We start from the raw sequence: 144,179 nt of genomic DNA, 5'->3' as shown, positions 1-144,179 counted from the left end.
ATGCTATAGTATCGTTATACAAAGATGTGAAATGTTGTGTTCGTTTGAATGGTTTCGACACGCACTGGTTCAATATAAAGTGCGGCTTAAAGCAGGGCTGTCCCCTATCCCCAATGTTGTTCAACCTCTACATCAATGATTTAGTTACTTTTATCAACAATCTTGAAAAAGGAGTTACTATAGGAGATACAAGAATAAGTATTCTGCTGTATGCTGATGATGTAGTTCTTCTAGCTGATAATGATAAAGATTTACAATATATGTTGGTTCAGATGTCAACATGGTGTAACAATAGTAAAATGATTGTGAATTGTGATAAATCAAAGATTGTACATTTTAGGACAAATAGTATGCTAAGATCAAATCACATTTTAAGTTTAATGATGAACTCTTAGAATATGTACACAGCTACATATATTTAGGGGTTGTGCTAAATGAATATTTGGACTATCATGAAATTGTGAAACCTGTGGCAATGTCAGCTTCAAGAGCTCTAGGATTAGTTATATCTAAAAGTAAAGCTTTTGGAGGTTTCCACTTCTAAACATTTACAAAGCTATTTGATACAATGGTTTGGCCAATCATTAGTTACTTTGCTCCAGTTTGGGGGATAGGTCTTTTGCTTGTATCAATGCTGTACAGAAATTTTATTTTTATTTTTTATTTTTGTTGGGTTTAACGTCGCACCGACACAATTTTAGGTCATATGGCGACTTTCCAGCTTTTAATGGTGGAGGAAGACCCCAGGTGCCCCTCCGTGCACTATTTCATCACGAGCGGGCACCTGGGTAGAACCACCGACCTTCCGTAAGCCAGCTGGATGGCTTCCTCACGTGAAGAATTCTACGCCCCAAATGAGGTTTCGAACCCACATCGATGAAGGGCAAATGGTTTGAAGTCAACGACTCTAACCACTCGGCCACGGAGGCCCCGCTGTACAGAAAGGGCTATGCGTTATTTTCTAGGCGATACACTCCAAACTCGGCAGTTAGCGGGAAAATGGTTGGAGACAACTAAATGTTAGACTTTGTGGATCTGTTTTCAGACAATATTTCAAAGTTATGAATATGGAGAACACCAGAATAAATAAGAAGATATTTATGTTGTCAAGAGGTGTCAAAGTTAAGAATGGATACTATAGATTGAAAAGTTTATTGCAAAGCATTAATTGTATACATTTACTACATAGTAAGGTTACAAATGTCAAACCGTTCATCTCGTTGATTGAAATGAAATTGTTTGAAGTTGAAAAAGAAAACTGGAAAGCCATGTTAGAAAATAACCAAGCGTTACGTGGATTAGGTGGCAACAAACTACGTACTTAATGTTGTTTAAGTCAGAATATTCTATAAAAGATTATCTTTACAAGAATTTACCATTTAGTTACCGATCAGCTTTTACAAAATCTAAATGTGGCGCTGCACCCCTGAGAATTGAGACAGAGAGATATAAGAATTTAGAATTGAATAGAAGATGCTGTTTTAACTGTCAGGGTGTTATTGAAGATGAAAAACATGTTTTATTTCATTGTCCAATATACAGTTATATAAGGAAAGATTTAATATCTGCAATTGACTTAACATATTTGACTTACGATTTAATGTATGATAATGAAAAATTGATAAACACTTTTAGTAATGTAAATGTGATATTTATTGTCACCAAAACCTGCCATAATATACTTAATGAAAGAAAGAAACGTCTTTATTCTAGGTCGTAACTTTTACTGTTGGTTATTTTACTCTTTTATTAATGTAAGTAACATGAAATTTACAAGTTTTATCAGTATTTTAGCTGTAAGATCATGTTTTACTTAGAATGGCATCATTGTGATCTATATCTTTTTATGCGAACTTGAAATGTTTTATTAATGTGTTTTTATATGTATAGTCTCTTACAAATCTGTATACATTGGCTTTGTGTTACATGTACTGCACATATATCTCAAATAAATTGTTTGAATTGAATGAATTGAATTGTCTACTTTATTCGTTCTGCATGATAACAAAAAAGTACTATAAAATTTATCAAAATACATAATTATTTTAATATCTGGTATCATGAAACAACCTTATAGGAGATGTTACCACCATAGGTTTTGTAACAAAGTCCGTGTGGCACTGATCTGTTGATGCGTTAAGTGTGGTGTGCTGTGTGTTGTGTGCTTATCTCCTTCCGCTTTCAGCCTCCGCCGCTGGCTAGCCTTCTGGTGAAAAAGAAGCCGAGTGCCTACTTCTTCCCTGCCAGTACATAGCCTCTCTGCAGACAAGCCCTTTTGCAGTGCCTCCCAGTTGGGCCACACGGTAACTGAGCACCTTGCGGCCTCAGTCAGAACTGCAGTGGACTCGGAGGAGGTCTGCTCCCAGACATGTGGCATGCCAGGCCCACCGGTGTGTGGACACGCCCTGATGCCTATGAACAGACCCCAAGCTATGGGACAAATAGCCCCTGTGTTCCTAGGGTAGGGTATGAACTCGAAACTTAGGGTGAGGTAATCCCTACAGAAACCTAGAGAGTTGAAGACAGAGGTGTTGGACCATTTGCACTCTCAAATTCCTCAGGCACAAACTGGAAGCACAGAGGAAGAGCTGGAGAAACAAAACAGCCTCGTTCAACCTGAGCGAGATGGCCAAAAGCTATGGTGATTGACGAGACAGTTGAACGATGAAGACACTGGAAGATGCTCAGTAACTTTGGAAGAGAATGGTGAACTTTGACGGGTAAACAAGCGGCAAACACTTTTGCTTCCAACTACCAAGATGTTTCCAACATTCCCATCAACAGGGAACGGCAAAGGGAAGCCCGAAGAGAAAAAAGGGAAAGGCAGACAAGTCAAGTGACATCAGAATGCAGCAAACAGAGTCTTAAACTACATGAGCTACAGACAGCTCTAGGCAGTTGAAGACAAAGAAGTCTCCTGAACCAGATGGAGTCACAAATGAAATGCTGACCCATGTAGGCACTGCAGCAATTTGCAAACTCCTGGAAATTTACAACTACAGCTGGACACAAGGACTACTTCCACAGATATGGAAAGGGGCAGTCATGATCCTCATCCATAGGAAAGAGAAGGATCGAAAGAAGGTTTCAAGCTATCGTCCAATCAGTCTAACCAGCTGTGTTGGAAAGACCATTGAGAGGATTGTGAATGCACGCCTGAAGTGGTACATTGAGACTAACAACCTACTCGCAACACAACAAGCTGGCTTCAGACAATTCCGCTCTACTGAGGACCATACCATGAGGAGTGGAGTAGGAGGCCACATGCTGAGGTGGATTAGTCATACCTCTACAACAGGAGAGAAAGAGTCATCTTAGAACATGCAAGCAGTAGGAAGTTCCTGTTGCGTCATGGTGTCCCACAAGGTGGAGTCTTATCCCCTACACTCTTCCTGCTTTTCATCAATGATCTGGTGTCTGAACTACCGAAAGGAGTTAAGGCTGCACTCTACGCTGACAATAGCCACACACAAGATGCAAGAAGCCATCAACAAGCTTTCAGCTTGGGCTGAAGATTGGTGTGTCTCGATCAATACAGAGAAATTGTCCCCCACACTATTCTCCCTGTCGTCAAAGCAGAGGGCGGTAAAATCAAGATGGGAAATACTTCGCTGACTGAAGCAGACGAGGCAAAAAACCTTGGAGTGACCTTTGACAAACGGCTAACCTGGAGACCCCACATTAGTCAGGCAGAAGGGAAGGCCCGTAGGAAGCTTGCCATGATGCGTAAACTTGCTGGAACAACGTGGGGAGCACATAAACACATACTCAAGACAATATATCAGGGAACAGGGAGACCCCATTTAGAGTATAGCACAACTGCATGGTACACTACAGCCAAAACTAACCAACAGGCTCTAGACGAGGAGAGAAGCAGAGAAGTTCAGGTCTTTTCAAGAACATCCCATGAAAGCCATTTTGGATGGCTACACCAAACAATCGGCTCATACGTAGCAGCTTCGTTCATGAGGCAAAGAAACTCAATCGAGAGTTCAAAACTGAGCTGAACAAACCAACGCCTACCCTAGGTAGAGAAGACATTATAAACCCTCTAGCGAATGACCTGTCCTCAGTGACTTGAGACTTGCTGTTCCTGATCTTGACCGCGGGAAGCAAGAGGATGGAGGTATTCGGAAGAGCCTCACACTGGCTATGATCAATAAAGACTATCCTTCGGAAACATGGACTCATATCTATACAGATGGATCAGCAACATGCGCCATCAAAGATGGAGGAGCAGGAGTTTTCATTCAATACCCATCTGGCAAGAGAGAAACACTACATGCAGCCACAGGAAAACGCTGCAGCAATTACAAGGCGGAGACTGAAACACTCATGAAGGCCGTCTCAGTGATTGAAGACTCGGCAGAAGAAAGCTCCTCAGTCGTCCTTCTCATAGATGCACTGTCTGTCATGGAAGCTCTGATCAACAAAAAAGCTCCGCAGCTAGCCAGGAGAATGCAGAGCCTGAGTATAACCTGCAAAGTAGCAATTCAGTGGATTCATCCCATTGTGGACTTGCAGGCAATGAAAAGGCAGACCAACTGGCTAAGCTAGGAGCTCAGTCAGAACAATCAACAACACTTGTGAGCGACAAGGAGAAAGTCACCATCATCAAGGCATTAACGAAACCAAGGATAGAGGAAGATGCATTTCATCTCCTCGATCGGTCTGAACAAGTGATGCTGGTCAGGCTTCGCTCAAGGCACAACAAGCTCAATGCTCACATGTACAAGAAATACAGACTGGCACCATCACCAACCTTTTCATGTGGTGAGGAAGATCAGACTACGGAGCATATACTCCAGAGATGTAAAAGGCATCAAAAGGTACCAGGAGCGAGCTGCGACTTGGCCGATAGATACCTCAATCCACCAGAAACTGTATGGAGGCATTGGGGATCTGCGGCAAACCACAAGTTTCATCGAGGCTACTGGTCTGACAGTGTAGTTGCGTACAAAGAAGAAGAAGAAGAAGAAGAAGAAGTAACAAAGTCCATTGATGTTGTCTTATCGGATGGCTTGAAAATCTGTTGACATACATTATTAAGGATAAGGTGGTCGGCCGGTGTATGGTAATTATATATGTATGTTATTATTATTGTATGTTTGTTATTGTTATTCAATATCTTGTCATTCATATTCTAGAAGTCATTATTGTTATTCTATATTTCGTTATTCTTATTGTATCTTTGATATTGTTATGCTAAATTATACATATATGTTATTATTATTGTATGTTTGTTATTGTTATTCAATGTTATGGTAAAAGTCATCATTGTTGTTCAATATCTGACGATTTTATTTACAAAACGTGTCATTCTTATTCTGTGTTATGTGATTGTATTTGTATAGCGTCGCTGTGCTATTTATATCGCGGGAAATCGCACATACAATAAGAATATCAAGCTTACAAAAACAATAATGAATATACAACAACAATAACGTCTTTTACAATAAGAATAACGACATATACAATAACAATGGTAATACTTAGAACATGAATGACACGACATTGAATAATAATATCAAAGATACAATAAGAATAACAAAATATAGAATAACAATAATGCTTTTTACCATAAGAATATCAAACATACAATAAGAATAACGACATATACAGTAACAATGGTAAGACTTAGAATATGAATGACACGACATTGAATAACAATATCAAAGATACACTAACAATGACGAAACATAGAATAACAATAATAACATTTGCCATAAGAATATCGAACATACCATAAGAATAACGACATATACAATAACAATAGCAAATTTTAGAATATGAATGACACGACATTGAATAACAATTACAAACATACAATAATAATAACATATATGTATAATTTAGCAACGTTTGACATGCCATATCGGTGTGTTGTCAACATGTGAAAATTGTCCACCGAGGAGGAGCCTTTGCGGACAGTATTTCTCCAACTGTCAGACTAAAACGATTTATGATATTAATTGTTATACCAAATAATAATTAATAAAAGATTAAAAATAACCTTTAATGGATAAATTTCTTACCTGTTCCAGATCAAAAGTCAAAAAGTTATATTTAAGACATGTACATGTGAATCGCTACTGACAAAATGATATTCCGAAAGTAAAAGCATTCAACGAATTAACAGTATATTTCTAGAGTAGTTTGTTACCTTTCTGAGGCTAGAGTTAGTTTCTTGTCGAGACATTCGACTTCATCTCGGAGTCTTCCTCAGGATAGTGATGTCACGTGATGATGGTGGTCACGTGACACGACCTTCCAGGTCATAACCTGTATTCTCGTTCAGATCGGGGGACCCTCCATGATTTCAATCGGTTTTTGATTGTGCGCCTCACGGTGTTATCTTCACGACCGACAACCCGGATGTTATCTCATGATATGGAGTGCCCATTATCTTTACAATGTTCGCCCACTGATGATTTCTGAACTCATATGTTCCTTTACCCATACCCCTATATTCCTGGCAGTTTCTCCAATATACCCAGATTCACAACCGTCACATTTGGTATTGTATATAACAAATAACACAGGCCTGCTCGGATGATATAGGGCACTGTTATCCTTCGAAAAATAATAACACCCTCCGCTAGCGCCTCGGGTTTTATCACTTTTCTGTTGACAACATTCCATATCACCTTCGCAGCTGTGTTTATTTTTTTTCATATAATAATACATCTTTAAAGGTCATACTTCGCTGCACAGGTAATGAAATAAAACTGAGTTTAAGGATGGATAATTAGAAAAACTCTTTCCATTCAATGATATATCAAAGCGATAAAACCACATTTTAATATTAAAAACTTTTTGGAAGACATATATTCTTTTATAACACATCTCTGAAAGGTAAATCCCGAAATCTAAGACACGCATTAATGGGCGGACTTAATACTATTATGAACGAACTGAGAAGTACTTGAATAAAAACAATTGTTATATAATATACCTGTCTACATTGAAGTATTTCTTTTGAAAAAAATGGATGATGGCTACTAAACAGCACTCATGTAGATGTTGACTAATATTACAGGTGTTTGGTAACATTTATCTGTAATGATATATGCGGTTGTCACATATGTTACGTGGATATAATTTATGCTTTATGGCGGTCGTCACAATGTCATACAGATTTCACTTATGATATATGCGGTTATTGCTATGCTTTGATTATATCACTTATGATACATAGGTCATCGTTATATTTTGCAGATACCACTTATGCTATATGCGCCATGCTATGTAGTTAACACTATTCTTTGCATAACTTATGAATTATGCTATCCTATTGTTATTCCTATATCACTGTTGAGTAATGCGGCAATCATTGTTGATATATGTGATCATCACTTTTCGATGGGGATATCTCTTATGATATAAAGATATCACTGACGCTATGCGATTATGAGTATAATTAACGGATTAATTCCATTTCGTTGGTGCTTTAGAAAAAATATAGATCTTAGGATATTTATTGAATGGATTCATTTACGTCTTCAATAGCTTAAAGCATAGTGTATACATGTTATTGAGCAGATGTTTCATTGTAATTATACAAAGCGACACATGTAGCATTTAAGTTAAACTGATCGATGGTTTATTACCAGTCATATCTACATGTAAATCATGCATAGTAAAGCATTGATTACAATACATAAAGGAGACACAGTCACTACCTCTTTGTGGATGAGTTATTTTGGTGAAAAACAAATTGATCTTAATGATTTTGAACGTTTAGTTGAAACTATTTCTGTCGCGGATTTAACCACATTCAAGGACGTTATTTGTGCTTACAATCCATCTTTACCTTTAAAGGGTATTTTTTTTTTATATTTCACCTTGGATATTTATACGTTAATATGGATATTTCACCTCGGATATTTACACGTTAACGAAATATGAACATTTTGTTAATATTAACAGGTGTATTTATGTATTAAGACTGTCTTAAAGGATTGATATTTATGTTATGCAAGAATAAGGTAACGTTTTATAAATAGTTAATAATAGCATGTTAAACTCAATGAATTCGGAAATGATGGACCCAAACGTCACGTTACGGATGCTATATATAACTGTGGTAGTGGTAGCTTTGTTTGTCACATGTGGTCTTATAGGGGCTCTTCATGAGCACGGGTTTCAGGATATTCAATACCCTCTCTATGATTGGAATAAGAAATTAAACGTTTATGTAAGTAAATAGTTTTATTTTCTTACCCTGATTTTCAATATTTATAGATTGTTACACAATATACATATTTAATTACAGCTGTGTAGATACATGTGTCAAATCAATATTGACTTTTCCGTGACAGATTAGTTTAAATGTAAATAACTGCGTGTGTAATTTAGGTTCGAACGTGAAAAGGGGTCAATTTCAACCACTGTAGATAGTGATTCAGACGATACTTAAACTCTGTTTTTGGTTTGTTCAGTTTAAGATGTACCACTAATAATCGGGTTGCAAAAAACCAAACTTGTTGATTTGTTGATGAAAAATACAGAATGAAGTGAGGTGTAATAAACTTTCATCTTAGTAATAGCTATATTTGTGAGGTTTTAAACTATAAAATGTTTGTATTTATATGTATATTAAGTGAACGTGATGCTTCTTTGCGTATTGAGCATTCATCAAAATTTGAAAATATTTTATCATTTTATATAAAATGTTCACAGGAACTTTACAAGTTTTTTTTTATACAAAACATGCAAAATATACACAATACTATCATCTATAATATTGTACAATGTATTGCATAAAGAAAATATAAACAAAAATGTTTACTTGCTATTTATATTACAGGAATCAAACAGACGTCGCAGAGACACAAAAGGTTCCAGTTCTAAAAAAACCAACGCCTTAGCCAAGCACTACCGCCTACCTAAGGATTCAGTTCTAGAAACTCTGTCTAATATCACATTGAGCAAAGCCTATTGGTTGTAAGTGTATTTGCCTGTACTAGACACTTTGTCTTATATATTGAGCAGAGCCTATTGGTTGTAAGTGCATTTACCTGTACTAGACACTCTGTCTGATATCACATTGAGCAGAGCCTTTTGTATGTAAGTGCATTTACCTGTACTAGACACTCTGACTTATATCACATTGAGCAGAGCCTATTGGTTGTAAGTGAATTTACCTGTACTAGACACTCTGTCTCATATCACATTGAGCAGAGCCTATTGGTTGTAAGTGTATTTACCTGTACTAGACACTCTGTCTGATATCACATTGAGCAGAGCCTATTGGTTGTAAGTGTATTTACCTGTACTAGACACTCTGTCTGATATCACATTGAGCAGAGCCTATTGATTGTAAGTGTATTTACCTGTACTAGAAACTCTGTCTGATATCACATTGAGCAGAGCCTATTGGTTGTAAGTGTATTTACCTGTACTAGACACTCTGTCTTATATCACATTGAGCAGAGCCTATCGGTTGTAAGTATATTTACCTGTACTAGACACTCTGTCTAATATCACATTGAGCAGAGCCTATCGGTTGTAAGTGTATTTACCTGTACTAGACACTCAGATTAATATCATATTGAGCAGAGCCTATCGGTTGTAAGTATATTTACCTGTACTAGACACTCTGTCTAATATCACATTGAGCAGAGCCTGATGGTTGTAAGTGTATTTACCTGTACTAGACACTCTGTCTAATATCACATTGAGCAGAGCCTATCGGTTGTAAGTGTATTTATCTGTACTAGACACTCTGTCTAATATCACATTGAGCAGAGCCTATGTATTAGACACCCTGTCTAATATCACATTGAGCAGAGCTTATCGGTTGTAAGTATATTTACCTGTACTAGACACTCTGTCTAATATCACATTGAGCAGAGCCTATTGGTTGTATGTGTATTTATCTGTAGTAGACATTCTGTCTAATATCACATTGAGCAGAGCCTATTGGTTGTATGTGTATTTATCTGTAGTAGACATTCTGTCTAATATCACATTGAGCAGAGCCTATTGGTTGTATGTGTATTTATCTGTAGTAGACATTCTGTCTAATATCACATTGAGCAGAGCCTATTGGTTGTAAGTGTATTTGCCTGTACTAGACACTTTGTCTTATACATTGAGCAGAGCCTATTGGTTGTAAGTGCATTTACTAGTACTAGACACTGTGTCTGATATCACATTGTGCAGAGCCTTTTGGTTGTAAGTGCATTTACCTGTACTAGACACTCTGTCTGATATCTCATTGAGCAGAGCCTATTGGTTGTAAGTGTATTTACCTGTACTAGAAACTCTGTCTGATATCACATTGAGCAGAGCCTATTGGTTGTAAGTGTATTTACCTGTACTAGACACTCTGTCTGATATCACATTGAGCAGAGCCTATTGATTGTAAGTGTATTTACCTGTACTAGAAACTCTGTCTGATATCACATTGAGCAGAGCCTGATGGTTGTAAGTGTATTTACCTGTACTAGACACTCTGTCTGATATCACATTGAGCAGAGCCTATCGGTTGTAAGTGTATTTACCTGTACTAGACACTCTGTCGTATATCACATTGAGCAGAGCCTGATGGTTGTAAGTGTATTTACCTGTACTAGACACTCTGTCTAATATCACATTGAGCAGAGCCTATCGGTTGTAAGTGTATTTACCTGTACTAGACACTCAGATAAATATCATATTGAGCAGAGCCTATCGGTTGTAAGTATATTTACCTGTACTAGACACTCTGTCTAATATCACATTGAGCAGGGCCTATCGGTTGTAAGTGTATTTACCTGAGCTAGACACTCTGTCTAATATCACATTGAGCAGAGCCTTTCGGTTGTAAGTGTATTTATCTGTATTAGACACTCTGTCTAATATCACATTGAGCAGAGCCTATGTACTAGACACCCTGTCTAATATCACATTGAGCAGAGCTTATCGGTTGTATGTATATTTACCTGTACTAGACACTTTGTCTAATATCACATTGAGCAGAGCCTATTGGTTGTATGTGTATTTATCTGTAGTAGACTTTCTGTCTAATATCACATTGAGCAGAGCCTATGTACTAGACACCCTGTCTAATATCACATTGAACGTAGCCTATCGGTTGTAAGTATATTTACCTGTACTAGACATTCTGTCTAATATCACATTGAGCAGAGCCTATCGGTTGTAAGTATATTTACCTGTACTAGACACCCTGTCCAATATCACATTGTTTTGTTTGTTTGTTTTGGGTTTAACGCCGTTTTTCAACAGTATTTCAGTCATGTAACGGCGGGCAGTTAACCTAACCAGTGTTCCTGGATTCTGTACCAGTACAAACCTGTTCTCCGCAAGTAACTGCCAACTTCCCCACATGAATCAGAGGTGGAGGACTAATGATTTCAGGCACAATGTCGTTTATCAAATAGTCACGGAGAACATACGCCCCGCCCGAGGATCGAACTCACGACCCCGCGATCCGTAGACCGACGCTCTACCTACTGAGCTAAGCGGGCGGGCTAATATCACATTGAGCAGGGCCTATCGATTGTAAGTGTATTTACCTGTACTAGACACTCTGTCTAATATCACATTGAGCAGGGCCTATCGGTTGTAAGTGTATTTATCTGTACTAGACACTCTGTCTGATATCACATTGAGCAGAGCCTATGTACTAGACACCCTGTCTAATATCACATTGAGCAGAGCCTATCGGTTGTAAGTATATTTACCTGTACTAGACACTCTGTCTGATATCACATTGAGCAGAGCCTGATGGTTGTAGGTGTATTTACCTGTACTAGACACTCTGTCTGATATCACATGGAGCAGATCCTGATAGTTGTAAGTGTATTTACCAGTACTAGACACTCTGTCTAATATCACATTGAGCAGAGCCTATCGGTTGTAAGTGTATTTATCTGTACTAGACACTCTGTCTAATATCACATTGAGCAGAGCCTATGTACTAGACATCCTGTCTAATATCACATTGAGCAAAGCCTATCGGTTGTAAGTATATTTACCTGTACTAGATACACTGTCTAATATCACATTGAGCAGGGTCTATCGATTGTAAGTGTATTTACCTGTACTAGACACTCTGTCTGATATCACACTGAGCAGAGCCTGATGGCTGTAGGTGTATTTACCTGTACTAGACACTCTATCTAATATCACATTGAGCAGAGCCTGATGGTTGTAAGTGTATTTACCAGTACTAGACACTCTGTCTAATATCACATTGAGCAGGGCCTATTGGTTGTAAGTGTATTTACCTGTACTCTAGACACTCTGGCTATGAGCAGAGCCTATTGGTTGTAAGTGTATTTACCTGTACTAGACACACTGTCTATAATCACGTTGAGCAGAGCCTATTGGTTGTTTGTTTTGGGTTTAACGCCGTTTTACAACAGTATTTCAGTCATGTAACGGCAGGCAGTTAACCTAACCAGTGTTCCTGGATTCTGTACCAGTACAAACCTGTTCTCCGCAAGTAACTGCCAACTTCCCCACATGAATTATCAGAGGTGGAGGACCCATGATTTCAGACACAATTTCTTTTATCAAATCATCATGGAGAACATCGCTGTCTGAAAGTAACAATGATCGTAAATGATGTTATTGTTATACCAGAGTAAAGAAGTTGTTTGAATTCTTGAACAAACGTGTACACATTTGAGTACTGCAGAAAATTTGGAACGTATTAATGAATACATCTTACAATGTACAAATTATACAAAAAGTATACATGTTCTTTTTACATTATTTGCAGCTATATAAATACAGTTCAGACAGTTTGTAGCAATGTCACAAGTATAGCCCCAGATGGAGATGGAAAGAAGATATGTGTTGACGAATTTGAAAAGTCAAGAAAACATTGTTTGGTGTATTCTATTGGGTAAGACATAAGTCAGTGTTCCAAGCAATTCAAAATTAACATGATCAGTATAGGTGTATTCAACGCTTTATTAGCAACTGCAAGGTTCCATTTACTCGGCGATATGATAGATGGTGTCCATGAAATTAATTACAAAAACACTGCTAAACTGATCAAATTTTTGCAATTAAAGTTAGCTTGGTGCTTAAAGATTATATTAACGATATTGTTTTACTGAAAAACTGTTGAAAATTCCTTTTCAAGTACGTATCAACGTATCAGTTATCGGAAGGCCGATGGTTGCGAAAACAGGTGTTTGATTATTTCTGAAATATCGTCCGGATCACCACCTAGATATTTATGCATTAAAGAAGCTGTAAATTGCATATATCCTTTCTAGTTAACGTTTTGTTGTCATTTTTATACAGGCAGTGGTGAATTTAATTGAATATCTTTTTCCACTAAAACAACACTTTTATTGATGTTATATATAATATATTATCTATATTTTCAGGGATGATTTCAACTTTGATTTCGAACTGCATATAAAAAACACATATAAGTGTGAAATTCATGTTATATATGGACCTGGGTATGTGATAAAAACACGTCATAGTTTAAGTTGGCTTTAAACTTGTGAATTTTGTTCAATTTGTATTTTGGTGTACGAAATTTTCTGTGTGTTTTTCTTTTAACATGTTTAAATCAGTATTATTTTTGTTGAGGCATTTATACTGTCTGCAAAATATTGTTTGGTACATCTGGCATCCTGCCTTAAAAACCGTTCACTTCAAGTTTCTATAGTTACCACGTGATGTAGTGCATCATTAAGCTATTTTTTCAAAATTAAATTGATTACTTTATGCAGTTACCAACAATTCCAAAGCCAACAACAGAACATTAAAGCTGTGGTTTTATATTTCCAGGGCAAATCATAAAGCTTTCAGTAAAGGCAGACATTCTGATGGGAACGATGGAAAATTTCTGAAAGGCATCCATTTTCACCATATGCAAATGTCGGGAAGAAACTTACACAATGAAGAAAAAAGACATTATAAAATGTTCATACTGATCCAAAAAGCTTTAAACCATGCAGATGTACGTATTGTTTTCATTCTTTGCAACCAAGATGCGTACTAAAATTATTTACATCGGTCCGGACAAAAATAGCGTTTTATAGTCCTTTTTGAAACTGAACCCTAGGCAAATACTTTGCTGTAATAATATTAAAATGTTTTGAATTGTGTGGATTTCTACGCACCTGCCTCAATGCAGCTCTATGATGAAAAGAATGTGACTTAGTACGATGACGTAGTGTATGCACTACAGACAAACACCATTAAATTTGCTTTGTTTTCATAATGGACATATACTACTTATTAAATTAAAACCAACAAATTAGATATCGTCCAAATAACATTGGACTATCCATATGAGATAGTCCCTATTACCTACATTGAAGACGTGTTTTCTTTTTTATGTTCTTCGTGTAAATCTGGAGAATTTACAGTACATATCTGATTATTTTTAGAACTTGAACTATCATTTTGTTTCTTTCCAGAGAATGATAGACATTGTGAAGATGGATCTTGATGGGGAGGAGTGGCACGTGCTTCCAAAATTAATTGACGCGGGACTTTTAAAACATGTGAAACAGTTGTTAATAGAAACCCATTTCGGATGGGGAGGTGTACTAAAGTCAGAAGATCTTAAAGTATTGAGACAGTTATACGAAGAAGGTTTCAGAATATCTGCATACAAATATAAAGTGACACCAGAGGCTATAGAAAGACTACCAAACTTAACAATGTGTAATGTAAATGAAATATCATTCTTTAATAACAGACTGAAGCATAAACATCGTAATTTTTAACGTTAAAAGCACTTACCCTGCTAACTTTCTATAATGAACTTGTCCATCTTTCAGTTTGAACAGTACCATTAATTGTTAAAAGGGGTGCATACCAAAAAGATACTAACTGAATGGCAAATAGTGCAGATCATGATCAGACTGTACGGATGTGCAGGCTGATCGTGATCTGACCAGTTGCACTTGTTGAACTTTTGTTTTATCTATTGTTGGATTTTTTCGAGTCTTTCAAAATAGTATAAACGAATAAGAAACTATATGTTTGTTCGGTTTATAGGTATATAGGCATAAATGAGAAAACAATAAAAATCAATAAAAGGTTCCTTAGGATGCAACAAAGCAATTTATAACAGATAAATGAAACGTGCAACACCCCATGAGCCCTCTATCACGGCTTAAGCGGAACTCTTTTATATACTTTCGTTAAATTAACAGTATAATCCCGAAAACCAGAAAATATAACAGCACCTTGGGCAATAACCATTTTCCACAGTAAAGTTAGGAAGTTGTTTCATTATAGCGAATGCTGGGCAACCCTGATAGTGTAAATTGTACATCAATAGGAAAGCTTAAAATTACCTCAGGAAGGTGTGACTTTGAACAGGTAATTTACATTCCTTTTGTGATTTTTATCTAAAAGAAAGAAATTTTAAATAGCCTTTATAAAGTGGAATTTGCTCATCTAGGGGACACTTAAAGATGTTTTACTGTGACTTAAACAACAGCGTTGTTTGTGTCGTGCATTCAGTAAGTTATGCACATTCATGTGTAGTTTGTAGTGCTGTTTAGTTTTTCAGCTTGGACATTTCGGCTTGGGTAGTTAAAATACTCCTGCTTTCATAGCTTTGGATCTGATGTAGGCCTGCTTTTTGAATTTGTCTTTTGACAATTTTTGTGATATGCAGGCTTAATAACCTCGGATCTCCTCTCTAAATCCGTTCCGTTGTTTTCTTGTTTATGGCTAGCCTGTTACTTTAACTGGATGCCATACAGCTCTTAACTTATAATTGAGGATTCCATGTACACCGTCATATGAACACATCTGTAGATGTCTCATAATTTATGTTCTTTTAACACTTGCAAACGTTGGACTTTGCTCAACCAGCGGGTAGTGGGTGTCGACAGTAGCTTGCATTTTGGCTACCGTCCATGAATAGGCTCAATCAAACCGGGCCTGCGTCGAGTAGGGCGGCCTGTTGGTTTCCACTTTTTAAAGTCTGTTTTAATTTCATGAATTTTATCTAAAAAATAAAAAAACAACATATGCCTGGATATTGAAGTGTTTGCTATTTAGACTTAAATGCTGTGACATTGTCTCCGGCTTTAAAGGTAAGAGGCAGACCCGAAATGCCACATCGGTGACCTTAAACAGTTTGTGGCGAATACGCATTGGTAGACTCTACACTCTATCTAGAAAGTTCGCACACTGCTTAGAATTCACCATGAAACCACACCTGAATGACGAGTAATTACATGTTTGCAACGTTAACCACTAGGCTCCGACTGTTCAGCTGTTTCGATATCAAGTACAGGTATTAGGTTTCAGTTATACAGGTTTGGTGATGGAAATATAGGTACGAGTTGGACTCGTACAGTACATAATTCGAGTATTCTGTCGCTACCGATTTTGCGTGCAAGAACTACGACAATGATTTTGTGATGATTTGTTTAATGCTGACCAAACTAACGAAAATTGAGAACAATTAATGACGTTTATTAATATTTGGCGGCTCGCGTTTTTCTGTGGAGGAAATGCTATTTGAATTCATATCGTGCCTGGTAGGCATTTCAAACAGAGACAGCTTTAACGTTCGTTTGTTACGAAGTTCAGAAACAATGACATATAAACTTTATGCCACATTTTGATTCATGTTCATTGTTTTTCTATCCAGATTAAAGGCTTTTAAATTACGTGAATTCACCCTTGAAGTACCCTCGAGTAATTTTCTGTATGTATAAACAGACTAATAATGCTGAGGACAAATACCAAATGTTTTGAATAGGTAAAATACTTTCCTGGTAGTTGTGTTTTTCAGTTCAAGAATTGTATTGCATTCTGTCTTAAAGACCCACCACGACCTAGTGACCTACTTTTTTTGAACTTTGTGCAAATCATTCAGACAATAGACTAGTGATATAATACAGGTATTCTACAAGATGACAAGCGGACAATTTAGGCCCTCCCTGAATTAATTAATGTGTTTTCACAACGTCATCTGCAAACTTATTCAGTCATTCTCTTTTCAGTATAGTTTTGTAAACAGAATAATAACTATTTTACACTGCAGAAACAAAGTGTGGTCTAAACTCAAATTATTACATCAAGTACTGTGCATACTACAACATTAATTCAATAATATATTTAGACATTAAACACATTGTCTTGGCCTTATATATGTCACTGTCAATTTGTAACTAGATACTTGTTATTTCTCATTTTTTTCATGCAAAGCATGTATAATTACCATCATGGAAATACAAAAGAATACAGTTATTTTGTGGCGGGTCTTTAAAACTTCAGATGAGGCCTCCTGATGTCTGATAAAAGAAAAAAAGACTTTCTAAAGTTGAAATAAATACATTCGCAAAATATAGTTCTCTAACAGGGTCGTCATGTAACGTTGTATAGGCCGAAACAAAGCTATACTTTCTAGAAATACAGTTTTTCTCTTACAGTTACACTTTATCCCACTTTCAAAGACAAAGAATAACTAGAGACATGTCTGTACCACGACATACAGAGAAAACACGCCCCAACCTTAATTCAGTATACTGATTTCAATCATCCTTTAAATATTTCAAAACGTTTATAGATAGACGATTCCTTTATTCCTTAAATTGTCCCGAAAGTATTCATATATCAGCTTCGTGCTGGCAGTTTCACTGGCGATTTCCATCTCCACTAACAATTTAACTGGCTAATTGACTGTAAAAAGTCATCTCCCTTAATAGTTTAAGTGAGTAATTGGCTTGCAGTGTGCATCTCTATATACATTTGTATTGAAAAACGAATGGCATTATTCATCTCCATCGGCACTGACGAATGATATGCAATTTTCATCCTCATGTGTCATCCATCTGCCTGAAATTTGAAATGATGTCCGGTAGGGGCTCATAGGGTCTTCCCGCACCATACAAAAGCTGGAAAGTCGCTATTTAACTAGCAACTGTGTCGGTTTGAGTTTAAATCCGCCAACAATTAGACTGGTGATGTAAATTGCAATCTTCTTGTACAACTGTGTATGGACAAATGATTAGAACTGTTAATCTCCACTGACAATTTGACTGACGGAATGACTTGCAGCGTTCATGCACGTATAATGTGAGTGGTGGTGTTCATCTCCACTGACAAATTTGAACGACGAAATGGCTTGCAGCGTTCATGCACGTATAATGTGACTGGTGGTGCTCATCTCCTATGTCAATTTGACTGACGAAATGACTTGCAGCGTTCATGCACGTATAATGTGACTGGTGGTGTTCATCTCCAATGACAATTTGACTGACGAAATGACTTGCAGCGTTCATGAACGTATAATGTGACTTGTGGTGTTCATCTCCATTGACAATTTGACTGACGGAATGACTTGCAGCGTTCATGCAGGTATAATGTGACTGAAGGTGTTCATCTCCAATGACAATTTGAATGACGAAAGGACTTGCATCGTTCACGCACGTATATAGAGAATATTAAGTTACTGTCTGATAAATTTTAATTTATTAGGCGAGTGAAGAAAATATATTAGGCGAGGCTCTGCTGAGCCTTATATTTTTCCGTAGACGAGCCTAATAAATTAAAAAAAATTCAGACAGTAATCTAATATTCTATTTATCCTACCTGTTCAGAAAACTGGGAAAAAGTCGTTGGAAAGAGCAACTGCGTGCAGACTTGACGTCATATAATTTTACGTTTGCTAGTGTAATTCAGTTTGTGGAAAATTGAAAAAATGCAATAACTTTTTTGTTTCTGGATAAAAACTTTTGATTTTACCACTTATTTTCTTAGTTAGAACATTTCCAATACAGTGATAATAGTTCCAATGAAAAATTCGGAAAAAAAATGTTTTCAAAATTTCTGGCTGTAAAACTGAAAAATGGCAATAAAATTTTTGTTTCAGGATTAAAACCTTTGATTTGACCACTCATTTTCTAAGTTCAGACATTTCCAATAAAATGGTGATGATTTAAATGCAAAATTTTGATAAAATAAGTGATTTCAAAAGTTCCCGCAAAAGTGATATCTTGACACTGACTAGATAAAGCAAAGTTTATTAGGCAGGCCGATATTGTGCTATATCTTATATGAGGGTAGGATAAAATAAAAAGCTTTGCCTCTCAATAAGCGCACGCATATGTACCTTCTTTTTCCGAGCAACAAGTGTACACAAATGAAACATACACAGATGTTTTCCAAGCAAAATAGACTTTGTGACTTAACGAACTTGCATTTTGATTTGAATAAACCATCCCTTTATGTTCCAAAAGCATGTATATGCATCTGACTTTGTGTCGAAAGCGTCCAGGCTAAATCAACTTTACGCCACAATGATCACTTAAATATTTATATCATTTTAGATAAAAATACGTACTTTCTGCTTTCGGATTTTATAACAAAACATATGTGAAAAAGTACTACAGAATGATACATTGTTCTCTTCTGTTTTCGGACAAGAAATGAATAACGTTTTTAGATATAACATATCTGTATATTTTTTCCGAACAACTGAAATAAATTATTTGTCAGTTTAACGCAAGAAACCTATTTTCAGTCTAATATTTGCTCAAAAATTGTGACCCTAAACTGTAGTAGTTGTATGACCACATTCTGCATGACGCTACATAAATGCCAAGTATAGACCTGTCTTCTGATTTCAGCAGAAGACTTTTTTCAAGAAAGTTAAGAAAAAAATATTTGCAGTGCGAGATATTAGATAGTAAACTTTCTCAAAAAGTTATATTTTCTTCCTAGCTTCAAAATAAAAACAATGGCGTTCGTTTAAAAAACAATACATAAAAACAGTGGTGTCTCTAAATGAAATTGGATGCGAAGGAATTCTGTTAGGAGGTGTAATGATGCGCGTCTGACAAATATTGACCTTATTTAAGAAATAATTTATAGCAAAAGAGTGTTTTAACACTATTTATGCACGATGAGTGGTTATACGTCGGGCGTAATAATTTCTCGAGGGCGCAGCTCGAGTGAAATTATTTGCACGACGTATTACCGCCCGAGTGTATAAATAGTGTTGAAACTCGGTTTTAAATTATTTCGATTCTAATATGGCCTTAAAAATATATAGTAGCGCTCTTTCTTGGCCGCAACAAAAACATTGACGTCACCGCACGTTGACGTGACGCCATTTTAGCGTAAGCGTGCTTTAACAGGGACAAGCATATTAGAATTGTTGATAAAAATCACTGTTTGAAATATATTATTTCAATTCTAATACAACAATAAGGATTTTTATCACCATTTTTGACGAGAGCCACTAAATATTTACCAGTTCTATGTGTTTTTCTACATGCAATGCCGGTTGACGCTATGATGTAATATTTTTTGCGCATGTATGGTAACGTAACACTTTTGCGACTTTGTTATAAATTGCGTTCATGCTTGTTTGTGTTAAAATCAAATTCACTGGTCTGAAAAATAAAACACGTTTATTTTTGTGACAACAGCCTTTTAGAATGGCAAGGCGCTAGGCGGTGTGAATGGTGATGGAAATTTCATCACAGCTTATGAAAAGATACAATCAGACCGTGACACTCTCCTTCTGCTTGATTGCTTTCTATGCTTTAATTCAGCTTTAGCCTGCTAAATTTTTAAAATGGACTGGTCCGTCATTCAATTTGGACAATACCATTTATTATTTGAAGGGGTGTTCACTGAAAATTTAGTGACTGAATAGCGTACGGTGCAGACCATGATCAGGCTGCACGTGCTCTGTTTTACACTTACAAAATCAAAACACGTGACAATTAGTAAAAGCGAAATAATGTTTACATCTGGAGAAAAGAAAGAAAGAAAGAAAAAAACCCAGAAAAAAACAGAGTTTTAAGATCACTCACTGAATGTGGTAAGCATGCACTGTTTTATCTGACGATAGATACTCGATTTTGTTAACTGAAGAGTAAATGACGTTTTACTGTCTATAAATAAACAAATAATACTATAGTAGCCGCAACTTGACCGCGATGATTGACCTTAGGCTGATTATTCATATCGATTATTTCATTATAGAAATCAAGGGTGCTTAGGGTAGCCGTGTATATTTATATGGAATTAGTTTGTATACAGTGCAGTATCAAGGATATATATTTACCTTTGATATGTTAAAACTTTCCAATACACTAATTTAAATTTACACAAATTTATATTTCCCTTTTGTCGTGCAGCTCGTGTTATACATGCACTCCTTTTCAATAATACTAATCCCCAATGATAACGCGATTCCCGCCGAAACGCGAGGACGAGTCTATTTCATGATAACTGACGAAATAATAATTCATAATGGTTACCCATTTACTTGACAATTAAATATTGGTATTTCTTTCATTTTAAATAGTTATTATGTATATGGCAACACAGCTCAGTTGGGTAAACTGCAGACAACAATTGGATATAGGCAAGTCGTTTTGTGGGTTCGAATCTTCATAAGAGTTTTTTTTTCAGATTTGTTTTTTTCTATTCGTTTTCATTTTTATTTCATTACTTTTGCTTCTTTCTTTGATGGTTTGAATTTGTATATATGTCTTTATATAATAAACTATTCTGATCTGCCATATCGGCTTTAGATACCTCTCTGTCGTATTGTCACAGAGCTCATGAAGGAAACCTAATTTTTATGCAAAAGTGAAATAAAAATTAATTCTCAATACTGAGTTTCGAACCCACACGGCAAAAGATCTGTTGACCATGGACATTATGCTTTACCACTGAGCTAATTTGTAATTTGAACAAAATCCGGAAATATTTAGATTGTAACATGCTAGAAAAATGCTGAATTCCCTATGTTCCATTTTAATCTATTTGTAGTCATGTTTGTAAATATCAAGTTATTGTTGGGGCATAGTAGGTTGTGCCTTATTATGTATTATAATACAAAGGTCAACCATCGGGGTCAAGTTGCGTCCACTTATATTCCTGCAGCTCGTTTATTCGAAAACAATTGACTCTTATAAAATCGATGTAACCACTGATTAGCGAAATTAAAGGGCAAAGTAAAATATACTATCTATAAAGCGTGCTTTTATCCGTTTCCGGCTTGTGTATTGTTTCTATATGACAGGTAATAATGTATTTCCCGTTATTTCATAGCAAACGGATTTTACGATGACACAATTCGGACGAAGTCTATAAATATATTTTACTATGTTAATAAAATATTAGATAATTGTTCTCACTTTGGGGTCTTTGTATTGTTTCTTCAAAATCTATACACAAAAATGTTGAAAAATAGTCTGACACACATGTTACAAAACAGAGAATTTCTAATGATTGTAAAAACCACATATTAAACAAACAACTCCTAGATAATACATTTATGACAAATGTCGCACATACTAATATAGTTTAACCCTTTTACCATATCGCAGTGCAACAGCAACAAGTTTAAGATAACAGCAGACTTTGCAAAATTATGACAAGCATTTTTGGCTAGTATCTTTATCTCATAAACTGCATGTATCTTAAAGTTTATAATGTAAATGTGGGGTAAGATTTTCTGGGATCGAAATTCCTAGATAGTGTCCTGTAATGTTTCGGTTTAAACAATCCTAATATGAGCCGTGCCATGAGAAAATCAACATAGTGGGTTTGCGACCAGCATGGATCCAGACCAGCCTGCGCATCCGCGCAGTCTGGTCAGGCTCCATGCTGTTCGCTTTTAAAGCCTATTGGAATTGGAGAAACTGTTAGCGAACAGCATGGATCCTGACCAGACTGCGCGGATGCGCAGGCTGGTCTGGATCCATGCTGGTCGCAAAGCCACTATGTTGGTTTTCTCATGACACGGCTCATATAATAGAACAGAAGTCTGACACGATGAGCCACATTCAAATAATGCTGCGGTCCATACAGCGCTTCACATAGAAATGAGTTTACTAGCAAATGAATGCAGATTTTTTTATATTAAGCTACAAGAGCACTAAAATGGTTGAATGAGAATACATAATGCCTACTGTTTTACTTACAGTCAGTTACAAGGGTTTTAATATTGTCTTACAGATATATATATATATATCTAGTGGTTTACTGACGTGGGTGTTTGTATAGTCTTTTAACCTTTAGCCTGCTAAAAATGGACTGGTCCATCATTCAATTTGGGCAGTACTATTTATTATTTGAAGGGTTATCCAATGAAACTTTACTGAACGAAAAGCGGACGTGCAGGCTGATCTGGTCTGCACTGGTCGCAAAGGCAGAATCACTTGCCGACAGTAGGCTAAAGGATACAGTATAGTGTAATTCTTTTGACTTGATGTTCTATAATGCACATTTCATACGAGATTCGATGTTTAGAATTTATGTCCAAACGTCAATGTGAACACCTGTAATGGAATAGTTGAAACAAACATCAGGTATAATATACTGCTTTACGCACAAGTTACCGTACCGTCACAGATGCATCGTTACAACGTCTCAATTACAAAATAAGAAAAAAAAAACAAAAAAGAAAAAACTACATTTAAAAAAAATATGATATGCTGAAAAATGTTCAAGTTTTTCAGCATTAATTGTATCAATATCAAAAGTATAAGAGTATCTATGTGTTTAAATCCATGTGCCTAATCACGTTCGCAAACAAAACGCTTCTTTGAAACGCACTGACTTCCATGCAGTTTGTGCTTCAATCGTAAACGATTCCCATCTGCATCGCTTTTACCCCAGAATACTTCATCCAATGAAACATTCTCGCCATTTGAATATGTCCAGTTCCCATCGTTGTCTTCTTTACTATCTGTCCAGTACGAAATTTCTCAGTGCAAGTTGCATCTGAAATTATTGAAAACCTGTTTCTCGCTAGATTTACTTACATTATTCTATTTTACGCTGGTTGTAGTTACATTTTGAAAAATTTTACATTTGAAATGATGTTAAAGGTAAAAGACTTCACGTTTGACCTCTATACTAAAACGATGCGATCAAATTCTGCTCTTACCAATTTAAGTGTACCTTTATATAATGAAATTTAGAATTCATTCCAGAATCCCACCCCTACTAGCTCACACAGACGTATTATAAGGAAGCATGCATGGTAGTTTTTACTCCGGCATTTGACGGTATTTACTAGTATTAGAGATGATAAGTTTTCAACAAAAGTTGTTAAATCTTAAGCGTGTATCACGGAACTCACATTAGCATGAATTTGACAATGCACCATGTGGTAATTATTACGGGAAATTTGGAAGGCGGCACTGTGTACATTTGGCGAAATTGTTGAAGGAATATGCATGGTCATTTCTTTTTACCTATCAAGATTAAAGATTTATACTAGAGAACGTTAATATTGCATTACCCACATAAAAGATAAATGCGATTTCAAACGCCTTGGTCAGTATGCAAACACGATATATTTGTAAACACGAGGTGTGTATCGGCTTACTTCTTTTAGCACACATGATGGAATAATTTTGAAGTGACCACCAGAAAGGTTTTTTTCTCATACATTTTGAGCATTTGATCATTCTGGAAAACGAGTTGTATAAAATAATCCTAGAAAAAAGAGCTGTCTGAGGACAGCAACGCTCGACTCTTCAATACCCTTGTCAAGTGAATTAATACAAGTGGAAAAAGAGACAAAATTTTGTAAAAATGAGAAACAGTTATGTAACCAGTGGACAAAATTGTAAAGTTTCAATTTATTCCAATTGTGGGTACTGAGATACCAGCTAGCCTTTGATCATTCTTGAAAACGAGTTGTATAAAATGTTTCGAGATTCAATGTCGTCAAATTCATATACTACACATGTTTTCTTTCTTTCTTACGAATGTTGTTCATGATAATACCATGCCTGCGAAGCAGTAAAAATACCATTCCTACCTTTGAACTAATTTGTTTAAAAGTTAAAGATAACATATTGAATTTTAGATTAGATAGATACTTTTATTTCCTCCAAATTTAAGAGTTTACCCAATAAAGCAATATATGCACAATTATTTAAAGCATGTAAGAAGAAAGGCAAACAACTACGTGCAGCAAATAAAAAAGTTACAAACGTAGTATTTGTTATGTGACAGTTACTTTAATGATTCGCATCAACAGTACGGGGCACCTAGAAGAAAACGAAAATCTAGAAGTCTTAATATGTTTAATAATAAGTACAACAAATGTCTATGGACCGAAAAGTTAGACATATTGTACGGACCGCCGCGCAAAGTGAATTAAGTATATGTTGTCAGTTGATCTTAATGACATCTTGCAGTATAATAAGTGAGACATGAAAGTTAAACCTTTCAAAATTGCGACACTCTGCTGACATGTTTTCAATATATGTCAGGTGGAGTATTGAGTTGTAATTACCGTCTTTACATATCTAAACTGTTTGAATTAAATGTTGAATGTAATACTATTGATGGTACCAGCAAGCAGTGCCTGCTCTTGGGACAGAAAGAACAGAATATCAAATATTTATGTATATTCTATATATTTTAAATATATTTCCTATGTAAGATAGAAATGTATTTCTGGTAAGAAGGAATTTTTCGTAATCCTCCGGGTCATAAAATTTGACAGGGGTTTTATCGCATAGACAGTTCTGTTTGTCACCACACAAGAACACATGTCAGTAGTTTACAAAAACTCTGAAATCTTGCCAATGAACGCAAGTTACTTTCCACAAAAATCCATTTAAAATGTTTTCAGATTCTTACATATCTTGACCCCAAGTAAATTGTATCATTAACGAACATCTGTATAAGTGAAAATGCAGACAAAATACTAGGATTCCACTTAGATTTATAAATAAAAACTATACAAAACAAGAACATATGGATCTTAATATAAAGTCAATGATGTACTTGAAACATACCTATACATGTTCTTGATATACTCCTTATGTAAAGCTTTTGCCACCATCTTTTAATTCTAATAGGATGAGCATGCACTTTGCAAAGTTCACATGTCACTATCGTTTTGGTGTGTCATTTTTCCTGTGTAAATCTGGAATCCTTCATGAGACGTGGATAGAGGAAACTTGAACACCTCTCCCGGAACTGGACATTCTGTAAGTTAGAGCTATTTACATTTTCTGTACGTCTATGAGATTGATCTAACAAATAATGTAAAACATTTTTAAAATGTGCTGTTTTTATTTTCAAAGGGCACTTACTTTTACCCTATAATTACTCGAAAAGCCCATCGGTGATCCAATGAGAGATTAAACAACACAGTCAGATTTTATACCAACATTTTCTTTTATTGGTAAAATTGTTAAATATAAAAATAATCGTTCCCTCTCTCCTGTTTTGTGAAAGATATAAGCTCGAATTTAAATCTTTCGTTCATTACCATTACCGTAATAACCACTGTCAAGTATAAATGACACTTAACTATATGCTATGTTGAAGAATCTTTCCATGCATTCATCAATATTTTGGTCTTTTAGTCCATTCTACCTATATACAAAACCGTGCTCCGAATACAATTCCCCGAGGAGCTATACTCGGTGAAGACCTTATACACTGATGTATAATGCTGCCTCTTTCCCCTCAAACAAAAACAAAACAAAACAATTTTACCTTGACAATGTGTGATAAAGCTCCAATTCCCTGATTGAGAACATTTAAATGGCTTTAAATTAACATTATTAATCTCAAAGAAGTAACGCAGTCAACTAGTTTGGTCGCTCCAATGCGATTCATATTCCCATAAACTGTTCCATTATGAAGAGGTGGCAGGGGAAGACATTCTGTAGAGAAAAAATTTATCATACTAGATATGTGTTCATATACATACATAAGAAAATAACGGCAAGAATTGTTTGATTGTTGTACACACACTATTTTCTTGACTTATTTACATATATTCTAATAAAACTGCTCATAATATTTGCTGAAATTTATTCAAATCCTTTGAAAGTAATTGAAATGGTTTGTTTGTGTAGAGATAAAGCTTAAATACCTTAAGGACACAGAGACCCTTTTAGACAAATTTATAGAGATTTTATGTGTATTTTCAATTACAACAAAGTTGTAATACTAGTATCTAAATAATACCTTTCTATCTGGAAAAAACATATAATTATAAGTGGCAAATCTTTTATTACACATGTCCCATTTTCAGAGTTGCATACACTCCACTCAGGGCAGTTACACTGGTTGGTATAAAAATTGCTTTGATCAGGTAAAGAACGGTGCCGTTACTATATTGCACAATGTAAACATTTCAAAAGTACGTATACATACACAGTTCTAAAACGTAACTTTGAGATTAAAAACGAAGTCACTATTGACTTACTGGACAAAATTTAGCAGACGCTGCTCATGTTGTATTAGGAAAAAATACGTACATATGCAAGAGGTTTTCATCGTTTTAACTCTCAATAACTGAGAGACATGCACGAAAATTTCAAATTTGTGCATTGTACTGTTTTCATAATTACAATATTTGATATATATACTTTGGTTTGAATTATTAGTTTTCGCCCGAAAACAGGTGACAAAATCAACAGCATAATTCTTAAGAGTTTTTTAATTGATATTTCATACAAAGAATTTAAAAAAAGTGAGGAATTAAATCGGATAAAACATTTCTTTAAGCTCATTATAATATGTTGGCAAAGCAATAGAAATGGTATTTGTGGAATTCGAGGCAACGTTTTAGAGACGACCTAGTACTACAACACCTGGTATTGTGTCAATCTCAGAATTCAGATTACAGACATAAAGACAGATGCAAGCAAAAGAAAAGTAGAATGAAATGTTTATATAGTTTTGTTCTAAACTTACGGAAAAAAGCTGCGGGAAAATGCATGGTTCATCAGCTCAACGTTGCACAATTCAGCAAAGTACTGAGTAAGAAAATTATGAACCTATGGACATTCTTGATTTTGTTTTATCAGAAAAGTTCACAATGGTCATGAGAAACCCAATTTCGTAAAGCTTTACTTTTTAGGAGTTAATGATCAGGTTGGAAAAATATGTCAAGGCAATGCTGAGGTTTTTGAATTGTACATTAATGATTATTGGGCAAAATTATGTCTTTCCAAATGATTTCGCTTAATATTTCATACTAAAGCATCAGTATTTCCATACTAGTTTTATAAATGGAAACTAACTGTATCTTTTCACTGTATTTGTGGTCTAGTTATACAGTATAACTGATGAACTGTTCCTTAACAACTCAAGTAAAAAAAATGATAAACAGTGAGATGACAGACGATATCGTCTTATATGAAAATTGACAATTATTGTTCTTCTTTATATTGTTTTGTTTCATCACAATAAATTCATGTTACAAATGTGTAGTGATCTATTATTGTTCACTAAAGAAATGTACTTTACCTCAGGTCCGCTCATGTCTCCTCGACGTATCAAGATACAGTTGTTGTCGGCAACAGCCGGTGACAAGGTTCGCGCATGAAGTGTACACAACTGTAGTAAGCGGTTATATCCAATAACTTCACAACTTTTTCTTCGCGTGCATTCTTCAACACACTGTTCTACAGAACGCAACCAACATGAGAAACTTCGAGTCCTACGGTGGACATTTGTTATACTCGCTAACACACCTTAGCACACGTTAAACACACTGTTCCGAGCACCGGCTACATAGCATGTAAGCAATGCATACTCCAAGAGTCCCAAATAAAACACAAAGGACATGTTACTTAATATATGAAACTTGTATCAAAACATCGGAAAGGTACTTCGTACCGAGATTTACTCTGCGTGCTGTGGGTTTCGTTTTGTGGAGGCTGCGTTGTTGGTGCGTGACATTCTCTGTTTCATATTTGTCTTTGTTTTTTACTACGTATATATTAGACCGACTCGTCTTTACATGCGAGATGATAACATCATAGGCAGCTTTGTCATTTCTAGGACTGTATGTTAAGAAGGTGAATAAACAAAATAATAATGCACTTTCTTCGGATAAAAGGTGTAACAGCTTTATTTAATCTGTAACATGTTTGGTTACCGGATACTGGATAAACACTTTCAAAGACGTTGCTATCGAGCTAAAGCGAAAATCGAACTTAATACAAATGTTCAAGGTAGTGTGACTCTGGTTATATACGAACCATTTAACCATTATCATGCTGGACACGATTAATTCTGCCTTTGTGACGAGTGTAGATCATGATCAGCCTGCACATCTGTGCAGTCTGATCATGATCTGCACTGTTCGCCATCCAGTCAGTCCCGTTTAGGTAGGCACCCCGTTTGACAGTTAATGGTACTATCCGAATGGAAAGATGGACAAGTTCATGATAGAATTTCAGCAGGTTAAGGTAGAGGACACGCAATAGTAATCATCAAATTACATATTCTACGAATACGCTTTCGGCATTCTCCTGTGTTTAAGGAAGACCATGTACGTATGTAGATCCCTTCACGTCTGATAAATAACGAACAGCCAAACAAGAAGACTTAATCAAAAAGAAAGAATCGACTGTAATTACGGCTATACTACTTTAACGATTTATCTGTATGACTACAACTTACTTCACTATTTAAGGAATCATCTGGCTAAATCCGAATATGCCAGTGATATGACAGTCATTTCTATTTTAATGAAACTAGTATTTGAAGACTGCTAACACGGGTCAGCACTTGACTTTCTTCTTCTTCTTGTCGTTCGCATCTACACTTTCAGACCAGTAGCCTCGATGAAACTTGTGGTTTGCCTAAGATCCTCAATGCCTCCATACAGTTTCTGGTGGATTGAGGTATCTATTGGCCAAGTCGCAGCTCGCTCCTGGTCGTGCCTTTTGCATCTCTGAAGTATATGCTCCGCAGTCTGATCTTCTTCACCACATGGACAAGCTGGCGATGATGTCAGTCTGTATTTCTTGTACATGTGAGCATTGAGCTTGTTGTGCCCTGAGCGGAGCCTGACCATCATCACTTGTTCAGACCGATCAAGGAGATGAAAAGCATCTTCCTCCATCCTTGGTCTCGTTAGTGCCTTGATGATGGTGACTTTCTCCTTGTAACTCACAGGTACTGTTGGTTGTTCTGACTGAGCTCCTAGCTTAGCCAGTTTGTCTGCCTCTTCATTGCCTGCAAGTCCACAATGGAATGGAATCCACTGAAGTGCTACTTTGCAGGTCATACTCAGGCTCTGCATTCTCCTGGCTAGCTGCGGAGCTTTATTGTTGATCAGAGCTTCCATGACAGACAGTGCATCTGTGAAAAAGACGACTGAGGAGCTTTCTTCTGCCGAGTCTTCAACCATTGAGACGGCCTTCATGAGTGCTTCAGTCTCTGCTTTATAGTTGCTGCAGTGTTTTCCTGTGGCTGCATGTAGTGTTTCTCTCTTGCCAGATGGGTACTGAATGAAAACTCCTGCTACTCCATCTTTGACGGCGCATGTGGCTGATCCGTCTTTATAGACATGAGTCCATAATTCCGGAGGATATTCTTTATTGATCATAGCAAGTGTGAGGCTTTTCCGAATGCCTTCATCCTCTTGCTTCCCGCGGTCAAGACGAGGAACAGCAAGTCTCACAGTCACTGAGGACAGATCATTTGCTAGTGGGTTTATGATGTCTTCACTACCTAAGGGAGTCGTTGGAATGCTCAGCTCAGTTTTGAACTCTCGGTTGAGTTTCTTTGCCTCATGTACGAAGCTGCTACGTTTGAGCCGATTCTTTGTATAGCCATCTAGCTTGGCTTTCATGGGATGGTCTTGAAAAGACCTGAACTTCTCTGCTTGAAGCAGAACCTTTGCATGTCTTCTGTCTTGTAACGGCTGTGTGCCTGTTAGCTTCTCCATGAAGGAGATTGGTGTAGACTTTGTAGCACCTGTCATGATCCGCAATGCTTGGTTCTGAATCTTGTCTACAGCCTGTTGGTTAGTTTTGGCTGTAGTGGACCAGGCAGTTGAGCTATACTCTAAATGGGGTCTCACTGTTCCCTGATATACTGTCTTGAGTATTTGCTCGTTTGTTCTCCACGTTGTTCCAGCAAGTTTGCGCATCATTGCAAGCTTTTTACGGGCCTTCCCTTCTGCTTGACTAATGTGGGGCTTCCAGGTTAGCCGTTTGTCAAAGGTCACTCCAAGGTATTTTGCCTCGTCTGCTTCAATCAGCGAAGTATTTCCCATCTTGATTTTACCCGCCCTCTGCTTTGACGACACGGAGAATAGTGTGGTGGACGATTTCTCTGTATTGATCGATACACACCAATCTTCAGCCCAAGCTGAAAGCTTGTTAATGGCTTCTTGCATCCTGTATGTGGCTGTAATGGCATGTTCTTCCTTACACCATAACACCAGATCGTCAGCGTAGAGAGCAGCCTTAACTCCTTTCGGTAGTTCAGACACCAGATCATTGATGAAAAGCAAGAAGAGTGTAGGGGATAAGACTCCACCTTGTGGGACACCATGACGCAACAGGAACTTCCTACTACTGGCATGTTCTAAACTGACTCTTGCTCTCCTGTTGTGGAGGTATGACTTAATCCACCTCAGCATGTGACCTCCTACTCCAGTCCTCATCAGCTTGACGAGGAGTCCATCAGTCCAGACTTTGTCAAACGCCCTCTGCAGATCAATCCATGCTGTAAGCATGACTTTCTGCTCTTGGAAGGCGTCCTCTATCTCTTGCGATAGATAAGTGGTCTGGTCTTCAGTGTAGCGGAATTGTCTGAAGCCAGCTTGTTGCGTTGCAAATAGGTTGTTAGTCTCCATGTACCACTTCAGGCGTGCATTCACAATCCTCTCCATGGTCTTTCCAACACAGCTGGTTAGGCTGATTGGGCGGTAGCTTGCAGCCTTCTTTGGATCCTTCCCTTTCTTGTGGATGGGGATCATGACTGCCTCTTTCCATATCTGTGGAAGCAGTCCTTGTGTCCAGCTGTAGTTGTAAATTTCCAGGAGTTTGCAAATTGCTTCAGTGCCTAGATGGGTCAGCATTTCATTTGTGACTCCATCTGGTCCAGGAGACTTCTTTGTCTTCAACTGCCTAAGAGCTGTCTGTAGCTCATGCAGTTTAAGACCCTGCTTCATGCATTCTGGTGTCACTTGGCTTGTCTGCCTTTCCCTTTTTTCTCTTCCAACAACACGCATTTACATATAACATACGTTGTAGCTTTTTCTGAAAGATTCCAAACAATTATCTTACTACATAGCTCAAGGGTTCGGTTATTAAGGTTCATTCTATCGGAAAAAAATGTGGGTCTAAATAATTTAGATTTGCAAGTTTGTTACTGAACAAAACATATAAAAAGTATATACCAATGGATTCATCTTGGAACAAGATATACGACCAGATAGTCAAACTACGACTATTACTCTTTCAGAAGTCGTACGAAATAACGAATTTGATAACAAAATTTGTGTTGGTTTTTTTCCGAAATCAAGGGCTACTTCAAATTACATGCGGAGTCCATTTAAGATATATCAATAGACAGACAATACATATATCTAGTTCCTGCCACCCTTTAATTGCCGCACTTGTTCTTAAAAGACTGATAATTTACGCTTAAAAATATACTTTAGAATGCTTCAAACGATTGTTTTTATCGTCCTTTGTTGACATGACAGACTACTTTTTAGTTGCTATAAATATGAATATTACACGGAGAAATTGTGTCCGATTCCCAGCAAATATAATATAGGATAGTTCTTCACGCCGTTTACTTTAAGGGAGAGTTCTTTATCCCGATGATGATTCCCGAAAGATGTTATAGGTCCAATAGCACTATTCCAATGGTCTGCACTGGTCGCAAAGGCAAAATCACTTGGCGCCAGCAGGCGAAAGGTTTAGGATTTCTTACGATTTCTTTTTTCAAACAGGTACATTTTAAAACGTGTTGTTTCCTTTTCAAACACGGAAGAAATAAGAGGACTTCACCTGTTTCTTTTAAGACACGTAAAGTGTTTCTATGGGGACAAGTGCTCTGTTACACTTACAAAATTAAAACACGTGACATTAATAAATGCTAAATGATGTTTACATCTGGCGAAAAAACAAAACAAAACAGAATAAAACAGAGTTTCAAAATCATTCACTGAATGTGGTAAGCATGCACTGTTTTATCTGACGATAGATACTCTATTTTGATAGCTGTTTGACTGCCTATATATAAGCAAATCATATTATTCCTGTTACTAACAAGGAAAGCAGCCTATTTATTCGAAAACATTTGACTCGTGTAAAATCGATGTAACCAATGAATAGCGAAATTAAAGGACAAAGTAAATTTTACTATCTATAAAGCGTGCTATTAGCCGTTTCCGGCTTGTGCATTATTTATATATGACAGGTAATAATGTATTTTCCGTTATTTCAAAGCGAACGGATTTTAAAATGACACAATTCGAACGTAGACTATAAATATATTTTAGTATGTTAATAAAAAAAATCGTTTTCACTCCGGGTCCTTTTCTACAAAAAAGATACAATACAATGCTGAAAAACGGGCTAAGAAAAATATGTTACTGAACAGAGAAATTCTAATGTTTGTAGAAATCAAATATTAAACAAACAACTCCTAGATAACACATTTATGACAAATGTTGACAAATTGATGTTGCATGCACTAATAGAGGTTAACACTTTTACCATATCGCAGTGCAACAGCAACTAGTTTACGATAACAGCAAATTTTGCTAAAATATGACAAGCATTTTGAGCTGGTAAATTCTTTCTTTATTACATAAACTTCGTGTATCTTTATAATGTAAATGCGGGATAATATTTTCTGGGATCAAACTTCTTTGATAGTATCCTGTAATATTTCGGTTTAAACAATCCTAATATAAAGTCTGACAGGAAGAGCCACGCGGTCTATACAAAACTTCAACCAGAAATGAGAATATAATATGTGTGCTATATCACGTGCACTTTGACTAGCAAATGTATACATAAACAGAAATAAATGTAGTTTTCGTTTCATATTAATCTACAAGAGTACTAAAATGGTTGAATGAGAATACATAATGCCTTTAGTTACAGTCAGTTACAGGAGTTTTAATATTTTCTTGCAGATATATATCTAGTGGTAAATTGACGTAGCTGTTTGTACAGCCTTTCAACCTTTAGCCTGCTTAATTTCTAAAATGGATTGGTCACTCATTCATTTGGTACCATTTATTGTTTGAACGGTTATTCAATGAAAATTTACGGACCGGAAAGCGGACGTGCTGGCTGATCTTGGTCTGCACTGGTCACAAAGGCAGAATCACTTGCCGACAGCAAGGATAAAGAATGATTCAATGTTCCATAATGTACATTTCATACGAGATTCGATGTTTAGAATTGATGTCCAAACGTCAATGTGAACACCTGTAATTGATTAGTTGAAACAAACATCCGGTATAATATACTGTTTTACGCACGAGTAACCGTCAGAGATGCGTCGTTACAACGTCTCAATTACAAAATAAGAAAAAAAGCACATCTTCATTCTAAAAAGATTATAATATGCTTAAAAATGTTCAAATTTTTCAGCATTGCATCAAAAGTACTAAATATGTACGCGTTTATCATACGTGTATCAAAACATCGGAAAGGTACGTCTAATTATACGTCTAATCACGTTCGCAAATAAAATGCATCTTTGAATCGCACTGAATTCCATGCAGTTTGTACATCAATCGTAAGCAAGTCCCAACTGCTCCGTTTTTATTCCAGAATATTTCATCCAATGGAACATTCTCGCCATTTGAATATGTCCAGTTTCCATCGTTGTCTTCTTTACCATCTGTCCAGAACTTAATTTTCTCAGTGTCAGTTGTATCTAAAAGCATTAACAGTTTTTTAGTCTCGCTAGATTTACTTAAATTATTATGTCTCCCCCAGGAGACATATTGTTTTTGCCCTGTCCGTCCGTCCGTCTGTCCGTCCGTCCGTCCTTCCGTCCGTCCGTACGTCACACTTCATTTCCGAGCAATAACTGGAGAACCATTTGACCTAGAACCTTCAAACTTCATAGGATTGTAGGGCTGCTAGAGTAGACGACCCCTATTGTTTTTGGGGTCACTCTGTCAAAGGTCAAGGTCACAGGGGCCTGAACATTGAAAACCATTTCCGATCAATAACTAGAGGACCACTTGACCCAGAATGTTGAAACTTCATAGAATGATTGGTCATGAAGAGTAGATGACCCTTCTTGATTTTGGGGTCACTCCGTCAAAGGTCAAGGCCACAGGGGCCTGAACATTGAAAACCATTTCCGATCAATAACTAGAGACCCACTTGACCCAGAATGTTGAAACTTCATAGGATGATTGATCATGAAGAGTAGATGACTCCTATTGATTTTGGGGTCACTCCGTCAAAGGTCAAGGTCACAGGGGCTTGAACATTGAAAATCATTTCCGATCAATAACTAGAGAACCACTTGACCCCGAATGTTGAAACTTCATGAGATGATTGATCATGAAGAGTAGATGACCTCTATTGATTTTGGGATCACTCCGTCAAAGGTCAAGGTCACAGGGGCCTGAATATTGAAAACCATTTCCGATCAATAACTAGAGAACCACTTGACCCTGAATGTTGAAACTTCATACTATGATTGTACATGCAAAGTAGATGACCCCTATTGATTTTGGGGTCACTCCATTAAAGGTCAAGGTCACAGGGGCCTGAACATTGAAAACCATTTCCGGTCAATAACTTGAGAACCACTTGACTCAGAATGTTGAAACTTCATAGGATGATTGGTCATGCAGAGTAGATGACCCCTAACGATTTTAAGGTCACTCTGTTAAAGGTCAAGGCCACAGGGGCCTGAACATGGAAAACCATTTCCAATCAATAACTTGAGAACCTCTCGACCCAGAATGTTGAAACTTCATAGGATGATTGTTCATGCAAAGTAAATGACCCCTATTGTTTTTGGGGCCACTCCGTTAAAGGTCAAGGTCACAGGGGCCTGAACATTGATAACCAGTTCTGATCAATAACTTGAGAACCACTTGACCCAGAATGTTGAAACTTCATAGGATGATTGAACATGCAGAGTAGATGACCCCTATTGATTTTGGGGTCAGTCTGTTAAAGGTCAAAGTCACAGTAGCCTGTTCATGTGAAATCATTTTTTGGAAATAACTTGAGAACCATTTGACCTACAATGTTGAAACTTAATAGGATGATTGGACATGCAGAGTAGTTGACCCCTATTTATTTTGAGGTCACTTGATCAAAGGTCAAGGTCACAGGAGCCTGAACAGTGACTTGAGAACCACTAGGCCAAGAGTGTTGAAATTTAGCGGGATGACTTGACATGCCAAGTAGATGATCCCTATTGCAGCCAACCATCAGTGTCTCTTTGATGTTTGCTCCTGACCCCTATTGACTTCTTGCCTATAGGACTTTGCATTGGGGGAGACATGCGCTTTTTTACAAAAGCATTTTCTAGTTCTATTTATGGTCGTAGTTACACCTAGGAAAATCTTACATTTGATGTAAAAATGATGTTGAAGAAAACAGAACTCCCTTTCAACTTCTATATTTAAAAAACGGGTATTTGGAGCGCGATCAAAGTCCGTTCTTACCACGTAAGTGTACCTTATTCAATGAAAATTTAGAATTCTAGCCTACACAGACTTATAAATAAACATGCATGGTGATTTAAACTCCGCCTTCTGTATGGAGCGGACAGTACTTATTTTGTCCTCGTATCACTGATCTCTAATAAGCAAGATTTTGACATAGCACCAGGTTGTAAATACGAGAAATTTGGAAAGCGACACTGGGTTCATTGTTTTGGCGGATTTGCTAAGGGAAATATGCATGGCCAATTATTTTTACCTATCAAGATTTTGATTTATACTAGAGAAGGTTAGCATAAAAGATAAATGCGATTCCGAACGCCTTGGTCAGTATGCGAACGTGGTTACATTTGAAAACACGAGGTGTGTGCTTACTTCTTTTGGCACATATTTTTGAATACTTTTGGTGTGGCCACCAGATAGAATATACGTTAAATATCCTTCTGTTTTTTCTTATACAGTTTGAGCCTTTGATAATTCTTTGATAAAGTAACCGAGATATTATGCCGATATAACTTTTGTGCAAGACTGATTAAAATTGTTTGCAAAATATGGTTTCTATGGTGTTCACAAGAAATTGTGGACGGACGGACGGATGGACGATCACAAAACTTCACCTTGTCTCTACGTGACAGGTGAGCTAATAAAAACAATACAAAAGAAGAACATAAGAATCTTTATATAAAGTAAATGATGTACTTAAAAACGTACCTATACATGTTGTCGATATACTCCTTATATATTGAATTTGCCACCAGCTTTTAATTCTAATAAGATTAGCACTTTGCGCAGTACACATGTCACTAGCGCTTTGTTGTGTCTTTTTTTCTGTGTAAATCTGGAATCCTTCATGAGACGTGGATAAAGGAAACTTGAACACCTCTCCCGGAACTGGACATTCTGTAAGTTAGAGCTATTTACATTTTCTGTACGTCTATGAGATTGAAATTATCACTTCTGTAGAGGGATATTCTGTAAAAGTATTTAAGGTAATGGACCTCTTATGAAAATCGGCAATTTCCGTACGGTTACGTACTCTCAGAAGATACTTCTGCATTCTTTGGTCTTAACAGAAAATTACTTTTTTCAAAACAACCGGAGAATGCCGAAATTTGATGTGCAGAAAACGTGTTCCAACAGAAAATGCCGATACGGGTCCGCTACAATAAAATCGATTAAACTAAATGCGAAAAAAATCATTTATCGGTAGCATTTTTGGGCTGTTGTTAAAAGCTACACAAAAAACATTTAAAAAGTGTTGATATCAATATCCCTCTATCACTGTTTATTTGTTTCCTTAAACTGACATTGATTTTTCTCTTTGAGCTCAACCAAATCAGAAGTAACAAATAATGTAAAACATTTTAAAAATGTGCTGTTTTTATTATCAAAGGGCAATTACTTTTACCCTATAATTACACTCTATATCTACCATAGTCAGATTTTATACTAACAGTTTCTTTTATTAGTACAATAGTTAAATATAATAACAATCTCTCCCTCTCTCCTGTTTTTGAAAGATTTAATGTCAGCTTTATCAGCTCGAATTTAAATCTTTCGTCCATTACTATTACCGTTAGGGAATAAATGACACTTTGCTATATGCTAAGTTGAAGAATCTGTTCCATGTATTCATCAATTCTTTGGTATTTTGGTCCAGTCTACCTATATATTAAACCATGCTTTGAATACAATACCCAGAGAAGCTATACTCGGAGAAAAAATATATACACTGCTGTATAATGCGGCCTCTCTCCGCTAAAGCAAACAAAAAAAAACAACTTTACCTTGACAATGTGTGATAAAACTCCAATTCCCTGATAGAGAACATTTGATTGGCTTTAAATTGGCATTACTAATCTCAAAGAATCCTGTAGTGCAGTCGACTAGTTTAGTCGCTCCAAAGTGATTCGTATTCCCATAGACTGTTCCATTATGAAGAGGTGGCAGGGGAAGACATTCTGTTAGAGAAAACCCTTATCATATATGTGTTCGTATACCTGCGGCAAGAATCGTTTGATTGTTGTATACACAACATTATCTTTACTTGTGTACATATATTCTAATAAAACTGCTGTAACAGTAAAAATATAATTGTTGCTGAGAAATATTCAAATCCTTTGAAAGTTATCTGAAATGGTTTGTTTGTGTAGAGATAAAGCTTAAATATCTTAAGGACACAGAAACCCTTTTAGACAAATTATAGAGATTTTATGTGCATTTTTAATTAATACAAAGCGGTATTACTAGTATCTAAATAATATTTTTATCAGAAAAAGCATGTAGTTATAAGTGGCAAACCTTTTATTACACATGTCCCATTTTCAGCATTGCATACACTCCACTCAGGGCAGTTACACTGGTTGAAATACAAATTGCTTTGATCAGGTAAAGAACGGTACCGTTACTATTGCACAATGTAAACATTTCAAAAGCGTAACTTTGAGATTAAAAACGAAGTCACTCTATTGACTAATCTGGATAAAATTTAGCAGACGCTGATCATATTGTATCAGGATAAAAATACGTACACATGCAAGAGGTTTCCATCGTTTCAACTCTCACTAACTGAGAAACATGCGCGAAATTTCAAATTGGTGCATTGTACTGTTTTCATAATTACAATATTTGATATATGTACTTTGGTTTGAATTATTAGTTTTACCTCCGAAAACAGGTGACAAAATCGACGAGGAATTGGTTAGGATAAAACATTTCTTTAAGCTGATTATCATATGTTGGCAAAGCAAGAGAAATAGTATTGTGGAGTTCGAGAAAACGTTTTAGAGACGACCTAGTACTACAACACCTACTGGTATTGTGTCAATCGTTCGTATGATCTGAGAGTTCAGATTACAGACATAAAGACAAATGCAAGCAAATGAAGTAGTTCCTCGTGAAACATTTGGTGGTCGCAGGTATATTGCAACAGGTAGTGTAGCACATGGGGACTAGGTGATTTCACTTGACTTTTTACCGAAATGCGATTGGCTTATTGCTTATGGAACGCCGTTTTTGCAATATAGCTGGTACTTTATATGATATATAGATAAATGTTTGTGACCTGAATGCCTCATTCATTATTTCGTATAATTTATTCAAATTTTCAGAAATGACCAGTATTGATACCTGGATGTGCATAAGGGATTTTCTTTTATTTCTCTTTAGTTTCCTAGATTATGGTCCTCGAAGTCCAGGAGAGGCATGAATCACATTTGTGATAGCTCTAGTAAAGTATTTCAATAATCAAGGAATGTGACAAGCTGAGCTAAATGTTATGTAATACATGAAAGGGAGATATAGTTATTTTTTGCTCAAAACAATAACTTTCAGAATCAAGAAATACATACTTTATAGATCTACTTGTAAAGCATGTAGAATAGAGTAATATTTTCTACATTAAAGGGTAATAGTATAATACAAACATAAAACAAAAATCAATCACGTTATTCACCCATAAGTTACTTTTTAGGCTGAGTGGTCACATATACATCCAGACCAATTTCAGGTCTGTATAACTTCTGGCCACAGGAAATATTTCGACTGGTCTAGATTTGTTCTAAACTTAGGGAGGAAAGCTGCGGGAAAATGCAAGGTTCATCAGCTCAACACTGCGCAATTTAGCAAACAAAGTGTTGAGTAAGAAAATGTAATATGTGAAAACATTTATTATTTCTGAGCAGATTTTTTTCTGTTCAGGTGGAACCAATGGACATTCGTGGTTTTGTTTTATTAGAAAAGTTGACAATGGTCAAGAGAAACGCAATTTCGTTAAGCTTTACTCTTTCGGAGTTAATGGTTGGGTTGGACTAATATATCAAGGCAATGCTGAGGTTTAAATTGTCCATCAATGATTATTGAACAAAATTATCTTTCTTAAAGATTTCGTTTAATATTTCATACTAAACCATTAGTATTTCCATACTGTTTTTATAATGATTATGACAAAAATGGAAACTTACTGTGTCTTTTTACTGTTTGTGTGGTCTAGTTATACAGTATAACTGATGAACTGTTCCTTAACATCTCAAGTAAAAGAAGGATAAACGGTGAGATGACAGACGATATCAAAACTTACAGTCATTGTTGTTCTTTTTCATGTTTTGTTTCATCACATTGAATTCATGTTACAAATGTGCAGTGATTCATTTTAGTTCACTAAAGAAATATACTTTACCTCAGGTCCTCTAATGTCCCCTCGACGTATCAAGATATAGTTGTTTTCGACAAAAGCCGGTGACAAGGTTCGCGCATGAAGTTTACACAACTGTAGTAAGCGATTATATCCAACAACTTCACAACTTTTTCTTCGCATGCATTCTTCAACACACTGTTCTACAGAACGCGCAACCAGCGTGAGAAACTTCGAGTCCTGTGGTGGACATTTGTTATACTCGCTCACTTGAAATGTTGTCCGACATAACACAGTCGCTATGGACACAAATACAAAGAAAATTAAAGCAACGTGAAAATATGTTCTAAAATTCATCATTGTAGAAATATAAATCCAATACACAGAGACATCGTATCAATACAAACATACATTAATAGTTATAAATTTTTGTGCCGTTGCCAAATGCACACTCTTTGAATGTTTGTATTCCATTCAACACAAAAGAACAAAATTAACACATTTATTTACAAAGGAAACGCGAACTACGTGAAACAGAAAAGGCTGTTTAGTTCTGAGCAAGAACAACAGAATAGGCGTGTTACTATACAATAAACTTATGCCCGTACAAGAACAGCAGAACACACCTTAGCACACGTTAAACACACTGTTTCGAGCATCGGCTACATAGCATATAAGCGATGCATAGTCCAAAAGTCCCAAATAAAACACAAAGGACATGTAACTTAATACATTTGTATATATTTTAAACAATATCGACATCAAAACTTTATTACTCTAGTGTATTATCATTTTTATTCACTGGCTTTATTACACTCCCGCGAAGTCAAACATGTGATCAATTAACATCTCTGAATCTGAAATATTTTAGCTGCTATCAAAGGAATCCGAAAAAAATAAAAAAAGGAAACAAATTTTTTACTAGTTAAATTATCACATTTTTCGCCTGAGAACGAATTTGTTTGGGTGCAAATGAAGAGTATTCAAAAACATGTACTCTGATGACTTATATTGCTGTTGCATGAAATATAATACTGGCATTACAGGAAAAGAGTGATTGAATTCAAGTTTTTGAACCTGAAATGTTTTTGGGAAGTTCATGAAGTTGAATATTGGGGGAAATATTTGCATGAGTCCTTTGAAGTTTAATATTTATGCTGCTGTAACATGTTACGGGAGTTAGATGCACGCTGTCACTATGGTCATATTCTACAGTGTTGTCCTGTTTACTCTTACCCTGCTCAGTTTAAATAATCAATATTTCCATCTTTGAATCTGGAAATACTACCATTAATTGTAAAAATAGATGCTAACAAAAAGATCAAGGTCAAGGTCATACTTAGAGGTCAAAGGTTAAATTTAAAAATGACTTTGTCCAGAGCATTTCTTCTCCATGCATGGAGAGATTTTGATGTAACTTGGCACAAATGTTCATTGCCATGAGGCAACCTTTTTTTAAGAATTACCTCCCTTTGTTGTTACTATAAATAGATTATATTGTTACTTTTTTATTACTGGCCGTTGGGAAAAATCGAGACCACTTTTCTGTGGTACAACATGCATGTTACATTGAATTTTTAGATGTATTTTGACATATCTCTTCCTGGTAAAGAGTTTTGTGTGGACTTGTAATAATATTTTTTCTAACAGATTTTTTTTTCAAATTTTTTTTCATTAATTTCCCTTTGTTGTTACTATAGATAACATAATAAGGTGCCTTCCAGTAGGGGACTTTGTATTGTATGGCAATACTTCATTCACTTGTTTTATCTGTTTTAAATGCAACAGCAGGTTTACATAACTTTAACATATCGATTGCATACTGTTAGCTTTCATTATACGCTGGAAGTATGTCTTATACACAGTTTAAAGTTCTGTCTTTCTGTGTTTCTTTAACAGTGATCGGCTTCACCTATTTTTTGCTAGAGTGTACATTGACGGTAAGTTGAAAATGTTCAAATTCAGAATTAGATAAAAAATATATATATATATGTATGTTTTTAAGTGCCTTATCATTTTTACTTCTTTATTATTGATGTTTCGCGTAAAATTGATAACAACTTAAGTAGGAAATGTCCGTATAGTATAACACTTAAATCCGATAAATCCGCGTGGATGTTTTTTTCCCTTTAATTGATGTGATTACATGTCTTTTTAATTGGTTGAAAATCTTTAAGAAAATAGATTTTATCACCAAAAATGTATTTTCTCATTATAAACAATCGGTCTAAATCATAATTTCTTAAGAAATTTTAGTTAAGAAATTTTTACATAGTTTTTACATGGAAATGTTTCTTTTATCCGCCCAGAAATAAAGCCAAACTTTGAATTAAAAAAAGTCGTCAATAGCTGAAAATTTGACCAACCAAAATTATTTTGATAATAAACTTACAATGATATTTTTTGAAAATTAGAAAACGTCTATAGCCGTCCTCGGGATTCGTTGACATTATAGTGTAATATTAACCCTTGCCATGCTGGACACGATTGATTCTGCCTTTGCGGCAAGTGTAGATCATGATCAGCCCGTACATCCTGCAGTCTGATCAAGATCTGTACTATTCGCCATTCAGTCAGTATCTACTTTGCGATGCATGTCTTTATTGCTGGTTTGGTGTGCTCTGTGCTTCCGGGAAATCTATCCTTACCTTTTTTAATATAGTAGTAGTTTAGTAAACTGTTTCATTTTCTTGTATTGTGGAAAATGTTTTTTATCTTTTATTTAGCTTTATTTGCGTTGTTATATTATCTGAAAATCTATCATAATCAGGCTATACACCTGTGCTGCAGCTGTTTAATTATATGCCCCCGCTCCCGCCCCCCACCCCGCCCCTGAGCAACATCCTACGTTGTCTATTTATCAAAACTAAAAGAGAATGGTAAATTTCCAGGAAGCACAGAACTCCTCAAACACAACCAGGGAGCCGCGCACCGCAATGTGGACCCCCAACAGGAGCTCGTAGAACACGAAATGCCCCCTTGATGCATTCAGTAACTGCACAAGGAACAGAAATTATTTGGTCAATGTACACAAAAGTTCTACTATTCCAGGTCAATGTGACCTTGACCTACTGACCTCAAAATCAATAGGGGTCATCTGTTTGTCCTCCCTATCAAGTTTCCTGATTCTAGGCCCAAGAACTCTCAAGTTATCGTCCTGAAACGGTTTAACTGTTCCGAGTCGCTTTGACCTTGACCTTTGACCTACTGACCTCAAAATCAATAGGAGTTATTTGTTGGTCATGACCAACCTCCTTATCAATGTTCATGATCGTAGACCCAAGAGTTCTTGAGTTATCATCCGGAAATCATTTAACTGTTCCGACTGTGACCTTGACGTTTGACCTACTTACCTCAAATTCAATCGGGGTTATCTGCTGGTCATGACCAACCTCCTTATCAAGTTTCATGATCCTAGACGCAAACGTTCTTGAGTTATTATCCGGAAATCATTTAACTGTTCGGGGTCACTGTTACCTTGACCTTTTACCTACTGTCCTCAAAATCAATAGGGGTTATCTGCTGTTCATGACTAACCTCAATATCAACTTTCATGATCCTAGGCCAAAGGATTCTTGAGTTATTATCTGGAAACCGTTTAACTGTTCCGAGTCACTGTGACCTTGACCTTTGATCTACTGATCTTAAAATCAATAGGGGTCATCTGCTGGTCAAGAGTAATATTCCTATCAACTTTAATGATCCTAGACCTAAGCATTCTTGAGTTATCATCCGGAAACTTTTTATCTGTTCCGGGTCACTGTGACCTTGACCTTTGACCTACTGATCTCAAAATCAATAGGGGTCATTTGCTGGTTATGGCCAATCTCCCTATCAACTTTCATGATCCTAGGCCCAAGCGTTCTTGAGTTATAATCCGGAAACATATTGGTCTACATCCCGACCGACCGACAGACCGACCGACATCTGCAAAATAATATACCCCTCCTTCTTCGAAGGGAGGCATAAAAATATAGCAGACGGGCTGAAAATAAATCTAATAAGGTTTAATATTTGAATAGCAGAAATGTATATCTATAGTAACAGGAATGTAAGAAATGGTTTTAGTAAGAGTAAAACTGTATTTGATGTAAAACAAAATACCTTCTGATTTCATGTCTGGCGATGTTGACATGCAAAATCTTAATGCTGTCATTTTACACCAAGTTAGAAGTCAGCAAAATCAATCTACCTAGCACGATAAATTTATTGGTGTGGTCTATTCAGAAATGTACAAAAGGTTAAACCATAAAGATTTTAGATGTTCATCAAAAAGAACAACAAACAAAAAGCTTCGGAAACTTAAAGCGTGGTGGTCTGATGAACTGTCATTGTTCTGTCATGATATGAACAAAGCAGGAAAAAATCATGATTAAACCTGTAAAAAAGAAACATCCAAAACACATACTTGTAGAGAAAAGAAGAATGTTTGACAAATGTGTTCAAAAGGCTAAGAGAGGGTTTGCTAGGAAAGCACAAGAAGATGTAGAAAATCTGGTTCATCAAATCCAAATGAATTCTGGAGGGAAATAGGGAAAAAAGGAAATGAGCGTGTTCAATCTATACCCTTTGATATTAAAAGGCAGAACGGTTCTATTAACAGGGGCCCAAGGGTTGTACTTGATAGGTGTGCAGATAAATTTGAAAACCTTTGGAACACAGATGTAATAGTGGCTAGTTCTGTGTATGGTTGTGGAACCCGGAGGTCAGCAAGTTTATGACACCCAAATTAATGGTGATATTCCAATGTTGGAAAGTCAAATCTCTGTTGCAGAAACATATAAAGTTTCAGTGGATGCCAAATCTGGGAAAGCACCAGGCTTTGACAATATACCAGTAGATGTTTTACAAATGATGCTGCTTTAATATCGCTCACAAACTTATTTAACTGCTATTTTAATGCTGGAATCCACATGGTCAAAAGGGGTAATAACACCCATACCAAAATCATCAACCGCAGATCCTCTTTAGTACAGAGATCAAACACTTGCTTCGTCTATATATAAACTATATTGTAGTATAGTTTGTAGTCAAACAAGTAATTGGTGTTAAGAGAATGATTTTCTTCATGATGAGCAAAGTGGTTTTATTAAGGGTAAAAATGTACTATTGACCATGTTCATAGTTTAACTTGCATAATAGAAACAAGAAGCTAAAAACACTTAATACATGTGTTTGTTTTGTTGATTTTCGTAAAGCATATGACTCTTTCAACAGAACCACATTAGTGGATAAAATAAAAGAATTTGGCAGGTTTTATAATGCATTGTTATCTTTATATAGGAGTGTGGAATGTTGGGTAAGGGTAAATGGGTTTTAAATCACGTTGGTTTTAAGTTGGCACTGGTCTAAAGCAAAGAGCTCTAGGCCTGGTATAATATCTAAAGTTAAAACCTTTAGTGGCATCCAAGTTCCAATTCTCCGTGGTATGGCCAATCTTAAATTACTCTCTAGCTATTTGATGTGATAAAAACAAGGAAGAATATCCAACAGGGTTCCAAAAACGCAGCCTCCCTAAAGGCACACGCACGCACGCACGCACGCACGCACACACACAAACACACACACACACACACACACACATACACACACACACAAGGACAAAACAAACAAATACAGGAACACAGTGGGGCACCACCTTGGAACGGTCAGTGGCAAAACCACCACCGGGGAGTTTAAATCGGTTTATGGTACACCTAACCTCAGTCTTTCCCCAACCATGTTCCAAAGTCACAAGACAGTGTAAGTTAAAGCTGTACAAAATCGTACAATGAGGTATTTTCTTTGGGTTGGTAAATATACACCAAATACTGCAATAAATTGGGAAATTGGTTGAATACAAGCAAAGGTTAAACAATGGGGTGCAATTACTCGTCAATTTTGTCGTTTTAAGAATATGACCAGTATAATCGTGTCAATAAGAAAATATTTTTATGGACTGAGAGTGAATCTTCCCATAACTATAAAGTAGTGTATGTCATATGTATAAAATGTTAGAACGAACTAGCCTTTACCACATCAAAAAATTGTCATCACCAAATATTAAAAATTATGTTAAAGCAGTAGAAAATAAATTGGAAGAGGTTGAGATTCAGGGATGGAAGGATGCATTTAATCAAGTAGAATCACAAAGCGGTAATCTTCGGACATACAAATTATTTCAAAGTGATTTTAGTACAGAAAATTATGTGAACTCTGCTATTCCGTCTCATTTTAGAAGTGGCAAAGTTTCGATGTGGGGTAGCTTCACTGGTAGATACGAGAACCTAGATGTTAATGCAAGAACTTGTTTTCATTGTAAACAAAATTGCTGTCCGTTATACATTTGTGTATAAGCAGTCAAGAGGCTTCGAAAGATATTTTGCCACGTCTGACCAGATGAATGACTTAGATAAGTTTATGTGACTTTCTCCATTAATGAGGTAGCTAAACACACTGCTGGAACCTGCTTCTATATTTTAAAATGTTGGATAAGTATTTATTTATAAATAGAATTAATTTCTTATATGTAAATACCGTCCGTATCTTAAAACAAATATTTATAAAATAGATAAAGTGGAAACTCCACAGGTTGCTCAACACAACGAAAATGAAAATGTTGAAGGCTCCGGGTTTGATTGAGTCTGTTCATGGACGGTAACGGAAATGCATGCTACCGTCGACGCCCTCTAGCCCCGGGTTTGACCAGAACGCAACATTCACACATGCTAAGAGTACAGAAAAAAAAAACGATTTAGAGACATCCGCAGATGTGTTTATACGGCGGTGCACATGGAATCTTCAAAGCTACCCTAGTGTGTAATTCCATGAAAAGCAGCGTATGGTCCCCAGTTAAAATAATTGGTTTGCTCTAAACGAGAAAACTATGGGCATAACTAAACAAACTGGAAATTAGAAAGGGGATCTGAAATTCTTGTATGTGAATAGGGTTTAGTTTATTTTAGTCTAGTGCTGTAATTATTCTCCCCCTTTTATTAAGAGTGATGTTTAAAGTCAGTATTTTATGTAGAAAATTGGAACATTGTAAATATGGATATATGTATATTGTCGCTTATAGCTCTGTATAGAGCGGCATAATTGAGCCGTGCCATAAGAAACCAGCATAGTGGGTTTGCGACCAGCATGGATCCAGACCAGCCTGCGCATCCGCGCAGTCTGGTCAGGATCCATGCTGTTCGGTTTTAAAGCCTAATGGAATTGGAGAGACTGTTAGCGAACAGCATGGATCCTGCCCAGACTGCGCGGATGCGCAGGCTGGTCTGGATCTATGCTGGTCGCAAAGCCACTATGTTGGTTTTCTAATGGCACGGCTCAAATGTTCATTGTTGCTTGTATTACGTGGATTAATATATGCTGTACATAAATAAAATAAATAAATAATAGAACATTAGTTTTAGGTAAACATGTAGCATATGCTCTGTGTCCTGAAGAGAAACGTGTCAAGTTATCATAAACAGATATATACAAATACAAACAATTTATTATATTAATTTTCACATAAATACTAAATTGCATGCCACAGCTTGAGCGTCTGCAAATTGATAAATAGTTTTACGATTAACAAGAGATGTACAAAATTTATAAAATCACCCGCGTTCACATAAAACATTTATAACATCATCTGAACAATAAAAGACAAAAGTAATCCTTGGGATTTCTACAGTCTGAGTTTAAGATCATCATCTTTAACCACATGATAATTTTAAAGAATTTTTAGCATTGTTCAAAGCTTCTAAAAGTTATGATTATTTGAAACATTTCACAGCATGACATTCGTTTCATTTCTATTGTTACATTTATTGAAAGTCAGTGTTTGATACTATTGTTTAGATAAACAAGTAAAAGAAATGATTATTAAATGTTTCAGAAGGGATGTTGTCTTGTTGTCAGACAAGAGATGTTAATACAAGTGTAATGTTTTAAGGATAAGCATATGTAGTTCAAAGAAATGTGATTAAATGTTACAAATTGTAACGTAAACAAACATCTGTATACTGCCTATACTATCGCTTTTGATTCTAACCGAATGTATTATTTATGCAATATACTACTACTATCGCTTTTGATTCTTACTGAATGTATTATTTATGCAATATACTACTACGGTGACAAAACAGTTCTGTCAACCACGCATTGATTTTTACTTGAATAGATAATTTCATCTTAAAACATCACATAGTTTCGAGTTATCTGGACAAATTTCATAACTTAAAGAAGTCTATGTTTACGCCAAATACTGCCACCACATATTCACATAAATATGTGTAAATGATAGCAAATTTAATATGAAATATTCAATTATGATGGAGGTAGTGTGATAACTTATTTACTGTTTAATTTGTCATCTTAAACATTGTGGGTGGTTCCAATATCCTCGCCTGTAAAGCTTTGAGTATTGTTTAATCACCATTGGATATTGTGCCTGCTTGAGTTTGTTTTCTTTTGGCAGCGTCTGTGATATGCAGGCTCCATAACCATGGATCCCATTTCTAAATTTCAATTTTTTTTTTCTGCCCATTGTTTTCTCGTTTAGGACACAGCTGTTATTTCATCTCGGGACCAAACACCGCTTTTCGTGGAATTGCACTCTGTGCATCATTGAAGGTTCCATGTGCACCGCCGTATATGTCTTAATTATATTCTGGTACTTATAATATGTGTAAATGTTGAGTTCTGCTCAATCCTGGGCTAGAGGGTGTGGACGATAGCTTGCATTTCAATCAAACAGCGCCTGCAACATTTTCATTATGTTGTGGTAGGCGACCTATGGTTTTCCAGTTTTTTATTTGATTGATTCTGATCATGACAGACACCCCTCCCGCCTATCATCAACCGGTTTAAGTAGAACTCGAGACCTCTGGACCTCTGGATCTTTCTAGAAATATTGAATGGACATCATGATCCCAAATGACCATACTATGTCCAAGTATGGGTAGTGTACGGCCGCCACATGTCATATATGACTAAAGGAGCTGTTTTACGTAGTTTTTGTTTTCTTGCACTAGCACATTTAATATATTTTTATTCACACGGACCAAGTTGTTCGAAACTTTAACCGGCTGTAAAGCTAATCATCTGTTAAATTTTGATTAAAAATATTAGTTATGAAGGGAACAACTAGTATAATGTTTTAATTTTACTGTAAAGAAGCTTTAGTTCTCGTAACTCTTAATTATACATTATGTTTCCCATGTGCGATTCTAAAATGTCGAAATGCAACTTAATCTAACTCTAAAAGATAAGCAAACGTTAGCTTTATCCCGTGTTAAAGTTTCGAACAGCTGGGTCCAGGGCCCGGCTGTTCGAAACTTTAACCTGCTAGATACAAAATACAAGAATCTTTATTTTACTTCGGATAAAGTACAACAAAAAACATTAGCTGATGAGCTATTTCCCGACTGTTTAAACTAAGCGTCTGTTAAATTTCGATTCAAAATATTGCATTTGGAAGGAAACACTAGTACGATGTAACAGTTTTACTATACAGACATTTTGGCGTTCATAATTATGGACTCATATATTTGTTTTTCTAGATTTTCTAAAATGCAGAAATATAACTGTAAAAGTTGACTGACCGTTAGCTTAATCGCCTGTTAAACTTTCGAACAACTGGGCCCAGATCGAATGAAAATTCTGCTAGCTTGGTTTGATTATTCTTTCCATATCTGTAACGGCGACGTTATCTTTATACACGAGTATTTGATAAGGTAAGGGCAAATGAGTGTAACGATAAGAAGGTTAAATGTGAAATTTGAAACGTTCGTAATTTGTTTCTTAATTAATGAAAATTTAATATGTTCATTTTGGCTAATCCGATATAACTCAGTTTGGAAGAACGGTGTACTTATTATCACAAAATATGTTATGTAGACATATGCTCGTTGTTTATTTATTTTTGTCCTTGATAGCTTTCGTTTTGATGTATTTTGCAATGGATAAATATCTGGAAGTAAGTAGAAATGTATATGGATTTTCGATAAGCAATGAACATTTAGTATTGAATTTGGCCTTACATGACAATAATGCGAACACGTAAAATATGATGTCAACAAAGTCATATTTAATTCATTTCTGTCGATTTATCACCCGTGAATAAGCTACCGAATACAACATGTATCCCAATGGCTACCGTTGTCTCAGATAAAATGGAGTATTGTTACATCTTCAAAGCTTAAAAGCCTCTATACCACCTTTGCAGAAGCTATCATTTTATTCCAAAGTAAAACAAGGAAAACGACATATCGTGATAGAAACAATATTGGTGATTTTGATAAACGTTGAAAAGAAACTTATTTAAAGATACAAACTGTTATTAATTTCACTTTGCAGAGTCGGCGACCTTTTGACAATGGAGAAAGTTGTTCTGTCGAAGACTACACGAGAAATATAAATTTGTTGCCAAACGATACAGAGATTGACAAAATGGGGGAAGATAACTTGACATTAGTATACTGGAAGTAAATACATTTTGAAAAATTGTTTGAATTTGATATGTACGTAGGTTCGAAGATAAGACGATAATTTCATCTTAATTTAATGCATAGGCGTACGCATTGTAAGATAAAGAAAACTATATATGCTGGAATTACCTAAACACTTTGCGAGACACATTAACCTTATTATAGTGGAGGTAGATAAATGTTGAAGTGACTCCGATATATTCATCGTACGTAAATGTTTGAAAATAGATTGACCTTGGTATGTTGGAAAAGTATAAATTGTAAGATAAATATACCTGAATATGCTAGAAGTGGATACATCTATATAAAAAAAAGACATAGTTTCAGAGACCTGCAAGTCAAAGGCTGAGGTCAATCTCACAAAAAGACTAACTTCAGTTTTGATTTACTGTCTATAAAATGTATACTTAGAAATATGACGTTTGGAATAGGTAAATATACTCTATACCTTTAGGATGGGTAGGTCAATGGTCAGTATTCCTTAGGCTGGGCATTTATTCCGATCAATAACAAGTAAATGTTCAAAGAATAAGTCTAGGAACTTCCTGTTTCTCTCAAGATCAGTAAGTCACATTTCACATAAGCTTTACGGTCTGACTCGAAGTTGCCATTAGGTGTCTCAAAAGTCCATAGATTATAGTCACTGTGACTTTAAGACTACAAACATTGCGAGAAATAATTAAGGAATGATTTTGCCTACGCCAGGTAACTTGCATATTGACATATATATTTTAGTTAACAGGTCTGAGGACTTCGCGATCTATGGACAGATGATGTCAGTTTACTACCTCAGAAGCATTCTCTATTGTTGTTTGTTTGTAATTACGAGCAAACTTTATAGTCTACAGTGCTGTATAATACAGTTTTGAAATTCTTTTATTTATGCAAGGTTATATTAGTTATGTCAAAAGACTGCAAAATGCACATTCTTCACGGTTGTATCATATCGTTTAACACTTCTTTCGGTATGTATAATATACAGCAATATTTCATTTTACCATTTTTTTTTTTTGAAGACATACTGTAATAATGTGTATCTATGAAAAAATTATGCCCATGGAAATCGAGAGTTTACTAAACCTGCTTCGAACAGATTTTAAAAACGAAAAACACTGAAATTATAATTTGTTTGTTGAAATAGATATATAAATTCCATACAAGTGCTGTGCCGTAACCAGATGCGATTTGGTGATATGAAAGACGGTGGAAAGGAGGTTTGTCTTGATGAAAAGTATAAACCGAAATATCCTTGTCTTGTCTATTCGTTTGGGTAAGTGTATACTTCTTTAGCATTTATTGCAATTTAATACATTTCAAATTTTAGACTTGTCGCTAGCAAAGCCTGTTCATTAAAATGCTTTAAAGAATAATTTACAATCATGTACGCTATATTTTGTCTTAAACGTTTACCTTAAATTTTAGAGAGTTTGAGCTTTCAACCTTCGCTTTCCCCTTCAACTTCTCTTGCGAAGTTAACGTATGAAGTTGAAGTTCGATTAAAATTCCTTGAGATTTCAAACTTTAGAATGAACTTTACTTTATTTAATCCGCCCATTCAATTTATTCGTAATTATGTTTTGCATGGGTAACGTCCTATAAAATACAAAATACAGATGTCTCTTATGACCCCTCTTCTAATGTAAACATTCGTAGCTATTCAAATTTTGTGACATCTGGAATGTTTAATTAACGTCATAACAACGTGATGTCATCACGAACTATAAACACTGGATTCGTACGATTTATTGCTGCAGATGCAGAAGAAGGTCAAAATGAATAAAGAAAATACAAAACAAGTAAAGGAACACAATGGGGAACCACACTGGAACGGTCAAACACACCACTTGGGAGGTTAAACCAGTTTAAGGTTCAACAAATTGCACTCTTAATTCAACCATGTTCCAAAGTTACAAGATAATATAAATTAAAGTTATCCCCGCCAAACAATTTTTGACATGTGCGGAAAAGTAAAATCTCCCAACATGTAATTACTTCCTCCTGTCTCCGAAGATTTGAGACTCCCGTGTAAATAAGTCCTTCCAGCATCTAACGGAAGATCGCAGTCATGTAAAACGACATCGGCGTGAGCACCTGGTTTCCGCCTTCAACATTCAAGCCGTCTGGAAGTCTTCATATGTCGTAAAATATTTTGATTAGACTTTAGCCTCCAAAATAAATACACATATCAATCAAAAATACTCTAATGATCGGCACTTTCTATCGAAAAGAACTGTATAGTACGGTACAGTAACTGTCAGTCAGTTTGAAAGATCATGGTATTTCAAAATGATATCTAACTGCGATTGCCACATGCAGACACGTTAAGCTAAACTGGTACAATGAACTATTTTCAGGTCGAATTTCCAGTTTGACTTTGAACTGTCTATAATAAAGCACTTCAATTGTGAAATTCACACATTCGATCCAACGTAAGTATTAACATTAGTATGGTAATACGGTTTCAACATTATATAGCACTACACTGTATTTTTAATCAATTCAGGATGTTGGTGTTTGTATGTTTCCAATCATAGGTTTTCTTTTTTTAATTTCTAGGCGTGTAATGTATCACACTTTACAATTAAAAACAAGTATTCAAGTTCTAACTAGTATATGGTAAAATGGTATGTAGAAGTATAAGGAAATGCTGAAAAAGTTGGCATATGCGCCCATATCAGATTTACGTAGCTCCTCGATGTCTTACTAACAGTTTGATATCTCCAATGTGGTACGAGTGATTATTCAAGCATTGAAAGTTTAAATACATTTTGAAAAAAATAAAGATTTTGCCAATTTTGCATGTGTACAAATGTATTTCAAAGTACACGTATTTGAAATAAAAATAAATGTTATGAAGCTGAAAATTGAATGCCGGGTATTTATGTGTTTCTAGCAAAATTAATTTACTTTGTAGGATGTATCTTGAAATTAGTGTTGTTCTGTTGTTTTTTTACAGTAAATCAATAAAAAGTAATAGCATTCCAAATGGAATAAATTTTCATCTTTTTGGACTGTCAGATACGAATAGTACTAACACTAAGGGGTGGAGAATGCAGACTCTTTCAGGTATTCGGAAACACCTTAACCATACTGAGGTAAGTAAAAATCGTTTTTAATGAATTTTATTGATAATTCGAATCGAAATTTGAAATAATTGATAAAAAACTTTGAAGACAGAACAGAAATTGTTTTGCATTACTACAATATTATAGTCGCCCGCCTGCATATGTTGAAATCAAATAAACTTAAGAAATGTTAAGTGTCATTGAAAAGAGAATTGCTACGTGCAAACTTAACAAGACTTAACAGATAAATTGACAATAAATAGACATAAAAAGTAAATAAAAAAAAAAACAATGAAAAACAAAACAAATAAAGGAGTACAGTAGAACACCGCCTTTGAACGATCAGTGGCACATACACCCCGGAAAATTTCAAACCGGTATCCCTGCTCGGTCAGTCGTTAATACACGCACACATGAAAATAAGTACGAGTGTATACTATCTGAGACCTTCGGCTGCATACCTAGTATTGACGCGGATTCATTTATTTTAGGTTTTAATAAGTCTCTAGACAAACCATCCTTGAAAATGCTTAGGCAACTGTCTAACGTATCTAAAATGATAATATCACAGTATGCATTTAACTTAGGAATGTGGGGTCAAAATATGAGCCGCACTAGTGCGTTTGCGACCAGCATGGATCCAGACTAGCCTGCGCATCCGCGCAGTCTGATCAGGATCCATGTTGTTCGTTATTGGTTTCTCTTATTGCAATAGGCTTTGAAAGCGAACAGAATGGATCTTGACCAGCACTATGTTGGTTTTCACATTCACATGGCGCGGCTCATTTGTTTTCTCGCAGGAACCCTTCAATTCTTGACATTGTATACAATTACTATTTCTTATCATGTACATAAATATACTTGTATAGGTTAATGTTATAAATGTACTGTGTTCTTGAACGTGGCCTTCCGTTGATCTTTGCTTATATATGCTATTGCGTGCTATGTCTTATGTTCCTATCTTTCAGGCTCAATCAAACCGAGCCTGCAACATTTTCGTTTATGTCGTTTTCACACTTTTTTATTTTACTGAAGTCAATACGTTTGGTGAAACGAATCCAATCATATTTCGGTTTCAAGTTAAGTTCCTGACATGTGAAATTGTATTTGATTTTCTAACTGAAGCAGTTGCTTTATTATCATCGTAAGGTTGATAATTTATCGATTTATTTTGATAAGTGAAAAGAATGAAAGAAATTTGTGTATTTTACAGAGAGTACTCGATATTTTGAAAATTGACATAGAGGGTGGAGAATGGACTGCTTTTCCAGAAATATTTCAATCAGGAGTACTGAAATATGTGAAGCAAATTTGTATCGAAATACATTTTGGTAAAACCAGCACGAATCATCTGTACTATACTAATTGGGGAGATGTTTCCTCGAAAAATCAGTTGAAAGTTTTGAGAAACCTGTATGAACAGGGTTTCCGTATATTTATGCATGAACATAATTTATTTGCACAAATGCGATTTAGACAACCATATTCAACAATAACGACTGTCAATGAAATATCTCTAATCAATATACGATAGTGATTTGCGTTTTTTGATGCTTAAATATGTTTCGAAATTGTTGTTAAGAAGCCATTTCAATTCTGTAATAAATCTTTATAACAAACGATCTGTGTTGTTCATTTTAATATTTACGAATGCATCAAAAGGAGATGGAAGATTTTGAGTGTAAAAGATACGAGAGCTTGGGACATTCAGTGTGCAGTTATACTTGCAATTTAGTTCTAACAATAATGCTGTTGCTCCTACCGTCATTCAAGATTTTATAAGCATTATCAATGGCGTTAAGAGGACAAATATTGAAAATGATAAAACCACAGTGCTCAAATACTATTTGATATTAATGTGTTTAAAGCAATAGGATCATTCCTAATGTTCTATATCAAAATGTGAATGTCCTAACTTCGAGAGTCTTCTACACATTTTATTGACTAATATAGTTTTATTATTGGTAAACTGCTCATAAATTAGTTTGAACCATTTCAAAATTTCTTTCTATTGCGATTACGTACTAAAGATTTCCTTTCAATCTCAAGGCGTGTAGCTTTAACAATGAATTGGTGTGATTTATGATATATCGTTATATTTTATTGTGTACTTTATTTTTTATCTATTTTATTTATTTTATTGGTTTACATGGTATTAATGTTATCCATGTATCATGTATATAAATCACACACACGCAATAAGGTTTACAATTAAGAACATATCCAGTTATTACTGCACAACCCACTACGGGGCGGCAATAGAAAGTTAAACTATTTTCCGGCGATATTGAACATCTCGCTGTAAGGGAAATAAACTGATTGTGAACATGTTTAGTCGGTAAAAATCAAATCTATTGGAAAGGCAAATGCAGTGAAACATAGATGTTTGTTTACATGTAAGATGACGGAATGTAGAGAAATTGTGGCTTTGTATGGTGTAGCCACGAATGAATACAGTAACTGTTGAGAATTCTTATTTATATTTAAACATGTTTAATAATGACTATAAAAAACGTGTGTAAAGAATCAAACACCCTAATGAATGAAATAATGTTGGCGGATAGTAGAGTTATGGCCTCTGGCAAAATGATACAGAGTTCGAGAAATATCTAAATATTGCAGAAAAATATGGACAATCATGTTTTATTGTCTCTTTCGGATGTATATTACTTAAGCTACGTATACAGTAAAACAAGTTGTCCGTTATAAAAAATGTTTTATTTTCATTACATTTTATTATATCCTAGAAATGTTGTCAAAAAATATAAAGACAACATTTTCTATTGTGTAAATTTTGGAATTTATTTTGAATTTTGATTATTTGAGACAATAAACGTAAAGTTTGATCAAGATTTGCACTGTTCGCCATACAGTCAGTATATTTTTGGTTATCACAACTTTAAACAGTTAATGGTACTGTCTAAAATGAAAGACGGACATGTTCATTGTAGAAATTCAGCAGGGTAAGGTTTATTTCATTCTCATTGAGATCATGAATCAGACTAACCTTCGAATATCATGGCGTTTATTAGTACTTGCCGTCTTAGCAACATGGTAAGAACTGACAACAAACAATGTCAAGGATATAATGATACACAAAACAAAACTTTTAACGCGCCATAGATATTTTGACAATATCTGTAATATCACCAATAGTACATTTTTGTGATCTATCACACATTCCGAACAATATGTTGTAAACAACATTTCAAAATTTCAACAAACGCCTTTTTGTTTATCCTACTCCTCAGCTCAGTTGTAAAAAGTCACACAGATAAACATAATTGTCTAGAATGTATCATTGAGAACTCAATATATATCCGCATCCACGTATCCTTAAGTATAAAAGATATGTGCTCGTTTTGTAAAAGCACGTCTTGGATTTAAAGTAGGTAGAGGTTATTAAATAAATTCAGTGATGTATTTGCACTTTTCACTTTTTCTGTGTAACATATCTGATAAATGTACTTTCAAAATTATGAAAGATATGGCCAAAAAAGTTCAAGAGGCGTTTAAATTAGTACAGTTGGTAGGCAAAAATCTTTTCACAGTGAACACAAACAATCCTCTCTATAAAAAATGTTCACAGTTTGAACAAAGTTTGATATAAACTATAAACTTAATCCCTAGGAAAATCAAAACCAAACAAAAAAAAATAGTCGTATGTCAAACATTTAACAAACAGGGCATCTTTACATAAGATTTAAGCAGACAAAGTGTCCTTTATGTCTACCAGAACATAAGAGCGAAAGGGTTTTGCAAGTTTCCGTCAGCTAAACTTGCTGTAACGACCACCTCTTTTAAGCAGCCACTTGCATTAACAGCCGATCACCTGACATCTGTTCTTCATTTCAGCCAGATTATGTTGCTACCTTGGCTGGTTGTTTAACGGGGTATACCGAACATAGGTATTTTATATACTTGTTAATGTACGGAAAAAAGGAATTCGAACAATTACAGTTTACCATTTTATTTATAATGTAACATACATGCATTGTAATAACTCATTTGATGTATTTTTTGTTTTCTAATGGCTATACACTAATTGAACAAATAGATGCGATAATCAAAGGCCAATATATCAACCCGGAGGTCATGGAATATTTCCCATTTGGGTCACGGCAGCACCTTCTCGAATGGCACAAACATTGGGGTTACTGAAGCGGGATTAGGAGTAACTTAAATAAACTTCAATCTTTCATCACAACTGAGCTAAAATAAATTGGTATAAACTCAAGTAGTAAAGGTTATATTGTTTTTGCAAGTCTCCTGTCCTCATATATGCAATAAATTTACTTTTATGATATGTCAATTAAGTTAGGTATTTTAGAATATGGTCTAACCACCCTCCCCCGCAATATTTTACACATAAATATATGCCAAAGAGTCAAACTGATTTACCTCTATCTATCAAGATCTCTTAGTTTCTTAGTTAAAACTTTGCTATGTAGACTGAGGATGTCAAATCACAATAAGCATAATTACTTTGCTCAGACATGAAAAAATTATGAACTAGATCTAGTCTATACAAATCGGGTTAAATCTACATCTGAGGTAGTTGTTAATTTACAAATAATTTAGCTTAAGCTAAAGTGCTAATTTATACAAATCTGATAGCAATATTGAGAATCAAATGCTAGAAATCCGAATGTAAGTGCAAAAAAGTCTTAAAATTAACACAAATTCCGTTGATATGTCTTATGTAAATTTTTTTTGAATAGCTCTCCATAGTTTGCTTTATAATTAGAGAATACATAACAATAAACATTAAACAGATGATGTTTTATGATTCAATGAAAAATAATTATTAATGATACAGGATAATGGACAACCTATAATGAAACAATGATACGTGAATTTGTAACATAATTGTTGATAGATCTATGATGCACGAAAAAGTTTTATGAAACCAACACATTCCAAATATATATGTTCCCCACGTTTTGAGCAACGGCTACTGTGCCGCTCAAAGTTATATTGATATACTATAGAATAAGCAATTTATGAAAGACTACAGCGTGAAAACAAAATATGACAGTTAAATATACAATATATATCATCAGAACAGTATATATGGTGTCAAGCGACAATACAAACGTAAATTCCAAAAGTAATCGATACTGAAATAAGCATTTAAACATGATTTTGCTTTTAGTTTTACGTACAAAATGCATACTGTAACAAGTGTAAGAGAGTATGTTTATTTTATTGGTTTGGTGTTACATTTTCTATTTAACATACATTTGTTAAACATCTTACTAAAAAGGTTAGTCAAATGTTGACCTGTAAATGATTAAGTGTATCAAATTTTGAAATTGTACTTTCTCCAAAAAAATTATCTGAATATTACAAAACCTGTAACATTTCAACCATAGATCTGTATCGTATCAGCCATATGTCTTTAAGGTATCAGCCACTTATCTTCAACGTATCTGACTGATATCTTTACCGTATCAGCCATATGTCCTATCGTTTCAGACATATATCTGTACCTAAACATCAATCCTTTATGTACCGTTTCAGCCATATGTCTTCACCGTATCGCCCACATTTCTGCACCGTATCAGCCATACGTCTGCATCGTTTCAGCCATATGTCTGCATCGTTTCAGCTATATGTATGTAACGTATCAGTCATATGTCTGTACAGTATCAGCCATATGTTAATCTAGAAGCATTTATTGTGACAAAACACTGTACATTTCTGCATGCCGGTTTACTTTCCAACGACAAATGAACGTTCCTTACACCCTTTAGAATGTTTCTATATACCGAACGTGAAATGAATATTCATGTTTATATCTATCAATGTATCATACAAGCAATATAATACTTTTTTATTAATCAAAATGACAAACTCACATACACAGATACACGATGTGTTTAAACAACACAATGGGATAAATAATCAACAAATGCTTTACTAAAATAAAACAAGCAATGATATGTACGAGAAATCAAGTTTGATAAAATGAATGTTGATTAAATTTCGCCTTTGAAGTTCACGGCTTTTACCTGAAAATAAAAAAAAATCAGATAATGATGATTTACTTATCAAATTAAATTTCAATAAATCATTTAGTTACAGATGTTAGGAAATTATTTTATATCTAAGAAGTATACGTAGGCACGTTAATAAATCAAATATTTCTAAAACTTCCACTTTTAGTTGTTTCAAATGATAGTCTTGAAATCAGAGCAGAGCTGATTTGATAAAAAAAAAAGATATTGCGATACATTGTAAAAGAACAGCTCAAAAACGTACTTATAATATACAATTATTATGGTCAACGACCTAAACTTCAGATTTACAATTCAAATGGACACGTCCATCACATACCACTTAGAGTAAACAACAAAAAACCTAACGACCATGCAGATTGCCATTTGTAAAACACGCATTTAAACGGAGATTTAAATATGAGATTTTCTAATATTAAATGTATTTTTTGTGCGTTCATACGGGTATAAACCACATTGCAATTTCTGGCATCTAGCCATTTGCCAGAAGGTCAAAAGGATCTTCTTATACATACTATCACAACAGCGATCTTTATTAGCCTTGTGGCAGCTTTAATACATCTCCAAGTGTTGTTATATTTTTGCTGTCTTATTCTATTCAGTACCTGTGTAATAGAAGTCTGCTTAAGCCTGTGCTTAGTGGCAAGAGAGTGTTGCACTGTCCATTACGTCTCCTGTACAGACTCAATCAAACCGAGTCTGTTATTATTTTGCTTGGTTGCATTCATGTTAGTTTTAATATGCCCAGATTCACTTAATATATTTACGCTTGTACGGCAGAGTACTATAAATTATAAGGTTCCTTAACACATATGGGAAATCATATCATTAATTCTCTACTGACGTTTTTAAAAATAAATAGAATAGCCAAAACTAGGCATTTTTTAAACTTTAAGGTATTAGAGCCGTAATAGAGTACCTCCTTTCTGAAGAGTATTCTGTTCGTACAATAAGCCTACTTTGACTGAAATTTTTCAGGGTGCGTAGGTTCAAGCCCCATTGGGACCATTCTATTTCCTAATTTTCCTTTTTTTCGTACTAAGTTTTTTTTACTTTTTTTCAAGACTTATTATTGATTTATTGTACAAAAGTGGAAACTTTTCATTTGATAAGCAATTTCTTGCTGTTCAAAGTGAATTTACCTCTGTAACAGAAGGGGGTGGAGTTAGACATCTTTAAAATACTGTGTTACATGCGGTAATCTATTTTGCCTTTACTCTTAAGATTACATACTGTGGAAGAAATCTAGGTAGGTTTTAAATTTGCCCCAAGATTATTTTTTAATGAAGTGAGCAAAATTTAAAACAGTCCAACAGAAATCGACCATATTTTTTTTAATGTTGGAGTTTAAATTCTGCCTTATCAAATCCCGTTTACTTGTGACACCCTAGACAAAATGATATTTTGCGTTTTATTACTGTTTACTAATAGTTTGGTTTTTCTTTTATTAGAATTAATGGGATAGTGAATTCTCTGCAAACGTTTTGGACAGTGGCCCTCACTGCAATTTGTTTCTACTTGAGCTTGAGGAAATACTAAAAATCATACAAAAATTATAAAAAACGGCGCGGTAAAAGTTGTGAAAATTTGCAACACAATGCAAAAAAAAGTCAACTTTAAGAATACACCAAGCAAGTACCATTTTCTAAACATTACTATTGAGATCCAATACCTTAATCTGTCTTCAGATAAAATAAATTAAGATGCCATTGAATCCAAGGTTAATTGCAGATGCGTGCCGGTTGGTGGTTTTCAAAGATTTTTAAGCGGCACCGTTTCTTTATGGTTTATTTTCTTGAGTTTTTTTTTTTTGGTGGGGGAGATGTCGATTCGCACGTAATAATCTCTCAAAAAAGGTTACTCTTGATTTTTTTGCTCCTTTGTTGTTTATACGAAAGTAAACGTTATTTTCATTCTGTTGAAATACGCAGTGAATGTTGATAATTAATAAATTTTTCATTTTGGTATTATAAATCATATCAACATGACAAACAAATCAGTTTGTCAATCCTGAAAGAAATATATCTATACGGTCATTTATTTGAACATACCTAATAAAAGCTAAAAAGTAGATCCTTCGGAAGCACCGAGAACAAGGCAAAGAGTGAAAATTGCAGACTCAGTTTGATGGAGTCTGTTCATGAGCAGTAATGGAAAATGCAACACTGCCCACGCCCCCTAGCACCGGTTTAAGCAGTATTCAATCTTCTAATCTAAATGAGTCGAAATCAATGCTCCCGAAGGACCAGAAAATATAACAACACTGAGATGAAGTCGAGGCGACTTTTTACGGCCGCCACACAGCACTTAACCCTAGCCCCTAGCCTATTCAGTTATGTAAGGAAAGGATTGTTGATAAAGCGTGCCATCTTATTATTATCTAAACGCCTGCTTAACTTACCATTCTAGATTTATTTTTCTTCTATATGCGATCCTATTACCACAACATGCTGCCAATGTTGGCGTATATACATCTTCTCCACAGCAATATGTGTCCGCTCCATACTTCCTATCGTGCAGTTTCCCGTCACAACAAATTTCCAGTACAGGATCATATGCCTCAGTGTCGCAACATTTTGTTCTGTCGCTGCCGCATGCGTTAACTTTCCCTCCACAACAAATTTCTCTGTTACTGTCGTAGGCTTGTCTCTCGCAACAACATTCTGCAGATGGGTAAGGCTTTCGTACAATCTGTCCATCGCAACAGGTATGCGTTCTTGAATCATACGCCATGCTGTAGCAGCACTGAGTGTAAATTCCAGCAATAGCTTCTTCCAGGTTACCATTACAACAGCATACCTTCTCTCTGGCATCATATGCATCACCAAAGCAACACCGAGCCCATGGGTCCTTGATTGTACCGTTGTTGATATATCCGTTACAACACATCTGTGTCTCGGGGTTATAAAATCTGTTATTGCATTCTTTCTTGATGGATGTAACTTTTCCATTTTCACAAACCTGTTTCGCTGGATTATACGCTTTCTTTTCGCAACAAGCAGTGCTCGCTCCTTTTACGCCAAGTTTGTTTACCGTATTTTTGCAACAAATTTGTTTAGTGGGATCAAACGATCTCTTTCCGCAACAAACAGAGGAGCTACGATTTCCAGGCTTTGATAATTTACTTACTTGACCATCGCAACATATCATCTTGGAAAAATCAAATACCGTGCTACCGCAACAGCATGTGTCCCCTTTAGACTTCTTTTTGTTTAGTTTGTCATCACAGCAATGACTTTTGCTTGGGTTGTATGATGTATTTCCACAACATTTCGTCTCAAACCCGCTGAGTCTAGGATTGACTTCGTCGTTACAGCAAATTTCTTTCTTTGGATTATGTATATTTGAACCACAACATGTTACCTCGTCGCCTTTCGGGCGATCAAAGTATTTCTCTTCGCAGCATATCCCTTTGTCAACATCAAACTGTTTTGTTCCGCAACAACACGACCTACCATAGGAAAATGAAGATTTCTGATAATTCGATGAACATTAAGCGTATAACTATTAAAACGAGTCACAATAGTAAATGCGCACCCTTAATTCCCATCATACCGCTTCGCCCGCTTAGCTCAGTAGGGAGAGCATTGGTCTAACGATCGCGGGTTCGATCCCCGGGCGGGGCGTATGCACTCCGTGACGATTTGATAAAAGGCATTGTGTCTGATGTCATTCGTCCGCCACCTCTGATATTTCATGAGGGGAAGTTGGCAGTTACTTGCGGAGAACAGGTTTGTACTAGTTCAAAATCCAGGAACACTGGTTAGGTTAACTGCCCGCCGTTACATGACTGAAATACTGTTGAAAAACGGCGTTAAACCCAAAAACAAAGACAAACAATCATGTTTATGAATTCCCATTAAAATAAAACAAATCACTAAACGTTGGCATCATAAGCGAAATAAACCGTACAGTTCCTGAAATAACTATCGTTTATCACTCATATACACATATCAAAAGGTGGGTCTATCTTTATGCATGATTTTAAACAAGAGAAACTGAATAATTAAATTCATATATAAAATGCAATGAAATGTATTACATTTTACTTTAGGGGCCTCTATGACCTCATGGTTAATGTCACTGATTTCGAAACTCTTGCCCCTCGCCGATATCGGTTCAACCCTCAAATTGGGGCGTAGAAACCTTCATGCGAGGAAGCCATCTAACTGGCAGTCATCTAACTGGCAGTCATCCAGTTGGCTTATGAAAGATTGAGGATTTTACCCAGGTGCTCGCACAACACAACATTATGACCGGTGGGACACCACAGGTCATCGTCTACGATCAGAAGCTTTAAAATCACTATATGACATATAATTGTGTGGGCGTGACGTTAAACCCAACAAAAACTAAAACGAACAAACAACTGTGATAATTATTACAGTATACCTTTCTTCGAACTGCTTCTTCTGAATTTTGCCTCCACAGCATAATTCTTCGTTTACATCGTAACGAGGGGTTATATTATTTTTAGCACAGTCATCACAGTCCGAATCATAGCTTTTCCCATTACAACATTTAGTACTCTCTCCAAAACTTGGCTGCACCATTATATTGTCACAGCAAACCTACAAATAGCAATGATATGTACACAAAAGAAATAGTCTAATAGTGGAGCACTTCGAACACAAAAGCTTACGAGTTGAGCGATTGTTTTCCAACTGAAAAAAAAGCCAAATGCATTGAGCATAAAATAAGGATTCGATGCATTTTTAACGTTTTAAAATTTGAACATAATAAAATTATAGGGAAACAGAGATGTTTTACATGAAAATTGAACAGTTTATAAAGTAGGTATATTATTGTAAAAACAGTTAGTTTATAGATATATGCTTGAATTCTCGAGAAAGGACTACATTTAGGGGCCATACTTCTGGACATTTCATGAACTTTAGAAACCTCAATATTTTCAAAGAAATGTTACATATTTTCATTTTGATGCATTTGCAACGACATCCCAGGTGCTGAATTTTTTAATAACTTGGTAAAACTTCGGAATTTTAAAAATAGTTTTGTTTCTTTTTTTTACAAATGGAATCCTTTTTCTAAATAGGAACAATTTTTTGAGAATATTCTAAACACGGGTTAGTACGGGACATTACGGTAAAACATGAAGATTTCTACTGAACAATAAGATTGTCAATATGGTGTACGATTACAAACAAGTTTTAGATCTTCTTTTATGGAATAATCATGTCTATTTCACGAAAGCTATCATGTACATTTGTCTACTACAGTTTTTTCCCTTACATTGAGTTGAAAATGGCAATCTGTCAAAAGTGCCTATGGCGGACAAATAGAAAAAAATGATTAGATCAACGAAAACCTTCTTTTCGTTTAGTTTTAAGACTGTCATTTTTCAATTTGTCCTTTATATGCAATTATTCACAGTCTGCTATTAATAAATGAACATAATGACAGTCATAAAAAGACATGATTATTCAAAAAAAAACAAAAAAAAAAAACAGAAGAATTTACACGGACGCAAACACACACGGACGGAAGGACAGTGCGATTTTTACTTATTATTTGTATTTTACCACATTTATATGGCATTTTTTTCATACAAAATATGTACGTTCAAAAGTGCTTTTCAAAGACATTAAAGAACACATACATACATTTATATACATGTAAATGCATTGATAAAGATTTAAACGAATGGTAAATAAAACAAGATCATCCTTGCTCAACGCTAAATCACGCAACATACTATTTAAAGAGAGCAATCGCTTTCTCAACACGAAACAAACTTTTCATGAATTTGTTATTTTTGTTTGTTTGTTCGTTTTGGGTTCAACGCCATTTTTCATTTTGTTATCTTATATAACATGTATGAAAAAGGTGTGTTTTTCAAAGAATTTTTAAATGCGGACAGTGAGTTGAATCTCTGAATCTAATCTATGATGCGGGCCGCTGTGTTTTGTACACATTGAATATTTTGCAGTATATCTTTGGAAAGTTTAGACAGCAGCGAGTTAAGTAGTACTTTCGATGTAACCAGAGTGTTCACAAGACACTTGGTAGCATCAGCTGTGATGTACTGTCTATTGTGGCCTATTTGTCGAAGTTGTGCATAACTAGCTCTACATAGAGAGTTAACATGCTGCGTCATGACCATGTTTGAATCCATTCTAGCACCGAAATTATTCACACAGATTGACGGTTTAATCCGAGAGGGTCCTACATTCACGCAGATATTTTCGGGTATTTATGAGAGATTTTGTATGAAACAAAATGACTTCAGTAGTGTCAATATTGAGCTTCAGCATGTCTTGATGCATCCAAGAGACAATGTCTTTGAGACAGATCTCAATTCGAGATAGCGCGTAATGTTGGTAGGAAACATGTTTGGCTTAAACGGGGGCCTCTGTGGCCGAGTGGTTAAGGTTGCTGACTATAAATCACTTGCCCCTCATCGATGTGGGTTCAAGCCTCACTCGGGGCGTTGAATTGTTCATGCGAGGAAGCCATCCAGCTGGCCTACGAAAGGTCGGTGGTTCTACAAGATTGCCCGTTCGTGATGAAATAACATACGGAGAGGCACCTGGGGTCTTCCTCGACCATCAGAGCTGGAAAGTCGCCATATGACCTAAAATTGTCTCGGTGCGACAAACCCAACAAAATAAATAAATAAATTGGCTTCAACGACAAATATAGTTGTGAGTCATCAGCATAAAAGTGATGATTCAGTCCATGACTTCTGCAGATTGAACCGATGGGTTTTGTGTACATGATATAGTTTTTCGGTCCTAGGACAGATCCTTGAGGTACACTGTATTTCATGTGGGCTGTAGTAGACAGTTCGCCATATTGTCTCGGTCTGACCCAAACGTAAAATATTATCAAAACGTTGTCATCGTCTAAGAAAGAATTACATTTGTATACAGATAGAAATAATCAGTTTTCAAAATACAAGAAAATGATGTTTAACCTAGTAATTTTAAACTTCAGGACTGGAACATTACTGAAAATAATCAAAAATAAAGGTATGTAAAAGTTCTAAGAAAATAGTGAGTTTTTCGGAAGTTCAAGCATTCATCAGTAAATTGACAATATTATTCTTTTTAGAATGACATATCTATTTTATAAGCTGTTCAATTTTTATATAAAACAACTATAAAAGTAATAATGATAATTATATTCAAAATTTCAAGTCGTCAAATGCCCATCGACTCCTCAATGGATTTTATCGTTTGTGAAAAAAGTGGTCAGAAGCTTAATTAATTGCACAAAAAGGTAAATGTTTAACTCAGCCGGTGAATAAAGCGGAATATCATTTTATAAGGATTTTGCACGCTTTTGATTTCTTAATGAATACGTTTGGTGCGGGAATACCTGTGTTCTTGTGTCGTACGTCTCATTATGACAACATAACGTAAATTTTCCCGCCACTAGTGGTAAAATGTGGTTACCGCAACATAAATGTGTTCGACTGTCGTATGCCCATTTACAACAGCATTCTGTAAAGTTGCCGGCATATCTACAAATAATAATCGAGATTGTAACATAGTTTTCATTGAAGTATGAGCCATATGAATATGTTTGACTGGTCTAATTAATGTTTGTCGAAATACATTTTATTTAATAATATTTGTGAGAAGATCCTTTGGAAGTGTAGAACACTAACCAAACAACGTAAAGCAGACTAGGTTTGACTGAATCTGTTCATTACAGGTAATGAAATTTGAAACACTATTCGCCCAAGTTCATTATACTAATATAGTTTCGCTAGACATACATACGAACACTGTACATTTTACGAAAATATCTTGATAAGGTATCATATGAATGCATACCAAAGACAAATACATGTACACTTTAACACAACCATACAACACAATACGGAATCGGTACAAGAAAGTTTGATGTAAATATATACACAGGTATATAATGCTCACTTTGATACAAGGTTATTTTCTTCACAGCAGATGAAACAGTTGGGATCATAGGCTTCAGTACCGCAGCACTGTGTATTACTGCCCGCCATTCTTTTGTGTGGCACGCCCTCGCAGCAAATATAATAACGCTCGTCAATTGTAGTATTACCACAAGGAGCTAGAAAACATATACTCTTGGTAAATCATTGGAATTCAGTGAAAAGGCACATTTAAATTCAGTGCCAGAAGACTTTTTTTCTTTTAAACAGTAATCGTTTTATGTGACCGTAATGCTTATTTTGATCAGTTTTATCTTTTAAAAAAGTTATATCACTTATAATTCATTTGCATAAATTCAAAACTGGCTGCAATACATAATCATCAACTTGAAGACAGGAGACAACACCTCAAAACAAGGTCCCTAATATTTGACCTTTACATTAGCCACACTAGATACATACCCGACCTAGGCCTCCAACAACTTCGGTGACAATCTATGACAACTTGGAAAATGGTTGTCTCCCATATTCCAGGTTTCATAGTAATATCTCTTTATGCCCCCTTCGAAAAAGTGGAGGTATATTTCTTTGCACCTGTCGGTCGGTCCGTACAGCCAACGGTTTCCGCCAAATGATTTGAGAACCACTTGACCCAGAACTTGGTAGCATAATTGGGCGTACGAAGCAAATTACCCCTATAGAATTTTGTGTCAGTAGGTCAAAATTCAAGGTCACAGGAGCTTCAAACTTGAAAACGATTTCCGCCTAACAACTTGTGAACCACTTGACATATGATTTTCAAACTTGGTAGCACGATAGGAATTTTCAAGTAAATGACCTCTGTAGTTTTAGGTGATCCTTAGGCCAAAGGTCAAGGTCACAGGGACCTAAACATTGAAAACAGTTCCCCTCAATAACTTGAGAACCACTTGATTCAGAACCTTCAAACTTGATAGTATAATTGGGCGTATGAGGTAAATAACCACTATTGTTTTTGGATTCACCAGGACAAAGGTCAAGGTCACAGACCTGAACATTGAAAACGGTAACTTGAAAATCACTTCAACCAAGAACCTTCAGACTCTTTTGGGCTAGTAGATCAAAAGACAAGGTCATTATGATCACGGAACTGACAGGAATTTGTAACAGAGTTACCAACAGTTGTGCCAAGTAATTAAACAATTTTGATGTATTTCTTGCACATCAATTCATAATAGGGAAATATTTGTGTCAAGTAATTTTAAAATTCCTTGATGAATGGCATAGTTACGAACTTGACAAGAAACAGGCCATGTTAACTTTTTACCTCTTAGTGTGACCTTTACCTAAGAACTAATGGTCTTAGTCTTGCCAGTGACACGTCGTCTGAATATGGGAAACATTTTTGCCAAATAATTTCATAATCCCTTGATGAATGGCAGAGTTATAGACCGGTTAGAAAAAAATCATATTAACCTTTAACCTCTAAATATGACTTTGTCCTTAGAGCTAGGGGTTTTGGTCTTGCGTATGAATGGCAAAGGCATGGACTGGACACGAAACAAACCCTGTCAAAATTTGACCTTTAAGTTTGACCTTGATATTGGAGCTAAGGGTCTGGGTCTTACGCATGACACGTCGTCTTATGGCAAGTTATTTGACAGACTACATATGGGTATTTATGCAGCTACACTTTTGTTCTCTTTTTTGTACGTAAAAGAAAAATAGCCACATAAACGCTTATGGAAAGAATGACATCAAAGAAAAAGGATAGTTACCAATTGTTCCTATAGCTACCTAAGTATGCAAATGAAAGCTTGTACGGACAAAAGGAAGGACAGAAGGACGGAAGGACGCAGCCTATTTTTATGCCCCCTTTTTTCTTAAAAAATGGCGGGGTACAAAAATGGGACAAGTCACCATGGGGGACATACGTGTTTTACAAACAGCTGTTGCTCCTAATGGATTTTTTTGTAATTTAAGAAACAACGACTTTGACGTTGAATAAGAACCGAGCGGCTCAAATACGTCATACTCCTGTTTACAAGACTACCTGACTAGAAATGCTAGATTCTTTACGTATTGATGTATTTAGCCAATCTACATACACTCAAGTTAAGTAAAAAAACAGCATTTTTTTCTTATTTAATTCATTCTTGCAACATTTATGCAAATATTTTGATATACATTTGTCATTATTCATTAAATCGAATGTGATGTGGTGGTTTCTTTTCTGATACTCGGAGCTTGTTCATTGGCACATGTGCATGTGGAGCTCAAGTTTTAAGGTATTGGACCCGTAATAAAGTACCTCCTTTTAGAAGAGTATTCAATTCCTACCATTAACCTACTTTGACTGCAATTTTCAGGGGAGCGTAGGTTCAAGCCCCACCGGGACCAAATTTGTTTTTCATATTTTCCTTTTTTCTAGTAAGTTTTTACTTCTTTCAAGGCTTATTATGGATGTATTATACAAAAGTGGAAAATGTTCATTTTATAAGCGATTTCTTGCTGTTCAAAGTGAATTTACCTCTGAATCAGGAGGGGTAGAGTTAGACATCTTTATATACTGAGTTACATGCGGTATAAGTTCTCTGTTTTGCCTTTATTCTGTAAATTTCATATTGTGGAAGAAATGCAGGTAGGTTTTACTTCTGCCCCAAGGTTATTTTTGAATGAAGTGAGCAAAATTCAAAACAGATCCACAGGATTCGACCTTAATTTTTCAATGTTGGAGTTAGAATTCTGTCTCATTAAATCTGTTTACTTGCGGCACCATAGAAAAAAATGATATTCACAGTTTTATTTGTGTTTTATAATTGTTTAACAATAGTTTGATGTTTCTTTTATCAAAATTAATACTGTAATGAATTCTCTGCTATCGTTTTAGATAGTGGCCATCACAATGAAATTGTCTCTACTTAGCTTGACGAAATACCATAAATTATACAAAATTTGCAAAAAACGGCACGGTAAAAGTTGTTCAAAATTTGCAACACAGTACGAAACAATATCAACTTTAAGAATATACCAAGCAAATGCCATTTTTTAAACATTACTATTAGGGGTCAAATAACTTAATTCATGTTAACACAGATTCCAAAATATGTATTACAAAATTTTAATAAAACTGACTGTAAAAAAACGCTGTTTTTTCTTTTTTCAAAACTGTCCAGATACTTTTTACCGACGTTCCTAATTAGATTTTAATGAAATTATTTCTCAGACAGTTGTACATTAGTCTTAATTTATCACGTGGTTAGTGTATCTTTCTTCCTAGATCTTTTAACAACAATAAACGCACGACATTCTCACATTTGAATCTCAAATGCGTCAATAATTTGGCATAAGTTCACGTACAATCATTACACCAAGCCATTCGAAAGATATTCCCTTTGCTATTTGTTTTCATAGCATTATCTAAGTTTCTCTAATTCAGACTCATTTTGTCTTTTAAATTATAAAAGAAGTAAAATTACAACTGCTTTCAATTCTAAATGTTCCTTCTGTCCCTTCTAAGAATTAGACAAATAAACAAATACTTACTTCCACATCTCTTCTCTGGTTGTTCTACAAATATAATCATATGAAATTGTTATTACTAGAAACCGAAATGTTAGATCTAGTGTTGCATAACGCAGTGGTATTTGACATAAAAGTATATTTTCTTGCATTTGCAGTATATGTTCTACAAAAATAGCATGTTTTTTACTGTTTGAAAACTTGTCAGACAATATTGAAGGTCTCCAATTAAGTATTATTTATAATTGTTCATTGGCAATATAATATTCATTTAATCAATAAAACAGTACTTACGGGGACATGCGCCTTTGGAGAGATCATTGAATATTCTATTTTTAACAACTTTGAGCTCATCAAAGTTTTTCAATGCTATAGCGTTTTCTTCTGATGGTGGACTCGCAACTTCGTTCAGCTCCTTGGCGTCTTTCAAACCAATACCGAGAGCAAGTACATGGATACCTGTATGGCAATGGTAAACCATTTAAATAAGACGAAGCTGAAGAAGGAAAAAGTTACCAGTTAAGGAGGTAGGTTACCTTGTTACCAGGGTTAATTCAAATTAGTTGAACCGCTGCAATATTTTGTATTTCGTGTAATCTAATGATTAAACTGTACAATCTCAATATCGTTTATCTCTGTTACTTCAAGTATATTTTTATCCGGGTTTGAAGTACATGACCCTCTAAAGGTATTTTATATTTAAAGTGGAAGAACAATACGGTTATCAAATATTTTTAGTGTATTTTGGTTTCATTGTTATCCGTAGAAGTCTGCATAATTGATAATTTTACTAGTGTGCGCGTTAGCTATCTTATATAAGCTAAATATGGATATATCACAGGGCTCGTGTTTCCATGGTAACGCATTTTCTCTCATTTTTAAACAACTATGTATGAAAACGGGTTTTTCGACGGCTTCGGTGCCATTCTGTTTTTTGACCCACATTGATAATTTGAGTAACATTATTAGCAAAATACCAAGCACTTTACATGGTACCACATTTTTCTTAACGTTTAAAATAACCATGGCAACAGATGTTTAAATAGCTTTTACTTTGTTTTTATCGTAATTTCTTATAAATATATCAAATAAAATTATCTTTCTTGTTAATGTAGCTTTAAACCATCTTATTTCTAACGTAAGTAATATTTTCGTGTTATTTGCATTTATTTAAACAAATTGTACAGCTAAAAATACTTATACCAGTACCCCTTGTCTGACTTTTTTTATGGAAAAATCGCTCTGCATGCTGCTATTATTCTCACGGATATTGTTGAAATGCAAATAAAAAACCGAAGCTGTGTTCCTTGAATAGACCAGTGTCCAACGCTTTTGAACTTTTCATTTAGATATATAGTCACGGGCTCCATTTCCATGGTAACATCAATTTCATTCAAGAAACCACAATTTTCTACTGAATTTGAACAGTCTTAGAGCTTAGTTTTAGTATATAAGTAACAAATTATCAAAGGAAACTAAAATAGGTTTTACAAATCAAACTGCCCAATTTCTATTTGAAAATGTCGTAATAAGTAACCTTTCACCTAGCTATATCCCAAATAACATCAGTAACCATCATCTATTTTCTTACATTCCGTATAACATTTCAATATAACACCATAAAAGAAGCAAAATATTGATTATTATTCAAAACGGAAGACTCATAAAAATATTTAAGCAAGTAATGGCTGTTTGAAAATAGTTCATATAAAGAAAATGCACAGAACTACTTACTTTCAAAATAAAAGCTATTAATTTTGCGCGGTAACTGACACGTAACGTCATGACGACAATGACGTCATTTTAAGGCAACAATGTTTTGAAGCGTTTCTGCGGCAATTTATTCATTATTTTTGCATTATTAAACCATGGAGTATCAGATCGGAGACAGGTTCATGATTTGTTTTCAGTAAATATTGCTATATTTTGTATTTCGTTTAAGTTAATGTTTTAACTACCACAATCTCAATTTCGTTTATCTCTGTCGCTTCAAGTATATTTTTATCCTGGTTTAAAGTACATGGCCCCCTAAAGGTATTTTATATTGAAAGAAGAAAAATACGGTTATTTTAACACTTTTCAGTGTATTTTGGTTTCAATGTTATCCTTAGAAGTCTGCATAATTGATAATTTTACTAGTATACGCGTTAGCTTTCTAATATAAGCTTAAAGTGTATATGTCACAGGCCTCGTGTTTCTATGGTAACGCATTTTCTCTCATTTGTAAACAATTATGTATGAAAACAGGTCTTTCGACGTCTTCAGTGCCATTCTGTTTATTACCAACATTATTTTTAACATTATTTTGGAAATATTATTAGCAAAATATTAAGTACTTTACGTCGTACCCAATTTTTCTTAACGTTCAAAGTAACCATGGTAACAGCGATGAGATGTTTAAATAGCTTTTATCTTGCTTTTTATCGTAATGTCTTATAAAATATCAAATAAAATTATCTTTCTTGTTAAAGTAGCTTTAGACCATCTTATTTCTAACGTAAGTAATATTTTCGTGTTATTTGCATCGATTTAAATAAATTTTACATTTCAATATAACTACATAAAAGAAGCAAAATATTGATCTTATTCAGAGCCAAAGACTCATAAAAATATTTAAGCAAATAAAGGCTATTTTAAAATAGTTCATATAAAGAAAATGCACATAATAACGCACTTTCAAAATAAAAGGCAACAATGTTTTGAAGCGTTTCTGCGGCAATTTATTCATTATTTCTGCATGAGTATACCATGAAGAATCAGATCGGAGACAGGGTCATGATTTGTTTTCAGACGAATAGATATACAAACACATTTAGTTTGTCGTAAACGTTGCCGTGAATCATCACAATAGCTTCCGGTTGGACATGCGCACATGCAAATATTAAGGTAAAGAAGCTAAAAATGAAGCTGAATGGTTTGCGACGGATTGTTGACGGATGAACATTTTAAAAATTGTAATCAAATACAGTGTGTTAAATATCATATGACTAGGGGTGTGAGAGGTGTTGCACATTTCATTACCTCTCATGAACAGACTGAATCAAACCGAGTCTGTTATTATTCTGCTTGGCTGCATTCTATGCCTCCAAATGATCTTTTTACAGATTTTATTTTTCATCAGAATTGCGGCAGACTTGAGTCAGTAAAATCATTACTGGTCTGAATTTGACACCGTCTTTTAATGTGTTTGAAATAATTGGATATATGAAGAATTGTGCAATATGCCTGTAATAAGGGATAGATAAAAGCTGGTGAAGCAAAGTAATAAAACATTTTGTTTTGTTTTGTTATCGATACAGATCATATTGTTTCTATTATGAATATCAAATAACCATACGCGTCAAGCCGTTTATGTTTTGTACCTCAATGATAACAAAGTTAAACGATAAGCAACCTTAGATAATGGCTTACTTTTGCGAAATCGTATCTTTGGCAAAGCAGAAGGAGAATGAAAAATGAAATACAAGTCGTCTGACTTCATTACTTTATGTCACACTTACTTGACAACCATAGCTCTAGGTTCAAACCTTCCACTGGGTGACAATAAAGCCAACTAGCTTGCTTTCAAATGGTTTTATCCAAGTGCCAACCTGTACATAGATCTTCGTACACGATAAATATGTCATATACACCTGACACAAAAGATGCTTATTTCACAAATTTACAGAACAGCGTGAGTAATGTGTCTGTACAACTTAACATTTTTTATGTTATCTATGCGTTTTCTTATTTTTTGTACAAAATCTAATCTAGTACGTTTTACACCATGTTCTACCTTACCTTGATTTTTGACGAGATCTGCTTGTTTCTTTGTATCAGCAGGATTATCAGACTGGCCATCAGTAATGACCAAAGCGAAGTTAGGAGCTGTTGGTCTGTCACCAGCTTGTGTTGTGAACATCTTCTGTCTCATCACCTGAAGGGCTAAACCTGTGTTTGTGCTTCCTATACAATGATAAATGTAAAACTTAACTGTTAATTGCTTTCTAACACAAAACCCACAGCCGAAATGTCAATTAACACTTTATCAAATACGGGTTTTTCACCTTATAAATGATGTTTGTCGCATAAAATGATAGATAAAGAAGTATTTATTTTTATTTTTCTGAAAACAAAACGCTGCTTTTAAAATTCCCATAACTATATCAGATGTATGCTGTATCTCGTATGACTGTGATATGATGTTCCTGCTTGTCTTGAAGTAAACTGTTATGTCTTGTTCAAATCTTTGAGTCAAGTAAAGTCATGCTATTGCCACAAGTATGCACTTACGCCTTATAATGGATGTGACAGGATGATAATAATAAAGTCCTGAAGTACTTCCGACTTCTTCAGTAAGAAAAACACAACAAAAACGGCAAGTCCTCGTGAAAAACATGTAGACGAATTTTTCCTCCGCATATATCGGATAATTCTTAGTAATTTTGCAAAATATGCCTGTATTATTTTATCATCTAAAACCAACTTAACACAGTACATAATAGTGACAATGTCTTTAACCAACAAAAAAGATGGTTTTACCTCGAATGTAGGGGAGTTTGTCAACTGCGTCTAAAAGGGATGTTTTGTCAAAGAACTTATTCAAATTGAATTCTATTGACGCGTTGTGTCTGTATGTTAACAATCCAAACCTGCAAAGAAAATATATCTATGTGTAGTGTTTATAAGTTAACATTCCAAACTTGCAAGATAAATATAACTTTGTGGTTATATTCCAAACCAGATGATAAGTACCACTTTGTGTTGTGTTCAAACGCTTCAAGATTAGAATCATTTTGTGTTGTGTTTATATGCTAATAGTCAAAACCTGCAAGGTAAATATCACAATGTATGATATTTAGCTAGTATCGTAGAATCGTAGCAAATGTGATATTAAAAATGTCTTTCTTGTAAAACTATATTGGAATTGGAATTATATTATTGCTTTCAGAAGGACGCTATTAGAGCAGGGTAATAACAATTACCCTAGGTAAAACCAGTAGAAAGTAAAATTACCTGACACCAATACATTAAATACATATACACCATAACTAACCTCACGTCCGGAAATTTTGAGCTTCCAATAAGTGATTCAACAAAAGTTTCCATACGTCTCCAGTTGTCTTCCCCAACACTTTCTGACGAATCCAATACAATCACAATATCGACAATTTTGCCTGCACATTCTGCAACGAATTCAATACAGTCATAATATCAACAATGCTTCCATTACATTCTACAACACATTAAGTACAATCAAACTATCAACAATGCTTCTAGTACATTCTACAACGAATTCAATACAATCACAATATCAACAATGCTCCCAGTACATTCTACAACACATTAAGTACAATCAAACTTATCCCCACAATCCGTGGCATGTTCATAATTGCTTTACATACATACCTAGACAGACAAACGCAGCCACCCAAGGGTGCAGAATTTGTCAGAAACAAGTGCTACACTAAGCGATCTGACCAAAGGCACACAGCGAGACAAAGCCCTCAAAACAGAGACACAACAACGGGTAGAGAAAGGAAGAGAGAGACTTTACATACAAGCATATCCAAGTAATTAAGCAAAAACTATCAAAAGCTTATTTTTCCACGGCTCGGGGTATATCACCCTTACAAACAAAGACCTCTTTCTTGGGAAAACCCCGTACTGGCTCCTTTCTTGGGTGGGAAACACTCAAGATCATCAGCGGAAGTTCTAATGCCTGAATCGGGGTTCGAAACTCTGTCCTCTGGATAGACTGACGAGCGGGCTACTACGAGTCCATCGAGCCATCCAAACTTTGTACATTAAAGGAATAATATAATTTTAAATGCATACAGTTTATAGCATTACTAAACTAAATATAACTGTCTGGGAAAACGCCTTCACTGAAAACAAATCTCGTTACTGTTCGTACTTGATGTTCAAGCCAACGTAAAATGATTTGAATGTTTGAAGGGCGCTAGACACAAATTTTATTACATGTATATAGGTGAAACTGAATATGGCTGAATAGTGCAAATTATTTGCCATTTTGGCAATACAAGGTACAAGGTAAACGCAATTTCCATCTCAATATCAGATTTTCAGGCTTATCTACAAATACTTTTGCAAATGACATTAACGTTAACAAATGATTTACCACAACATCTCTTATCATCTTCAGGCTTTCTGTTCCTGATTTTCTTATTGCAGCAAATCTGGGTAGTAGGATCAAACGCTATCTTTCCACAGCAGCAAGATGTATCGCCATAAATTTCTTGGATGACGCCATCACAACAACGCTGTAAAATTAGTACTGAACATAGAAAATAATAACGCAGAAAAAGTTTTCCAAATCAGAGAATGGATGTTATTAATTTTTAAAGTCATCAACAGAGCTGTAATGGAATAGTTTAATTTGGAAGATATAAGCATGAAAGCATAATAATAAGACTATGTGGATTTTTATCCACCAGACAGCTAGTAATCAATAGAATGGTGGTGTTTTAATTTGCAAGTTTAATGTTATACCCTACAGATTACTGCCTAAAAAAGATTTCCACAGAATATTTAGATTCTACATGTTTATATAATGTACATAATTCGTTGTCTAGTTTTCAAACAGGAAATTGTTTTAAGTATTTTTATGCTTGGTTGCTTTGTACGCTCCTCATAGATTTTATAACTTTACATTACTGGTAAAAAAAATGGAAAGTAATTACGTAACAGATGCTTTGTAAATGTATAAATACCAAAATATTGCTAGGAAGAACACTGTGAATACCTGATAGGCACAATCATATAATGGCACGAGTTCTCCATTTACACACTCATAACAGCGTATATCATAGCTAACGGTGACGTTTGTTTTCCTCATTGTGCAGCATGCTCCACTTTCCCCTTCATCACCGTAATTCATGTAAATAGCGTCATCACAACACAATTCCTGTTTGTTAAATATACTAACGTTTGAATTATGTTTGAATAAGGAAAACGAACTCGTTAGTAATTAGTGCAATTAGCTGTTCCTAGATAATCTGTAATAGTTGATACGCCATTTTTCGCTGGTGAGTCTTGGTGAAATAGAAAAAAATATGTATACAAGTTTTAGGCGAAACTAATCAGTGACACAGCCATGTGTTTGTTAGATCAAAACTGTGAAATACTGAAGTCTCCATTTACAAAAACTGGACTTTTACCTTAACAGGATCATATGTGGCCATTCCACAGCATTCAGTAGCATCCTTGCTTGACTTTTCGATGACAGAGTTACCATAGCAACAGATGGCTTCATCCGGATTGTATGCTTCATCATCACAACATTCTGGATTCTTGCCAGGTGGTTTCTCATTGACCTTTAAACAGGACAAATTAAGGAAATTGTTATTTGAAAATGAACTTGACATAATTTCCTACTTCATTGTAGTTTGAAGATGTGCAGAGGGCTTCAGTTACAGGGTGGTAAAGGTCGTTGACTTTAAGTTATTTGCCTATCATCGCTATGGGTCTGAAACTTCGTTTGTGGGGTTATATTACTACATGTGAGGAAGCCATCCAGTCTGCTTATTGGAAGTCGATGGTTCAGGTTCTACATACGTGAAAGACGCCCGGAGGGGCGGCTGGGGTCTTCTCTACTATCAAATGCTATAATGCTGCCATATGATAAAGTTGTATCGGTGTGACGTTAAGCCAACGAATAGCAAAAACAAGCAAAAGTGTCGGATGCCACGCAGGTGAGATTGGCAAGTTTTAAACTTTTGTGTTCTCTAGCACCTTGACAATAAGACAACCAGTAATATCTGAACATGGTGTTATGCGAATTATATTCAATATCATCTTTGTATTGCAGTGTATCATACAAATAACTTTAAGATGAAATAATATTCCATTATACTTTAAAATGTAAACACAGATTATACTGGCCTATGTATGGTGTTTTTTGTACATTCAATGCTTTCTGTGGTTTGACGTTTAATTTCCTCTGATATAAAAAAGATATAAGTCCAACAGGAAAAACTGCATTCAAAGTACGCCGCCATTATTACAAGTCTTCGGAATTCGACGTATTTCTTTGCAGTTGTTGTTAGGGTATTGTTAGATGTATCATACCTTTTTGTTACAACACATTTCGGTTTTTATGTTATACACTGTCGTCTTGCCACAACACATTTCTGTTTTTACATTATAACTCTGCTGGTCACAACATTTTGTATTCTCTGCTGATCCACCCTGTATAGGCTGGGGACGTTCATTACAACACACTTGAGTAAGAGGGTCATACACAGTGTCTCCGCATGGCACTGATTAAGATGTAAGCAAAGACATACACGAATATAGCAATAACTATCTATCTAGTGTGCACGTTTGAGTAAAGTACATCTTTTAAATAAAATTATACGATAAAGTTAGTTATAACATTGAACTTTTAAACTGATCATAAATTTTCATAACGTTCATAAGGATTTTATAATAAGATAATAATATGTTTCTACCTTTAAATATATATCTATAATAGTAAAACCGCGCTTTGTATGAACAGATTTTTGAAGTAGTGTGAAAGAGAAAAGTAGATGTATTTCTATTTATGACCTCAAATGGTTGGCATTAAATTAGTAAAACCGACCGGAAAAATATTATTATAGATGATGAAATAATTACGTACGGCCACAACGTTCTTTCGGTCTCTCTGCAAAAGTAGAAATACACTTGCACAAAAATATAATTATATTAACTAATATTCTTTTAAAATTTGCAAATAATAATGAGAAATGTTTATTAACTTCACGCTATGATTTCCTCAGAAGGTATATGTATGAACATCGAATAATATGCGTTTTAAGAACTATTACCACAACATACTGAGAGAAGAATTAAACACTGAAACTTAGAACGTACTCACGTGTACGAAGAAGTATTTGAGCCGCGCCATGAGAAAACCAACATAGTGACTTTGCGACCAGCATGGATCCAGACCAGCCTGCGCATCCGCGCAGTCTGGTCAGGATCCATGCTGTTCGCTAACGGTTTCTCTAATTACAATAGGCTATGAAAGCGAACAGCATGGATTCTGATCATATTGAGCGGATGCACAGGCTGGTCTTGATCCATGCTTGTCGCAAAGCCACTATGTTGGTTTTCTCATGTCGCGGCTCATTTATGTATTTTATTTATGTGTTTGATGTATAATGAATCAGAAAATAACATACGTGGGCAAACACTCTTTGCAAGATCGTTGAATATTCTCTGTTTCACGACCTCAAGTTCGTCAAAGTTTTTCAATGAGATGGCATTAACGTCAGCGGGTGGACTCGCAACAGCTCTCAGTTCCTTAACATCCTTTAGACCAACACCAAGAGCAATAATCTGGATACCTGTTGAATAGAATTGTACAATAATTTTAATTTATTCGTTAAAAGTATATAAGATCCAAATTTCATACCTAAAATTATGGACTTCTTCTTATAGTTTATTTAAACACAAAATTTGTGTAATTTATGAAAGTGTTAAAAGCCGAAAAAAGCATCGAAATGATTTGATTTTATATCATTGTTTTACTATCATCGTCGTTTTTGAGAAGTCACATGTAGAACATACCGATAAATTCAAAGACCAAGACAGTGGTCAATAAAAAATTTTAACCGATAAGTATGAACATTTTAAAGAAATCTCATGTCTAATGCATGACTTTAGGTAACAAATCAGTAATGAGGCATTCAGTAAATTCTGTGCGAATACTTATTATTGTGTGACATTCCGCATTCTTCGGACGATAATCATATTATCTTAAAGATTTAATGTTTACGGCATGAACATTCCAGTATATCATATTCATAATAAATATCCGAGACATTCTTAAAACTAACGTTACCTTGTTCCTTGACGAGGTCAGCTTGTTCTTTTGTGTACAGAGGTTCATCAGACTGTCCGTCTGTTATTAACAAAATAAAGTCTGGTGCACTAGGCCGGTCCCCATTCATTGGTATCAACATCTGCTCCCTGGCCACCTGTAGAGCTAAACCAGTATTTGTACTTCCTGAAAGAAATATTGGTATGACGTCATACACTTTGCAGAACAGGTCAACTGTGAATGACGAGTTTATTAAGGAAGTTCTGCACGCTTGAATTACCGACAGTGATGGCGTAACGTCATTTATCCGTAAAACATAGAATAAAGCCTTGATCCGGCATACGTTTTTCGCTCTTATGCGAAACAATATATCACTCAGGCCTACGTCCTTCGTGAATGCATAGCCTATACTGCAATGCATCTAACATGTGGAGAATCAGAAAATACATGTGATGAATGAGAATTAAACATACAACAGGCATGCTAACATTATGTTTATTTTTGCAAAAAAAAAGCAACAACAAAGAACTGAAAGCATTAACAGCGTATCCTTACTATCACTATTCATATGCATAGTAAAATTTGATAGAATTTGGGTGATGAAAATAGAACTTATCCGAATTAAATAAATAATTGAATTCATCACCCAAAAGTTTGACTTACAAAGCTGACAGTGCCTGAATTCATTGGTAATATAAATAAACCTGCCTTTTTTCAATAGGTAACTTATTGTTGGTGCATCTAAATTAAAAAGTACTATGGTAAGATCAGTAGGAATATTTCTGGAGTAATTTTCAAATGCATTGTCGTGTTTATGTATTCCATAGTTTAGACATTTACTAGAGTTTTCAACAACACTACGTCAAATTTGTACAGACTGATCGTTTAAACTATTGTTAACAATACACTTAAACGTATCTACTTACAGAAGCGACACCTTGATTCTACCAATAATAAGATAAACCAAGACTATTTAAACTATTACATACATAGTCTATCCGATTTGATTTAATGTTACACAGTGTTGAAAGTAGATATGATGTACTAAACAACAGATTACAGATTTTGTCTTCTTTAGAACTCACTAGTTTACCCCAAACTTTAAGAACTTTTGAAGTGGTAAAACTCCTAAAACACCATAAATCATACAATTTGAAGTACTCTCAAAAATGTATTCTTAACTGAAATATATCCAAAATACTAACATCTTCTACTCCTTAAACATCCAAACCATATAACATTAGAACAACCATAGCACTAAAGAGATGTAACTGTATTGGAATGATACTTTTCTTGATTTCCTAATAACAGAAAGCATGACCTCACACTGGCCATAGCTTTCGCAGAAGCGGTGGATGTATATGACCGGCTGACTACATTACGGTAAGTTTTTGTAATGAGTTTCCCCATATCTTTTCACGTTTGAATGAAAACAACCAGTGAGACAGGAGTCTACACGTGTACTCTTCCAGCCACAAACATTTATTCAGTGCAATTAATTGTCATTAATGTAAACACATTTGTACAGTTTGCCGAGGAACTGCCGTTTTTGTTGAAATTCATTCACAAATGGTAAAATCTTGCACAAAGCGACCCCTGAGCACGTTTGCATCAAATCGTAAGTATGACACTGTCAAGCAAAAACTATTTCTCAGTAATATCGGTGAAGTTTTATTGCAGCCATATAAAAACAATCGACCAAAAAGTAATTTCAACGTAGTGTGCGGTGGGTACAATTGTAACGCATTACGGTGTATCTTGTTTCTTTAATGTTCGTTATGGACTTCTTATTTCACGAAACAACATTTTTCCCGGGACTTTGATTTGGGTATGTCCATGAAATCACTTTGACATTAGACAGCAATAGAAACTATATGTTTAGCTATAATATATTATTGATTTGCACTTCAACTTTATTTTCCCTAAATATATACAAAATATCAACTGTCAATAACGATTGTTTAATTAATTGCTGAGCATATGCAACTTTTATCTCGTATAAAATACCAACTTGACTAAACTACAATACAATTACTAATACGTAGCATACCATAACAAAATGACATTGAGCAGCTGTGTAATATTAGTTAGGACTTTTTACAAGTAGGCTTATTTATCTCTTCTTCTACAATATCCTTTTCTTTTCTGAGGTTTACCACAGGATTTTAAAATGTCAAGAAAAATGTTTAGATTTTTTGTTTCAACATTGAAAAATAGACGGAGAAACAGAATACAAATATCTAACAAAAGACAAACAGAAAGCAGTGATATAACAACTAATAGACAATAATTTCATTCACCTCAAAAAACTGTCACAACGCCAATCAAACATAAGAGACATTTTAATGCTTGTCCTATTACTAAGAATACGACAAAGAAACAACTGATTCATACTCCGTCAAAATATAAAGAAAGATTTGATCATTCGAGAGAGAAAAAGAAATGGTTGACTAGGTTTTATTTGATGAAATTTCAGGAGAATATCGGCAGATGAAAAGGAATTCCTAAGAATAGGATCTGATAAAGAAATTTTATAGAAAATCTTCTTAGGCGAGGATTCTTTATTTTTTCACTACATTTCTTAACCTTGTAAAAAAAGACAAAATATCCCTTACAGAACATCATTCTGCTTTTCATCTCGTGTAATGTAGAACAAATGTACCCCTTTACCGTCTCCAGCCAAAGAAGCAGAAGAAGCAGAGCGATGTTATGTAAGGGATATTTGTCTTTTTTACTTAGTTGTCTGTACCCTGTTTCTCCGTTTATTTTTCAATTTTGAAACAAAAACTGTAAACTTTTTTCTTGACTTTTTGAAATCCTGTGAAAAGAAAAGAATATTGTAGAAGTGAGATAAATCGTAATTATATTGTACATTAGTTAAGTTAGTATGTTTTACGATGTTAACGTTGCATGTCATGTCAAGCAATCGTTATTTTTAGTTGATATTTTGTATATATTTAAGGAAAATGAAGTTAAAGAAATCTTTCATGCGTTCGTATAAACAATCATAATTGAAGTGTATTTGGTACGAAGGAACATGGTGTTATTTCTTGGCATCAGATTTAGTAACATAATTGTGATTCAAAACATTAAGCTTACTTTTCGTGTATGTATTCAACAGAACGGAGTTGCAGATCAATAGTATATTATTACCAAACATTCGGTTTCTACTGCTGTCTAATGTCAAAGTGATTTCATGGACATACCCCAATTAAAATCCCGGGAAAGGTGTTGTTTAATTAAGTTAAAAATCCATAACGAACATTAAAGAAACAAAATACACTGTAATGCCTTACAATTGCAATAATTATCTCTCGTGTGATGAATTACATACCTATGTGCTCTAAATGATAAACAAATGTTTCACAAACTTCTTATATTTTGTTACATTTTACATACCTCTTACGTATGGTAAATTGTCAACCGCTTCCAAGAGAGAAGGTACGTCAAAATATCTGTTCATGTGGAATTCTATTGACGTATTATGTTTATATGTCAACAGACCAAATCTGAAGAGAGAATAATTACGAATCGAAGATAGCAGTGCGTCGAAACGTCTGTTAGTATTACATCATATTGATTTCACGTGTTTATATGACAACATAATAATTCTAAATAGAAAATATTTATGAAATGATATAAATAGTAGACTTGGTACGGGGTATATGAGAGCTACTTATTACTGATTATTTCTAATTTGAACATGATATCAGAAATTTTAACTGGCCAGTCAGAGAAGAGCTTCGTCTGCAAGTGCCTGTCAGTTCCCACTTGGTGTAAAAAGGCACTATTATGATGTCGCAGTAATTAAATATTTAACTAACATTTTAACCAGATTTCTTTTCAAACTTTAAAACTTTTAATTCAATATTGATATTGAACTTATTTGAAACTTTTGATTTTTAAAGTTTGAGAGCCTATGGTAAAGTCAAAGTATAAAATAAAGTTACTCAAAGAGAAATCAATCCCTTCCAGCAATGTTTCGGGCATGTTTCAATTTAAAGTTTTAGACTACAGAGCGCCTATGATAAAATTCGAATCAAATGTTTGAATACTCAAAGTGCAATTAATCCATTTTAGTAAAGTTTTGGACATATTTCGATTTACAGTTTTTAGAATACAAACAGGGAATCTACGATAATGTCTGTGTAAAATATAAAGGTAAAATTGATACGTTTCAGTAATGTTTCAAACAGCTTTCGATTAGCATTTGAGATTTTTAACAGGAAGTGTCTGATTATGTCAGAGAAAAATGTAAAATTACCCAAACTGAGATCAATTTTGCGAAATTTACAATTTAAGGTTTCAGAATACATCCAGGTCTATGAAAAATCCGAGTAAAATGTAAAGTTACCAAAAGAGAAATTAGAACCTTACAACGATGTAACAGTAAATGTAGCAAGACATTATGTAACTGTACTTACATGTTAAACGTTTGTATTTATAAAAAGAAAACTGCTTTTAAAGATTGACGAAATGTTCTGCGTATAATTTCAAACAATGGAAAATATACGGAACTTTTAAATATTTGATTATCAAATGAGTCAAAAAACCAAGGCGACATAAGAAATTGTTCTACAATACAAAATTTCATGTACAGATCACATCATACCGTGTATCCGGTACAGTTGATGCAGAGATTAAATCTTCGACAAACATTTCCATTCTCCTCCAGTTTTCTAGACCAACACTTTCTGATGAGTCCAAAACGATAACAATATCTGCGATGCTGCTGGCACATTCTATAATAAATAATGCTCATTTAACTTTTACTCTGCTAAATTTCTAAAAGGACTGCTCCGTCATTCAGTTTGGGCAGTACCACTTACTATTCAAAGGGATGTTCACTGAAAATTTAGCGACGAAATAGCGATGTGTAGGTTGATCTTTGTCTGCAATGGTCGCAAAGGCAGATTCACTTGCCGCCAGCAAGCTAAATGTTAAAAACAATACACTGATCGTATCCATCTTTTAATGTGCACCTTTTAAAATCTATCGCACCCTCTTTTTGAACATTTTAAAAATTGATCACATCCTCATTTTATTTGAACATTTTAAAACTGATTGCACCCCTCTTGTTATCTGAACATTTTAAAATTGATCGCACCCCCCATTTTAATTTTCAAATTCATAAATTGATCGCAACCTCTTCTCTTTAAATTTACAATTTTTAAAACTGATCGCACCTTTCTTATAATATGTACGTTTAAAAATTTAGCGTTCTCCTCATTTTATTCGAACAATTCAAACTTCGTCGCATCCGTCTTTAAATTTATCAAGTTTACAATGAATCGCACCCATCTTTTGCTTTACAAGTTATAAAGTTTACCGTACCATCTTATTGACCGTACCCTTCTTTAGCTTACACCTTTTAAAATTTATTTTCAAATGCACTGATCTTTTTCATGCATCAACTTCAAATTTTATTTAAATATTCAACAAATTCTTATATTGGTAACAAGACGTACAAAGGAAAAAGTTCCTTACCACAACATCCTGGATCGTCATCTTTTTTACGCTTACTGAGTTTTCCATCACAGCAAGTAAATTCATCAAGGTTAAATGCCTTTTTACCACAACAACACGAGTTCTGATATTCGATCTTCTGAATAACTCCATCACAACAACGCTGAAGTAATAACAGTGAATGGTACAGTGAGTAACACATTTATAAAATAGAATTATTTGAGAGTTTATGCTTTAAAATGCTCAATTATTATTGCATTTCATTGTCAAGCTAATCAAGCAGACATTTGTTTAATTTCAATTTTTTGTAAATGTGTATCAGATAAAGTGACAGACTGTATGGTATTACCTCAAACGCACAGTCGTACAGAGGTTGAAGTTCACCCTTTTTGCATTGATAACATCTGGTGTCATAGCTCACTGTTTTATTAGAATCGGCCAGCTTACAGCATGCCCCACTTTTACCGTCAGGCCCAAAGTTTTCATAGATAACATCTTCACAACATAGTTCCTATATTTTAGAAAGCAATGGCTTTTAAACTGCGAGGCACAGAAATGATCACATTAGCGCTTATGTATTATATATGACAGTAATAAATAAATTCAAGATGCACCAAGAATTAACGAATATTTGAACAAGGAGTTAATCACTAAAACAATCATTTGAAGCTTTGAGTCTGTTTACCATGTCTTTGAAAGAAAACAATTGTTTAAATGAACGACTTTTAACAAAGCGACTTCATTTTACATACAATCCTGCAGTTAAGCAAATATTCCAAAAGTCTGATAAAGATAAAGATAATGATAAAATATTCTCAGCTGAAACAAAACTAAGTGTCTTTAAATTATAAGAAAGAATATATAACTACGCTACTCCACTCCGATTCACTAAGAATTATGAGAAGGAAAAATACAAAATATTTATATCAGGCAACAGAGCATACAATTTCGATTCAAAGTCACAGTGACTTATATACTATGTCGGTAATATCTAAACAAACGGCACGTTATGCCTCTAAAATTTTACTTTGATTGGATTAAATGTTGACATTCCGCAACAGTCTGACGCTCCCTTTCCAGATATCGGGATAACATCTTTACCCCTACAACACATGGAATCACGTGGGTTATAGGCTGCATCTCCACAGCATTCTGCCTCGGCTTTTTTTCTGTTCCCAGGTTTGACGTTAACCTGCAAGTTAAAATAAGAAAATATAATTTGTTCTGCCAATAATGTTTATGGCATGAATGCAGAATTTTAAGATCCATTTTGAAATACAATACTTAAAACGACACGTGCTTTTCAACAAAGAAAAGAAACAGGTTCATCTGTAAAGCTGAAGCAGAAACTCATTTTAATCTTTCAATGATACATCACAAGGAGCGTTACTCTATCAATCATTCAGAGCCCGTTTCAATCAACGTTTGAAGTATGGATTATAACTTTAGAATCAAATCGGCAAATATTTAGTGTACCTATCTTTGTTTAAAACACATCTATGCTTTCATCTGTAGAATGAAAAATCATTGCAAACTTGCATGACGATCTGTGTATAATTTACAATGTCAAAGCAAAATAAAAATTAGCCATTTTAATCATAAATTTCAGACCCGGACATAACTAAAGTGATTATTAGTCTTAATCCATAACTCAAACCTTGAGGAATTCATGCCATGAGTTCTTACCCTGATGTTTAAAGAATATTGACTAATAGAGGGCCTGTAAGACAAAACTCCCTTACGTTTCCGTTACAACACATCTCATCTTGTACGCTATAAGCCTCTGTTCCACAACATTTTGTATTTTCGGCAGATCCACCATGGAAAAGTTGGGGCTCCCCATCGCAACATAACTCTGTTTTGGGATCGTACATTTTCTTTCCACATGGTTCTATGTATAATGAAATAAAGAAAAATTACAGGCAACTCTTGTTCGCAATCGGAATTTCAACATACGGTGCCTTATTGACAGAAATCACTGTCGTGAACTGCTAAATTGTACATAAAGGTCATCTATCTTTTATTTGCATACTCATGTTTGAAAAATCTAGTGTCTTCTTAATCTGGTGTCAGTCGCAATGTACGAAATATATGATTAGTACTGGACCACTGTGCATATTGATTGCGGTGCATTTTTCTTTAAATGTACAGAAACAATGTCAGAATAACTAACCTATACGTGCATATCATTATCTCTTGATGTAAAGAAATATGGTCTCTTGCCAAAATATTGTAAGATGTCTTTTCTCGTTATCGAATCTGATACAGTAAAATTACAAAATGCTCCCAGTGGGGAAATCGTAGATATGTTTTATTCCAATGACAAACACGACTTACCTTTGCACTTGTTTGGTGTTGGTTGCTCTGTACATGAAATATAATAATATAATATTATAGACTGGACCGGCAATATTTATAAAGAAACAAGAATATTATTATGACAATTCTGTCTTCTAAATACAGTTCATAATCTCCATGATTATATGACTCATAAAAATAACCCCTAATGCTTTTAGACAAGTTTATTTTTTGTAAGTAGTCTGTATTTTGCTAGGATATAATATAAAAAAGATTGAAAAAATACACTGAACAACGAAACGACCCGTTCAAAAACCACTCAACCACTCTCCTGAATCTAAACTTTAAGACCGGAGATTGGACTCTGGGCAGAGAAATATTGCTAAATGGTTGCCGCCAAAATTTGCGGGGTTTTAATAAAATTTGATGTCATAACAACTTACGCGGACAGACGTCGCTCACAATTTCAAGCAGTTGTTTGTTCAAGCTCTTCAGTTCTTCGAAATTATTGGTAGTGAATACGTTCTGTTCCCAAGGTTCTGAGGCAATACTTTTCAATTCATCGTCAATGTTCAAGCCAACAGCAATAGCGTAGATATGGATTCCAGCTTCTTTAGCAAGTGCTGCCTGCCTTTTAGTTTCTCGCGGATCATCTGACGATCCTGAAACAAACCGAGGCAAATATTTTAGTATTTTTTCTGGGTTGTTTTCTCTGTCATTAGTGTTTTATAGTAGACCTACAAATAATGCATCAATAAAGTTCTTTCTTTTCATTAACCAATTTCGGTACTGAAGACTGAAATACTATTCTCATTTTTATGTGTTATTCTGTTGTGTAATGAAATATAGCCCTACTGTTTCAGTAAGTGTGTAAGACATATATATTTTTCTGGCTGACTCAACAACCTTCAAAATGTAGGTGTATGGTTTCAAACAAAAAATAATAGATATGTAAGAGAAATTTATAAATTTCATAAAACTGTTATTTTTTAAATAAAACCACGGATATTCTTTCGTAAGTCTTATTGATGATGTGAGGGTAAATCAGTAACAAATGGTTTGAATCGCAGAAAAGACAATAAAAGGAAATAATGAAATCTACCCTTACCTATTATCTTTTGCTTATCAGATCCAAACACCAGATTTCACATGTTCATACCCGTGAAACATTTTCTATGTTTCTATGTATCATTCAGTCAATGGGTCCCTGTTTGACCGGTAAAGCTTCCATAACGGTTAAATCAGCTACAGTGGTATTGATTATCCTCGGGCAACAACGGAAGAAATAAACCATTCCATACTGATAACATTTTTACTGACTTTGCACGTGAACTGTCATTTGAAATCCTTAGAATTGATATAACTATAAAAAATAAATAATTGAATTTTACCATCAAGAATGACAACAGCTATATCAGGAACATTGGGTCTGTCTCCAGCTTTGGGAACAAATATTTTCTCTCTCATTTCTTCTAAAGCTAAGCCCGTATTTGTACTTCCTCGCACGTATTTTATTTTCTTCACATGTTCTATCATACTGGAGCTCATTCCGTAATTACTGAACTTGAACTCCATACTCACGTTGTGCCTGAAACCAGCAGTTCATTATGATTATGATACGTTAGCAACGAGTTTGCTTCTATGTTGTTTATACTAATAAGATAAATATCTGCAAAACTTTTAATCAGGAATACTTTAATTTAAAGGTTATACTATACATCATATACAAATAGACTGTCACAGATCAAGAATTGATTTGATACCAACAAAGAAATGTCAAGAGCCTTTAAAAACCTCGCTTGGGTGTAAAATTCTTTTTTTGTGTTGAAGCTTTCAAGCTGGCTTTGTTCCTATCCAGTTGTCTGCTTGTGTCTAAAATATATTTTGATGAGAACTTGTGTTCACCCTCCCCCATTCAAAGCAGGAATGTTGCCATGTGCCACAATTGTGTCAGTGCAACGTTAAACCCAACAAAACAAGTAGTCTTTCTAATGAGAAAGGATGATATGAATTGGCACATTTGATTGAAAAAAGCATGTATGCAAATGAACGTAACATTTTAACAACCGTATATAGAGACATGAATTTCGGTTGAAATGAGTTAATTTACATTTGTTTTGACCACTAAAAGTTAGATAAACATTGAAAAACATCTTAAAAACTTTGTTAGCTTTTCTTGGTCTTTTACGAAGCCTGCATATCATACGGAAAAAGACTCAAACAAACGCCCCTATCTCTAACGTGCAGTCTTGAAATTATTCCTTATTTAAATATATATTGTAAATACACAGCCCGCCCGCTTAGCTCAGTAGGTAAGAGCGTTGGTCTACGGATCGCGGGGTCGCGAGTTCGATCCTCGGGCGGGGCGTATGTTCTCCGTGACTATTTGATAAACGACATTGTGTCTGAAATCATGGGTCCTCCACCTCTGATAATTCATGTGGGGAAGTTGGCAGTTACTTGCGGAGAACAGGTTTGTACTGGTACAGAACCCAGGAACACTGGTTAGGTTAACTGCCCGCCGTTACATGACTGAAATACTGTTGAAAAACGGCGTTAAACCCAAAACAAACAAACAAATATTGTAAATACACATAAAGATTTCAACAAAATCGAATGATTTTATTATAAGGCAAAACAAAGTCACTTCTTTATCATGTCATATCATGGGAATATATACAAATCTGGATTGCTATTTGGCAATATGTCACTGAAAAACCTTTAAATAGAAGCTATTACACGAGTGTCTTCTCTTATTGAATTTATTTAAATAGTTGAATTATAAGAGCCCCGCCTACTGTATTCCCGGACTAATTTCACAATGATAACACTGCTTACAGCACTGAAAAAAAAATAAACAAAAACAATGAAAATAAAACATATAGAAGTTGCTAATAACGGCATGAAAAATAGAATAACAGGTTACTGTCTTTTGAAAAAAAGATTTCTCAGACTCCGCTAGATATGGTCCGGAAAGGAACAGCCTCATCTGAGAAACCCTTTCTCAAAAGACAGTGTGCTATTCTCTATTTATGTGAATATTTTATAACAGCACACTGTCGTTCTAAAATCCTACGGGCTCTATACACACATACCTATATACTTCCAATGCTATACGGGTACTTCCGTCATCAACATCAGAATTTCTAATTACAGATTGTACAAAGTCGATCAGAAGTTCCCAGTTAGCTGCTCCCACACTCTCTGATGAATCTATGACCAATGCCAAATCCACAAGTGCGCTGCCACATTCTGAAATTACAGTGTGAATCTTTTAAAACGAAATACTGCTGATATCACAATTAGATGTGCACTTTTACAAAGTTATTTTATCAAGTTTCATTGAATAAATCCAACTTCAGAATATAACATCAAAATTAGATCTTTCGAAAACCTTCTTCTGTTCATCGAGATAAAATCTGGAAAGTAGATCCCTCGGAAGCACCGAGAACAAAGCAAACAGTGAAAATTGCAGACTCGGTTTGATTGAGTCTGTTCATGAGCAGTAATGGAAAATGCAACACTGCCCACGCCCCCTAGCACCGGCTTAAGCAGTATTCAATCTTCAAATCTAAATGAGTTGAAATCAATGATCCCGAAGAACCAGAGATTATAACAACACTGAGATGAAGTCGGGGCGACTTTTTACGGCCGCCACACAGCAGTTATTTCAATATACTAGAAGTAGGCAACGTAGGCAAAGGAACTGAATTTTAAATTATGAGTTTGCAGTTTCTTTGACACATTGTCATTATATTTGTGTTTATCCGCTTGCATGTTAAAAGCACTATTACAATTATTATTTGTTATGCAAAAACATGTCTAAAAGTACTATTTGATTTGTAAAAGTACTATAATACTATTGTCCGCTGTTTGCCTGAATCTCTAGCATAAGACTGCATAAATAACATAAAATTGACAACCATACTGCATAATGCAATTCTTTTACTGAAATGAAATTGAATGCACTAGCACCCTATACTTTATAAATATATATCCGTTTTCTTGTACATCCTCTTGATAAAAACAGAAATATGTGGTATCAAACTGGGTGGCGTCTAAAAACTCTTAACTCTTTACGGTCTCTCATTAATTTCGGCTTTAACAAATTAGAGTTTATATCAAAATTTTTCATACATAAAACTTCAAGGCATATACAACAAACTTAAAATGGTTTCATCAATTCGAAACAGCCTTCATTGTCTTAGTTACTTAATACCAAAGACTAGCGAAAAAGAGAATATTCATGTAAACTAAATGGTGTAATCAACTGAACACAGACAAATGAAAGCATGGTTGTTACGCTAATTATCCAGTGATTTAATATGTCTTTGCCCTATATAAGCAGAGTCAACCACGACCATACTAAATTTCATGGTTGTTTGCTTAAAATGCTTAAAGGAATTCTAGTTGTGATAGAAACCATTCTCAGCCTCGCAGTTACCGAAGCGTTGACCTTTAGTGGTTATTTACTAATCATATACATAATCGTTTTCTGTTTTACAGCTATATGTCAAACCTCAACCCTAATGTAACCTAACCATTAGCCTCCCGATCCAAAACGGTCCATAGGCACTTAAATTTGGATATCTTTTGTGTAGAACAATTTTATCAATATTTCACTGTTTCACTATTCACTATTTCACACTTATGTTACTGTTAACGAAAATGCGGAAGAATTCTGTGCTGGGGACTTGAGTGGTCATGACCCTATATTTTATGAGCTTGATGTAGATATAACAAAAACGGAAGTATGGATGTGCTATCTAAAAAGAAATAATTAAATCCCCTGGTAATAACAATATGTTAAACGAGTATTTTATAGAAGCTGGTGACATACTGATATCCCATATTTAAATATTTAGATCCGTTAATTTTCAAAATAAAATGGATGGAAGATATTATAGTAGCAGTGTTTAAAAAGGGAGACGACATTAATGTTGGCAATTTTAGAGGTAAAAAGTACATTAGCCAAATTATTTAGCGCAGTAATCAATCAACGACTGTACGAATGGAGAGACAGAAATAATTTCAGATGCACAGTTCGGTTTTAAGAAGGGCTATTCTACAGCTGATGCAATATTTTCTTGAACATTATACGAATAATAGAAAACGTTTGTAATGCGGGTTCATCTACATATTTGTAAGTGTTTTCATTCTCTATATATAGAAATGCACTTTGGTATAAACTGTATAAATTTGGTATAAACGGGAAAATGTTAAAAATTGTGCGCCCAATGTATGACCAAGTAAGATGCCAAATCAAACACTGTAACAATACTCATTATTTATTGAAGATATGGATTTTTTTTCAATGTAATGCAAATAATATATTGTCATTAAACGATATAACTCTTATTTTGTTGTTGTACGCAGATGATATGGCTCTACTGGCAGAAACACCGGAGAAATTAGAAGAAGTTTTAAGTGGGGATTAAATGTAAATACAGAGAAAACAAAGATTATGGTTTGTTTTCGTTAACGGGGCAACTTAACAAGAAATTAAGTCTGGTATTAGTATGGAAATCAGTTAGAAGTAGTGATTGAGTTCAATTACTTGGGTGTTGTATTTAGCTGTTTTGGAGGTTTCAGTAGCAACCAGCAAATGCTGTCTGGGAAAGCTTTAAAGGCCATGAATATACTTCTGCATGATCTGAGAATGATTGATTTTTCATTAAAAGCATATTGTCACTTGTTTGATTTTTTTATTACATCTATTTCAAACTATTCATGTGAAATATGGGGATATACGAAATGGAAGGAAATAGAAAGAGTACATCTAAAAAATTTAAAGAAAATTTTAAACTTTAAATTATCAACAAGCACCTTAGTCGAGTCGTGTATGTGGAGCTTGGAAGGTGTCCATTGTACATAAATAGGTTTAAAGTATTAGAAACAGACAATTGTATTCTGAAAGCTGTCTATTCCTGTATATATTATAATTGTTGTAAAAATAAGAAAAAATTGTTGACTAATGTTAAAAACTTATTATATAAACACGGTTATGGGTATGAATGGGACAACCCCTATTGTGTTGATCATAAGAGTTTTGATATAGTGTTTAAACAAAAGTTAACGGATTATTTTTAACAAGAATGGTTTCAAGGTATAAATAAAGGCTCGGTATTGACGGTTTACAAGGCTATTAAAACACTTTTGTGTATGAACAATACTTAGATGTTATAAAGAATAATTAATATAGAATTTTGGTAACTAGGTTGCGGGTTTCAGCAGATATGGCCAAAATAGGTTAGAAAGAAATGAACGAATTTATCAGATATGTGAAAATGGAAGTATAGATGATATAAGAAAGGCTTTTTTACCGCAATATTATATAAGAAGACTTGTATGTTTAAATTCGTTGAAATGTTGACATGTAATCACAGAAAATTTATATATAATTTGTGTACATATGCAAAATGTTTAGTAGTGCGTGAAAATTAAGAAATATACAAATGAAGTAAGTGAGAATAGTTATATATAATATGGATGCAGTTTATCATCCTCTATTATTAATAACTATATATTTTGACCTTGTATTTATATTAGTGATTTTGTTTATGGATAGAAACTGTAATGTTTAAATCCTAAATAAAATGTTCTGTTCTGTTCTATTCGAAAGCTGTGTACTGTGAAATTATTAATATTTGCGGAGAACAATTATCGTGAAATTCGTGAATGAGAAAATCCACGAAATTTAATCCGAAAGGAGCAATAAAATTTCCATTTATTCCAAAATTTATTTCATGTATACATAGGTCAAAATCCACGAACATAATATCCCAACAAAACCCAAACAATTTTTAGGCACGAAATAGTATGATTTCACAGTATACAACAAATATGCTTACAATCTAAACAGACGAGATAATTGTAACCCATCTATCTACGGAGAACGGAAACTCTCCATTTTAGGAGGCTGCAAATTCAAATCAAACTTAAAGTATATGTATGCATTAATGACTTATGAAATACTTGATGCGAATTGTCACCTACTGTACTTACCACAACAACTATGTTTTTTCTCTTCTCCTTTCCTTGCCCTCAACTTGTTATCACAACATATATCTCCTCCCGCAGGAGAAAAGATTTTCTTTCCACAACAACAGTTATCGTCACTGGTCAGATTTTGTATTGATCCATCACAACACAGTTGACAGTTCGTGTCAAACAACGGCTTAATCTTATTTCTCGGAGCGCACATGAAGCAACGCGTGTCATATGAGAAAGGACCACAGCAATCGGTGTCTTTTGATGGGTCACCAAAGGCCTTGGAGACGGTGCCTTCAAAGATAACATTACGTAAGATGCTATGCAGAATGAACCTATCTAAGTAATTTAAAAGACTATTACCGATAAACATTTAAAGCGAAAACTAATAGCGAATATAAAAGCAATTTATTTCATTCAGCAGAAAAAGCCACCTACCAGAACAGCTGTCAACTCAAATCAAAACTCTTTAAATGAGTCGTGTCATGAGAAAACGGACATAGTGGCTTTGCGACCAGCACGAATCCAGACCAGCCTACGCATCCGCGCAGTCTGGTCAGGACCCATGCTGTTCGCTTTCAAAGCCTATTATAATTTGAGAATCCGTTGGCGAACAGCATGGATCCTGACCAGACTGCGCGGAGACATGAATCCATGCTGGTCGCAAAGCCACTATGTTGGTTTTCTCATGGCACGGCTCAAATGTGTAATTATGGATATGTTTATGCTAAACGAATATACAAAATGCACAGAGTAAACCATAGACAATGGTAGCAAAAGAGACGATAAAGGAAAACAAACAGTACCGCATAGAACGAACAGCAGCAAAAATGTATTCACTTCGGAAGTTAAACCGGTTAATTATCCAGAAAAGATTATTCGGTATTCCAACAAATTTGTTCTAAAGTTCGTGAAAGAGTAGATAAAGGATTTCAGACTTTGTTATAGATGAAAGGGTAGCGGGATTTGTGTGTCTCAAAGTAGCATGATCATATACTCTTACTCAAACGCTTTATGAAAGCCCAAAATGCCTCGGCTAAGATTAAGCCCTTAACTACTAATGAGGGCGAGTGGTAAAATTACATTGTGTTGTCGTATTCCTTAAACAATAAAACAAACTTCGTTAAATTTAACATAAACCATATAAATAATGATATTATTACAAGTATACCTGCGCAGCAAACCTCTGTGTTTGGATTATAAGCATGCGTTCCGCAACATTCGTCATATGCTAACGAAGGTCTTTTCACAGGACTTTGTCCACAGCATAACTCAGCCTTCGGATCCATGGCGGTTTTTCCACAACACACTGTATTCGGTCCTCGCAAATCATTGACAACACCTATAAAAACATCAATTGAAACACAATTGTGTGAAAATGATACCTACCTATATTGTTATACCTTTAGAAAGATTTCCTTATAGTGTAACACATGTGACACACGGACTAATGTAGTTACAACTTACGTACAATTACTGTGAATTCAGTCGCAATGTAAAGTCACAAATTCTTAATTGTTGTTCATTTACAAAAATGTATCCGTATAATGAAGGTTAGCTAAAAGGTTACACGTTGCCCAGTGCATTTTTATACCCACATGAACATATCTTGGCAAGTTTGTGACAACCGGACATTTCGAGCTTTTGGCCAGAACAATAGTGTTATAACAGTGCCTTATTGTGCAATTTTAATTTGGGTCGAGTAGATTTTGTAAGGCCTGTATCCCACGAGACAGTTGCACCGATTTTGATCTGACCTGGAAGAATCAACGAGAGCCGAACGTATTATTGCAGATCAAGTAATTTCTTTAACGAACCTTTTATTATATATATGTTCCTATTTCTAGTGTTTAATTAGCCAACATGTAAAATAGATGTCATTCAGAATACTAATTCTTGATACTTTCCATACCTATTTTAAACCTCAGATCTACTAGGGTCATTATAAAACATATTTTTGCCAACATGACAGACATTATTACACAATTCCTACCAGAAGTCTTTAAATTATTGTAAATCAATAAAATGCCTCCTCTTTCAGATAACTTTAACAAGTTTTTATATCAATTAGTCCATATTACAAAATTGTCAGGCATTAAAGAACATGTATGGCATGTCAAACGTTGCTAAATTTTATAATCGATTATATTATTATTGTTGGTCTGTTATTGTTATTCAATGTCGTGTCATTCATATTCTAAATTTTCATGTTGTTATGGTATACGTCGTTATTCTTATTGTATGTTCGACATTTATATGGTAAAAAATCATTATTCGTTATTGTAATACTTATAATATGAATGACACGACATTGAATAACAATATCAAAGATACAAATAACAATATTGGCTTTCACCATAAGAATATTGAACATACAATAAATATAACGACATATACAATAACAATAACAGTAAGACTTGGAATATGAATGACACGACATTGAATAACAATATGAAAGATACAATAACAATAACGAAATATAGAATAACAATAATGACTTTTACCATAAGAATATCGAACATGGAACAAAAATAACGACATATACAATAACAATAACAAATTTTAGAATACGAGTGACTAGGCAGTATATAACAATAATAAATATGAAATAATAATAACATAATATGATTTATCAACGTTTGACATGCCATACACATGTACTTTCTTCAAATAGTTTGAATAAATTTACTCATTACGTATTTTGATATCGCTGGATTCTGAACTTTAGTGATTTAATTTACCTTGATGTACCTCTATAAAAACGGGTTTTGACTGAAAATATATTGGGGAAAGCTTACACTTACCGTTACAACAAATTTGAGTCTTTTCATTAAAGCCGTTTTGGCCGCAACATTTAGTGTTTTCACCAGTTATAATTGGTACTGGATTTCCATCGCAACATAAATCTTCTTTCGGATTGAAATACTCCTTCTTTCCACATTTTTCTGGATTGTTTCAAAGAAACAGATTGTTCAAAATACATCATCATGTAGAAACAACATATATTAGTATACTTCCATCATTTTGAAATATCACTATGTACATTTATCTGCAGAAAAAAGAGACTCTTTTTTTAACTGCTACATGTTATGCACAAAGTAATTAGACAGAAGCTCAAATGCAGATTGTTAATAAGAAAAATGTTCGAATGTTGTAGATAGTGTTTCTGTGAGAAAAGTGATATCCCGTTTTAGGTCAATGTTGTCTCATAATCTAGATATTGAAAGTTGTAGATTTGCTGGTATTGATAGAAATGGTCGAATAGGTAAACTATGTACTAAAAATGTTGAATATGAGTATCACTTTTTATTGTGCTGTCCAATGTACCGTAAACTACGTCAGAAATATAAAATTGTTTCTGCCTTTCCTACTATTAATAGATTTGCTAATTTTGTTGTCTAGTTAGAGTATTAAAACTATTAGAAATTTGTCTAAATTTGTCTCCAGTGCCATGAAATTTCGTTTGGAAAAACTTGCTACTATTGCTGCGTCCTAGTGTAATGCTGATGTATTACTTCGTGTGTTTGTATGTTGATGAATGTATGCTCTGTATGAGGATTTCGTCGTTTTAATTCCAGAGTGCCGTAATTCCATTTTTTGGCAAAATTGAGATTTTAGTGCCATTAGGTACACTTCTGTGACATCTGTTGGATGGTGAATTTGTGGCCTTGTAGAACAAACAAAGGCTATATTTCAGTTCAACAAGTCTGTAAGTAGTGTACAGTCATTGACATTCAAATCTTTAAACGTCGTTTTCCAAAACTATCAAAAGCAAGTTACGACATTATAGAAATAAGGCGACGATTTGTATGTTGATTGTATGTCTTGGCCATCTTAGTAAGATATTGTAAATGGCCAAATGTATGTTGTAATGCAGATTGCAATAAAAACTAACATCATACATGTTTTTTTCGCATGAAGCGATATAATTAAGATAACATAAGGACACTTAATGTCAAAGTTTTAAATCTTAGCTACTCGAATAATTTTGAAATGACGAATGTGTATATATTTTTATTTTTGATATACATATTGACGATATATAAATATTTACTAAAATTATTAGACAAATCAAATATTTTTACTTACCGAATGGATTCGGGACTGGTGTTCCTGAAAAAAATATTTCAGCGTTGTTTTTATGTTATTTCTCTAGGTATTTATTATTATCTGCTTAAAACACCACTTACACATCATTCATATATTAATACATTTTTATATTTAAAGACCCACCACAATCTAATTACGTATTCACCCCTCCCTCTCCCATCCGCTTTCCCAGAACTCCGATAGTACAAGTATCATATAGCTGTACGGCAGGGTGACAGGTGAACAATCTAAGGTTCTGCTTGAATTAACGTGTTTTACGACTTCGTCTGTTACCCCTTTACATCTTTTTTATCATTCTAAATTTCAAACACTTGTCTTAGCCTCCCTATAAGTTGCTATGAATTTGTAACTTTAAAAACACATTCTTTAACAGTTTCAGCTTTTATGTCTTTATCAAAAAATAAAACGTACAATAAAACTGATGTCACGTCTTCGAGGATACAGAAGGCAACGTGACAAAAAGCGCAGCTAATGAGTTTATATTAAATTATTAAATACATGTGAAAGAAACGCCAGAAAATGATAATAATATTAATATGATAAACTGCGATCACATGAATGTAATAAAATGTTAAATTAATGGACATTTAGAAAATTTTAAAATATATAATCATCAATATTATTATTATTATTATTATTACAAATATTTCAATGCAAATTATGTATGATTATCATCATGGACAAACAAAACAGTTCTTTTTGTGGTTGACACACATTAGTACAAATGAATTTCTTCTGCCTTTTACTATTTACTATCACACTTTTTTTCAAAATTACCTGTGCAAATGGATGCAAATATTTTCCCTTTCAATGTCTTCAAATTATCAAAGTCGTTTATAGAGAGAACATTTTGCTCAGCAGGAGGGCTAGCAATATTCTTTAACTCCGTAAGATTCTTCAGTGCAATACCTATAGCAAAGATATGAATTCCAGAGTCCCTAGCAAGCTTTGCCTGTTCTGAAAATTAAAGAAACACGACGTGATAAATATTATGATAAAAAGATATAAGTACTTTTGAGCGTGTATATGTGCATGAAAATATAAATGTGGTATAATAATAATAATATTTTTTTTAAGCTTTTTAAACTAAAATCGCATATGAAAAACTTTACAAACCTTTCTATCAAACATGTACTACAGCTTTTTAGCAAACTCAATCTACCAGTTTTAAATTACGACTGTGAATTGCAGAAAAAATGTAACTATAAAAGAGTTAAATACCCTTTGTAAGACATTGTAACATTTCACTCATCTATAGTGAACGTTGGGGAGAGGACGGAGTTCAGAAAAATGTTTCATTTGATTAATAGTTTTTTCTTACTCGAATATTGATTACTCAATATGTCGATGGATGTTTTTTTTTTTTTGTTGTTTGTTTTTCCAAAACTTCAAGGTTTAGCAGGAGAGGCGCTGACAGTTATTTATAAACACAAGTCGTATAAGCAATACTACGAATGTTCCTATTAAACAATTACTAGGGCCTTTTGACAAACTTGTTGTTAGAATTTTCAAACCTGACGTTGATAGCTATTTATAATGAAGTTCGTATACACAAATATTACGAATCCTCCTAGTTTCCATAGAATCGCAAGCAATCTAAACATTTGTCTATATTTTCTTTATATTTTATATTATATTTATGGTTTCAGCAAACAGCAATTATGTTATTTAAATTGCATTTTGTTACTTTGTAATTATGGAAGGGGATATCCGCCATTTCACACATTTTATAAGATGATATCTTAATATGCCAATTCACTTCCCATTTTGGTTTTTATAAGTGCATTATCCCTATTTGTATGTACATTAACAATATATCATTATAATAATGACACTAGCAAGTGTTTTTAATGAAATATTAAAATGTTTCAGTTATGAATTAATAAATAAAAAATCAAATGCAAATATTTTAGTTTAGAGTTGATTGTTTTACATTTGCAAAATTCAATTTCTCGTTACTTTTTTGTTGTTTTCAAATAGAAACATCAACAGTACTTTAAAAATCAGAGGCATGGATAAGATCTTATCTGTGTATCTGATAAAAACGAATACGTCTGCACAATGAAATGTTGATTATCAAACATATAATCGTCCTGCAACAAAATAAAATTGTTCTCATAATAATTTTGACGTTACAAAACGAAGCCGAGAACCAGCCCTCATTATTACGACAGAGGTCGCCGTATAATTATTAACTGCTCCCTCTCCGGTGCAACGTCCATTTTCATCTCGTGAAAAACACAGCGACGAAGTATTCAAACTTGCGAAATATGACAATTTTGACCATGTCTGAAAGGGTTTAGACCCCTATGACCATGATATATACAGGAATCAAAGATGGTCATGTAGGCATAGGTCCTAGCTAAAGATTTAGACCCTGTTCGGGTATCTAGGATAACCTGAGGGGTCAGGGCAAGTCGTATAAGGTCACAATTTAGTGTTCAAACTTAAAAAGTCGGCCCATTTTGACCACGTCGGAAAGAATTTCAATAAAGTTCGACCCTGTATCACCAAAACATATACCCGTTTCATACATTGATGTGTTGTTATTGTCGTGAATTGCACGAGTTTATTGATAAAGTTTAAATTATAAGTAAAAACAATTATTCTCCCGACGGTGAATCTATTATTGACGGACCGACGGTGATGGTTCCGTCGGCTGTTTCGTTTTCATATTTCACGAAATTTTCCTGTTATTTGTTCACTTTTTCACGTGCTCTTTATGAATAATGTAATTGTTGAAACATATATAAACCTTGAGCTTCTGTTTGTAGTTAGAGCAAATTTAAATCGTTTAGGTCAGTCAATTTTGGATATATTTTACTTGGATTAAATATTCGCCTATTATTGTTGTTCATGGAATAAATTATGAAATGTTAAATGGATTTATTTATTTGTGCTCTCTATACAATCTTCGTACAGAAAGCTTGAAATTCCGATGTGGCTAAAAGTCGCTACATTGTTTGGCAGCAGGAAACTCGGAAGGAAAATTTAAAGAGTATAAAAAAGGAAAGTGAAAGAAATTGTCATCGGCTATAGTTTTGTGTGTTGTGTTTCGAAAGTGTATTGGAAATAAAGAGCAACATGGCGAATTATCCACAATAAAGATTGAACAATGTGCAATAAAATACAATGTCTGAAAATTGCGTACAAAGGCTAACATATAGTGAGACCAAGATCGCATATCTATAATGTTGACTCAATGTCTGAACGTTACTGAATTACAGTGAAAAAAGTAGAAGTTCAAATTGTGTAAATTTTACAGACCACGATTGGAGACAGTGATTCAGAAAATGTGGAAATTTAGTAGACAAAATTATGTGAACCTATTAGACAGGCGAAAACTCCTTGATTGAATTAAAACATTCACTGAAAATTATAAAGCGAACATTGTAGATGAAAAGGACATGAAGTTAGACTGAAAGTAGTCGATCATAGATTATTGCAAGAACAAATGCAAGAATTATTGTTCAGGACAAATTGAGCGCAAGGGAGTTAATGGAACGTGCATAACGAAAGAGCACACACGGCCCTAAAAGGCAGAGTGAAAATTACAAAATTAGATCTGTGCAATTCAATGGAAATAAATTGTAGTGGGCTCAATTTTGGGAGCATTTGACGTGCAAGTTATACGAATAGATTGTTCCCAATCGAGAAGTTCAATTATTACAAAGTAAGGTTGTATGGATGCCCAAACCATCCATTGAAATGGATTGGCGGTTGTCCAAGGAAAATTATGATGTGGCAGTTACGATTCTTAAAGAGAGGTTTGGAAATCCACAAGAAGCTGTGGATTTACACTACAACAAGCTGATAAATATCCCAATACCTAGTGAGAAAGTGGAAAGTTTAAGAATATCTTTGGATACGATCGAAAGACACCTTCGCAGTTTAGAGGTATTAAAAGAAAATACCAACCAACATGTGTTTATTTCAATGATACGGTCGAAACTTCCTAGATATGTATTGAGGAAAATAGAGTTAAAATGTGGATCGAAAACAGAATGGACGGTGCATAAACTCAGAGATGAAGTCCGGGAATACGTAGTAGCATGTGAAAGAGCCGAAAACAAAGATGGGAATAAAACACAACCGGAAATTCAAAGGGGAGGTACGCCAAAGTTCCAAAGACATCAAAACAAGCCACACTACCAGCATACCGTCCTCAGAAAATTTCAAGACCAGTGTATAACGCTCCAGCGTCCGCGGAAGCTTTAGCAGTAAATGTTAAGAGCAAAGCAACAAGCAATGTTAAAGATAGGTGTAGGTACTGCAGTGAAAGACACTGGAGTGATGAATGTTTGAAAACTAAAACAGTTGAAGAACGCAAAAGAAAATTAAATGGGTCATGTTTCAAATGTTTGAAGGAAGGTCACTTGGCAACTGAGTGTAAATCGAAGAAAGTTTGTGTGCATTGTGGTGAAATGAACAAACATCATAGAAGTTTGTGCCCAAAGAAATTTGAAATTAGGTCATCTAGTGTGCATTTATCAGAAGAAATAAGTGATGCAACTCCTCAGGAGGATGATATGTCTGCGGAAGGACACGTTCTTATTTTTTCAAATGAAATGGTGTTTATGCAAACAGCACAGACAGAGATTTGCAATGAACAAAATTCCGTTTACGAAAGGGCTCGTCTATTATTTGATTCGGGGTCACAAAGGACCTACATTACGGAAAGATAAGCTACAAAGTTGGCTTTGAAACCTGAAGATGAACAGGAGTTAAAACTTGTTACGTTCGGTAGTGAAAACACAAAAGTGATAAAAACGAAGTCAGCCAAAATAAGTATCAAATTAAATAATGGCTCCTACATGAAAATAACAGCAAATGTTGTGCCCACTATAAGTGGTACTATTCAAAGGAATCCAGTGAAACAACTGTTGACTAAGCAGATGGAAAATCTAGTGAATAGTGTTGAAATGGCAGACACAATTCCATCTGTGAAGGAATATTCAACGGTAGAAGTATTGATCGGAAACGATTACTACTTAGACATTGTGTTACCACAAAGAATTGAAATCGAACCCGGTTTATATTTGTTAGGCTCCAAACTAGGATGGATTTTGACAGGCCGGACCAGTAAGGTTGAAAAGGGAATGGATACGGTAAATATGCTTGTCCTGACGTATGGAAATGACGTCACAAATCATAATGTATTCAAAAGCATAGACAGTGTTATACCCACCAAACCAAACCTCGAAGACTTCTGGAATATTGAATCCATCGGCTTTACAGACAACGTGCAAAATTCGAATGATGAAATTGCAATGAAGAAATTCAAAGAAACTATAAAATTTGAAGATGGTCGGTACCAAGTTACCTGGCCTTGGCGTGATGAAGAGTTTGAATTACCAGAAAACAGACAGTTAGCTTTAGGTCGTCTGAAGTCTACTGTATCACGAATGAGTAACAAACCAGAGCTAATGAAAAGGTACAACGAAGTCATTGAAGACCAACTCAATAAAGGCGTTATAGAAAAGGTGAATTATAAAGTTCAAGATGGTATGACACATTACATACCTCATCATGCTGTCATTAACCCAGAAAAGTTAACCACGAAACTGCGCATATGCCTCATCAAAGACCAGAAAGGAAAACAAAAGTCTGAACGAGTGCTTATATCGAGGTCCGGTGATTCTGCAACATCTCTGTGGAATACTGTTACGATTCCGTCTGCATAAAATAGCATTGGTTGCGGACATTGAGAAAGCATTTTTGCAGATAGGACTACAGTTAGATCAAAGGGACGTAACAAGGTTTCTGTGGTTAAAGGACATCAATGCACCTACAGTAGATTCCAGAAATATCCAGGAATATCGTTTCTGCCGGGTCCCGTTTGGGGTGATATCGAGCCCCTTCTTATTAGGAGCAACGGTACAAAGTCATATGGACACATACAATACAGATTTGGCTCAACAGGTGAAAGACAACATGTACGTAGACAATCTGATAACCGGAACGAGTACTGAAGGTGAAGCGATTCATTTCTATCAGGAAGTCAAGTCTATGTTCTGAAAAGCTTCAACGAACTTACGAGAGTGGATATCTAATAGTGATATTGTTAAAAAATACATACCAGGTGATAGCAGAGCTGATACGGATTCGATGTCTGTGTTGGGTTTGTGTTGGGATCCAAAAAACGATACAATATCGTTAAAACCGGCTGAAGTATGTGATATGAAAAGTCCAACCAAGCGTGCCATACTTAAGAACGTAGCTTAGAAATTTGACCCTTTGGGATTATTTTCGCCAGTGCTTTTAAGGGGAAAGCTACTAATACAACAACTTTGGCAAAAGGGGCTCGATTGGGACGATGAAATCTCTGAAGAAGATGCATCACAATGGAATATCATTAATAGTGATCTTGAAAGCCTATCCAGTCACAAATTACAGAGATGCGTTACAACAGAAAGGGGAAATTGTGTACATTATAGTTTGGTATGTTTTTGTGACGCCTCCAAATTGGCATATTCAACAGCTATTTATCTGCGTCAAAGCACCACCGTTGAAACAAAGACTGAGCTTGTGTTTTCTAAATCTAGGCTCGCTCCTGTGAAAGTTATGACCATACCTAAATTAGAAATAATGGCAGTTGTGATCGGTGTTCGGTGAATCAAGTTTGTTCACTGTTAGCTTAAACTACCATTACAGCATTTACAACTCTACACAGATTCACAGTGCGTTTTGAAGTGGATTAATTCAGAAAAGGATCTCCCGGTGTTTGTGAAAAACAGAGTAAATGAGATCAAGACACACAGAGACATTACATTCGCCTATGTTAAAACGAACGAGAATCCAGCTGATGTTGCTACACGCGGATCTCCACTGCGAAACCTCTCTGAAAATGTACTCTGGTGGCATGGTCCATCTTGGTTAGCGGAGTCGGGGTCGATCTACCCAAATGACACAACCTTAGAAATGTGTACATCGAGTGCATGTGAATGCACTGAAATCGAACAAGTGCAAATCGAAGACAAGACAATCACAACAGAACTTTGAGATCGACTATGAGTCGTACTCATCTGTTACAAAGTTGATACGTGTTACAGCATACGTACGAAGGTTCATATACAATCTGAGAAAACATGGAAATAAAAGAACAGGATTTCTCTCTGCTTCCGAAATTAATGATTCAGAAATGTTGTGGTTAGTTTTCATTCAACGGAAGCATTACAGTGATGTGCGACTGGCAGTTAGTAACAACAAATCTAACAATTTACAACGTCAATTGGGATTGTTTCATGATAACAGGGGACTTTTACGTTGCAGAGGAAGGCTGCAATATGCAGAGCTCAGAGAAGGATCGCGGTACCCCATACTCGTACCTAAGAAAGATAAGTTTACACATCTACTGGTTGAAAAACATCACAAGGAAATTATGCATTGTGGAGAATCTCAAACGCTAAGCAGTTTGCGATATAAATATTGGATTCCTCAAGGACGGGCAACTGTAAAATCGGTACTTCGTCAATGTACAGTGTGTCGTCGTTGTGAAGGTGGCCCATACAAAGTTCTTGAAATGCCACCATTGCCCAAAGTGCGTGTTACATCTTCATCGCCATTTACATACACTGGACTGGATTATTTAGGTTCCCTAAACATTAAGTCAGTAGTGGAAACACAGAAAATTTGGGTTTGTCTTTTTACTTGCTTAGTCACGCGCGCCATACATTTGGAAATAGTGCAAAACATGTCATCAGAAGAATTTCTCCTTGCCTTTAGACGGTTCATTTCCCAGAGGGGCGTTCCGAGTGAGGTCATTTCGGACAATGCATTACAATTCAAAACAGCTAGTGCCACAATTGATTTACTTTGGTCTAGAATGCTTAAAAATGAGGAGGTTCTTAGTTACATGTCCGAAAAGAGAATAAAATGGTATTTCATCGTCGAACGTGCACCATGGTTCGGAGGATATTATGAAAGGCTAGTTGGTTTAGTCAAAAGATCACTACGTAAAACATTGGGTCGTAAATTACTTACCTTGATTCAAATGACAACGGTTTTGAAGGAAATTGAAGCCGTAATTAACGCAAGACCATTAGTTTATGTTGGTGACGACATCGATTCAAATATCACGTTGACACCAAACCATTTCCTTACCTTAAATCCAAGAGTCAGTGTACCTGATACTGACAGTGATGAAAATGACCACAGTTACTTACCTTGTGAAAGTTCAGCAGAAAAATTGTTAGCTTTGTGGCATAAAGGTAAAGTACTGCTTGACAAATTTTGGAAAATCTGGAGAGATGATTATTTGTTAAGTTTGATGGAACGGACACAAACGAAGTTAAAATCTGTGAGGATTCAATCCATAGCTCAACCCTGTGTAGGGGACGTAATTCTTGTGAAAGACGAGCTTGCGCGAAGTTGTTGGAAAATGGGTAGAATCATCAAACTAAGGATAAGCAGTGACGGAAATGTGCGATCGGCGGAAGTACAGTTGGCATCGGGTCGTGTATAAACGGCCTAATTCTTTGATGAACATCGACACGATGAACGATGACATACCAGTCTCGAATTACATCGACGCCGTGCGCGACGCTAAAAGTTTACAACGATCAAGATTCATAACGAATAACGTAAAAAACCAATAATGTGAATGTGCAACATAGTAAATATTAATGAAAGTGTAATAAATGTGTAAAGTAATCGAGGTTTAACCCAACGGGTATTGAGAATCATGCACATATTACACCAGTAACTGTGTTAAGAAAGTGTATAATTTGGCACGTATCGTTTTTTATAAGTACATGATCATGGCTTACATCGTACATAGACTGAAATTCCGAATGCTGTCTAATGTCGATTGTGGCAAATATCAACAAAAGAGTCTTAAGACTTAAAGAAACGAAACTTCATGAACACCAATGATTGCAATCAATCATCGACAAGTTATTTGTCGTAATCTCGATTGAAAATGTTTTCAACCATGAGCTAGAGAACTCGCTCTTTCGGCTCGTCGCGGAGACATTAGGAGTGAAGATTGTTACTTTGAGGACGTTAGTGACGATGAGTCGACATTCGACATTTTAGCGGAATTGGAAGAATTACGAAACAGTGGAGACACTAACAACTGTCAGGATGCGTTCGATAAAAAAATTCAAGATGTTTCGATGAATTTAACGTGGATTTGTTGCCAGAGCAGCAGAATCTGGATGAGATCGTGTTGGACGAACCAGAGTGTGAAATAAGTGTTGGAGAAATAAGTGCAAGCAAATCTTGTGAAACGAATGGATATAAAGGTGTTGGTGAAGATTCCGTTAGAAATTTGTCGGCAGATAAGGTTGTTAGTGATAGTTGTGCAGAAATTGATGAAGGATCTAAAAGTGACGTTAACGATGAAGGTGGAAGCAGTTCGGAAAAGCGTGTTCGCGAGGAGCATGGTGTGTGCATTAAGGTATCTCAGTACAGTGACATATCTGAGAGTGAAGATGAAATTATTGAATTAGCTGGTGAAATTAGTGAAAGTAGTGAGATTACGCATATTACAGGTGTTAGTGATGATAATAGCGATGCCAGTAGTGGTAAATTTAATATCAGCGATGATGATCGAGATCAGTATTTGTCGTCTGAATGCGACGGTTATAGTGAAGAAAGTGATGATGAGAACGATGTAGTTTCTGATCGTGATGAAAGAGCCAGTGATAATGAGGATGAAAATGATGTTATTATAATTAGTGATGCTGAGGATAACGAACAAATTATCTCAAGGGAAATAGCTACAAGACGACGCGTGTGGTATTGGACTTATACTGTGAGAAAAGTGTTTACATATATTGGGGACACTATTCATGAACAAATGGATACCAGTATTGATACTTGGGACTATGAAACAAATTAAATTACTCAGATTACAGGTACATTTACAAAAACATATTATGTGATTGACAGTTGTAAAGTACGTTGTTATATATATTTGCTTTGTTCATTTAAGAAATTGATGATACGAATTTGAATTTGTAATACGTTAATTTGGATAAAGATAACACTTTCCACCTAAGTACAATATATTGTTAACTTTACACATGTTTGAATTTAAGTTTTATCATTATTTCCGACGGGAGTGTCGGGAATTGCACGAGTTTACTGATAAAGTTTAAATTATAAGTAAAAACAATTATTCTCCCGACGGTGAATCTATTATTGACGGACCGACGGTGATGGTTCCGTCGGCTGTTTCATTTTCATATTTCACGAAATTTTCCTGTTATTTGTTCACTTTTTCACGTTTAGGTCAGTCAATTTTGGATATATTTTACTTGGATTAAATATTCGCCTATTATTGTTGTTCATGGAATAAATTATGAAATGTTAAATGGATTTATTTATTTGTGCTCTCTATACCATCTTCGTACAGAAAGCTTGAAATTCCGATGTGGCTAAATGAGTCGCTACAGTTATGGATCCTGGCTATCGACTGACATTATGTTCGAGTACATTGGATAGCCCTAGGGGTCGGGGCGGGTCGTATAAGAACACTATTTGGTCTTCTAACTTCGTGTTTGACCATGTCTTAAAGGTTATCGACCGGGTTTGAGCCCCTATGCCAAAGAAATATACATATTTTATATATGGTCGTATAGGCATAGTCCTGGCTATCGAATGAGACCAAGTTTGAGTATCTGACGTACTCATAAGGGTCAAGGCAGGCCATTTAAGGTCACCAGGAAGTGTTCAAATTAGGTAACATGTCAATTTTGACAATGTCTGAAAGGCTTTAACCCCGGTTCAAACCCCTATGACATGATATATACATGTATCATACATGGTCGTGTAGGTATGTAGGGTCGAGAAAGGACACTGTTTTGCCTTCTAGCTTCGTATTTTGACCATGACTAAGAGATTTTCGACCGGATTCGAGCCTCTTTGCCAAAGAAATATACATATATCATACATGGTTGTATAGGTGTAAGTCCTGGCTATCGATTGAGCTTTGTTTTTATACCTAGGATAGCCCTAGGTGTCAGGGAATGTCATATATGGCTACAAGGTATGCCTCCAACAAAGAAAATACGGATTTGTACCATGTCTGGAAGGCTTTGGACCCAGCTGAATCTCGTTTGGCCAAAACATGTACCAGTTTTATGCATCGTCGACTAGGTATGGGTCCTGGCTACAAAGAAACACGATGTTCGAGTACCTGAGTTGGCATGGGTGTCAGAAGAGATAATAAATGGAAGTACGAAATTTCAGTTGATACTGACGCTAAGTTAGATTTTGACTTTTATTCGAGTCAAACTTCCCGGGAACCTACCAATACCATATATGGATATGTTAGCAGATGTCGACGCTTTACATTCAAACTACTTATAAGTCTATTTGATGCCATCAGGGCTCAGGACAGGTCTCAGAATGTGACCAAACTTGTTTTATGCAACAGGGCGCTGGCCAAGACTTAGCTGGCCCAAACAGGAGAGCGTGCGAATTGCTCAAATGGTGTTAATGGACTTCCTTAACTGCTTTGAAAAGTTCATATTTTGAGAATATTATCGGACTTTGACTTATTACCTTGAACCCTAGTCGATCGGGTTCGAATCCGATCTGACCTGCTTCCTGTGGCTACGGGCTTGCCTTTTGCAACAAGGTATCATTTAATAAAATCGGACATAAAGTTATGAAGATATGACTCTTCCAACAAGATCCATCCCAAAATTCAATATATGAAGTATGCATATTTTTACGAAAAATGATACATTTTAAGACGGTTCCCCGACAAAACCTGGTAAATATATACATATTACAAATCTTTCTAGACAATGTTTAGATTTCATTTATAAAAGTAATTTTATTAGAATATCTTGTGTTTGGAACATTCTACAATAATTTGAAGTTAATGAAAAATACGGAAGTTTTTCGTATGGAAAATTACGGAAATACAGCTTTTATCCTAAATTACTTTCAGACGGACGAACAGATTTTTTTGTTACAACCTTTCAGATATTATAAAAATAAGTTTTAAGTTTTTATTTGCAGATATTAACGTAAAATAAATAGATTATATAAGCACGTTTTCCATATTTTGCGGCTAATATTTTACAAGCCAAAAATGCCAAAGCTTAGCAAATGTTCTCGACGGCGTGAAATGACTTTCATATTCGTTTACATGATAGTTCCAACTACTTATTTAAAGAAATTTCAATTTGATACCTTGTTCCTAACGCTTTTTATAATAAAATGAAATTGATGAAATATTCGAAAAAATGCGACAAAAGTTACCATTATACGGTCCCTTTAGCAAGTCTACAGATCATACAGACTGACAAAACTTACCTGAATTTTTTTATTTCCATAGAAATAATAGACATAAACCAAACCGTGTTACTTTAAGTGTTGAAAACTATTTTTAGATAAGAAAGGTATATTTATGTGTTTCTTTTTACCTTTTGACCTGGAACCCATGTTCGAGCCCGGGCGACCCTTAGGATCTTAGAACCTTGTACTATACCTTTATGAAATAGTTATGGAAAGTTCTACAAATACAAGTAACTTATATTAAGGTATCTTTAGTAATGTTGTCGTAATATTTGATTGAAAATGACCATTTTTAAAATTGATTTCAGGCCCGGTGCCCGAACCCCTCTAGAGACCGGTCTGAAGCAACTAGGGGGTTCTGAATGTCTTTTATTGTGTAGTATTAAAAATATCTGATAAAAAAAGGTCAAACTCTACGAGAAAAATACAGGTTTTGACACTAATTTCGATTCCAAAAATTCGATATCAGGGACATATCCGACACCCGACCCTTGGGGTGAGAGAAAAAATGTTGGAATATATTGCGTATCGACTGCGTAACCCCTGAGGGATTTTGCCTGGATGTGTCCATCATTTTAAGCCCTTTAGAAAAAAATCCATGATTTTATTTGATAGTCTAAGAGCTGAAAAATGAGATGGTGGATAGTTAAAATCTAAAAAAGTGCATTATTCTGGGAACTTGAAATTTTTGACTTCATCATTTCTTACGGTTGAATTTTAAGGTCATGGCTAGGGGTCAGGTCAAGGCAAGCCGTTTGGTAGATCTACTTTGGGACCAACCAAAGTCCGTCGGAAAATCCCGACCGGGTTCACTTTCTAAGTTGAAAAAAAGACATCAAGTTTGACCCGTTTGAGCTTTGACTGTTTCTTTGGTTACGACAATGTATTTTGATACTGGGGTCATCATTTAAATGTTCAGAATTACCTAAGCTAAGCTTTACATTGAATGGAACGGTTGCAGGCGGACTTATTTTCTAAGTATGAAATATTGTCCACATCGGTACGGGGAGCGCTTATTACTTTTTACTGTTTTACCAGTTATTTCCCTTTACTTAAAAGGGCCCATTTTAGCGCAAAGAAACGAATTTTGCTTGACAACATACAATTGACTCAAATGTCATTCATATGACCAAATAAAAAAAAAATTGAAAATAGGAATAAGAAGTTAATCAATGCCATTTTAAGCATACTTAAAATGATAAAGTTTGCAAAATAAATTCTTAATAATAATTAAAATAACTTTAAATTAATTTTGACTCAATGGTTTTCATATTGATGACATAGTTAGCAAATTGAATACTTAATTATTATTAAAATATCTGCATAGGAATTCTTATGACTGGATTATAAGAATCATTTTATTTTTCATTGGTTACAACATTAACAGTAGTGTTGTAATTAAAATATCACAACTTATATATAAACAGGGATAATGCACTTCTAAACAGCAACATGGGAAATGAATTTGCATATTAAAATATCAACTACTATAATGTGTGATGTGGCGGATATACCCTTCCATATGTAATCGCTTTTCCTCGGAGTACCGAAACCTATTTTTATGAACGTGAAATTGAAAGTAGACTATTCTTTCCGGAATTTCTAGTACGTCAAAAAATACCCGGATGTAAATAATCAACATAGGCGACTTCGAGCAGTAGTTCAGAGATTGCGGTAAGATAAATTGACCGTAACAAGTAAGTCTTGGTTTACGTCGCATAAATTAGTTTTCCATATTGTATGAAAAAGTCTGAGGTATGATATTGACACCGCTGAATGATGAAATATGTAAGCGCATGCGCCGAGGTTAACGGTGCTATATTTACAATTGCTTTGCTATTATTATAACTGCTAAGTGCCGTCGACGAAACCAGAATTAATTGACCACGTACAAGTAGATTTTTTTTCTATAACGAAATTTAATTAGACTGTTGAAAGCAGCTTTAGACATTTACTAGCTTATTTTTACCATTTTAATTATGGTTTTGAAGTGTGGGGATTTGCGAATTAGAAAATATCCAGGTACATTTTTGAAAGACATTGTTAGAGGTAAAAAGACGGACTTAAATTTCTTTTTTACATAGTTGTGTTTTGCTTAGGTACAAGTGTTTGATACTTATCATTAATTTTGGAAACTTAAGACAATAAATATGTCATAAAATTAACTTCATGATGTTAACTGACATTGAAAAGACGTCAAATGAATAGTGTTGTCGAACTTTGTAAAAATACATGAGAACAGTATTTCCACACGTTTTGTTGAGGCAATGTACTGGAAAATGGAAAATGTTTCATAAGTTTGTTTGAGCGATATTTCAAGAATTATACGTACAAGACTAGTAACAATTGATTGTAAATTCATCCTCTTACAAATTACTTTATAATAATGATTTCACTGAATACATAAAAGATGTTAATGTTGTGAAATTTAGGTTTACATGATCTCGACTCACAGCGTAAAGATTAGCATTGTTTAAACGTCATAGAGCTTTGTCAATTCATCATTAAATTAAAAAAGCCAGTACGCAGCGACCTTGAAACAGCATTTCAGGCTAATATATTTCCGGTATAAATCTAGACCATATATGCATATATTTCATACTGTTCCTGGTCGCTGACGACTGTATTTTATTAAGTGACACGCTCGAGCATCCCCATTTGAATTAATTAGCAGGTTATTGTATAAAATGGAAACTGACTGCCAACATTAAAAAGACAAAAAATGTTGTATTCAGTAAAGGTGGAAGGTTGGCACAAAACGAACACTGGACCTACTCGGATGGTTGAACAGCTCACCTTCTAAGGTTTTGCTGTTAGCAGTAGCGGATCTTTCAGGCGTGGTATTGACACTTTAGCGGGAAAAGCTCTGAAAGCCATGAATTCCCTATACACATTGACCAAACGTATAGATATACCAATTAATATTCACACAAATTTATTTGATTCATGTGTTTCTTCAATATTATGTTACGCGTCAGAAATATGGGGCTTTACAACTGCCGATAAGATTGAAAGAGTCCATGGAAAAATTATAAAAAGGCTACTAAATGTAATAATATCTACCTGTGCTCTAACAATCTTTGGTAAAACAGGTAGAACACCCCTTTATATAAACTGGAAATTAAGAATATTAAATAGTTAATAGAAACACCAATTGTATTTTACAAAATGTGTATAGAAATATGCTTTTGTGCTGCGTATACTGGGACAATAATTGGCTTTTTAAAGTCAAAACTGTTTAACGTTTCAGGATTCGGTGAAATATGGTTATTTCAATCATCGATAGATGTTAAACAGTTTATACCTGTGTTCAAAAGTAGACTGATTGAAATTTTTATTTCTGAATGGCAGATTAGTGTTAACAATAGTCCTAGCTTGATGTTATCTAAAGAGCTGAAAGAAACCTATGGAAGGTCTCAATAAAAAAACAAGAAACATTTGCATGTTTTAACAAAACTCAGAACGTAATCCTATCGGCTTTATATTGAATATGGTCGACATCGAGGCATAGAAAGACAAAATAGATTATGTGAACTATATAATAAAAGGGTAGTGGAAGAGAGTATCACTTTGTGTTGGAATGTGAAGCATTTAAAGAGTTGTGCATTATTCATATACGAAGATATTATAGAGTTAGACCTAGTATGGCTAAACTGGTATACTTGTCGGAAACTAATAGTAAACCATTGCTTCATAAAATTTCTGTGTTTGATCAAAGCTTTCAAACAGAGACAAAATATATTGAATTCGACATGATTGTGCAAAATGTATATCAAAATATAATGTAATGGAAGTATCATTTGTATCCTTTTAGATTTATACTTTTTACACATTCTCTTCAACTTGATTGTCTTTATGTTAATGTCATATTACCATTGTTGTCATTATTGTTATTTATATTGGTTTATGTAGATGTACTGAATATGCCTAAGACTAAATAAAAATTCTGTTATGTTCTATTCTGCAAATATCTTTAACGCCTTTGTTGTAACGTATTTTTTCTCCTCACACATCTCAACAGGTTTTCCGGTTGTGTAATAAGATTTTTAATATGCCGGTATGTGAAACTTCGTATTTTTTTCAGTACAAGACCATTAATGACAACATTTTCTGAAAATGTTAACAAACCAGCATGAGCACACACAATGTATTTAATTTATCTTATGTATAACATTAACTTATCTATTACGGTGTCTACACATATCATATTATAATTGTTCTCGCGTTGATGTCTTAATAAACGCTTTCTACCTCATAAAAATATCAAATATGTAAAATTAGTTCAAGCAATTAAAAAACATGCACTGAATAAAAAGAAACCTTATTTTGCGCACGTAAGCAACAAATCTAATATTTTCACTTGTGACTCCATCAGATGGTCACTCAGACAAAAGATTTCAATCTTACACTTAGAATACCACAAGAACTTGCGTGTATTTGTGTTCAATAACTTAAATATCACATGCTTTCAACGACGTATTAACGGCAAGTTTATATGGTACGAAACGTCTGTGTTACTAGCAATCTGGATTTAAGCTGGAATTAGTAGTAATTCACTGTATATAAACGATAAATTATGTTCAAGAACTGGTAAATGCATCTCACATAACTTGTACTTATAATGAAATAATAATGTACACCAGTCTTACCATTGTCAACCTGTATCCATCATCATCATCATCATCATCACAATCATTGTCGTTGTTATTGTCGCTATTTACGTCGTCGTCATCTATATATATAACATAAAACGATTATCAATTCTTACCTATTGTGTAATCGTAGTCGTCGGAATCCCCGTCTGTAACGATAATTAACACGTCGTCTACGTTAGGTCTATCCCCTTTTGAAGGAATGAACATTTTCTCTCTTGCTGTTTCAATAGCAAAGCCTGTATTCGTACTTCCCCTTACGTATGGAACCTGAAACGAAATAATGATAAAAAGAGACTTTGTTTCTACCTACACTTAAAGATATCCGATGGCTATCGTTCTCTTAAATATTTTATGTTTAGATATTTTCTTCAAATCGAGAAAACCCTCATAAAACACATTAAACTATAATCAACATTTAAATCATTTGTGTATGTAGAGCTACATTCTTAAATAAATATTTTGCTGTCGACTGTTTAAAAAAACTTCAAGAGTTTTAGCATTGATACTGTGTTCTACTTTTAGGCTAATACATAACTGAGCCGCGCCATGAGAAAACCAACATAATGACTTTGCGACCAGCATGGATCCAGACCAGATCCGCATGCTGTTCGCTAACGGTTTCTCTAAATGCTATAGGCTTTGAAAGCGAACAGCATGAATCCTGACCAGACTGCGCGGATGGGCAGGCTGGTCTGGATCCATGCTGGTCGCAAAGCCACTATGTTGGTTTTCTCATGGCGCGGCTCATATTTCTGTCAATACACCTATACTGTTAATTTCATGTTTACATAAACTATATGAAACATTTGTTCATGTTTTTAAAGTATGAAATTTAGGTCTGGTATACCTTTGAGAAAGATACATTTTGTGCCCTCTTAATTTTAGTCCCTCTTATGATAGGGATGTATTGCACTATTATTTACAGCTATAGCTTAAATTTGCACCATCATGGCCCTCCTGCTTAAATGTCTGATAGTTTTAAAGAAAGCAAGTATGCTGTGAATTACTAACTCTGCATAAGAACAATACAGAACTAAAGATTGCAAACTCAAATTTCCTATTGCTTAGTACACTTCAAAGAGATTAAAAGTTACCCACTGATTTCAGTTAGATTTCGTAGATACTTACACTTTTGATGGCGCCGAACATAGCATCTTTTTTGTGGTACTCGTTCAAGTTAAACTCTACAGAAGCATTGTGTCGATAAGTCAAAAGACCAACACGAACATTGTCTTCATCAATTTCAGCCTCACCAAGAATTTCGGTTGTAAAAGTAAGCATCTTTGGCCAGTTTGGAAGTTGTATACTCTCGGAAGCGTCCAAAACGACAACTATGTCAACTTTCGTAAGCCCACAGTCTACAAGCAGTAGAGGAGAACTATTATAGGATAAATCAATTATATCTCTTTATAGTAAAGATATTTTCTAAGGACTAGGGACCAGTCTTCAATTTCATTTTGATTCTATACAAAGTTGGTGCAATAGAAGTTCAATGATAAAAAATGCCTAGAAAATAAAGATATGTTCATTTTACTCTCAACCAAACCGTACCATTTGAGAGTTGCCATCTGACCTACATTTGTGTCGGTACGACGTCAGACCCGACAAAATAAAACAAACAAACAAACCGAATCTGTACTTATTTTACTTCATTGAGCTCTAAGGATTCAACGGATCCTCGTATAGTTCAAGATCAATTGATCAAATAATCGACCAATAACTTACTACAGCAGTCAACTGCGACTTTTTTGTCTCTTTTTTCAGGTACTCCATCGCAACAAATTTCAAACTTTGGGTCTATGGTTTCTTCGCCACAGCAACATGTATCGTTTGCATTTAATTCATTTATTACACCACCACAGCAAATCTGATGTTTGTAATTAAACTTAGGCATGATCATATCCTTGACACATTCATAACATCGCTTGTCATAACTGAAAAAAAAATGATAAAATTGGTGAATACTAACCCTTCTCCTGATAAATTTCTATAATGAACTTGTCTACAATTCAATATGGACAGTGCCATAAGCTGTAAATGGCCTGCTTACCAAAATAGAAAGTGACTGAATGCTGAACAGTGTAGATCATGATCTACACTTTTCGTAAAGGCAGAATCAATCCTGTCCAGCATGATAAGGGTTAATGGTACAAACGCAAGTTTTTAAACTTTATACGGCATCAATGTAGAATTAATTTATGAGAAGATATATTTATGAAACGACGGGACTTGTCTGTGTAAGCATCCAACTTTATAAACAAACGGCCGGTAACAATACACAGCATTTGTTCGTAATTTGAACAATTAAATTAATAACGATCCCGTTACCTAAACATTCCACAGCAAACACCGTCTCGGTTCTTAAATCCAAAACCTGGGTTGAGAAGACCGTTACAACAAGTTTCGATTTGTGGGTTATAGTCATACTGAAATATACTTTGTTAATTATTATTTGTATTAATAAATTCATTTACTGACAAGATAAAAAAAAATAGTTTTAAATGATTTAACCTCGCATATATTCGAGCTGTTTTCAAGAGCATGGCTGCTAACTTCATCAAATACTATGAAAATAAAATAGTTCGCTAGCTATTTGTAATCCTAGACATTTATTCATTGTGTACGTTTCCTAAATGACACTTATTTACAAAGAAATGAAGAGGTGTCATAAAAGCAAAAATGATTTTCTCCCATTGAGGATATGCCGTGTTATTAAAATACCAATACTATAACACCGATAGAGCACACTAATACATAATGTTTTGCAAAACTTACAGAACCTCAAAAATGTTCGGCTTACGTGTTAGTGTTCTTTTCTGGCATCATCTATATTACTGTGTCGTTTATAATGTCGAGGCTATATGCTTGATATTCAAATTCGAGCAGTTAAAAAAGACAGATCACGTGAATTTCACACAACAAAGAGTTTATTTTACTTATGTGGTGTTTAATTAAGAAGTAATGTATCGAAAAACCGTGTTTTAACATTATGAATACACGAAAAGAGGTTATACGCGCGGAATGATTTCACGAGGGGATAGCCCGAGTGATTTATTCTGCCGACGTATAACCGATTTGGAGTGTATTAATTTAAGTAAAACACTAATTTTCTATATATTATTTCAATTCTTATATGCCCTTTATCTAAAACAGTAGAAGAACAAATTAGAAGCGCCCTTTCTTTGTCGAAACAAAAACATTGACGTCATCGCACGTTGACGTGACGTCATTTAAGCGTAAGCGTGTTTTAACAGAAACAAGTATATCAGAATTAACATTTTATAACTGTGTCAAAATATGATTCTTCTACTATTGAAAATGTTTCAGAAATCTCTAGAATAGTTAGAGCTACCAAGAATTTTTTATATGATTATAGCTTTTTAGAAAAAAGACTCGACTCATAGTTTTTGGACAGATGAGAAAAAGTAAATGCGTGTGTGAATTTTCAGTGTCTTAGTGGTTGCATATTAAGACATTCCATACAAGGAAAGATGGTCAATATCAAACTGGTTTACATCAACAGTTATAAAGAATATAGCACCGGCAATATCCCGCCGGCAAAGGAGCTCAAGGACATGCCATAACATCACAGGCTCTTTCCCGCCGTATAGAAATTTAAACATGGAGTAAAAACTATTTAGTTCAATATATAGAAAACAAAATAGGGTCGAGATCGAAAAAAGATTTTATCTTACCTCACCACAACAGGATGTATCATCTCCATACGATTTCACGTGTGAAACGCCATCGCAGCACACAAACTTGTTCGCATCGATATTTTCCTTGCCGCACTTAACTAAAACAATAACACAGACAAAGTTTTAGATATGGTAAGAGTACAGGACAAAATACGCGAGGTTTCAGACATAACCATGCAAGCCTACTACACACAACTTTAATGATAAAATTTGTACGTTTCAGACACTACTAAGAAATAGCACTAGACAGTGGTAAGAATAAAATATGTAGGCATAACCATGCGAAAGTACAGTTAACAAATGGAAAGAAAATAATTTAAGACAGACAATTGTTAGGATAAATTATATAAAGGTTGCGTAATAAAGTCATTTTGCTTCACACATGGATAGAAATCCTAAGTTGTCAAAACATACTGAGACAGGTAGGATATAACACTTATATGAAACTCTTAGCTACAGTTAGGAGGCTGCGTTTAAAGCCCACAGTATCAACCATATAAACGTTTGGATTAAACGTGAATACGTACAAATATCGTACAAACATATAACATTATATATATAAAAAATACGCACTAAGATTTGGGCCTACTGGACCTCCGCCGCCGCCACTTCCACCACCTTCTAAAAGCATAAACATAGTTTTATTTTATAATTTTTATTATAGATTATTTCTAATCATACAAAAAGAACAAAATTTCTGCTTACTGCACTACATTTCGCTCAAGTAAGTGCTATTTTGTTGACTATAAACGATGTTATTTGTTACGTCATTTTCGGCGTTATTTATAGATCTAAATAAAAGCTAATTTATGACTGAATGCGTACAATTCTACCTTACTATACATGCTTAAAAGGAAAGGTATTCATATTCATTTTATTTATTCTATTTCTTTTTTGTGCGCAAAAAAAATATAAATCATTCAGTTGTTGTAGTTACGGAAGGGAAACTCTCCTTAGCAAATATTTCAATCCACACAAACAGACACTACACATTCATCTTCGGATATCCTAAAGTATAACCTTTATGAAATAAAGTTCATTTTACTGAAAACCATAACTTAACGCTACAAATTTCAAACTAAACCTTACCCATTTGCTGTGTTAGTCTAATTATGTTAAAAGGTGGTGCTTAATATACATAATTGAGCCGCACCATGAGAAAACCAACAAAGTGGCTCTGCGACCAGCATGGATACAGACCAGCCTACGCATCCGCGCAGTCTGGTCAGGATCCATGCTGTTCGCTTTCAAAGCCTATTGCAATTAGAGAAACCGTTAGCGACCAGCATGAACCCTGACCAGACTGCGAGGATGCGCAGGCTTGACTGGATCCATGCTAGTCGCAAACCCACTATGTTGGTTTTCTCGTGGCACGGCTCAATTTTTCTTTCGGAGTCTTATAAAAAGACTATACATTTTGAAATATACTACTAAAACATTACGATAGGCGTGCAATATTCCCTTGAAGTCAAAACATGTGCGAAGAAACGAATTATTTTCTTTTGGATTTCCTTAGACTGACATGTGTGGTCTTTTTGTTCTACTTTCGTGTCTATCAGTGGGTCTTACTTTGACATGCTACTTTCGTGTTTATCGCGCTACATTTCACTCAAGTAAGTACTATTTTATTGACTGTATACGACGTCATTTTCGACGTTATTTATAGATCTAGATGAAAGCTAATTTATGACTGAATGCGTACAATTCTACCTTACTATAAATGCTTAAAAGAAAAAGTATTCATATTCATTTTATTTATTCTATTTCCTTTTTGTGTTGAATGTGGTGTGCAAGATAATGAATCATTCAGTTGTTGTAGTTACGGAATCCACACAAACAGCCATTATAAATTCATCTTCGGATATCCCATAGTATAACCTTTATGGAAAAAAAATCATTTTACTGAAAATCATAACTTTACGCTACAAATTTCAAACTAAACCTTACCCATCTGCTGTGCTATTCTAATTCAAGATGACATATTAACTGTTTAAATAAGAATAAGGTAGTTCAGCTTGACTTAGCTTGACCGAATATCCTCAAGCACATTTGCTGAGCTAAAAAGAACATCCATAATTTTATGTATCGAGAAACGAATACGTATCAAATCACTTACTTTTGCCGCCTCCTCCTTCTGAAAGCATAAAAATCGGATTTATAAATATTTCATCAAGTAGTATTTATTTTGTCAAAAACGAAAAGGGAAATGGTCTGAAAATATTTTATTTTTATTTCACTCAAAATATTATAATTGCTGTGTTGTTATAGACATTATAAGCAGTTGGTGATCTTTCAACCATATTGAAAAGATTTCCTAAAATGAAGAAGAAGAAGAAGAAGATTTTATTTCAGATTCAATAGGCCATAGGCCCATGTGAACATATACATGAATTACAATTACATAACAATAGCAAGTCACGTGACAAAAATTGTGTTGATATAAACCAGCTTTAAAAAGTGCATGTATAAACACAACGTTCTGCTCAAATAAATAGCAACGGACGTTCTAACTAGCAAAAGTAATGAAAGATCAAGTTCAATGATCGTCAAGTAATGGTATGCAGGAAAGGTGTCATTACTTATTTATTATAGGAGTAGAATGATATCAACACAAATTACATATTGTCAACAAAGATTACATATGCTCATTAACATAACGTATAACATATGATAGCAGTACATGACAAAATTGTTTGTGATTTATATGTTTCTAATCAAACGTAATTATGTATATATTACGCTAATTACAATACATTCTTAACTGAAAAAGTAATTTAACAATTGTATCAAAACTGTGATGTTTCAAAATCATGACTTAATGGTGAAACTTTCGTTTCATGGCACCTGCTAAGGATCTTCTATGGTTTGACCTGAGATCAATCTAAGTTAAGAACGCTAACGTAAAGTTCTGTACGTTAAACATTTTAGAAAAAATTGAAATCAAAATCAATAATCTCCCTGAAAAATTGCTCGAGTGAATTTTCTAAACGATCGTGCCATCACTGAAACTATGTCAGGGAGCGTTGCTTGAAAATATGTAGAAAACATCGAATTACCAACTCCCTGTGCAAGCCATACATCATGAATCCCATTGAAGGCAGTAAGTCTCGACTAAAGTAACCCAGGAAGTCTTATTTGGATGTATATCTGCATCAGCCATTATAAGTATATACAATTTTAATTATACTTATTATCTATGCTACAATATAAGTTTAAACCAATATCTAATAATTCTAATGTATCTATCGATAATAAGACTAAATCTTCCTAGATACCATATACAAAATCGTTCTGTTTGTGCCTTCACTTTTTAAACTCGTTTACAATACAAGTATGTACTCTTCTATGTTAACATGCATTCTGAAATCCCAAATTCACAAGAGTAGTTAAGAATTGGTAAAACGAGTTTATCAAACAATTCTAGTCTGTATTAACAGAACATTTGAAAAATTCATTAAGTATCTATTAATTTGAAAATCCCTTCTGTGCTTTACTACCAACGTAATTTGGTTCGCTAAATGATCACTTTAATCTAACTACGGTGCCCTAAAGTGACATGTTACACACATTTTTTCAATTAGGTAATGTGAGCTTTTTTATTTCTTTAAACGAAATCATTTCGTTAAACGAAATCATTCGTTTAAACGAAATGATTATTCGTTTAAACGAAATAACTTATTTCGTTTAAACATAATAACTTATTTCGTTTAAACGAAATCATTTCGTTTAAACGAAATGATTTTGTTTAAACATAATAAGTTATTTCGTTTAAACGAAATGATTATTTCGTTCAAACGAAATGATTTCGTTTAAACGAAATAAGTTATTTCGTTTAAACGAAATAACTATTTCGTTTGAACGAAATAAAAAAAGTCTCACATTACCTAACTGGAAAAAAAGTGTGTAACATGTCACTTTAGGGGCACCGTACTATACCAAGATACGAGAAAGACTTAACTATTTCAATCTGTTTATTATCAAAAACAAAATTCAAGTTCCTCGGTAACATTCCCGATTTTCTGAAAACAATAACTTTAGTTTTCTTAACATTGATTTTCAGTTTCCATCTGTAACAATATTCTTGAAGTAAATATAATCCTTTTTGTAGTCCGTCTGCTGTTTCAGAGAAGATGACAATGTCGTCGGCATATAGCAAAAGAAATAATTTTGTCATACACCCTCGAAATTGTTCAAAATGAGATATTCTTCAATATCATTCAAAAACATAGAAAAAAGAAAAGGCGACAAACATTCACCTTGACGTACACCAGGCATACATGTAAATTCATTACTAAGTTTATTATTATATTTCACACGAGATTTCAGACCAGTGTACATACTTTTAATAACAGTTAACACCTTACCTCGAACACCAATTTTAATCAGCTTATACCATAAATTATTTCTTTCTACATAATCAAATGCTTTACTAAAATCAATAAAACTACAGTACAGCTTCTTTCCATTGTTGATAATATGAGTTATAAGACCATGTAATACAAAAATATTATCTGTGGTACTCATGCCACTTCGAAAACCTGCTTGTGCTTCTATATATATATTATAGTACTCTGCCCAATTTGTTAACCGATTATTTAAAATTCTAGTGAACAGTTTTCCTAAAACACTAAGTAATGTGATTCCTCTATAGTTATCAGGAACATTTACTGCACCTTTTTTATGCAATGGAATGATATATCCTTCAGACCAAGATTCAGGGAAACATCCAGTGTTAAAAATCGCGTTAAACAATGTGTTAAGGTAAGGTAATAATCGAAAAGCACCATGCGTAAAAAATTCATTTAATAAATTATCGGGGCCCGCACTCTTTCCAGTCTTTAGCTCCTTAATGGCAGATGTGATTTCGACATTACTTAAATGTACATCAAGCTCATTGAACATAACCTGAAATTCATTATTAAGAAAACGTTCATTAAAGTACAAAACGTCTTCATCAGGATTAAAAAAGTGATCGTCAGGATTATTTACAGCTTTGAAATATATTTCAAAATCAGACAATGGTATATTTGGATCTTTTACATGTGAGGCAGCTTTTAACAAAATGAATTGGGATACGGTCATGTGTCTAAGCGGAGTTAGGGCTTCGTAGAACTTGAGTACGATGTTGGCGAGTACTCACTTTACTGGTAAATAGTTCGACCTTTGGTAAAAGAATCCTTTTAATAGAACATTGTACATGTATGGAAACTACATTCGAGTAAACTTAAACAAAATATTTACTATTACTGCCTCCTTCTGAAAAAAAATAGTATTCGTTTTCGAGTAGTATTTATATTCATACATACAGCAAAATAGTGACAATAAACGTGTTAATTTATGTTTACATATTACAATTTTCTTAAACTATGTACAGTTTGCACACTATAATGAAAACATAATAGAACAAGCATATTTAAAACAGGTCAATCGTATACATACGTATCAAATCACGTTAATGTTAAAATAAAACTTACTTTTACCGCCTCCTTCTGCAAGTAAAAGAAAAGTCGAATTTATTGTCTTATATGTTATTACATAGTATTTATATTAATAAAAACAGCGAACATGATATGCAAACTTCTTTGTTTTCATGTTCTTATATCTGTTGAATTATTATTTAAGAAATAATTTTCAGCAAAATAGTGTTTTAACACTATTTATGCACGATGGACGGTTATACGTCGGGCGTAATAATTGCACGAGGGCGCAGCCCGAGTGAAATTATTTGTACGACGTATTACCGCCCGAGTGTATAAATAGTGTTAAACACTCTTTTGCTATACATTATTTCGATTCTAATATGCCCTTAATCTAAAACAGTAGATAAATTATAGTAGCGCCCTTTCTTGACCGTCAATTCATATCATCAATTATAGATATTTTAAACAGAAAACTATTTATTTTCAATTCTAATTTGAAAAATCCATACACATTTCAATTAAAACACGGAAGCTTCGCATCACGTTGACATATTGTTTGGCGTCCTACAAGCTTCGCAATATTTGATTTATTACTTTATATAATAAACGTTTCAAAATCGAAATGTTATAACCAACCGGTGTTAAACTTATTTCACTTAAAACACTGCCACGCGTTGATGTCACGTCGATCTACTATATGCGCGAGGAAATAGTACTTCCCTATTTCATTTACCTGTTAATATGGCAGTGCCGTGTTTTAACATATCTCATTCATACGGATAGGTTATACACTGCGTATTACCTCATCCTTTAGTTCCGATATGTTAAAACATGGTTCTTCTTAAATGATATAAACATTTAAGGGTTGTAATGGTTTGATTATACATGTGAAATACGTTTTATTATTAACATGGAATATGTCTATTTCTTATTAAATTCTATCTTCGATAATTGTTTTTTCATATATTTCCCAAAAGTTTGAATATTGATAACATGATAGAAAATACTATTAAGAAAATATTATTAACTAAATATTTTATGATAACCTCCTTTTTTTGCTCTAATTGTATATGTGTAATATCGAAGGCAGTGATTTTCAAACCATAGTGATTCCCATGACATCTTTTTGGACAGCTTCTTTATCAAAAACTTTACAGAAACAGCTACTTACTTTTGCCTCCTTTTCCTCCTTTTCCCTTTCCTAAAAGTAACGAAAACGCATAAATAACATCTTATAAAGCAGTATTCATTCTATTTCACTCAAGTTATAATATTTGTTTAAAAAATATTAAAGATACCATAAATATATACTGTGATCAGTATTTTGCGGTATTTAGTACTACCTTTAGTTATAGATACGAAAACTTAGTTACATTTACTTTGGTTGGCGAAAATCATAGAAAGTAAGATAGCATATAACAACATGAAGCTCGTGACTGTAGCGGTTTTATTTTATTTTATTTTATTTTTGAAATAGAGCTACATCATAATTCTTAAATATAAATTACAATAAGAGTATCATCTTTGTTTATCTGTATTTTTCTGAAACAATGCGTTAACCTATTTCCTCTGAAATGTTAGATAAAACCACTGATGGTGATAATATAACGTTTAAAAACTTTAAGATATATGCATTTCTTTTAAACATACCGCCGCAAATGTCAACCACTTCGAGAATTAAATTTTTCAAAATTGCAAATTTGACCCCACTTATCACTGCGTTAATACCTAACTTTGAAGAATAATGTCTTGGTTAGCATTTAGACATAGTAACATGAAAAAACTCCACAAGATTTTCGAAAACAAATTATGGGTCATTTTTCTTAGGGAACTAAGTATGAAAAATTACATAATTGCCTATAAAATCAAATGATTCAAGGTAACTTTTAATTTCATAATAATTATACTCTTAGGCCTACTCCTAAGGACCTTGAATAACGAATAACTTGTATTTAGAACGCGCAAAATAAAGAATTTCATGAAAACCCCTTGGATCAAACAGTAGTTATTTCCAATATATACAAGCATCCGACAGTTATCGGCCCTATTATGGACGCAATTAAATACGAATCAAATTATGAAAATTAAAAAAAAACCCATCTGCTTCGGGTTATAATTATTACAGTACGTACCTTAAAATTCACTTTATTATATATCACAAAATGGAAAATATATAAAATTTTATAAACAATAAAGTAGTACTTACTCCTATTCATGGCTTCTCCTGAAAATATAAAGAAAACAAAAGTTTACGATGTGTGTGTTAACATCATGTCACGTAGTATCTATATTCACAACAAAAAGTTAAAAAAATATGAATTTTTTTTTCCCATTTCTCTCAAGTTATAATTTTTATTGTATCATTACTTGATACAATAAATACACGGCAACCGCGTGCGATGCTCTTAAAGCATAATAAAATGATAAACAAACGTATTAGAAATGTAATAAGTAGTATATTACACAGCAAACTTACCCAGGGAAATTAAAAGAGCCGTTAGGATAAGTATCGTCAATATCAACCGAATGTTCATCTTTGCAGATATTCCTAAGTCGTCGGGCTTAGACTTTTTGCACCTTTTAACGAAGTAATAAGGTGTCTTCGATAGTGCGTGCAGCCCGACTGTGAGGGTGCCAACTTCCGAAATCCTCTTGATTTTCGGTGTTCCGAAATGATGTCTTCGTCGATAAAATGTAACGGCAATTCTCATTGGTCAAATATTTAGCCGCGTTAACGACAGTCAAGTAATTACATACGTAGGAATTTTTATTATTACAACCAGATTTTCCACAGCTGTGCTATCCGGTTTAATTATAAAAGTTGGATTATCTAAACAATCCGTTTAATATTTGCATATCATTTCTGTTTGCTAATGCAATAAATATGTTTACTGTTCTTTGACCTTTTATGTGATTGACACAAATGCATTAATTTGCTTCATCGGTGGTTTCACGTGTCGGGTTGAAACGGAAATCGTAAGCATTATTCAATGTAGCGACTCGGTGTGTTGTTGTTGCTGTTGTTTTCAAAAGTAGCGGTGGTGCGACAACTTGTATAATAGAATTAGATTTTGTTTTCAAACCATAAATCACATGTAAGCGGCCAGCAAAGATTAATAAGTAATCCACTTAGTACAAGCAAAGAACTAAATCTTCTTGAATCAGTCACCAAAGTAACCTATTTTTGGCACACGTGTAATGTCAATGTCAGGTACAAATGACTGTTTCCGAATGAACGCAGGGCTCATTAGCACGGTAGTGTCCGTTGCGTCGTCTTCTGTTGCATATAATCGTCTGGACATTTATGTAAGTTAAAAACTTCTTAAGACACCAGCATACTATTGCTTGTTACTTCGTATTTTCTTATGACATCGATTCTTTTCTAGTAAATTTCGTCTTTAGCGAAATGTCCTTCTCGTCACTTCGCAGGCCGTTCATGTTTGGCGTATTCCGAGCCAAAAAAGACGAAAAAGCCCGAAACTGTCTTATTCCGTATCAACAGTATAAGATACGAAATTAAGTCAAGCGGCTAGCCCAGGAACTGCATATAGGATAATATCCAACAGGGAAAGCCACGTTCTAAAAACACAGCCTCCCCAAACGCAAACCTAGCACGCGGACGCGCACACGACCAACACACACACGCATCACACACACACACACACACACACACACACACACAAAGCAAAGCAAACACACAAGGACAAAACAAACAAATAAAGGAGCACAGTGGGGCACCGCCTTGGAACGGTCAGTTGCAAAACCACCAAGACTTGTGGTCGCGTAAAATGTTGAGATGACTGACTGCTCAATGTAAGTGGGTGCTTAATACAGATGGCCGCTAAGGCAAGCTCAACTGTATTAGATTGATTTAATCTGTCGTCGATATAATATTAAGGTCTAAAGACACTGTGATTCGAGAAACCGATACGAGACACTGAAAACTTTCGATTCCATTCATAATGCAAACTTCCATGCGGAGTCATGATGTTTTAAGTTGCAGCTTGTTATAGTCAAAAATGCAAAAAATCCGTCATGCTAAAATCGTCATGTATCTCAGGTACACATATTATGATTCTATCAAACTAGACGATTGCCAATAACAAAATAAAAATCTCATAAAAAGCTTTGTGTAATCTGTTATACGAAAAAACATAGATATTTTGTGGTTAACCCTCACAGCCAAAGTAAATATTGTGATTCTCTCCCTTTGTCCATTGTCTGATTTTGTGTTTTGTTGGGTTTCAGTTTGGCACCGACACAGTTATAGGTCATATGGCGAGTACCATTGTTTGAGATAATGCCAACCAAACCTGTACTACAAATGCATGTACTTTATAAAAGTCTGTCAGTCGAATGCATTTGCAACAGAAAGAAGCTTGGTGTTGACTGACAGAGTGATATTTTAGGTCAGTCTCAACGTAGGTACGTTCGAACTTGCCATATCTCAATGGACATTTGAGGTCAGTCTCAACGTAGGTACGTTTGTACTTACCATATCTCAATGGGCAATTGAGGTCAGTCTCAACGTAGGTACGTTTGTACTTGCTATATCTCAATGGATATTTGAGGTCAGTCTCAACGTAGGTACGTTGGTACTTGCCATATCTCAATGGACATTTGAGGTCAGTCTCAACGTAGGTACGTTTGTACTTGTCATATCTAAATTGATATCTGAGGTCAGTCTCAACGTAGGTACACTTGTACTTGCCATACCTCAATGATCTCTTTGATTAGACTTTGCCGCAGTTCCATACAATAATACGTTATCGCACTATGAAGACCTATGAGAAGTAATTAAATGTGCAACAACTCTCACGCATCATAGCACCGTCTTAAGCATAATATTAATATTCACGGTGTATGACCGTTTCTAAATTATATTAGTCGGAAGTTTACGAACTTTAACTTACAAGCAACGCAATCTTTTGTATCAAAACATTGCTCGAAAGAAGATGGAGGGTGTACATTTTACTGGAGAAAACCTCCAAGAAAAGGTAAGATCAACATATCTTATTGTTCACGGAACCCAACAGTGATATAATGTTACGCCTACAATAATTTGCAGTTTTAATACAATGTCATTTTCGCAAACATCAAGATTAAGTTGAAGGGGGTGCGGAATAGTTTTATTATTCTTGCATAAAGACTACTTTTAATTACAGGATCCGCCCATGTTTTAACGGGAGAAAAATCGTGTACAATCAAGGCAATTATACATGAATACTTTGCTAGGGACATATATGTATTACTACGCAGATGGACATCTGGTATATGCGTTTTTTTTCTTCCATAATAACCTGTTTTGTAGCATAAAATATGCAATCTAATCCATACGTTTCGCTGTATCAGTTACCTACCCAAAACGCACTGCCCTCTCCCTCACAGAAGGGCCTCCTAGGCCGAGTGGTTAAGGTCGCTGACTTCAAATCACTTGCCCCTCATCGATGTGGGTTCGAGCCTCACTCGGGGCGTTGAATTCTTCATGTGAGGAAAACATCCAGCTGGCTTACAGAAGGTCGGTGGTTCTACCTAGGTGCCCGCTCGTGATGAAATAATGCACGGAGGGGCACCTGGGGTCTTCCTCCATTATCAAAGCTGGAAAGTCGCCACATGACCTATAACTGTGTCGGTGCGACGTTAAACCCAACAAAATAAAAAAAAAATCTCCCTTACAGAGGCAACAAAGTACTTATTGGCTTCTCCCTCTGTTAACTCCCTTTTGAACTCGGCGTCGGTTCTATTTCCATATATCAATAACCATAAATGGACTGAAACGCGCATATATGGACGCTACGCTGTCCTCTTTGATTGTGTCTGACGGAACATGTGGAGGACTTTATGATAAGTAGTTCTTAAATCCCACCAGGACTGAGCTATTTTTATTTCCGTCTTCTGGCCTGTTTCGTCGGGCCCTTAAGGGTGTTTCCCTTGTTGCTGTGTCTGCTACAAAGGCACTGAGTACATGCGTTTTAGGTTCTTGAGGACTGCATATAATGTGTCACACACACACACACACACACACACACACACACACACATATACACACACATATATATAAGAGCATTTTTGTGTTTTACATTACATGCTTTCTGTTGCCTTTGTGTATAACTTTTATTTACACTGTCCTGTGACTTTGGAACATGGTAGGGGTAAGAGTAAGGTTGGGTGCACCATAAACCGGTTTAAGCTCTCCAGTGGTGGTTTTGCCACTGACCGTTCCAAGGCGTTTCCCCACTGTGTTCCTCTATTTGTTTGTTTTGTCCTTGTTCTTGAAATTGTGTTCCTGTTTATCATTATTGGTAATGTCATGTTTGTAATAACAATAAATGAAAAATTGTTTAAAAAACCTTCCATTCATGGTTTTGGTAGTGTTGTTGATTTTTGGGCCCCGGTTATGGATATCTAAAACATATTTACCGTTTCCAAGAAAAACAGAATGGGAATTAAAGATTGTGTCAACACTTATGAAAACAATACATTTAGTCTTCGTGTCATGTTTTTTATGCAAGAATAGCGACGATCCATGTTTGTTTTGTGTATTAACGTTTGCAGAAGCGCTTGGGATATGTTTGTGACCTCGACCTTTGGTCTTGATCACAAACATTCCCACGGGCTTCTTCAGACGTTTATACACAAAAAGACGTGTGTGATCCCTACATTGACGAGAATGTATTACATTTTATACTACTTTATGCACAACTGCTTTAGTATTGTACTTTCAGATAAACTGATTAGGTTCATTTCATTAATTTAGGAAAATATAAATATTTTGATTTTTCTGTATCTGATGTTTTCCAATATTTCTATGTTACGTTCAGTGTTGTCAATCAGCTAAATTTGCTCTTCACTCTTCAATGGTTTAACATTCAATATCCACAGAATGAAATACGATTCATGTAGTTGTAGAGATCGTACATCGAGGTACTGTATTAACTATAAGTTCAAGCTGTCAAATAGAGTATGCTTTAGATTATAACTCTTTACTATAAGCGAAATTGCGGTGTTTAAGTTATTTTCAAGAAATATTTGAGCCGCGCCATGAGAAAACCAACATAGTGGGTTTGCGACCAGCATGGATCCAGACCAGCCTGCGCATCCGCGCAGTCTGGTCAGGATCCATGCTGGTCGCTAACAGTTTCTCTAATTGTAATAGGTATTGATAGCGAACAGCATGGATCCTGACCAGACTGCGCGGATGCGCAGGCTGGTCTGGATCCATGCTGGTCGCAAACCCACTATGTTGGTTTTCCCATGGCGTGGCTCATTTATATTCTTTCGTTACGGATCTAGCATCACTTTGGCTTTACAAACATAGAAAGATCGAACGTCCAAACCTGAAAGAACCCTTTCAATGTGACACTAGAGTTTTGCCGGACAATGCAACACTCTTGTGTGCACCTTCAAAAGCAAACAAGGGACACAAAGTGAAAGGCCAAAAATTTGTTTGAAAACAGTATTGCTGGTCATCCTTCCATTAAAGTCACGAGGTTTGGTTTGTTATGCGTTTTGCGTGTTTAATGTTTCAAATGTTATTTCAATAGACTTTTTAACTGCAAATATAAGCTCACATTTTTGTTTAGCGGTTCAAGTGAGAAAAAAGCATGGAAGGTAGAAATATTTTCAAATAGTTTTATCTGTAAATACTTTGCTCTATTCGACCGTGTTAGAGATAATCTCGTTTATTGGTTTATTTTAATAAATTAGAATATTTAATTATCGAGCATATAATTGCCTTACTGATATTGTGGGTAATTCTGAACATTTGGGTATTTTGCCTTCTTTGTAAAATCCTTTTTCATTGGTGGCAGTAGTCTGTTATATTCATACTGATTGGTACAACTAAGTTGTTTTGTTGAGGCCCGGCCTCTGTTTGTTTTTTATAGTATTTGTCACTGTTGTAAGTGAATTTGACACAATCACACGTTTTTTCAATTAAATTTTTTGTAGTAGTTTGAGCGGGAAATAACAGGACCCGGAATATTTTTCAGTTTGATTATACAGTTATTGAAAGAACATTTACACAAAATGTAGATAGTTTGGAGTTAATAATATAGAAAAATTTGCCTGTAGGCAAGTCAGGCTAGGAATTTGGAGAATTGTGAAAGTGTACAAACTTTGTTTTCAAGATAATTTTGAAAGTGGTGGAACGTTGAAAGTGTACAAACTTTGTTTTCAAGATAAATTTGAAAGTGGTGGAACGTTGTGTTTCCATGATATTTGTGTAGAATAAGATTTATGGACAGGTCAGTAAGGTTTTCTGTTAAAATGGCCGAGAGGGAACAGAGGCGAAAGGAGAGAAAGGATTATAGGAAAATGCATGAGGGCATAGAACAAGGCTTGAAAACTGAAGAAGAAGGTAAAGAGACAATTTCGCTTGAAGGAACTGGCATGATAGCGAGCGGTGGGGAAAATGCGACAGACGAAGTTGCGGTTACTAACCCTGACGGGGCCTCAGGTGAAGACAGGTGCTCTCTAAACGATTGTGAGAGTGATGACGAGGAAATGAAAACAATTAAACAACAATTACGAGAAGCAGAAGTGGAGAAAAAACGTCTCACCAAACTAATACAGAAAGAAGACCTTAAAAAAGAACTGAAGCAAAAACAGGCAGAAATCAAACATTTGAAAGGTAGGCAGGTTCATTCTGATATGTTTCCCAGTGACAGTCTTCCAACACCGACTCCAAAAGTAACTTTAGCTAGTAAATCATCAAAATCGGATGATAAAGTAACGATTAACTCATTGAGAAATGATAAAAAATTGAAAAAGAAAGTAAACAAACAAATGTCACAATTGGGTCTTTCGGATCCAGATCTAGATGTATCCAGTTCGGACAGTTCAAGTTCGGATACAGATACTTTTAGCAGTTCAGTAGTGGAGGATGTTAGTAGTAGTAACAGTAGTGAAGAGTCAGATCATGATGATATTTCCAAGAAAAAGTCAGGAAAAAATGCTAAAAAGTCAAAAAAAAATCAAGGTCAAAGAAAAAATCTGGAATAAAGGCTAAAAGTTCAGACAAAGTTAAACATGCTCAAAAATACCCTCACTCCCAACTTAGATATGAGTTTGTAAGTCAGAATATCAAATTTCAAGAATTAAATTTAAATTTATTTGTTGCGGGAGAATTAGAAATCATTTCGGATAAGCAGATAAAGTCCAAAGAACAAAATGGTAGGCTAAATCTATTGAAAAGAATCATGTATCTTAGTTCTACCTATAATTTTTCTATCCTAAAATCATATTATGCAGCAGTGTTAAGAGAAATAGAGCTAGGGGAGAAAAACTGGTCAGATGACTTTCACTATCTTGAAATTGCCATTCTGAATAAAGTTAGCGATAATCTCGTTTATTAAAATCTATAATATCTGATTTATCCGTAGAATGCAACCAAACAAAGTAATAACAGACGTGGCGGAACTGAGTCTGTTCATGAGAGATAAATTAAGCGACTCCTCATGCATCTGGTACTGGCTATTCGTCTATGACTACTGATAAGGTTTTTAAAGCAAATAAAACAATTCTGATTGCTTTTGAAATTGAAATGCATTTCTGTAATTAGATTTATAACTACCTGTCGTTTATGATGATGTTATTTACCAAATTAGTAAATTTCGTGGTGATTGTTCCTTCTCAAGGGAAGGAACACTTATGGTGAACATGTCACACTTGACTGAGCATGAAATGGATACAAGGGTATCGTCAAAGGAATCCGATTTCCCGAAGGGCGCCACCATCTTGGACTCGTGCATATTCATTACAAATAGCCTCTAGCCCAGTATGTGTTTACGCACAATCAATCTTTATTTCAGTCTTCAGGGCAATAACTTCCTACAATAACAGAACAGCAAGACACAATTATAAAGTTTAAATTGTGTAACTCCTTGAATATATCATAGTAAAGAATAGAGATCAATGAAATAAATATGCATCATCTAAAAATAGACTCAAAAAAAAAATTTACGTCAAATAATTTTTTTTTTAGCTTTTAACGTTTAAGATTTGCAAATGTTTTCTTGTGCAGGTACTCGCTAGGGTAGTCGCATGATAAAAACATGCGGAATCGAAATATAGACTGCAAGACAAATGCTTCCAAATAGCATAATATGTACTGTACTTGGTTATATTAAAACACACAACTTTGGATTATGATAAAACTGTTAAAACTTAATATAATTCTTAAATGGTTAAGTTTGCACCAAAAATGACAAAGCATATTTTTCTCATTGCATTATTAAACATTTGTAATATTATGCAAAAACAATATCCCTTAAAAAGATTACTTGATATGTGCTAGAAGGAACCTTTTGGTAAGCTAAATCTTGTACAATGAAATAGTTTATGACCCGCCTCTTGAGGCGCTCCGTATGTCTATTTTTTCAGCTCGATAAGTGTGCATCTATCGGGATAGGTGTTGAACTCCATGACAGGCGATTTTTGCAGCCAAATGGGGAATGATCGGCTTTAATTATTGCCCTTTTCCTGTTAGGGATTCCCTCCGTTTATACGTTGCTTTTTGTCCTTGGCTCTGTTTGGTTTACTTTGTCAATGTGTTATTTGTGTAGATATCAATGTTCTACACTTCCAAATGCACCACGGTTCGATTACTGGATAACTGGGATACACGTCAATCAATTCAAATTGTACACCGTTATGTGGGATTACCTCCATATTCGACAGAACCCAGATACCACAAACAAGCATACAGATGGAGGGGGAAATATGTACTAAGTGAATTGGCTTAATATGAAAAGTCTCAACTTCGCTATAACAACATTTCAAAACCTGTGCTATCTTTATGGAACGCCAGAGATGAATACGAGGTATCTTCTTTAGTTAGAGCAGTATCTTCTCAAAATCTTGTTCACACCGGATAACCGGCTATCCTGACGCCCGCTGGTAATGTAACCCAGCTGGAAATGTAACCCAGCTGTAAATCGGTAGGTAAAGGTTTTCATTTATTTTTACTAAAACGAAGCCAATTCTTGTAAATCAACTTGACAGTTTTGTCAAGGATTGACCATGGCTTACATTTACAATTTCTGGGCCAAAAACGATCGTTATGTTTTGAGATATTCGCTAACAATTTCTTCAGTTTGAAAAATCGAGCAAATATCTAAAGTTTTGCGCAAATTGTTTTGTTTATGAACAATCTGTGAAAACTTTTATCATCTGGTTAAACAGATGTATTCTTTCGGAACACCTATGTGAAGTTTCCGGATTCTACGTTATTCTTGAAAAAGTATATTAGCCGTTAAATAGGCATGTTCGAGAAAAAAAGACTGTCGAAAACGGCCGCTGTATTTGAAATAGGCAGTCGTTGAAGTCAGCTGTCGGCTATCGAGAATACAGCTGTATAAAAGTAAAAAAAACTGTCTTGTAGACATGATATATGTCCCGTTGTGTCTCTTTTTTATGTATATTTTGTTTCTGTTTAGTCTGTCTGTGTTTTTGCGATTTCTTTCATCTTTCATTTGTGTAAAATGTGTATACTTGCAGTCAGTAAACAGTTTGTATATACTTATGTATGGTCATTATTGCCATGTCGAGTAATTCTGGTTGATTTCATTATCATTGTCCTTTTGGTTTAGAGTCTAGAAGTTGTTTGTTCCTTCCGTCGTCCGTCCGCCCGCAGTGTCTTGTCCGGGATCTGATTCTACATGCATGGACTGATTTTTAAGTATTTATTTTTAAACTTCAAACATGTGTTACCGATGATACAAGTATTAGTGAGGCCCATTCATTAATAACCACCTCCAATGTCAGTATAACAAAAAAAAAACCTTTAACACAGAGCTATAAATATGCATTTTGTGTCAGGCTGGCAATTCCTTTACATGCAGAGACAAAATTTCAAATGTATTGTGTCGTATAGTAGAACTTTTATGTTCATGCGGTTTTATTTGATAGCTGACTGTGTAAGATCGTAAACAAGCAAAGAAGAGATCCGATCTACCTTTTTATATGTTAATTAAAGCTACATGTGGCTGCCATGTTAAGAAATAACTGATTAACAGTCATGTGACATTTTGCAAAGTTCTATTTAGATTTGAAACAATCGTTTTCAATCGTTTGCCTCTATACATCAACAACCTGCAGTTTTAGACCACGAATATACTGGTATTTGTTGAAAAGGTATTTATGAATAAAACAAAATGGCAGATTTACATTAGGAGCAATTAAATAATTATGTATGAGCAAAAAAATATTATATACCTGTCAAGCACCGCACTAAGAACACTTTTCAAAACAAGAACGGGTATTTGAGATTCATTAAAGATACTGAATTCTTCAAACGAAATTCAAAGGACTGACGACCAGAAGCAACCATGTGCACTTGCAAAACCCGAGGTGAAATTACTTTCTGTAGTAGCCCGGAGGCACCTGTAGTGGTTTTCCTCCACCATCAAAAGCTGGCAAAATAGCAATATGTACTATATTGCTTCGGTATAACGGCAAAAAAATATAAGGTTGGCTTTCGCATGGCGGTGTAAAATGGCAAGAAGGCGTGAACTAGGTTAAAATTCAGCCCGGGTGTGAAGGAATATAGTCATAAAGCCTCTTGAAATGAAAGTGCCATTTTAAAAAATAATAACGTTTCCGTCAAATCACTGCCAGTAATACTTTTTACATACAGAAGTATTCAAAATCATTGGAGTTAATGGATAGTCTATAAATGTTAACATCCGAGTTCAACGACTGCACTAGCGGCCGTTTTCGACAGTCTTTTTTTCGCGACCACGCCTATTTAACGGCATATAAACTTTTTCAGGAATAACGTAGAACCCGGAAACTCTACACAGGTGTTCCGAAAGGATACATCTGTTAAACCAGATGATAAAAGTTTTCACAGGTTGTTCATAAACAAAACAATTTGCGCAAAACTTTGGATTTTTGCTCGATTTTTTCAAACTGAAGAAATTGTTAGCGAATATCTCAAAACGTAACGATCGTATTTGGCCCAGAAATTGTAAATGTAAGCCATGGTCAATCCTTGACAAAACTGTCAAGTTGATTTGCAAAAATTGGCTTTGTTTTAATAGAAATAAATGAAAACCTTTACCTACCGATTTACAGCTGGGTTACATTTCCAGCTAGGTACTGGGGGTTCGTTTTGAGGAGGCTGCTCTTTTGGTGCGTGGCATTCCCTGTTTGATATTTTTCTTTGTTTTTTATTTTTACATTTCCAGCGGGCGTCAGGATAGCCGGTTATCCAGTGTGTTCTTATGCCTTGTTAATTACTGTGTTATTATTTTTGATTTGCAATGCTGTCATGTCTAACGAGCGTAATATTTTGTCAGATTGACTTATTACTTTGTTAAACAACCATCCTATTTTCTCAAAGCAACATGCTATCATCTCCATCGTGTATACTATCTTGTTAAACGATCATCCTATTTTCACAAAGTAATAGAGAAGATAGTATGTTCGCTGGACATTATAGCATGTTTCTTTAAGAAAATAGGATGGTCGTTTAACAAAATAATACGTCACTCTGACAAAATAGTACATACGTTAGAAATGAGAGCAAGTCAACATGATAACACAGTAATTAACAAGTCATAACAGGATCTTAGGAAGACACTATTTTAAATAAAGAAGAGATAGCTATATCAATTTATTTTAGACAGCAAATCAATGAATGACTTATACCTCAATTCACTTATCGCTATAACAATACATTGTGATGACATACCATAAGTTCAAATAGTTTATATTGGAATCAAATTTGATATTTGTGTCTGTATGATGTATAAATATTTGCATTTTCATTATTTCAATTACACAGATTGTTGACATCGTGATTTTGGACGGGTTTTGTAGAGCTCTAAAACAATTTTTAGACTCACGTGATTTAGAATGTTATATGTTGCTAGCATTTAGCAAAAATTATAAAATTATTTATTTAATGTAAAATTTCATAAATATTCATTGTTTTTACTATTTTATATCAGTAGCCCACACTTTGATACCGGACATTTAACTCAAAAATACTGTTTGAATGATCTCAAAGTCTGTTTATATTAGTGTTATTAAATCGGATCACGTTCTTATATAATTTCAGGTTTACTTTATTTCTCTTATTTCTTTTTTTTTCTAGCGGGGGTGGGGAGGGGTTTGGGGTCTGTTTGAAGGAATATCCATTCAGATATGGCAAATAACATGTTTCTTTTATCCAGTTAGATTTTAATAAAATCAGATGTGTGAGTGAGACACTTATCTGTGGAAAAGTCACACCTCAAACCGGATTGAAAGCAACAGTAAAGTTTCTTGTCATTTAGATAAACTTCAACTTGGTAATAAATAGCAATATGCTAGTGGGATGGATAATGACAGGAAAAAAGGTAAGCTAAAATAAATAACAAAAATTGTAATATGTGCTTCGCTGTTTTTATTAATTCTATTGTTGTAACATTTAAACGTTACGTTAACTTTTACGTTTTCCTGACTTTAAAGTGCCCCACAGAGTGCCCCTCTGTGTTCCTTTGTTTGTTCGTTTCGTCTTATGTGTTGGCTTTGTGTGCGTGTGTGTTGTTCGTTTTGTCCTTATGTGTTGGCTTTGGGTGTGTGTGTGTGTGTGTGTGTGTGTGTGTGTGTGTGTGTGTGTGGTGCACGCGTCTGCGTGCTGGGGGTTTCGTTTTGAGGAGGCTACGTTTTTGGTGCGTGGCATTCCCTGTTTGATATTTTTCTTTGTTTTTAATGCTTATTGATATATTCTTAGCAAAATTTTATATGGAGGACATGTCTTTGTTTCAGTGCAAAGAGGCCTATAAACGGTCATAATATTGGCAATAATATTGAGTCTGTAATATTGAAACTCTTTCATTTTGCCACAAACTGCACAATCGTTTAACTCAATGTTTTTATTCAATTATACTTTGACCACCATTCTGCAAGCATGAACCTTTTATGTGTGTGTGTTTTTGGAAATAAGCATATATCTGGCATTGGATGTCAATCAGCCTCAAGTCCTCAGACAGTTGCTCTCTGTATAACTAAATACCTCCTAAAAGAGACTTTCGTTGATCTTCTCCAGAAGCTTTTCGACATGTTCATATGGTGGCTGATTTAGTACATTTCGATATGCCGCTATGGCTGGCGCGCAGCTTTTGTAACAAATTTCGTTGTATCGTCTTGGTGCGCGCGCCAACGCCAACGCCAGCCAACCAATCATTCAATTTTGCCTTGGTGGGCGTGCCAATACGCCAAATGAAGTCTTTTAAATGGAGCGCGTGCCAAAGGGGAACAATGGGACATTTTATTTCGTGTTGGTATGCGCGCGAACACGCAAATGCGAAAATTTGTTTCGCCATGCGCGCCAGCATTAAACTAAATGACGCGCTCTATGTTTGTTATGTTTCGCTTTGTCACATTGGTGCTTACAAAAAGACAAATAAAACTTGCAAAATTTCGTTATGGCACATTGGTGCGCCTCCAATGACACCACAACGAGGTGCATTACATAAAACGCATGTATTCCGATTCGACATATTGCATTGTCCAAAATCAACCGCTGTATGTTCCCAGTATAATGACTACAACAGCTATGATATATTGCACAAAATTATTGTAGTGCCAAAACAATCCTGCAATATTACCCCCCAATCTGAAAATAAATATGTGCGCATTTTATTGTTGTCACTATTTTACTTTCAATATAACTGACAATATCCTTTACTAAGAATATTATTGCCAATATTATTGGAAGCTTCAGATTAAAATTTCTTTCACAAGTAAACACCATATGCAATACTTTAAGAGTGGCATAGACAGGAGTAAAATGTAAGATATGGTGTTCATGAGAGAAAAATATTTTATCTAACATGTAAAACAAAAAAAAATGCTTTTTATTTCATGTTTTGACTTAATTTAGCAATTTTATAGTTTCTTACCAGTGAAAAATGTATTTGGATATTTTGATATTTTTCACTGTTAGAATACCAGATATTCTTTTATAAACCCGATTTGGTTTCATATTAAACAAAGAAGACTGAAGACTGTATGTTATTATTCAACAATTCATTTTTCTGACGTCACAAATATTACGTCATAGCGTTAGGCGGCATAGCGGCGCGCTGGAAAAGAAATAAACAGATATCAGGCATATATTTGATAGATATCGTCAAGAACGTACACATAATAATCATTGATGACGTGTTAGAATCGAAATAATATATGTCAGACAGTGATTTGCTCATGAATAACACTATTGTTTGTCGTTTAGATACGTATTAGATCTATTATATCACTCGGGCTGCGCCCTCGTGATATAATCTATAATTCCTTTGCATCTAAACTCCAAACAATGATTTTATTCAGTGACAAATCACTGTTTTGGATATATTATTTCTTAAATATATTTCATACTAAGAATTCGGCAATTCACTGAAAAACATGTAATAAATACATGTAGTACAGTGTATTATTCATTTATTTCATCTGTTACTATTCGTTTATGTTAATGCTATGGCAAAAATATTTTCATTAGCGTTAGGCCCCTACGTAATCGTATAAATAAATGGTGGGAAAATGAACATGTGTTTAATGAGGCCAAATTTGGGTTTAGAGATGGTCACAGTACATCAGATTGTATATTTATATTGCATAGTATTATTCAGAAAGTTTTTTTATTATTATTATTATTTACCAGATTTTTATAGCGCTCTTTTCATCTATAAAACAAACGTTCAAAAGCGCTGTACAAACTACATATAACAGAATGATATGGACACAATACAACATAAAAAATATATTAAAAATATCAGCATTAACATTACCTAGCAAATCCAAGTTATATTGTGCTTTTGTAGATTATGAAAGGGCATTTGATACCGTCATTCATGAAGCACTATGGGTTAAGTTAATAGAATCTGAAATAAGTTGTAAGATTGTAACCATGGTTAAAGCTATTTACCAAAATGTTAAATCTTGGGTTAAAGATACAGTATTATTGTCATATTTCAAAATTTTTGATGTTACTCTTGGTGTTAAGCAAGGGAAACCACTTTCTACTTTATTTTATTTGTAAATGATGCTAGAAATAGCATTGATTTCTCACAACTGTCTAATAATGATTAAATATGTCATCTGTGTATACGTTATTGTTTGTCGATGATTTAGCATTATTTACAACAAGTCCTGATAGCCTGCAGGCTTTATTCGATAATATCTATATATACTCATTAAATTTGGGTCTCAAAATAAATGTTAAGAAAACTAAAATATATATATTTGAAAAAAGAAAAAGTCGGTGTAATTTTAATTGGTGTATTAATGGTGCAAGGTTAGATGTTGTTGATTCCTTTTGTTACCTAGGTATTAAATTTTATTATACTGGTTATATGCAAAATCCTGTCAAAACATTAAACAATCAAGCTCTTAAAGCGTATAACAATTTATTATCTGTTTTTAGTAGAGTTCATCTTGACATTAAAACCCAACTGTATTTATTTGACTCTTTTGTCACTCCTATACTTCTTTATGGATCAGAAGTATGGGGTGCTTATAATTTTAAAGAAATTGATAAATTACATTTGCGCTTTTGTAAACGCATCATTAATGTTCGCACTCAGACATCTAATGCTGCAGTGATGGGAGAGCTTGGTCGTTTTCCTTAGTCATTAATTTGTAAAGAGCGTGCTTTAAAGCAGTGGATAAAAAAAATGAAAACACTGATTCTCTAACCTACAAAATATTTGTTGGATTATCTTCATCTGTTATTGTTAACCCAAAAAACTGTAAAATACTTACTCAACAGCCTTGGGTATGGCTCTTTATGGCATGCTACCAATTTTGATATTAACTATTTACCATTGTTTAAACAAAGGTTTCGAGATCAGTATGTACAAGAGTGGAATGAAACAATATCAAACCAACCTAAACTTGAATATTATAGAAAATTCAAGACTGAAATTACATATGAGAAATATTTGGATGTAGTAGATAAAAAAGAGAAGTGAGAAAAGACATGTCACGTTTTAGGTTGTCGTCTCATAGTCTAGAAATTGAAAGTGGTAGATTTGCTGGTATTGGTAGAAATGGTCGA

General features: G+C 34.8%; 4 protein-coding genes and 1 long non-coding RNA gene across 5 annotated transcripts; 2 read left to right on the top strand and 3 right to left on the bottom strand.

Annotated features, from left to right (window-relative positions):
- Nucleotides 1–7,574: 7,574 nt before the first annotated feature.
- Nucleotides 7,575–14,965, top strand: LOC123529477 (probable methyltransferase-like protein 24). Its single transcript, XM_053522439.1, has 6 exons — nucleotides 7,575–8,197; nucleotides 8,810–8,946; nucleotides 12,734–12,859; nucleotides 13,353–13,430; nucleotides 13,765–13,936; nucleotides 14,400–14,965. Exons 1-6 carry the CDS (start codon nucleotides 8,018–8,020, stop codon nucleotides 14,709–14,711), a joined length of 1,005 nt encoding a protein of 334 aa, XP_053378414.1. The 5' UTR covers nucleotides 7,575–8,017; the 3' UTR covers nucleotides 14,712–14,965.
- Nucleotides 14,966–33,171: 18,206 nt separating this feature from the next.
- LOC123529827 (uncharacterized) lies at nucleotides 33,172–40,862 on the bottom strand. Its single transcript, XM_053521004.1, has 5 exons — nucleotides 40,551–40,862; nucleotides 38,675–38,732; nucleotides 38,161–38,334; nucleotides 37,085–37,273; nucleotides 33,172–34,614 (listed from the first exon to the last, which is right to left on the bottom strand). The coding sequence occupies exons 1-5, from the start codon at nucleotides 40,860–40,862 to the stop codon at nucleotides 34,406–34,408; spliced, it is 942 nt and encodes a 313-aa protein (XP_053376979.1). The 3' UTR covers nucleotides 33,172–34,405.
- A 9,379-nt stretch (nucleotides 40,863–50,241) lies between these two features.
- LOC123529579 (probable methyltransferase-like protein 24) lies at nucleotides 50,242–55,631 on the top strand. Its single transcript, XM_045309958.2, has 6 exons — nucleotides 50,242–50,454; nucleotides 50,835–50,962; nucleotides 52,107–52,235; nucleotides 53,320–53,394; nucleotides 53,922–54,060; nucleotides 55,244–55,631. The coding sequence occupies exons 1-6, from the start codon at nucleotides 50,365–50,367 to the stop codon at nucleotides 55,562–55,564; spliced, it is 882 nt and encodes a 293-aa protein (XP_045165893.2). The 5' UTR covers nucleotides 50,242–50,364; the 3' UTR covers nucleotides 55,565–55,631.
- A 2,353-nt stretch (nucleotides 55,632–57,984) lies between these two features.
- Nucleotides 57,985–122,844, bottom strand: LOC123529337 (uncharacterized). Its single transcript, XM_045309641.2, has 39 exons — nucleotides 122,830–122,844; nucleotides 121,287–121,334; nucleotides 120,711–120,811; nucleotides 119,344–119,441; nucleotides 118,741–118,949; nucleotides 118,144–118,373; nucleotides 117,129–117,282; nucleotides 100,883–101,062; nucleotides 100,085–100,108; nucleotides 98,800–98,940; nucleotides 97,167–97,337; nucleotides 96,011–96,289; nucleotides 92,101–92,257; nucleotides 90,397–90,593; nucleotides 89,449–89,667; nucleotides 89,045–89,071; nucleotides 88,450–88,598; nucleotides 87,735–87,899; nucleotides 87,057–87,218; nucleotides 86,729–86,870; nucleotides 85,854–85,983; nucleotides 84,641–84,750; nucleotides 81,263–81,427; nucleotides 80,601–80,765; nucleotides 80,057–80,080; nucleotides 79,504–79,694; nucleotides 78,594–78,749; nucleotides 78,179–78,340; nucleotides 77,555–77,696; nucleotides 76,469–76,598; nucleotides 75,955–76,064; nucleotides 75,214–75,378; nucleotides 71,728–71,892; nucleotides 71,458–71,481; nucleotides 67,955–68,111; nucleotides 67,392–67,536; nucleotides 64,443–64,621; nucleotides 62,452–63,501; nucleotides 57,985–60,044 (listed from the first exon to the last, which is right to left on the bottom strand). The coding sequence occupies exons 4-39, from the start codon at nucleotides 119,349–119,351 to the stop codon at nucleotides 60,041–60,043; spliced, it is 5,988 nt and encodes a 1,995-aa protein (XP_045165576.2). The 5' UTR covers nucleotides 119,352–119,441; nucleotides 120,711–120,811; nucleotides 121,287–121,334; nucleotides 122,830–122,844; the 3' UTR covers nucleotides 57,985–60,040.
- A 4,409-nt stretch (nucleotides 122,845–127,253) lies between these two features.
- On the bottom strand, nucleotides 127,254–128,771 carry LOC128547683 (uncharacterized). The gene is made up of 3 exons (XR_008366636.1): nucleotides 128,610–128,771; nucleotides 128,340–128,357; nucleotides 127,254–127,334 (listed from the first exon to the last, which is right to left on the bottom strand). It is a non-coding gene; the product is annotated as an uncharacterized LOC128547683 (long non-coding RNA).
- Between the last annotated feature and the right edge of the window lie 15,408 nt (nucleotides 128,772–144,179).

The sequence above is a fragment of the Mercenaria mercenaria genome, chromosome 13 (assembly GCF_021730395.1).
Source record: "Mercenaria mercenaria strain notata chromosome 13, MADL_Memer_1, whole genome shotgun sequence".
NCBI lineage: Eukaryota > Metazoa > Mollusca > Bivalvia > Venerida > Veneridae > Mercenaria > Mercenaria mercenaria.
This window is presented reverse-complemented; position numbering and strand designations above follow the sequence as displayed.

Excerpts from the sequence above, each read along its gene's own strand:
- LOC123529477 (XM_053522439.1), top strand. The coding sequence starts at position 8,018 with ATGTTAAACTCAATGAATTCGGAAATGATGGACCCAAACGTCACGTTA. Across the intron at positions 8,947-12,733 it reads TTGAGCAAAGCCTATTGGTT|CTATATAAATACAGTTCAGA; the intron begins GTAAGTGTATTT and ends CATTATTTGCAG. Across the intron at positions 13,431-13,764 it reads CATGTTATATATGGACCTGG|GGCAAATCATAAAGCTTTCA; the intron begins GTATGTGATAAA and ends TTATATTTCCAG.
- LOC123529827 (XM_053521004.1), bottom strand. The coding sequence starts at position 40,862 with ATGAATTTTAGAACATATTTTCACGTTGCTTTAATTTTCTTTGTATTT. Across the intron at positions 38,733-40,550 it reads GGGACATTAGAGGACCTGAG|TGTAACTGCCCTGAGTGGAG; the intron begins GTAAAGTATATT and ends TATTTCAACCAG. Across the intron at positions 38,335-38,674 it reads TGGGACATGTGTAATAAAAG|AATGTCTTCCCCTGCCACCT; the intron begins GTTTGCCACTTA and ends TTTCTCTAACAG.
- LOC123529579 (XM_045309958.2), top strand. The coding sequence starts at position 50,365 with ATGTTATGTAGACATATGCTCGTTGTTTATTTATTTTTGTCCTTGATA. Across the intron at positions 50,455-50,834 it reads CAATGGATAAATATCTGGAA|AGTCGGCGACCTTTTGACAA; the intron begins GTAAGTAGAAAT and ends TTCACTTTGCAG. Across the intron at positions 54,061-55,243 it reads AACACCTTAACCATACTGAG|AGAGTACTCGATATTTTGAA; the intron begins GTAAGTAAAAAT and ends TGTATTTTACAG.
- LOC123529337 (XM_045309641.2), bottom strand. Across the intron at positions 90,594-92,100 it reads ATAGCATTGGAAGTATATAG|GCACAACGTGAGTATGGAGT; the intron begins GTATGTGTGTAT and ends TGCTGGTTTCAG. Across the intron at positions 86,871-87,056 it reads TGTACGACTGTGCGTTTGAG|CGTTGTTGTGATGGAGTTAT; the intron begins GTAATACCATAC and ends TTATTACTTCAG.